Here is a 144,179-nt window from a genome sequence, read left to right on the forward strand (position 1 = left end):
TAATTGAATTAAATAAACACCAGCATTTTAAAGTTGTGCCTTTTCACCGCCTTCAGTGACAAAATAATCGTGTCTCATAGCTATTCACTGGATATATTGGGCATAATTCTAACTTTGAGAACAATGTTATCCAGAGGGTAAAATTATATCGATACCCCACCCACTGAGATAATAAGCGGTGTAACGCTGGTGAAATTGGTATAGTACAAACCTGATTTGAAAGCGACTTAGGGGGTCGGGATGGAAATTTGTCAGCCAGATATGCCCATTCTGGTGTTAACAAAAATCTGCTCATTTCCAATGAATATGTGTGGTATCAAATTGCAGAGAGGCTCGTTCTATACAGCTCCATGTACTAATTTTATGTCCAATTTGACTAATAATTTGAGTCCGTTGTCACTCGAACACTGTGCCATTATTATTCATATATTCCGTGCTACACTGAGCTGAATTCGAACCCCGCCGCGAAGCGAACATGTGCTAGCCTGACACGATCTGTCGGTCATGAATAAAAGTATCAAAACACAACGCTGATTACCCGTGAACAAAGGAAATTATAATTCGATTAAAGAAATACAAAGAAGTAGAAAATTAAAATTTTACGATTTTTAAAAATAATAAAACAAATATTGTCATGGTGATTAGCAGAAAACCAGCGGAATAAATTGAAACTTTAAGAATTATTCATCTTTAAAAAGCAAACGATTATTTTTTTACGCCAAAAAGAGGGCAAATTTATATACTCGTTTTCTTAAAAACGAAGATTGTATTTTTAAAATATGAACTAATTTACAGTTTTATCTCTTTGAATATTCTAAAAGCATGGCATGTAAGACGTGAATTGTCACATCAGAGTCAGTTTTATTTCTAAATTAAATTACAGTGATGTCTCTTTAAACGTGAAATTAAAAATGTGAATTGCCATAGCAGAGTCAGTTTTGACAATGCGATCTTTTGTCAGTGTAAAATGCAAAGCCACGGCAAAATATAGAAAAAGTGGAATGTTAATCTAAAGAATACAAATGAGCCGCGCCATGAGAAAACCAACATAGTGCATTTGCGACCAGCATGTATCCATACCAGCCTGCACATCCGCGCAGTCTGGTCAGGATCCATACTGTCTGCATTCAAACCCTATTGCAATTACAGAAACCGTTAGCGAACAGTTTGGATCCTGACCAGACTGCGCGGATGCGCTGGCTGGTCTGGATCCATGCTGGTCGCAAATGCACTATGTTGGTTTTCTCATGGTGCGGCTCAAATACTTTGCGTAACTTGAATATAAAACAACATATGTTTGCACTGAGTTCCACTTCCTACTTACTTATCTGCTGTCTTGTTAATATTTCTGCAGGAGACACTTACTGTCTCACAGAAGCTTCCAGAATATGTACCAATGTCTCGGGACAGTTAAGAAACTATTAATTTCATAAAAGAAAATGTTCATTAACTGTCAACACATATGAAAGTCAAAATATGTAAACAAAAAATGATAGAAAGCCCATTCTGACCAAAAAAGGCACGAAATTTAAATATGCACTGCGCGGAGATGAAGGAGAGGCAAGTACTTTTTTGTCTTGATGCACTGATGGACAGTTGAATAACGTAATAAGAGGAGAAAAATGCAGACATATTTGACAAAATAGGACACGAGGAGCCCTTCCGACATCTCCGTTACCATTTCCCAAAGACTCCTTTTCCGATTTAAAATTCAAACACGCGATGAATATTTCATGCATTTAATGATTATTACATTAATAGAGAAACATGACTTTTAATCATTCTTCTAGGCGTTTGCATGTTCCCGTATCAATCGCTTCGTTGTCCTAGATGTCATTTAAAACAGTAGGAAGTCTCGCAATATCACGCCCATTCACATCTGCCTCGTTTTAAACGCGAAACCAAATATGGCGGGTCAAAGAATTATTTCTTAATTTGTGAATTATTCCCGGTCCGGAAAACTCACGAGCGACGGCCAATTTTCCTCGTACTTCTTCAAGAAGAGAAAATATGCCTCAGACAGCCCGTCTTGTGTAACAATAAATGTTGTTTAAGGAAATAATTGCATGTCCAACAAATTGACATGTAATTGTGGGACCATTTGCGCCACGCATGTATTAGACATTTTGGATGTTTGAATGAATTTGGTTGCAAATGCACTCAGATAATAAATTGCATGCGACTTATTTTTGCGATGTTTTCAGTTGATTGAATTGTCTTATTTCAAATAGTGCAGAATCCATTTCGTCTAACAGGTAAAAAGATGGTTAAAAGGATAACCGTCTAGAATAATTACTAAACCCCAAAATCAAGAGATAATGGAAAATGTCAGCATACATACATCTCTACTAACATTTAGAAATTTCGACAATACCGAATTATCAAAATATGCTTTCAAAAAATTTAATTTTATACATGTCTTCCTATTTATTATCCCTTACCGATACAAGCATTGTCACTGGAACCGAATATTTTGAATGGCAACTGATAGTGCAACATAATTATGTCTCTTCTCTGAAGAAACGAAATTAAAAAAAAAAAAAAAACTTTTTGTAAATTTCAGAATACATAGAAACTTTTTTTTTCAGTTTCTGAGGTTCAAAAGCTACATCACGGAACGAAACGTTTTGATAACATGGTGCTAAAACAGCATACCATGTCTTAAAACATCTATCTTTATAGCTTAAATACTCATGAATCATGTTTTAAAGTCTAGCCTTATTATGCACTTAAAAAAAAAAAAAAAAAAAAAAAACAGTTTCATATATATTCAATTTTTATAATGATAAAGAACGATTTTTTTTTTGTCATTATGAACGGCATATCGCTATTTATTGAAAGATATGCATTGGAATACATTTTTTTTTTGTTTAAACGGTGTCAGCCCATCTTTGGTTCCAGCTGATTTATATGCCTTTTGATCGACACTTAAGATAAAATACTACTATTTCAGCCTGAAAATACGACGGTATAGTAAGTTTTAAATATTAATGAAGACGTATGTATATCATAATTGTAAATATGTTTTCATTAATAGAAAGTCGTTGTCATTTCTTCCTTAAAAAATACTCCATTTTCGCTTGGTTTAAGTCCCTTTATGTGAAACAAAGGAGAACTGTTTTGTATTCACAGAAATTGACTGTTACACAAAAACAAATCTATTACCAGTCCACAACATCTAATGAGCAACCTGGAACCCGTCTAGTAGTCTCGTGTGATTACGTGAGATTTAAAATGTCAACTGAAGACATGCGTTAATTCGATAAAAACAAAAATGACAAAAGGCTCTCAGCTCCAAAATTCGTCCCTTAAGACCAACTTTTGTCAAGGAAAAACATTTTGTCTAATTCGGCAACGTGATATATGAGCTGTGCGTGTGTTAACCTTCGTCAAGAATGGAAAAAGGCTTTGTCAGCAGTTTTATATATCATAAGCTACTTTAGAAAATAGTAAAACTTTTAAACCAGAATTTTATTTTCCTTAATTTTGCAAATAGATGTTCAATCAAGCATATTTATATAAAATCGGACCTAAAGAAACCGTCCCTTCTCCATTTACTGTTTAAATAGTAGATATATTTCATTAAAGACACTGTTTTTTCACTTGGTTTCAGTCGAAATTTAAATGAATGGTTTGGACGTTATAAATCGAAGATTAAGAAAAAAATATTACAAAAACACGATTTCATGATAGAAAATAGTCTATATCATACATTTAAAATCTTCATGGATGTTTTGGCAATCTACCATCAGTACATTTATGAAATTTTCCACACATTGACATCAGTATGTTTTTATTAACATATAAAATTTCAATAAAATCAATTAATGCAGCGATATAAATTTATTCATTTTATAACCTCTACCTATTTTATAAACGTCTCAGTAATACAAATAAATGTGTTATTGTATTTACCGAGCTGCGGTGGACTAATGGATTAGGCACCTGCTCCGCAATCGGGAGGTCGGAGGTTTGAGTCCTGTCAGAGATGGGTCTTGTTACTGAAGAGAGACCGGTTGGTGAGCCGCTAGCTGGTTACCGATTGCTTACCTGCCTGGTGTCTGGCACTAAAAATAAGGATAGGAATAGTAATGCTGCTCAAATGTCTGTAGGTGTCTCATAAGCCTACTTGGCTGGCACTTTCAGTAGGGGTGACACTATTAAACAAACACACTTAACTCTATTACAAGAAATATCATCATAAGAATGATGAATTTTCACTGAATATATCCTTCATATTGTCAAATTTTAAACCCAAATTAAGATTCCTTCACTTAGAATTATGTTTCTGCCTCGTTTCTATCTTTGTGTATTTTGTGCAATTCTAAAAATTGGATTGGGGTCGTAAAAGGAATAGACTCATGGATACTATAAAATCAATGGGTCTAAGTATTTCTATGCATAGAACTCTATTTTTCAATGAACACTGTTCTTAATACCACTTTTTAATCAGACAGTTTTCAGAGTTAGTAAAGTTATATCATCTACCTTCCCACTGAATCATTTACAGGTTTGTAATCTTAGAAAGATTAGGTATTTTTTTGCACGTATTTTCATATTTCTTCATAATTATGTCGATGTCAGACTGTTTTTTCTTTGCTTATTAAAGAAATTAACGGTTAAAAAACTATATCACTCTGTGATACACAGGTCCTGGTCCTTATATATAACAAACTCTTTTACCACACCCGAAACTCTGAGACACAGAATAAGGAAAATAAAGTTTCTTGAACTTGCGCGCATACCGAGGGTTTAAAGGAAACTGTTGCAACTTGTTCTTTAAAGTCTAAGATTTGCGACATTTTTCCGTTTGTCCATTGGTATTTTCCACTGTACAGTCTTGTATCACGAATGCGTATACTTATGCCGTGTTTTTACGTTCAGTTTTTTTTTACACTGTAGAAAAGTGTACAACGTATATTTAGATAGTTACGACCAGGGAACGGCATCCTAAGATTTTCCACCATAATGCTATGTTCAACCAAATTAAATTTAATAATCGCAGTTGGGGTTCCAGAAAGAAAAATATTTTCAGAATGCTTCTCTAAGCAAGAGATTCAATTTTTTGTTTTACCAAATGCAAAAATGGTGTTCCTCTGTAGAGAGTGCAACGATAATTTTTGCTTGTTACATATGCTACATTACGGCTAAATTCCTAGAGAAGCCACATATGAAGTATAAAAAGTACATACAGGCCTCACGCCAACAGCGTAAAAATTTCTTTCTTTGTATTTGCTAGACGGTGATAAATATAATTTACATTAACGCTGAATGTAAACGAGAGCAATAAATTAGAAGACGATGTCAAAAGTCGGCCGCCATTACGCTGAGCTATCCCAGCATCCCCTCTGAGACGCCATTGAATCTCGCAAGTCCCGAGGAGCCATCTTTTTTTGTAGCGATTTATTTTCGATGGCTGTATCATTTATCAAAACGCTGCCCCGAAGTGGTATTTGATATGTGAAAGATGAAGTTTTACTGAAAGATAATATATGAGTATGAAATTTGAGGCTGTAAACTTTATAGAAACGGCAAGAAAGTGAAATTGAAATATATTATCGTGGCAATGAAATAAAACGGTCCCGAGCAATTATATTAATATTTTTCTGTCCAGCATTGTACGCTGCGATACAAAAAAATCTGAATGTTTCTTTAAGTACATTAAACTAATCAAAGACATTATACAATAAATTGTTTAAGACACATTTAATATTACAAATACAGATAAAAAAAAAATAAAGTAGAAACAAATGAAATGTTTACACAATATTAGAAATAAACTCATTTTAAAAGAATAAATAAAGATAACTTAAACGAAGAGAAATTATTCTACCATATCCGGCAAAACGTAATTGAGTGAAAATGACCAGTAAGAAGGGTCATTTATTTGTAATCAATTTAAAAGACCAGCGCGAAGATCACAGTTAACCTTCTAGACCTCGTGAATTATCGTCGTTTATCCGTTTGATAGATTCGCCGTTTAACCTGTCCGCAAAACTGACGGCTAACATCGAGCTCAATACGCAACGAATCAACAAATAATAAGTCATTAACGGGAATTGTCAAATCAACCCGATTAATCTTGGTTCCCACTTTTCAAAACTGTCAGGTACATAAATCGAGTGCAGATCGATTTTAATGAATAATTTGGCGGCCATTGTTTCTATTGTCCAAGAGGGGACAGGTAACAAGGAAATTCCTCTTTCCACGAGTATCAGATTTAACATGGCTCTTTATCAGGAAGATGTTCTCCTTCAAATGTCTTTGTCCCAAGCAAGGTGATATCTCCTGAGAAATGCTTTTACTTTTCTTGAGCCGTAAGAGGAGATTCCGTGGGGATCTGAGGCGATGCAACGAAAACAGGGCTAGTTGAAAAGGTCACGAAAGCCTCACAAATTTGTACGTACTGAAGCAAAAATGTATATTTGTATCTTTAACTACAAATTTAAAGATACACCCGAAAAACGAGTTATGAAGACGAAGTACTGCTTTATTTTTTATGCATATTCATTAGCATCTGGCTTAATAAAATCAACATCTACATGGGAGTTAAAAAAGGCGCTTATCAGCAACTTGAGTGGTTAACTGTATTTTCAAGAGAGAAAAAGACCCCTTTACGTGTACTTTAGAAACATATATACCGAGCAAAATAGCTCAACCTTAGTTTGTTATTTTGTAAATATCTTTAAAAATACTGAAGATAATTGTTTGAGCATACCTTTCAAAGAAAGTGTTTTTGGTAACATATTTAACCTTCAAATATATCAAATTATGCAAAAATATATATCTATTAATTTTTCTACCTCGTCCCGTTTGTGTATAGGCACAAAACACATTAAAGTTCTTGGGTTTTTTCTTTCTTTCTTTTTTTTTAAGTGAATATCATTTACGAGAAAACGGAGTTTTACATAATGATTTTTCGATAGAAGTTTGTTAAATATCCCAAAAATATCAGATTAAAGTTGAAAAATGAATACATTATATGATGACATAATTTGATTTTGTTAACGTCATTTATATCATATTATACCTATTGTTCTCCAACATCTCCGGCAAAATTTGCACAAAGTATTAAAAGTAAGTTTTAAGATATCAAAAAAATCAAAAAAAAATCTGGTTAAGTGTTTAGTTCAATATATTGAAACAGATTTTAGAAAAAAATTCTTTTAAGTTATTTGCATACATCATTATTATCTGAAATATCTGTTGGATTTTGCATGGTCGCATGAATTTTATAAGTAAACGATATGTTGCAAGTGTTATTATTCTGTAATCTATAGGTTCGCTTAGTTTACAGAAAGCGTCCTCAATCAATTACTTTTTCTGCATTATTTATTGATGCTGAATGGTCAAATAGTGGGAACTAGATTCTCCAAGAGCTACCACGGGTATCTAATCAAGTCTATCAAGATACAATATTTTTTTTCTACTTTTGAGAAAGACATATACACGTTCTTTTTGATAACTGAGTTTTTACAAAACGACTATATACATTTTAAAGTGTGGCATTTTACTATAATGATTTTTACATTTAGCATAGGCTACATGATTAATAAAACAGTAATGTTATCATACATCGATGACGTATCTACAGCGAAATTATATGACAGAATTTCTGAAAGTAAACCACTGAAAAATATTTTGGCAATTTTTTATTTTCTTGATGAGGGCAAAATGAAATGCAGCACTGTTTAAGAATGCAAGTCCGGTGCTACACAAAAAGTGCAGAGGAAATGGCACTAAAGATATTAACTACACAGAGGTCTTTAAGTGGAACAGAAAATTAAACGTGTTGCAACTAGGCGTATTGATCGTTAAAATTTGACAAACTATTTTTTCTTCTTTTCTTTGCTCTAATAATCCGAAAAAAAGCTTTATTGATGTTGTAATATAGAATAAATGAAAGCATAATTGATAATGATCAATAAATACTAAAAAGTCTACAAGTTTTGTGATTATTTAGATTTCAACAATAAGTATGGTATTCAAACGTCTCTATCGATTATCATTTGTTGTTGTTTTTTATCATTATTATTCGCTATCAATAGTAGAATAGCTAACGATTCTATAATTAATTTAAGGACAGATTGGTTCAGTTCTTGTAAGCGCTGGTATTTCTGGGTGGCGGTTATAAACACTTGATCGTTTGTTTAAATAAAGAAAGTACGTGTAACAATGATTTGATCTTATTAAAATAGTAGTGCACTACGTACGTCTTATGATTTTTTACTGCGCGCCTAATAACCCATTTTGAGTATAGGTTTAATATTCGCGATATTGTTTATAATTTGAATTATAACCTTGGTATATATTTACGCGAGGATTAATCTTAATGTTATGTCATCTTTTAAAATCATAATATAAAGATGTCTATGGCAAGTCTTGTCACATAAAAATAAAGCGCGGTTGAACTGCCTTATCTATATTGGTGTACCTAATAGTAAACTTTTACAATAGTTTGCATATGGTTTTTAAGATATGACTGTTTTGACTGGCTTCTTGAGATGCGCTTACTGAATACCTTGCCGGTCAGTAGTCAAAGCTATTGTCCGCCGGTCCATAGTCAAAGCTATTGTCCGAAGTCCGAAAGACCAATAGTTTTGACTATTGACTGGGAAATCGTTCAGTAAGTGTTTCATCAGTGCCATCAGAAATTCATTTTCTCAGTTAAAAAATAAAAACAGATTTGACTGAATAGCCCAGAAAACATGTGCTGAATTAAAGACAGGTCCCATAGTACATGGACCGGTGATATTAATAAGGAGACATGTAATTATATGTACTATATAATGATTACGACAGGGTTCCTAATTATATCATTACTATTTCGAATGGTGATTGAGTACTTTTAAATTCGAATATATTGCTCGTTTTCTAAACGGGACTATATATGCAAGTTATATTTTTTTAGGTTTGAAGGCATAAAAGCTGAATAACGTAAAACAAATGTATTTTCATATGGTAATGTGAAATGTTGTATTTTTGTCATATAGTTACTGTTTCTCTACACTGTAAAAAAATACCGTAAAATTTAATGGGTTTTACGGTTAAATAGTAACGGGTACAGACCGTAGTATATGATTACGGTATAAGACCGTTGGAACGGCGTGTATTCAGGGATAGCGCCATTATTGATTCGACTTTCAAACAGTTTGAAAAATGCACGTATGAATGGAAGAAACTATTTTAAGACACACTTACTAGTGCATCTGTCTGGATTTTGATTGTCTAAAACAGTTCCGTTCAATGTTTACATCGAAAAATGCAGTATTTGTATGAGTAATGCAGATAAATGTGGACTCTGGTTCGTTCCAACTATATTCGTAACCATGTTGAAGGTCGGCTAGACGTGGCTACTGTGAAAGAAAACAAATGTAGTACTTGCTCATGGGTGCAGAGTGTGTGCGTTAATAAGCTGGAGGCAGCTTTGAAGAATTGTACTCTCAATAAACAAAACAAAACAAAAAAAAAAACAACAACAAACAGACAACAAAGTTTGTGAAGTTCAAAAGTATGTTCACATCAACTTTTAATGTAATGATAAATTAAAGCAATATTCAGTTTGACCGTCACAATATAAAAGAAACTGTCGGATTAGTTCGACTAATTTACACAAAGAGTAAATGTTGGGATTCATAGATTGGTTGTTAAGCCACCTGAAATTCTTGAAGTTGAAGTTCAGCCATGACTGATCTTAAAAAGCATTGTTGTCAGTATCAGTACATATGCTCTTAAGAGTAGAGGATATGAAAGGGGAATGATGGTGGTTCTGTCGATGAGGGCGTCGTTTCTTATAAACGTCTTCAGTATTGGTGATATCAGTATGTTATAAGTTGAAAACTACCATGAATGGTCAGACACAAGTGTAAATTTTAATATTGCATGTTGTGAAATTTGTCGCTGGACAGGTTAACAGATTTCATATATTTTTAAGTTGAAAAACCGCAGAAGTGTATAGAGATATGTTCATATCAGGTGATCTGACTCCATTGAAAATGAAGTTTCAATGAGCCCACAATGTGTGACAAGGGGATATATATACAAAGGTGTATACCAGGGATGGTATCATTCAGTGCAAGTATAAAATGAAAAAGTTGTTGTCCTCTCTTTTGAGGATGTTAAATGTTGAAGTTTACTTGGAAGCTGTTGATTTGAGAAGACACCAACTTGTGACCAAGTGTGAGCTCACCAACATGGCCAAGAAAACATTTAATTTGTTCGAATCGTTGCAACACTTCTTTTCATTTTGAAGTTGAAACTAGTTCTATTTATTCTGGTTGTGAAAAATGTGAGATTAATTTGCACAAATCTAGTCAAAGAAAGACTTATTTATTGACTTAAGAACTCTTGTTATACTTATTCTATACAAACCATTTAAATCAATAGTATATTATATACATGTAGTTCCTTTGCAACATAAGGTCATTTCGGAGAAAAAGTGATATTAATTTATGTAGAACTAGTCAAAGGAAGACTGATTGTATGAAGTACACTTATTATACTCATTCTCTTCAAAATATTCATAGTTTGTCTCTGTGCATTATTTTTTGGTAACCCACAGAAGCTAGTAACATTTCACATGATCATGTATATTGGTCATTATCTGATGACAGACTTGTCTACTTTGTATTTGAAATTTCTTTTGTTAAAGGTATACAAGACCTGAATTGTTAAAACATTAAATTTAGTAAGTTTATGCATATTAACAGTACTATACATTAGGTTAGAATTAATACACACTGCAAACATGTATAGCTAAAGACGGTATAAATTTGTACTACCATTAAAATTTGAAGTATATGATTGTAGTTCTACATGTACATATACTATAAAATTAATAAATATATATTAGGTTAAGTTATATACTTGATTGTAATCTTCTACATCTGAGCTTAATATCTAAAGTGAAAGATAGCTATCTTTTTTAATGTCTGAAGCCCATTGTGGGGTAACCCCATTAAATATGATTGGATATTTTAATGTTTGTTGGAAAATGACAAAACTACATAATCTAGATTTTGCTAAGTTTGTTAAAAGTTAGGATGATCTTGTTCCATTTCTACTTAACACGTGTACAATTTACTACAAAGCTACATCGTTTAATCTGTATATAATTTAATAAGTTATAAGTAAGACATGATACAAGTGTAAATGTCGGGTTGAATTTTTAAGCTCTAGCTCTATTTTCAAAGTTCATTTCATTTGGAACAACATGTAACAGGTTATCATCTAAAATTTATTCCCTTTGTGAATTGTGTCACTAATACTTTTGAATGGAATACCTTCCTTTATTGAGTGTTGTAAAAGAAAAATACCTTTAGAAGCTTTCATTTGATATATGAAATTCTAACACGATCCGATTAATTTTCCTATTAAAAAAAAGGGCTGAAAAAAAGTGATTTATTAATTCATTATACAAAAAATTCACTGTTCTGATGTCACAATCATTACATCATGGCGTCAAATGGCATAGCGGTGCACTAGAAAAGAAACCATCTGAACTCCAAACAATGATTTATTCTACGCCAAATCACTAAATGAGATATATTTTTTCTTAATTATATATTTTTTAAAATTCTATTTTCTAAATTAATGGCGTTAACAAAAGGTGTATAAATATAACCCACTAGAAACTCACTAGAATTTTAATTACCGGTACTTTCAACCCGTATCATGCTGGACACAATTAATTCAGCGACCAGTGTAGATCATGACCAGCCTGCACATGTGTGCAGTCTGATCATGATATACAGTGTTTGTAATCAGTCTGTTAATGGTAGTGTCCAAATTGAAAGATAGACAAGTTCATTATGGAAATGTAGCAGGGTAAGGTTTAAAAGAGTTTAGAAAAATAATATACATGTATGTTTAACAGTTTTATTGCTTGAGCATATCAAATTACCTAGAAAAGTCTGAAAAACAGGCAAGATTTAATGATGTAAGAATCATATTTGTATGTCAAGTCTTTTATTATAATTTCTTGTTAAATTTATATTCTTTTGTGAAGAACTTGCTATGCTTGCCTCACTACATGTACCATAAATACGGTATGAACAGTCAGGGTTGTAACTGCTTCAAGTTGTAATATGGCAGTTCATAACCCATTTGAGTTATTGCTTAATATACTTTCATAACTTGTTTTAGTTATCATAAAACCTGTGTTTAGCTAATTCCTCATTTTGAATGAGACTAATGCAATTATTTCCTGAATCCCTGAATTTTTATCTTTCCAGCCATGCAGTAAATTTTTTTACACAAGGATGATAAAGGTTTATAAAAGTTTTAAAGCTATAAAACTCTTAACATCCCTTTTATGCTTATCAGGTCATGATCAGACTAAAAGAGAATTTGATTAACCACAGTTTGCTACTAATTTTACTTTAAAGGTCATTTTGTGAATACAGCAAGAAGACTTTTTGAATAACTTACCTGAGTTAACCATATATTTATATGACTAATACAGGTTATAAAAGGCTTGAAAAGTAACTGAAATACTGTAGGTTACATAACTTAAAACAGTTACACCCCTGACTGATGAATACTTGTTAAAACACATGATATTTCAATTGTATGTTTAATAGAGAAATTATAAGAAAGAGTTGTAAATTTACATGTAAATTGTACTTTGTTACTGACCTGAAACATTGAGTGTGGAGAATTTTAACATTATTGATCAGTTTCAGTTGAAATTTTACACACCAAATTGTATAATCTGTTATGAGCCTAAAGTGTAATTATAGGTACATAGATTTGTATCAAGAAATCTGCAAGAGTTCTGCAGCGGAAATATTGCACGACTTTAGGAGCGCCATATGATCCTGTGAAAAGGGGCCTCCGTGGCCGAGTGGTTAAGGTCACTGACTTCAAATCACTTGCCCCTCATCGATGTGGGTTCGAGCCTCACTCGGGACGTTGGATTCTTCATGTGAGGAAGCCATCCAGCTGGCTTACGGAAGGTCGGTGGTTTTACCCAGGTGCCCGCTCGTGATAAAATAATGCACAGAGGGGCACCTGGGGTCTTCCTCCACCATTAAAAGCTGGAAAGTCACCATATGACCTATCATGTGTCGGTGCGACGTTAAATCGAACAAAACAAAATATCCTGTGAAAAAATGGGGGCAGGTTTCTTGATGTAAATCTAATAATCTTTTTATTACATCCATGTCTACACTTAAATAACTGCATAAATGAGTCGTATTTGTTATTAAGCCTGAGTGAGATTGAAAATTATTCTGGCAACAGAACTGTTTAAATGCGACGGCATGCACGAAATTTACATCACAAGTTACGTCAGATATCCAATATAAAATTTGAGCGTCAATATGGAAAAAAAACATTGATGTTTCAGGTTCCAGTGATAATAGTTTTTAGCTCTCGACTATTCAAAGAATAAGTAGAGCTATCCTACTCACCACGGCGTCTGTGTCAGCGTCACACCTTGGTTACGGTTTTCGTATCAGTCCACATTTTGACAAAGTCTTTTGAGATAAAGCTTTGAGACTTTCAGCACTTGTTAGTCACCACCATGTCCAGTTATAGACAAGAGCACATAACTTCATCAAGAATTTTGGCTGAATTATGGCCCCTTTTGCCTTAGAAATCATGGTTAAATTTTTCATACCAGTTCATATTTTGACAAAGTCTTTTAAGATAAAGCTTTGAAACTATCAACACTTGTTTACTATCACCATGTCCAGTTATAGGCAAGAGTACATAACTCCATCAAGGATTTTGGCTGAATTATGGCCCCTTTTGACTTAGAAATCTTGGCTAAGTATTTCGTACCAGTCCACATTTTGTCAAGTCTTTTAAAATAATGCGTTGAAACTTTCAACACTTGTTTACCATCACCATGTCCAGTAAAAGGCCAGGAGTACATAACTCCATCAAGGATTTTTCCTGAATATGGCCCCTTTTGACTTAGAAATCTTGGTTAAGTTTTTCGTACCAGTTTATATTTTGTGTTAAGTGTTTTACATATGGCTTTGAAACTTTTATCACTTGTTCAGTATAATAGTCTCTATCTGTAGGCAAGAATACATAACTCTGTCATCTACTTTGGTTAAATTATGGCCATTTCTGCACTTTTAAATTGGTTCAGTTTTTCATACACATTGCCATTTAGTGCAAGACTTACCAAAATCCACAAATACAGGAACATTGTTTGTTTATTAATCCTCCGCCGTGGCGGAGGGATTATAGGAATGGTCTGCGTCTGTCCTTCCGTCTGTCTTTCCGTCCGTAACAAAATCGTGTCCGGTCCATATCTCCTAAACCCCTTGAAGGATTTTCATGAAACTTGGGTCAAATGATCACCTCATCAAGACGATGTGCAGAACCCATGAGTCAGCCTTGTCGGTTAAAGGTCAGGGTCACAACTCAAGGTCAAAGGTTTGAGCCTGCCATTTTGTGTCCGCTCTATATCTCCTAAACCCCATGAAGGAATTTTATAAAACTTGGGTCAAATGATCACCTCATCAAGACGATGTGCAGAACCTATGAGTCAGCCATGCCGGCTCAAGGTCAAGGTCTTCCATTTGGTGTCCACTCTGTATCTCCTTAACCCCTTGAAGGATTTTCATCAAACTTGGGTCAAATGATCACCTCATCAAGAACTCATGAGTCAGCCATGTCAACTCAAGGTCAAGGTCACAACTGAAGGTCAAAGGTTTCAGCTCTGTATCTCCTAAACCCCTTGAAGGATTTTCATGAAACTTTGGTCAAATGATCACCTCATCAAGACGTTGTGCAGAATTCATGAGTCAGCCATGTCAGTTCAAGGTCACGGTCACAGCTAAAATCAAAGGTTTACCCTTAAACTATCCATAGCAGTGGCGGGGGATTTAGCTGTCGTTCAGACTGCCTTGTTCTATTTGTTTTCTTTTGTCTGAAAATTCTTGGTAATATTTTGACCTCTCTTTCAATCAATTCTTTGAATAATGGAGCGCGCTGTCATACGACAGCTCTTGTTTTATATAATTATGTAGTTTAAAAGCAAACTTTTTAACTTCTAGTGTAAATTACTAAATAGAAAAAATGAAATAAAAAACTTTTGTATATAAGTCTATGCGTTCCCTGTTATTGGTTCTAAATATCAGTCGATTTGTTGTAATACTTGTATCAGGGGATGGCGGTGGACATTTTGTGTTCTACTATGAGCTCTTGTTCTATTGGCTTTGAGAAACTAGAATTCATGATGAGTTTGTTGAAATATTGTTCAGAATTTGAAATTTCATGTTCAGACTTTGAGTTCAAATGCTGGAATTACTGTTACAGTGTTTTAATGCCCCCGAAGGTGGGCATATTAAAATCGCACTGTCCGTCCATGCGTGCGCCTGGTAAATTCTTGTCCGGACTGTAACTCTTCCATCCATAAAGGGATTTCGAAATAACTTGGCATAAATGTTCACCATAATGAGACGAAGTGTCCTGCGCAAAACCCAGACCCCTAGCTCCAAGGTCAAGGTCACACTTAGAGGTCAAATGTTAACATGGTCTGTTTCATGTCTGGTTCATAACTCTGCCATCCATGATGAGATTTTGAAAGAACTTGGCATAAATGTTTACCATAATGAGACGACATGTCATGCGCAAGACCGAGACCCCTAGCTTCAAGGTCAAGGTCACACTTACAAGTCAAAGGTTAACAGGGTATGTTTCGTGTCCGGTCCATAACTCTGCCATTTATTAAGGAATTTTGAAGTTACTTGGCATAAATGTTCACCATACTGAGACAACATGTCGTGAGCAAGACACAGACCCCTACCTCCAAGGTCAAGGTCACACTTAGAGGTTATAGGTTAACATGATCTGTTTCTTGTTCGGTCCATAACACTGCCATTGACCTAGGGATTTTGAAATTACTTGGCATAAATGTTCCCTATAGAGATGAGGTGCCATGTGCAAGACGCAGACCCCTAGCTCCAAGGTCAAGGTTACACTTGGAAGTCAAAGGTGTTTCTTGTCTGGTCCATAACTCTGCCATTTATCAAGGGATTTGAAAATAATCTGACACAAATGTAAACCATATTGAGAAGATGTGTCACATTTTTGACCGAGGTCTCTTAGGTCAAGGTCACAAAATGATATGTGATTTTTTTGTGAATACAACTGTGGCATTCTTGGGCCTACTTTGGGAGCATTTGTCACCAATAGTGACAGCTCTAGTTAAGACTGACATTGTTTCTGGACAGAACTTTAATATTTTGCCATATGATTTAGTTATCATATTCTTGTGACCAAAATTTGGTATGTTTCTTAAGATGTATGTATCTAATTAAGTATATGTTGAAGTAAATATTTTTTTATTATTCTAACTAAATAAAACATCAAATTTTATGTTCCAACATAGCAATATACATGTATGTTCTTTTTCTTTGATTATTGTATTTGTTATTATGTCATATGCTCTAAATGAGCAGTGGCTTTGAAATAAAAATCTTGAAGTCTTAAAAAAATCTTGATATTGATTATTTTATTATGTCTAAGTAATATGTTCATTAAACTCTTTGTCCGCCAACCATTTTTCACTGACTTCAGCATGTTTTGTCTAGTTAGCTTGACTAGTCAAAGTATAGAGAGCTATCCTACTCGACCTGGCGTTGGCATTCTTTTGCATCCGCACTTTGGTTAAAGTTTTGATGCACTTTTACTTTATCTCTGTAATTACTTGATGGATTTGTTTCAAACTTAAAATAGTTATTCCTCATCATTCTCTTTTAAATAGAATTTCAGGTTAACTTTGATGCACTTTTATTCTATCTCATTTATTACTAAATGGATTTGATTTAAACTTAAAATAGTTGTTTTACCTTATAACCCACATCATAAAACACAAGGTCCATTACTCTGATATCAATGTTTCATGAATTGTGCCCTATTTTACTTAGAATTTCAGGATAGAGTTTTCATACACTTTCACTCATATCTCAGTAAATAGATTGATTAAAACTGTAAATAGTTATTCAACATCACTCACGGCATTTACAAAAGTGACATAACTCTTGCACAAATAGTTCGTGAATTATCCCCCTTTTTACTTAGAATTTCAGGTTAAAGTTTTGAAGCACTTTCACTCTGTCTCAGTTATTACCTAATGGATTTGATTCAGACTTGAAATATTTATTCCACCTTATCATCTACAAAGTCCATAACTCTGGTACCAGTATTTCATGAATATTGTCCCCTTTTAGTTAGACATTTAGGTTAATTTTGATGCATTTTCACTATATCTCAATTACTGCGGGAACCGTTATTTTATATTTTTACGGGCAAAGTCCCGGCAGCTGGTTTCCAGGACAGGACTGTATCCTTACGGGGAGACTGTAACTTTTGGGTACCGTAGTAACTACTACAGTATTGCCCGTTATTTATGATTTATGATTTTTACGGGCAAAGTCCCGGCAGCTGGTTTCCAGGACAAGACCGTATATTTACGGGGAGACTGTAACTTTTGGGTACCGTAGTAACTACAGTATTGCCCGTTATTAATACCGTACAGTCGACCCGTACAGTTACGGAACTGTCCTGGAAACCAGCTGCCGGGACTTTTCCCGTAATATTTTACGGTATTTTTTTACAGTGTAGTCATTTTCGACCTAATTGCCAATAATATGATTATACCTGTACACGTTTGAGAGACGAAAATAAAACTACTGTTGAAACTTGACTGTAACAAAATAAAACTGGTCAGAAATTGTTTTATTGAATGATACAAGCACATGTCATGGACCATATGTTTGTGACCAACCTCCGTGATGCTAGAGATACCTGTAACCGTCGACCGTAACGATAGAGATAACTCCAATTTTATCGTCTTTTCACTGCAAGTTGAAAATTGGAAATCTGAGATTTAATCATTTTAGTTAGTACCGCAGTTGTATCCTATGGAAAGCTAATCATGACAGTAGAGATTTGATGAGTCCAAGTTAATAACCACTCACGAAAACTTGTGATTGTATACATGCATTTTTAATGTAAGAAATATCTTTTATTACCATGTAAATTCGGACGTTTTGTAATTAATCGTTACCTGGCCGTGATTGCTGTCAAAAGATTTGTAGCGATTGTACGATAACAAACTGTGTTTGAAATTAAAATCGGTCCCAACAGAGACTATTGCGTGGTTTCGGATAGTTCTCGCTTACCTTTAATTAGCGTAACGAAATTGCTGTCTTGAGCAAGTGCGTGTTTGTTCGGTGTTTCTTTAACGCCGCACTGTAAATGTCGATTCCACAAAAAGTAATGCCAATCCACCGGTGTGGTTATACTTTATCGCTCCTTCTGATAGGTATCTGACAAAAAATCTGTTGTTGACTTCCAGTAATGTTTGTTTTGTTTTATTTGATTTAACTGGCATCCACAAATTTCAAATTTCGAAAAGAAAAAAAAAACCCTCAAGAAGTCACCTTCAGGCTAGGTCGGAAGCGACTTGAAACAAGCTAGCGGCTAGATGGCTCACACTAAGATATTTGAATCCGGTCGCGGCTAGAACCAACACACGTAAGAAAATAAGTAGTTTGAGGTCAGCGGGCTACCCACTCAGTCATGGAGAACCAAGTCTGCATGATTCCAAGGAATATGCGAAACGATCATTTGACTGAACAATATGGTCCATTTTAAAATGCTTACAGCCCTGAAAGAGCAGTACTTGCTATGTCTTACATTTATCACCTGGTTACATTCTTCATAGTATTAATGAACCTAGCAGATACTGCCTTAAATTACTTGTTCAGTAATGTTATCAACTATTGTCTCTCATAATTGATTAACTAATTAGCTAAAGCATTTCATCTTAATGTTTAAAGGGCGTTTGTTTCGACAAAGGAAACGAATGTGGCAACGTTAAATGTCGCAACGCCGCTAAATGTCGCAACCACCGTTATATGTCGCAAGGTTGACGTTAAATGTCGCAACCACCGCTAAATGTCGCAAAATCGCCTGCCGCTAAATGTCGCACCTTTAACGTTAAATGTCGCAAAAATTTGCCCATCGTTATATGTCGCAACTCCAACGCTAAATGTCGCACAGCAAAATAAGAGTTAAACAGTCTTTACAACTTAGAGATAAGATAAGAGGTAATGCATGCTTGCATGCATCAGTATGCAATGTGTTGATTTGGAAGGGCTGAAATGACCTTTTACTCTAATCTGCACGTTTGCTTTTCAGTGGTCCCGCACCATACATACGTTATATATTCTATATCTAAAGGTTTGAGCACTAACGTAGTACTCGCCACAGTACCAAATTCATTTCAGGTCTGAACTATGTAATTCTATGGAGTCCTGTTTAGCTCATGAGATATTAAGCTCGCGCTCCGTATTGTCGCGCGTTGTATCGCATGTCTTTAGTCGACCTTAATTTCGTTACACAACAGCCCGGGGGCCAGAAATTGTTGATGGAGGAGGGGGTGGGGGTGGAGGGGGGTGGGGGACCAGTTTTAAACAAAAGCGTCATCGGCGACGTGCGGTAGGTACGGGGTTCCTTCTATTCGTATTTGTGGGAAAGTTCTTTTATGTACAGGTATGAAATGCTGGCCTGTGGTGCATTTTTGTCTATTTTTTTTTTTTGAGGTACGTACTAGAGGGGCACTCCCCTTATTTTAGGTGGTTAGGGTCTTTTCCCGTTCACAATTTTGAAATACAGGTATGGAATGCTGGACTTTTACTGCATTTTTTATTCAAAATTTCGGTGTATGGGAGGGGTTATCCCTGCCATTTTCGAGGGCTAAGCGGCTCTCCCCGGGAACGTTTGAAAAGCAGGTATAAAATGGTTGCCTCTGGTGCATTTTTGTCTTAATTTTAAGGTACTGGAGGGGTACTCCCCTCATTTTAAGGGGTCAAGGGTTCTTCCCCTGGGGAATTTTGAAATATAAGTATAAAATGTTCGCCTCTGGGGCGGTTTGGGTCTACATTTTGAAGAAATATTATTTCCAAAGTAGTCGGGTGCAACTTAGATGAGTATAAGTCACTACTAAGCCAACAAGGATGGGGTCGGGGGTGGGGGATCGGCTCGGGCCGCGATCCGGGCCTGTTACACAACAGGATGTTTAACTACGCGACACGAAGACTGTAACTGTGTTTTGTACCACCTGTAGAAAACGAATATTTTCTATTAATCAGCCATGGATTTCTTTGTTTGGAGGTTTACATTTCAAATCATACGGTAACTATCAAGCTTCAATGGCGGAGAAAGATCCTATGTGGCCCTTTGTACATATTTTTAGGTAAAGCGGGAATTTTGATATTGTTTTACTTTTAGTCTCTTAAAATTGTTTGGTTTAGTCTCATTCCCCTAATTATCCTACTTTTCCGCCTACCCACACATAACCCCCTCTCTCTCTCCCCCCACCCCCTTCAGAAATGTAAATATTTATATTTTCTATTAATTGTCTTGGTGCTGTGTGTTTGTGTCTTAGATTTCTGTGTCGTTATTCACCCAGTTCCCCACCCATACCCAACCCCCACAAACAAACAGTATCATTACCAAATCGTATTTATATAGTTAGAAGAAACCTCAGAATATTTCTGTCCTAAAACACTGGTCCTATTACAAAATAATAAATATTTTTCTTGCGTGACTGTTCAAACAAGGTGGAACTCAGGTGAGCGATCTAGGGCCAACAAGGCCCGCTTGTTGCTATACGTAACAACACTTATCATTAAGATAATTATTTGTATTACAAAACCCTGTTAATTTTTCTTCCTTCAAAAAAAGTAAATATACACAAGGAATTGATAGTCATAGTGCCATAGTGCGACATTTAGCGTTGGTGTTGCGACATATAACGGTGGGCAAATTTTTGCGACATTTAACGTTAAAGGTGCGACATTTAGCGGCAGACGATTTTGCGACATTTAGCGGTGGTTGCGACATTTAACGTCAACCTTGCGACATATAACGGTGGTTGCGACATTTAGCGGCGTTGCGACATTTAACGTTGCCACAAACGAATACCATCGCATCATATAAATAATTTGTTGTTTTATTATAGAATTAAACGACAGTTAAAACATGTCCATCTTTCTTCAAAATTTGTCATCTACTTGCCATGCTCTTCAAGTATATTCTGTAATAGAAATCTATAAAGCGGCGACTCTCCTTGAAAAAAAAAATATACATATTTAACCATGATAGAAAAATATTTACCGCCTTCCTTCCGATGTATTTGCATCAGTGCCGCTTAAAAAGGAATTAATCATACCTTTTGGCCAATTTGACCCGCCAGAGTTTGCAACAATTTACAAAACAAAACAGGGAGATAACTTTGATAAGACAGTGTTACTTAAGTTACCATTTAAGGGAAAGCTAAGTAAAAATTCGGCTGTTGGAGATACCATTAATCTTAGTGCAATACCAAGCACTAGGTCCGGTCATAGACTCCTATACACTATCTAAAGTATAAGTTCAAGCGTTACCTGATGCACCGTATTCGGATAAACGGATTATTTTAGAATTTAAAATAACATAAGTTTTTATTTTCAGTTAAAGACGCTACCTTTCAAAAGGTTATCTATTGTTTTACCAACGTACTGTGCGTGGATTTATATAAAACTGAAAAAAAAGAAATGAAATTTGTCTTTTAAAAGTTACCTGTTCTTTGTTTTACAAATGGCAATTTTATGATGTCCATTTCTCAAGTAAAACGTAGCTCTTAAGCGTTATAATTTAATTACATTTTTATTTTAGGGGAGCGATAATCTAGTGCTTAAGGTGTTGGCCACTCAACCCGGAGGGTCGTGGGTTCAAGTCCCATTTTAGTCACGACCACGCCTTCTCACATGACACTAGGAAGCGGACTCGAGAGCGGTTCAAATAAGCTTGAAACTTTTATCGCAACCGAGTTAAAACAAATTAGTATCAACTTTATCTTTGCAAATACCTTGATGAGAATTTATGTAACATGGGCACGCACAAATAAGCGATTGCTTACAAAACAACAAAAACGAAAACACCTGAACTTTTTTTTAAAAAAAATTGTATTTGCATATCTTCTGTACAGAAATGGTGATACAATCTACTAACATGGAATCATAATGTAACCACGACTGGTCCGATGCAATAACAAAATTATACTTAACTGTACTCGGGAGTCTTCATTAAATAATATTTCATAATTATCAACAAATAAAAATCATGACGAAAAATAGTACTATCGGGATTTTTATCACAAAATAGGATGGATAATTTATTCTGTTTAATTGATTTGATATAAAAACATCTTTCCACCCGTTAAGGTAATAAACCGTCTGTGTATAAAACGGACTACCATTTGGATAATTTGATATTTATTTTAAAAGCATATGCGACATAATTTATTAAGTTACATCTAGACGAATCGATAACTACTTTCACATGCAAATGATTGCTTAAACAAGAAAAAAAGTCAACCTGCAGAATTAAAGCTTCAATCAAACATTCAGATAAAAATTCGGTGACAGTTGTACCGATCTTTTACAAGCGTTCCTAGTTACAGATAAGATAAGGGCGGCAAAAATGAAAAGCACTCTAAACTACAGATTCGATAGGTGTCCAGCATTTTAACTGACTGAAAATATAAGATTCGCATTAGACAAAAATTATCGAATCAAGATCAAGAAAATTTAAAATATGGTTCAAAATTGTTACTGAAAGTCTAGATATCCCCAGTGCAATTACTGTTCATAAGATTTTATCAGTGTACCAGCTTCGTTGAGTGGCACAAACTTTTATTTCTACAATATTACTTTTTGATGTGTTTTCATGAAATATTTTTTCATATTTTATTTGAAAATTTTAATTCACCACTTGGATAAACTAGTTCAGTTGGCACTTTATGCAACGACATATAATCTGCCATGGGCCTGGCATAAATCAAACACAACCTCGATTTAACTCGGTCCTTTTGGTTAAGATGTGTGCTTTTGACCTCACGCAAGCTTCCATAATAGGAGTCTATTAGAATTTCACAATTTTCATAACAGTTTTTGTGAATAGAATTTTTTCTACATTGTAGATTTTAATAAATAAGATTAACGTATGATAGGCCTATACTGTATGGTGAAATAAAACCTATGATATGGTATTGTATGGTATGTGATATGGTATGGTATGGTATGGTATGGTAATATTTGCCCACGATTATAGAGATTGGCACATTTTAGGCTGACATTATTTGGAATTCATTAACGTGTCAAACTTTTTGTTATCATATTTCATATGTAGAAAATTTATAACGTTTTCGTTTAAATAAATTCACTCACAGGTTGCCATTTATTTATAAAATGATTTCCGTTTCCACCGTGTATGCCGAGTCCAAGCTTTATTCTTCGTTGGGTTTAACGTCGCACCGACACAGTTTTAAGGTCATACATGTATGGCGACCTTTCCAGCTTTGATGGTGGAGGAAGACCCCAGGTGCCCCTCCGTGCATTATTTCATCACGAGCGGGCACCTGGGTAGAACCACCGACCTTCCGTAAGCCAGCTGGATGGCTTCATCACATGAAGAATTCAACCCACATCGATGAGGGGCAAGTGATTTGAAGTCAGCGACCTTAACCACTCGGCCACGGAGGCCCCGCCCTACTTTCGGTTTAGCAAACGGGCAAAACAATCTTAAAGGTTGAGCTACATTTTTCGTCCGAAGAATGCCGAGTGCCTAATGAAAATACTTAATCACACGGATATCGGCGAGTGTCATAACGGTTCCATTACCTTAATTTCTTTTCAGCTGCCTATTTACATTAAATATTTGATCTTTTACTGATAGTGTACGTAGCATATTCGTTACTCTAGATAATGATTTATCATATTACGTTTTTTGTTTTAAAAAAGGACAGATGTTTTATAACATTATAGTCACAGTCAAAAAGACCATTCCTACTTAACTACCTACCTTGCTCTGTCTTTAGCGCCTACAGCACACTTAGATATTTGGCGCGCCTATATTGACGATGATCGGATACAATAAAACTGGACAAAAATAATGAACAGTAACTCGGACCATTGACGAACGGTATGTATGAGAGTGATAACAATATCTCAATATTGCAGGTCAACTAAAAAGAGTTAACAAATTTTGAATAATGATGTTTATATGTCGGTTGAGAAAAAAAAACAACAGTAACATAACAAAGTGCATTTACCTCGAAAGGTATTTTAAACTTGTCTGGTATATATTCAAGTACCACACTGTGAAATCGTATTAAGAAATATGACTCTAAATAGTTCCAAAAATTGATTTACGGTCCATGCACGAGCACAAGACGCCAATCTCTCCGTTTGTAAATTAATGGCGGGTAAAAACAGACGACTTTTAAATATCGCTCTTTTCACAAAACAAAAAGGGGAAATTGACACTCTGAAACAGGTTTTAATAAGACATTGATACAGAACGGCGTAAGAACATAAATCACTTACAAAGGGGAGTAGTTATTATATTTCAATATGCTAACATTACAGAATTGGCGCCATTGACGGTTTTCGGCAATGGATATATGCCAAGTCATTGTCGCAACGAGGTAGATCCACCCCAGGGTACCCAATCAAGTAAATATGCGGTATTCATATAAGTGAAATAAATATTTATAAAGTTAAAAGTCAGTAGCGTAATCAAAATATGAGCCCCATCGAACGTTACGGAGTAGGGCTTTTTGAATAGGACATAAAAATCCGAGCGGCTTGAACATGCGGTGTTTATGTCTTTACAAACTACTTGTGTCGCCTGTCTGTTGTTAGGGTAGTAATGAGATGGCCATGAATTTATCATCATCAAAAATCAATTTGATATTTGAACGGTAAACGCCATATAAATAATATTTCACAGTTCAATAACATTTTACGCCCGATTTTTATCGTTTTCTAACTGACTACTTTAATCGTAAATTGTAATTTTTATTACAACCTGAAACAATAACGCTTTTTATCAATATACCTTCAAAAAAAAACTGAAAAAAAAACAAGATACGAATAGACAGAAAACAAATTCATAGACGTGTACCAGTTTATCCGGTGTCATCAGTACGGGCAAAAATTTCCAAATTAGTAAAATCAATGGTATTCAAACGTTTAGGGAAGCATGCAGACATAAAAATAGCTTCAAAATAAGCTCATTGAAAGAATGATTAACTTTTTTAGTTCACTTCAATAACTAAATGTTGTGAGATGAGTATAAATATGAGAATATATTATTTAAAAAGACCATGTAAAGCTTAAAATCTGCCATTTCCTACAGAAATCATATCGGGACTCGGGATCAAAATTAGTTACTTATTTCAAACGCTTAGGGAAGCAAGACGATCATATTTTATTTTATTAAAAATTATATTGAAAGAAAATGTAAATATTGCAGATTACTTCAATAACTTAATAAACATTGTCAGATTATGCTTTTGATGTTATTTGATGTGTTAAAGATTTACCCCTTCTATATTTCAATAGGCGTAAATTGACCGATAACGGCTAATCGATGCACTCGATAAGCTGTTTTCAGGGGAGACAATATCGCTAATAAGCCAGCAAATTGGCTTAGATTTCTGGGTATGGATGATAATGTAAAAAGGAATTGACAAAAATCCCTGTCTGGGGCTAGTATACGCCATTTTGAAGGTACTTATTTTATTTTATATATTTAAAAAAATAAATGTTACATGGATTAATCTATGCACAAGTAAAATAAAATAAAATAAAATAATTAAAAAAAAAAAAAAAAAAAAAAAAACCCACTCAAAAACTGTTTTTCAATTCCATTTTTATTTCATTAATATTATTATACACAAAACATTCCTGTTGATCATTCAATCATGTCATGCATTCGAATTCATAAATGACAATATCATGAAAAGGGCGCTATATAAATCTGGTATAATAATAATAATAATAATAATAATAATAATAATAATAATAATAATAATAATATTCTTTCTTAATTAAAATCAAGTATCTATCATTCATAAATAAGCAGCAAACATAACATGGATTAATCCATCATTCAGATCAAATGAATTTTGTATATTTACACGTGGACAAAAATACAGTTATACTGCATGAATTAATCCATTTTTCCAGAAACAAAGCATTTATAAGCACAGGCGGCTACTTCTTGTTGCTATGTATGTTTCTAAATGCACAATTGCTTACATACTGTGTGTTAGAAACAAGAAAATCGGGAGACATCTATCGGGTTACGAAGAGGGTACTTATAGGGTATGCTATTTGGGATTTCCGACAGGTAGAACACTTAGTATGCCAGTCAAGAATACTAAACTCCAATCCTGTACCAATGCTGACACTTCCGATAAGGCAGATGATGTAAATCGATTTACCGGTGCGCTTTTTTACTGAATCACAATGTGAAGTCGTTACCGGGATGGATTTCAATGGCACATATAAAAGAATATACATATGTTTTGCTAGTAATTTTCAATCGTTACATATATAAGGATTCATCTGAATGAATTTCAAAAATTGTCAAATATTTCTTATAAATATCGAATGGGTGAATCAAATGTCCTGGCTCCATAAAATGGTCTACCTTAGGTCTTGACGCTGGTAGTTTATTCAAACAAATTAGAATCTTACACACGTGGATTATTGTCACGGCATTGTTTATTTTCTATCATAATATACAAATGTATAGCATGGACGTGTATTTTGCACAGTTACGAGCCTAGATATTCAAGTTATACATGCAACAAAAGTTAATTTTTTTGATGATTATAACGTCACACCGACACAATTATAGGTCATATGGTGACATTCCAGGTTTTTATTGTGGAGGAAGACCCCAGGTGCATTATTTTATCATGAATGGGCACCTGTGTAGAATAATCGACTCTCCGTAAGCCAGCTGGCTGGCGTCCTCACATGAAGAATTCAATGCCTCGGATGAGGCTCGAACTGACATAGATAAGGGACAAGTGATTCGAAGTCGGCGATCTTTACCACTTGGCCTCGGAGACCCTTGCAGTAAGAGTTTAGTTTAAATAATATTTTATTTTGAAGCAACATACACATAACATGTACAACAAATTTTTACAGGTCATATATATGGATTGGAAAACAAGCTGATAGCTTATGTAAATTCCTTTCCTTGCAGTAAGAGTTTATATGTGAGCCTTACACACACTCTAGCACATCTCTCAAACAGGCACTTCTTTTTTGTTATATTTTATCAAATGCCAAATGATACATACTGGTAACAAGAGCAAAATGTCATCTAGATCACGAAGTATATTCAATTGTATAAGTCACAGTGACCTGTTCTCCCGACACCGTTTGGGAGCCCACATCGCAGGTTTTATCGAGTGACCTCAAGAGAGGTAACGTTGCATGATACTGACCTGGTGATATACCGCTACGATCTGCTACTTTTTATTCTAAATCCAAACAGAAGTAGATATAAATGCAGAGAAATGCCAACCAAAAAAAGATTTCAGCGATTAAGGTAGTTCCGAAATTGATAACGTAATGTCATTTTATCCGGATAGCATAGAACAAAACCAGGATTTCGCGTACGGAAATGAAGATCGTTTTATCAATTTATGGCAACCCGTGAGTAACTTTATTGTAATGGCAATGTAATTATCTTTTTAAAGTTAAAAATGATATCTAAACATCTGACACGTTAAATATTTCTAAACAATATCTTAAAAACAGCTAGAAATGTGCGGATCACTTTTATCATGGACAAATATCTCAAAAACAAGCACACGGATCTAATACATTTTATTTCACCATATTATAGGCCATATGTTTACTTACGACTGTAAGGAGTTTCATTAAAAATCTACATTGTAGAAAAAATATTCATTAAAAATCTACATTGTAGAAAAAATTCTAATCGCGAAAATGTTATGAAAATTGTGATTTTCCCATAGACTCATTATGAAAACTTGCATAAGGTCCATTTTTTTTTCAAATCAGTCTAGTAAAAAATCAAGCACACGACCCTATCTTTTTTATCTGCTGAATTTTCCTAACTTAAAGTATAGTCTGAAGTTTTGAAAAAATAAGGGTTTAATCAAATTTATTTGATCCAAACGTGCAGAACTTCCTGAAAAATGGTACCCATGCGTCAGTTTTCTTAATTTTGGCTCAGTCGATTGGTATGTGAGTTTCAAAAGCCGTTGTTTGATGCTAGTTATTAAATGCAAAGTGTTACATACTAAGGGTCAAGTATGGTGGCTGATTTCAGCCAACTTCACCTTTTCGCTTTGTCGCCCGCAACAAAGCGAAAAGGCGAGAATTTCTGTTTTGGCACGTTGTTGCCTTTTCGCTTTATCGCGGGCGCCGGAGCGAAAATGCGTGATTGAGAACACAAAATGCGAAAAACCACAACGCCATAAGGCGAATAGCTAGATATTTCCCTGGCGACAAAGTGAAATAGCGAGACTTTTCCAGGGCGACAAAGCGGTGAGCTATTCTGGTAGCACATGCCCGTCGTCGTCTAACTGGCTCAAATAATAGGTGACTAGGTGAAATCAAAGAAAATCCTTGTTAATAATATTCTAGATTCCATTTTTCTAATAGATCTATATGAGACATTATTAGAATATTTGCCATTATAAAATGTACATCAAGTTTGAAACTTGATTATTACGGGCAAACAATTAATGCCTTAAGGTAAAGAAAAAAAAAACAACATTGTTTTCACGCTAGAGGCCTGGACTTAGACACGATCTTCATGAAATTTGAATTCATTAACTCTAGACCTAGTCTGAAAGATTAAAAACTGGGTCAAGCGTTTCTTTCATAGGAAAAACATCGTTAACAGTCTGGGGGCAATACTTTCTACTTAAGAAACCGGCTAAGAATGTTTGCCTTTATCAAATTTTCTAACACGATCCGATTCATTTTCCTATTAAACAAAGAAGGCTAAAACTGTGTATTATTATACAACAATTCATTTTTCTGACATCACAATTATTATGTCATAGCGTCAAACGGCATAGCGGCGCGCTGGAAAAGACATTTGACCTCCAACTGTGACCTTGACCTTTGAGATAGGATCCTGGGATTTGCGCTTGACACTCCGTCTCACTGAGGTTAACATTCATGCCAAATATAAACTAGATTGCTCCATGCAAGTCAGTTATGGTCCGGAGAAACAAATCCGAACGGACGCACAGACGCACGGAGGATCGGACGCATGTACATGTACATAAACCGAACAGCCATTTGGACGACTATGTCTTCGCATCCGCAGGCAGGCTCGACAAAAGCCATGACATGTATTCTGTTGTAGCCGTCAAAAAGCATATATTAACTGCTCTACAGAGTTCTGTTAGGGCCATCGTTTTATAGACCATTCTACTGTAAATTGGTAAATGAGACAGTGCGATAATATAGTGCGAGTAAAGAGATACTGTAATGCTTGGCATTACCATGCTGGTTTTTTCTTATGTGGCATTTTGTTGCAGTATTTTTATTTAGAATTTTTTTTAATTACTTATTTGTCTTAATAAGTAATTTCTAACAATATCTTTCACATGTTATGTGGTATTTACTTGTTTTACTTACAATACGGGGGAAATACAGTTTACACCTGCCTCTTGTTGAATATGTCATTGATTATTTGTGTAAAATTTAACTCTCCTTACTTGTTGTCATGTATACATGTATATATGCTCTCTCGGTTCGATATGAAGGTCACCAGAGTTGTGGGCGAAATTCACACATATTATAACATGTCATGCATTATTACTGGTGTCTCCAGCTGGCTTACGGAAGGTCGGTGGTTCTACCCAGGTGCCCGCTCGTGATGAAATAATGCACGGAGGGGCACCTGGGGTCTTCCTCCACCATTAAAAGCTGGAAAGTCGCCTTATGACCTATCACGTGTCGGTACGACGTTAAATCCAACCAAAAAACAACAACAAAAAAAAAAAGAGCAAAAAACTGGTGTCTGCACATAAAGATTTGCCTTGGTTAACTATCTGCCACGATGATTTATCTTAGATAAATTTATGTAACATGTAATGACCGAGAATATGCACTTCGTTTCTGCAGCATGTTTTACTGTCCGCCATTATTGTTACAGTTTGCGCATGCGCACTTATCTTTCCTCACTTGACCTAATTTGCATGTAAACAAACCGATTATTTTTAGTACGAAATTATTATTTGTTTCATGTCCTGTTATCTGGCTAGTTTTTTGGGTGAATTCGTCGCGTAATGTTGTTTTCATAATAATATTGCATTGTTTTACTTCGTAAATTTCCGTATTGCAGATTTCCTCACGAAATCCTCAGTTTTCCTCACGGAGATTGGAATCGTGAGGTTTCGTGAGGAAACGCCCCTATAAATTCCGAGGAATAGGCGTTTCCTCACCTCACTCCGCGACTAGCTTCAGCCAGCACCATTCCGTTTTAGCTTTTACTCATCAGATTTCCTCACAGTCTTCGACTTTTGGTATTTAATCATAGTCATTTATAGTTGAAGAAAAATGATTTATTTAATTATGTTTCAATTATTATAACCAGTTTTACGGTACATTTTCCTTTCCCGTGGGACGGCCGTTTCACCCTCCAGGCTCGCCAGAATATTTATTATTGTTATTCTGTTTACATGAAATACTCTCGTAATACATAGAGTAAAAGTGATTGAAACGTTAAATCGACTCGAGTTTGCCTGTAGTTAGGAATATATCGGATTTTCCCAGGTTGATATTTCTGTCTTAGAGTCACCTCGTCCTTGTCCCTGTACACGCCACCGCTACCATTTATACCATACACATAGAGAGAGAGATAGGACAGAGAGAGACACACTAAGGGGAGATGTTACAATACGATGAGCTGGCGAAGTGGTGAATCAAAGATGGCTGTAACGGAACGCCGTTCCCTTCTGTCTAATTCATATTGTATTAATTAAAAACAGACAGACATTACAAAACACATTTTTCTGTTTTACTCCATTGTTTTGAATGCACGGAGACTTCTCGAAACATTCAAGTGTATATGTGGCAAGTTTTGCAAAAAAAAAAAGAAAAAATACGCATGGTTTTGAATGCAAGATATCAAATTCAGACAGCAAAAATATCACAATAATTTCTTATGCGACATATTTTCGAGCTATATAAATATTTGTTCAATTATTTCAAACAAGTAGTTTCGGGCTATAGAGCTCTATAAACATTAAGTTTTTTTAAAGCAATAAGCTTAGGGCTATATAAAATGTGTTAAATTATTCTAAGAAACAAGTGTCGGGCTATATAAACATGTGTTCGATCAAGGCAAGTGTGACGATTACTGAAAGCATAAAGGGAAGTAATTCCATTAATATGCAAATTTGTAAACCTGTCGATTGTCATTGGAGTAAAATGACAGTATATATGCACATTAAATCACCTTTGGTGATGAGCTAGCTTTTCACCGACGGGATTTGTGTGGCACTGAAACGTTACACAAGCATTGGGTTTCGGGGCATATATACATATTTGTTTAAAGGGAAATATGCATCATTTAGCAACATTCCTTATAGGAAAGAACTAGGTGAAATGTTAACACAGACGAAAAAAGTATCAATATCGGACATCAAACAAAATAGATAGTGCAATTTGAGTACCTCCTATGTAATGGAATGGCAGCCATTTTTGGCACAGAGACATCATTATTCTTTCCTTATATGGGCATTACCATATACGGAAAGTCGGTGAATCCAACTAAGAGCATCATATTTTGTGGGCTCTCATAAACTAAGAATTCTAGTGTGTGTTTAAAATAGTATACTATAATTTAAGCTCCATGTTTTATTGTATTTTACATAATTTTGCTATAAATACCATATTTGGTAATGCCTATATAAGGAAAGAACGATGACGTCACTCTCACCAAAATGGCTGCCGTTTCATTCAATTTACAATATATTGTTTGCCATATCTTTTTTGTTTGTAGTCGGATTTCCCTTGTTTTTTTTCGCCAGTTTATATCTTTTATTAAACTCTTTCTAAATATGTACATTGTTAATTGTTGAATATCCCCCTTTAATTGTTTCAAGGACTGCTGATACAGATATAACAGAAATATATAATGATCTTTTTAATTTCTTGCAGAAGGTCTACACGGAACATCATGCAAATACTTTTATATCAGTGCTGGCTCCACCTTCAGTAGTCCTCAGTCTTGGTACCCGGCAGCTGAAATAAAATGATTATCAACTGTATTCCATATAAAATTAATGCACAATAACATTAAATTATGTTCATTTTACGTGATAATTTCAAACAGGAATATTTAATATAACAAAAGGGCCATCATGGACCTATACCGCTCACCAGAGTTTATATGGCCTACTGACCTAGTTTTTTTAAAGCCACTTGACACAGTTTAAGAGACCATCAAGACAAACATTCTGACAAAGCGTCATAAAGACTGGGTCACAACTGTGGTCTCTGGAGTGTTAACAAGGTTTTCCCCTTGATTTGACCGAGTGACTTAGTTTTAGACCCAACAAGACCCAGATTCGAACTTGATCTAGAGGTCATACAGACAAACAGTCTGTCAATATCATGAGTTTCAAACTTAAATTGTGGATTAAAGAATGTGAACAGGAATTTCCCTTGTTCTGGCGTACTGACCTAGTTTTTTTATCCAAAATGACCCAGGTTCAATCTTGACCGAGAGATCATCTATAAATAAAATCATTTTGATTAAGTTTTATAAAGATTAGATTATAACTATGGACTCTAGAGTGTTAAAAAGTTTTCCTTTGATTTGATCGGGTGGCCTAATTTTTAATCCCCACAGGACCTAGATTCAAACTTGACCTAGATGCAATCAAGATAAACTTTTTGACCAATTTCCATGAGTTTCAATCTTAAACTGTGGACTCCAAATTGTAACAAGATTTTCATTTGATCTGGCCTACTTACCAAGTTTTCGACACAACCCAGTGTCAACCTTGACCTAGAAATTATCTGTACAAACATTCAGTTTCATGAAGATTTATCTACAACTGTGTGCCTCTAGTGTGCAAACAAGCTTTTCCTATGATATGATCGGGTGACGTAGTTTTTGACCCCGCATGACATAGATGTCATCAAGACAAACATTCTGATCAGTTCTGATCAGTTTCAAATTTAAACTGTGAACTCCAGAGTTATAGCAAGATTTTTCTTTGCTCTGGCCTATTGACCTAGTTTTTGAACTAAAATAAACAAGTTTCAACCTAAACTTTAAAATCATCAAGACAAGCTTTCTGACTAAGTTTCATAAAGATTGGGTCACAACTTTGCTTCTAGAATGTTAACAAGCTTTTCCTTTGATCTGACCTGGTGACCTATTAAACTAATAAAAACCAGGTTCAAACTTGACTTAGAGATCACTAAGACAAACATTCTGACAAATCTCATGAGTTTCAAATATATTCTGTGGACTCTAGAGTGTTAACATGATTTTCATTTGATCTAGCCTACTGACCTAGTTTTTGACCCCAAGTTTATAAAGATTGGGTTGGAAATGTGGCCTCCAGAGTGTTAACAGAGCAAATGTTGACGCACGACGGACGACGGACGCCGACGGACGCCTGACAATGACAACTCACATTAGCTCAACTTGAGCACTTCATGCTCTGGTGAACTTAAAAGTTAAAATGGAGATATCTTCAAGTGTCAACTCGAAAATGAATCAAGATAGTCCGGAGAAGGGGGAAGATGTTTTAATGATAGATTATAAAAGCATATATAAAAGAGGTCAACTGCTTTATAATAATTATTGAATGAACAACAAACTACTCCTGCCACTGTAACATGGTTTAATGACTCAGGTTAAACAATTTTTAAGATGTTTGCAACACAAACTTTTAAGAACCTTATGTGTATTTTTCACTTATATATAGTTGGTCATAACTCTGGCCTAGCTGAGTAAAATCCTAAAGAGAACACTTCATAGGATTTAAAACAATCCTCTAATGTTTTATGATTCTAGGTCAAGTACATTTTAATATACATGTTTAACAAGTTTTTTTTTGAGTAAGTCTGGACATAAAGTCTGGTCTTGTGTAGTGAAATAATGACAGTAGGTAAAATATTTTCGAAGCTACGCGCGACAAAACATTAAAATGACATTTTTTTTCCTAGGTCAGGGGCCATAACTCCTACAATACTGAATGAATCCAGACGCGAAACCCCAGCACATGCTGACCAACATTCCTTTAAACTTTGGTGACTCTGAGTCAAATACTTTTGGAGCTACGCGCGACACATTATTAAAATGACCATTTTTTTATTAAGTCAGGGACCATAACTCCTACACGACTGAATGAATCCGGACGCGAAAGCCCAGGTGCACAACTGCACATGCTGACAAACATTCCTGTAAACTTGGTGACTCTATGTCAAATACTTTTGGAGCTACATTAAAATGACCATTTTTTACTAAGTCTGGGACCATAAATTCTACAATACTGAATGAATCCGGATGCGAAAACACAGGTGCACAACTACACATGCTGACTAACATTCCTGTAAAGTTTTGTGACTCTACGTCAAATACTTTTGGAGCTAGGCACGACACAACACTAAAATGACCAATTTTTACAAAGTCGGGGGCCATAACTCCTACATGAATGAATGAATCCGGACACGAAACAACAGGTGCACAATTACACATGCTGACCAACATTCCTGTAAAGTTTTGTGACTCTACGTCAAATGTTTTTGGAGCTAGGCGCGACACAACATTCTTGGAAGGAGGGACGGACGGACAAGAGCAAATCTATATGTCCTCTCCAGTAATGGGATGGGGGGGGGGGGGCACACAGAAACCTATAATGTTCATTACATAGCAGTTTCTTTCGTAATTGGATAGTGTGCTAGTGCTGTTAATGAGACAATAGCAGCTTGAGCTATCACCAAATGTGATTAACACTTCAGACGCTACGCTGGAATATGAATAGTGAAAATTGTGACCAAGACCTTGCACCTTCAAGTGTAACCTTCACTTTTGACCTAGTGACCTTGACTGTAACCACTGCAAGTTGATTTGATGAGGTTAACCAATGATGCAAGTTTAGGAAAATCCTTCCAGTGTTTAAAAAATTTATGCTAGAGTGTGAACTTGACCTTGGCTGTGATGACCTCGGTTGTGCATTCTGCATATTGACTGGATGAGATAACAAAATTGATGCTCATTTTATGAAATTTACTCCAATGGATTAATAATATTGAACGGAAACATAATTAAAGCTATTTGAGCCGTGCCATGGGAAAACCAACATATTGGCTTTGCGACCAGCATGGATCCAGACCAGCCTGCGCATCCGCGCAGTCTGGTCAGGATCCATGCTGTTCGCTTTCAAAGCCTATTGCAATTAGAGAAACTGTTGGCGAACAGCATGTATCCTGACCAGACTGGGCGGATGCGCAGGCTGGTCTGGATCCATGCTGGTCGCAAAGCCACTATGTTGGTTTTCTCATGGCATGGCTCATTTGATCTTTAACCTCCAAGTGCAGTATTAACCTCGGACCAAGTGACCCAGGTTTTACATTCTGCACACCATCTGGTTGATGCCAGTCTTATGAAAAAAACTTTCCAGCCGTTTAGGAGATATGGATAAGAGATCGACTTAATTAAGCTATCTGGCCTTTGACTTCCAAGTTTTGACCTTGAACTTGGAGCTAGTTACTTCGGTTGTGCACCCTGCTTGATGTCCTGATGAGGTCCTAATGAGGTTAATAACTGGCACTAGTTTTTTTTGACATCTTTCCAGGGGTTTAGACGTTAGACAGTGTAACTAAGATATAGCTCCCATATACTTTGTACAGGGCGGTTGTGGGATATAATAATTGTGTGTAGATGGATTCATACTGGTCTTTAACAGCATAAATGAAAAATGTATATAATACATACAGTCGCACCATCCGCAAGTGTTCGCACAACCTTCAGCTGCATAAAGGCACGCATCATTCCAAGAGGTACAAAAAGATTCCTCAACCATATTATTGCAATCCACTGAAAAGTATACATCCTAATGAGAATGGACTTTTATATTTATATTCAATTAAATAAAAACATACTAATATCTGTACTCATCCAGACACTGACTGATACATATGCATGCACATCCAGGTATTGACGGGTATATGTACAAGCACAGCCAGGTTACAAATGACTAGAATATATAGGCACTGACTGATATACGTACATGCACATTCAAGTTACAAATGACTTGAAAACAGGCACTGACTGGTATTATGTACATATACATCCAGGTTACAAATGACTTAAAAAGCAGGCACTGACTTATATACGTACATGATTATACAAGTTACAAATGACTTGAATACAGGGAGTGTCTGGTATATGTAAAAGCGTACCAAGGTTACACATGACTTGAATACAGGCAATCACTGATATACGGTATGTACTAACACATCCGGGTTACAAATGACTTGAATACAGGCACAGACTGATGTAAGTACATGCACATCCGGGTTACAAATGACTTGAATATAGGCAGTGACTGATATATTAACATTCACATCCGGGTTACAAATGACTTGAATATATGTAGTGACGTATATATGTACATGCGCATCCAGGTTACAAATTACTTGAATACAAGCAGTGACTGGTATATGTATAAGCACGTCCAGGTTACAAATGACTTGAATATAGGCACTGACTGTTATATGTACATGCGCATGCAGGTTACAAATGACTTGAATATATGAAGTGAATGATATACAGTCGACACTGTATTAAGAGACCGCCCAAAGTACTGCTAAAAAGTGGTCTTTTAATGGAATGGTCTCTTAATGAATTTTAGTCAGGTGAAGAGAAAAGTTATTTTTAACTACTAATGTATTTTGCATTTAGCCATCATGGCGAATTTCTTCATGTATGATTTCAAAATCTGTTTTAAGATCGTGAACAAAGTTAATTTCATTCAGTCAGGTGCAGAAAGTACTCGCCAAGTACACAGCAGAAGAAATGCCCGGCGGGAATTTGGTACCCGGTTGCATAATAGATACTTTACCTGTTGGGACTTCATTAATGTGGTCGCTAGTCGTTTAAAAAAAGTCGTATAATGGAATGAATTTATGTACTGAAAAAAATCGGGTTGGATTCTGACCGGTCGTTTAATGAAAAAAACGCTGAATAAGGGTGGTCGCAAGTACGATGTCGACGGTATGTACATGCGCATCCAGGTTGCAAATGACTTGAATGAAGACACTGACGGTTAAATGTACAAGCACATCCAAGTTACTAATGACTTGAATACAGGTACAGACTGATATATGTACATGCACATCAAAGTTACAAATCCCTTGAATACAGGTACAGACTGATACATGTACAAGCCCATCCAAGTTACAAATGACTTGAATACAGGCACTGACTGATATATGTTCATGCACATCAAAGTTATAGATGACTTGAGTACAAGTATTGACAATTACAAGTGCAAGCACATCCAAAGTACAAATGACTTGAATACAGGCAGTGGCGGATATATGTACATGCACATCCAAGTTACAAATGATTTTAAAACAGACATTGACTGATATATGTACAAGCACATCCAAGTTACAAATGACTTGAATACAGGCATTGAATGATATATGTGCATGCACAACCAGGTTAAAAATGACCTGAATTCGGGCACTGACTGATATATGTTCATGCTCATCAAAGTTACAAATGACTTGAATAGAGGTATTGACTCAGTCTGATACATGTACAAACACATCCAAGCTACAAATGACTTGAATATAGATACTGACTGATATATGTACATGCACACCCGGGTTACAAATGACTTGAATACAGGCACTGACTGATATATGTAAATGCTTATCCAGGTAACAAATTTCTTGAATACAGGCACTGAATGAAATATGTACATGTGCATCAAAGTTATAAATGACTTGAATACAGGTATCGACTGTTACAAGTGCAAGCACATTCAAGGTAGAAATGACTTGAATATAGGCAGTGACGGATATATGTACATGCACATCGAAGTTACAAATCACTTAAATACAGGCACTGACCGTTATATGTACATGCACATCCAGGTAACAAATGTCTTGAATACAGGCACTGACTGATATTATGTACATGCGCATCAAATTTATAAATGACTTGAATACAGGTATTGACTGTTACATGTGCAAGCACATCCAAGGTATAAATGACTTGAATACAGGCACTGACGGATATATGTTCATGCACATCCAAGTCACAAATAACTTTAATACAGACAATGACTGATTCATGTACATGCACATCCAGGTAACAAATGTCTTGAATACAGGCACTGACTGATATATGTACATGTGCATCGAAGTTATAAATGACTTGTATACAGGTATTGACTGTTACATGTACAAGCACATTCAAGTTACAAATGACTTGAATACAGGCATGAACGGATATATGTACATGCACATCCAAGTTACAAATGACTTTAATACAAACATTGACTGATTCATGTACAAGCACATCCAAGTTACAAATGTCTTTAATACAGGCACTGACAGATATATGTACATGCACATTCAAGTATAAATGGCTTTCATATCTATACATGCACACCCAGGTTACAAATGACCTTAATACAGGCACTGACTGATATATGTACATGCACATAAGAGTTACAAATGACTTGAATACAGGTATTGACTGTTACATGTGCAAGCAGATCCAAGGTAAAATGACTTGAATACAGGCACTGACAGATATATGTACATGCACATCCAAGTTACAAATGGCTTGAATACAGGCATTGAATGATATATGTACATGCACACCCAGGTTACAAATGACCTGAATACAGGCACTGACTGATATATGTACATGCACATAAAAGTTACAAATCAGTTGAATACAGGTACAGACTGATACATGTACAAGCATATCCAAGTTTTAAATGACTTGAATACAGGCACTGACTGATATATGTACATGCACATCAAAGTTACAATTCACTTAAATACAGGTATTGACTGATACATGTACAAGCACATCTAAGTTACAAATGACTTGAATACAAGCACTGAATGATATATGTACATGCACATCCAGGTAACAAATGTCTTGAATACAGTCACTGACTTATATATGTACATGCGCATCAAAGTTATAAATGACTTGAATACAGGTATTGACTGATACATGTGCAAGCACATCCAAGGTACAAATGACTTGAATACAGACACTGACGGTTATATGTACATCCACATCCATGTTAAGGTAATTCTGCACGTTTGGATCGAAATTTTTTCTACAATGTAGAATTTGATAAAACTATAATTTTTCAAAACTTCAGAATATACCTAGAAAATTCAGCAAATTAAAAAGATAGGGTCGTTTGCTTGATTTTTTGCTAGACTGATTTGAAAAAGTTAGACCTCACGCAATTTTTCATAATGGAAGTCTATGGGAAAATCATAACTTTCATAACATTTTCGCGAATAGAAATTGTTCTACAATGTAGAATTTAATGAAACTTCCCACAGTTGTAAATAAACATATGGCCTATAATGTGGTGAAATAAAATGTATAGGTCCGTGTGCTTAATTTTGAGATATTTGACCATGATTAAAGTGAACCGCACTTTTCACGCTAATTTCAAGATATTATTTTGAATTTTTAACGTGCCAGATGTTTTAATATCATATTTTAACTTTAGAAAGACAGAAACAGTGCCATTGTAATAAATTTACTCATAGGCTGCTATTAATTAATAAAATGATTTTCATTTCCGTATGCTGAATCTAGGCTTTATTCCACGTTTTCCGGATAAATTACGTTACACCATCACTTCCGGTTTATCAAACGTGCAGAACTACCTTAAAAATGGTCTGAATACAGGCATTGAATGATATATGTACATGTACACCCAGGTTATAAATGACCTGAATACAGGCACTGACTGATATATTTACATGCACATCAAAGTTACAAATGACATGAATACAGGTATTGACTGATACATGTACATGCACACCCAGGTTACAAATGACCTGAATACAGGCACTGACTAATATATGTACATGCACATAAAAGTTACAAATCAGTTGAATACAGTTATTGACTGATATATGTACAAGCACATCCAAGTTACAAATGACTTAAATACAGGCACTGACTGATATATGTACATGCACATCAAAGTTACAAATCACTTGAATACAGGTATTGACTGATACATGTACAAGCACATCTAAGTTACAAATGACTTGAATATAGACACTGAATGATATATGCACATGCACATCCAGGTAACAAATGTCTTGAATATAGTCACTGACTGATATATGTACATGCACATCAAAGTTACAAATGACCTGAATACAGGTATTGACTGATACATGTACATGCACATCCAAGTAACAAATGACTTGAAAACAGGCATTGAATGATATATGTACATGCACCCCCAGGTTACAAATGACCTGAATACAGGCACTGACGGTTATATGTTCATCCACATCCAAGTAACAAATGGCTTGAGTACAGGCATTGAATGATATATGTACATGCACCCCCAGGTTACAAATGACTTGAATACAGGCACTGACTGATATATGTACATGCACATCAAAGTTACAAATGACTTGAATACAGGTATTGACTGATACATGTACATGCACACCCAGGTTACAAATGACCTGAGTACAGGCACTGACTGATATATGTACATGCACATCCAAGTTACAAATGACTTGAATACAGGTATTGACTGATACATGTACAAGGTCATCCAAGTTACAAATGACTTGAATACGGGTACTGACTGATATATGTACATGCACATCCAGGTTACAAATGACTTGAATACAAATATTGAATGATATATGTACATGAACACCCAGGTTACAAATTACTTGAATACAGCAACTGACTGATATATGTACATTTACATCAGAGTTACAAATGACTTGGATACAGGTATTGACTGATACATGTACAAGCACATCCAAGTTACAAATGACTTACTGACATATGTACATGCATATTTAGGTTACAAATGACTTTAATACATGCGCTGACTGATACATGTAAAAGCACATCCAACTTATAAATGACTTGAATACAGGCACTGACTGATATATGTACAAGCACATCCAAGTTACTTATGCCTAGAATACAGGCATTGACTGGTTAATATTCATGCATATCCAGGTTACAAATGACTAGAATACAGGTATTGACTGATACTTGTAAAAGCACATCCAAGTTACAAATGACTTGAATACAAGTACTGACTGATATATGTACATGCATATCCAGGTTACAAATGACTTGGATACATCCAAGTTGTAAATGACTTGGAAACAGGCACTGACCGATATATGTACATGCACATCCAGGTCATTATCCAAGTTACAAATGAATTGAATACAGGCACTGACTGATGTATGTACAAGCACATTTAAGTTTAATATGCCTTGAATACAGGCATTGACTGGTAAATGTTCATGAAAATCCAGGTTACAAATGACTAGAATACAGGCACTGACTGATATATGCGCATGCACGTCCAGATTACAAATGACTAGGATCCTGGCATGGAATGATATACATGTACAAAAGCTTAATTGCTGGCGATGAAAGTTGTAGCCTACGTACATGCATACTGAGGTGGCCTGTGACAAGAATTGTGGAAATATCAGATACACTATTTACTTTCATGCACATTTAGAAATACATACTGGTACTGCCTTGTAAACGTTGTATGTGATAAGTTGGCTGGGAAACTGGAACTGATGTGTATACGTACGTGCACATCTAGTTTGACCGTGACAAGAATACAAGAACTGACTGATATACATGCACATTTAATTTGACCGTGACAAGAATACAAGAACTGACTGATAAACGTATATGCACATCTAGTTTGGCCGTGACAAGAATACAAGAACTGACCGAAATATATGTACATACACATTTAATTTGGCCGTGACAAGAATACAAAAACTGACTGATATACGTTCATGCACATCTAGTTTGACCGTGACAAGAATACAAGAACTGACTGATATACATACATGCATATCTAGTTTGACCGTGACCAGAATACAAGAATTGACTGATATTCGTACATGCACATCTAGTTTGACCGTGACTAGAATACAAGAACTGACTGATTTACGTACATGCCCATCTAGTTTGGCCGTGACAAGAATGCAAGAACCGACTGATATACGTTCTTGCACATCTAGTTTGACCCTGGCAAGAATACAAGAACTGACTGATATATGTACGTACACATCTAGTTAGACCTGGACAAGAATACAAGAACTGACATATACGTACATGCACATCTAGTTTGACCGTGACCAGAATACAAGAACTGACTGATATACGTACATGCACATTTAGGTTGCACGTGACTGTTTGGATACAGGCAGGTGCATAAACACGTGTCCCAGTCTATTGACCCACCATTGAAACAGTCAATTCCGCCGCAATCTGAAAACAATAACATAATCTTCCAATGTCATCCAAACATTGAATTTGTAATAAACAACAACTCTTTGCTCCAAAGTTTCGCCACTTGGCCATTGTCAATGATGGAATACTGTCAAAATATGTTACATTCATTTTTAAACTGCCTTTGTCAGACAAGTGTTTCCAAACCCTCGGGACAGTGCGCTTTACAAACCCCGCTTACACTCTGTTACTAATTCCCCAATGTCCTGCGGGTGAAGAAAAACCCTGTATCACACATGTAAGATCCTTATAACGCAAACAGTGATTTGTGGTTGAAAAAAATCAGTGTTTGGAGTTCAGATGAAAAATAATTATATCACGATGGCCCAGTCCTAGTGAAAATATCACTTTTTAAGATATATTATTTCGATTCTAGCACAATATGAAGGATTATTTTGAATATCTTTCACAACCGGCGGATAATTTGATTGATATGCGTGGTTTCTTTTCTAGCACGCCGCTGTGACGCTGGACACAGTGATGTAAAAATTTTGAGGTACATACAGTGACTCCAACTCCAACACAGTGTTACCTCCCCTTATCGGTACAGTAGATTGTTTGACAATATTCCTGTGCAGAGATTGTTTGACAATATTCCTGCGCGGAGGTTGACAGTGACTGCATCGCATATTCTAACATGACCTGCCTTTTCTTCTTTTAAACAAAGGAGACTCAAACTTGTGTATAATTATGTAACAATTCACTGTTGTGTGTCACAATTATGACGTCACAGCGCCAAACGTCAAAGCGGTGCGCTTGAAAAGAACCCCCCGACACACACAAACAGGCAAATATTTAGCGAATGTCGTCAAGAATGTACAAAATAATCATTGATAACGTGTAAGAATTGAAACAACATATCTCAATCTTTGGAACAAAATCATTATTTTTCGTGAAGATGCGTATTATCACATCACTCGGACTGCATCCTCGTGATGTAGACCTAATTCCTTTGCATTAGTTTTCACCACATATCGGTTAGTAATTAACGGCTGTTTGTCTTTCTTCTAGGGTCTCGATAATTTCAATGTCACAATTTTAAATCAAACTATAAGTCTTTTACTATTACAAGTATTTCATGACCAGAAGTATTCATCTATAGATAGTGTTTACAAAAAAATAGATGTTTTTTTTTTGTTGTTGTTTTTTTAATGTGATCATTCCAATTTTGATTAAGGCCAAGTGACCGAAAATTAAAAAGCAAAGACTTGATATTTATTACGAATAACAGAAACAATGATGTTTGTTCTATCTATTATAAGCTTTGCAATTTCTGAATAGCCTTTCTCTCGTGTACACGCTTTTGGTATCAAACCAATTTTGTGGGTAGTACAAGTATTACGCAGTGAAGATCTATACTACAAGATTCTTTCACTGGTTGTTAGTGCAGATTGGAATTTTCGGCCTGGAGGGTAACTGTTAAGGCGGTAATGAAGCTTGAGGCTTCTGCCGAGTTACCGTGTTAACAGTTACACGAGAGCCGGATATTCCCATCTGCACCAACAACCAGTGATAGAATCTTTTTTCTTGCATACCGTATTTAAGAAATGATAATAAAAATAAAATCAATCGAACGGCTTTCCTTTTAGATCTATTTCTTATAGCAGCGTATTTTAAACAAAGCGCGGGAAACAGGGTAGCCAACCCACATGGCTTTTGAATATCGAACACGCGAGAAAACCTCTCGATTCATGTAATATTTTTGCCAATATTTTCCTTATTACTTGATGGATTTTTATAAGATAAAAAGCGCCGAAGACAGCAAAATGAGTGCTTTCTTCCGCACGAAGGGTCTGCGCTCAGTTTTCTGTACGTTTCTCAAACACTTCGTCCAACTGCTTTTTCGTGGAAAAACTGTGTAGATAACGTACACACTTTCTTCCAAAACAGTCAGGTTTTTATTTCAAGATCAACGAAAGTTAGTAGAAGTCTATAACAGAAATATTACAGCGCTTGATTTAATTCAATCGTATATATCAAACCAAAAAGATTGGACGGAAATTATCTGTTAAATGAGAAATCTTACAAACTTGTTATCGTACACACATATATAAAGTATGATATCATTCACACTGTACAGTATCTATCCTAATGGATATACGTTGACATGTAATCATCTGTATATAACAACATGCAAGCCTTCTAAATTACAATTACATAAAACAATATTTCAGTGTCATTTTCCCTGATAAAGCAGAATATGGATTTAATGAAAACTTTAGAAAATGCTAGAATTTTCTTTAAGTTCCAATTTCCTAAATTAAAAAGATTTGTAAGCAGATCTCCTAGTGTAAAGGCTGATGTAACCTTATCTGTTACAACCCCTCAAAATCACCAAGGCAGAAGAAAGCAAAAATGTCTAAACAATATTTTATTGAATACACTTGACCGAGACCTTGAAATTATGTCTGAACATGATAAAAAACAGAAGAGAGCAGTCAGAAATACACACAGAAATGAGTCAACTTCTTCCAAAAGTGTTGGGAAATCTTGCTGAGGAAGGATTTGGAATTCTTTCGGCAAGTTGCTTTCATGAGTTTTCCATTATTATTCTTATATATCCACTAAACAGAAGTAGTTAAATTTCATTGTTGTGATAGCACTAGTAGTTTGCGTTATAAATGCGGATAAAAAGAAGTTCTGGAAATTAGAGTATAGAACATTTGGAGGCAGGATCATTCATTGTATGTCTGGGTACAAACACTCTGAGCAAATCGTAAGTGGGAAAGCTCAAAAAGGACTCTGTGCTCCTAGCTAAGCGAATATATTAATTTCGCTGTACCTAGTTTAGACATTATCCGAATATTTAATCCTTATGATATGCTTGAAGACGACGATATATCAGGACAAGCAGGCATACTCCTCGACGAAATTAAGACTTTGTCTGAGGCAATGGAAGGGGAAAATCTTGCTTTGTAACATTCGACAGCAAAAAGCTGAAGCAAGGATTAATAAAATCAGATGGTGACGTTTGGGTTTGAAAAAGAGTCTTCTCTTTCAGAAAGGAAAGACGCTCTGCAAAAGTTTTTACAACCTGTCCAAAAAAAAAAAAAAAAAAAAAAAGAAAACCCAAAAACCTGTGAAGAATTTTCTCAAATGGATGAAAGTACCGACATTGATGAACTGAACTCGAATCTTTTCAGAAAGATAACACGAAAGACCAGTTGATGTGTTCTTTAAAAGACATATCGGAACAAATATTAGAAATAAAAGATGTCCGTAAAATAAGAATACGCAAAAGCAAAGTTGATAGAGAGAAGTGGCGAAACCAACTGGAAGAACGGAAAATACGTGCATGCCATTTGTGCAATGATTGCATTTATACACGATATTGATATCTTCTTAGAGAAAGGATATTCTCTAGTTGGTGAAATTTTGAATTGTAATTGCAACATACATGGAGCAAGGAACAAAGATAATAACAGGTACAGAGTTGAATCTTGATAACTGTGTTAGTTTCAGAAGTATCTCGGACACTGAAAATATCGTGTATGATGGTGTTGTGAAATTAAGGTTAGTGAAACAAAGAACACAGCCCTGGTTTGATGCTAGGAAGAAAGCCAAGATTACAGGAAGTACAATATATAAAGATATTGAGTAAGACGAACTTCATAGTCAAAATGAACACTTCGACAGCGTTGTTTGCGGTATTCCAGAAAAGGAAATATCTGATGTAACAAAACAAGCCATGCAATATGGAACAGACTATGAGTTAAACTTCTGTTTCCAAATAGTACATTTCACGAAGAGGGCTATGCAGAAATTGGAGCCTTCAATAATCAACCTTTCATGGTTATTTTACCGGACGGAAGTATAAGAACAGATGTTACAATAGCAGCCGTCGAACTGAAATGTCCATTGATTGATATTCAAAAGCAAATGCCTCCACGGTACATTCTACAATGTCTTTCAGAAATTGAAGGTTTAGATATGGAAGAACTGATATACTTACGCTGGTGCCCAGATTATAGCACGGTCTTTAGAGTCAAAAGGAATGTAGACTTTTCCGCCGCTCTTACAAATTGGAAGAACGTCTGTAAGGAGTGGAAACACCAAAATGAACCACAAAATTTTTGGAAGAGACAAAGCAATTAAAAGAAGAAATTGAAAATGAATGTGAAGATGGTAACACTGTGGAATTCATTACTATAGTATCTTCCTTAAAACATGCACCAGATCAGAACAATCAGTACATTGAAGAGCTCTTCCGGCTGAGTCGGACATGCCTAATGCTAGACAGAGTTTTGAAAATACATATACAATATTACGAACTAAAGCATTAACCGAAAGAAATAAAAGCATTGAATATTGACTCAATGTGGCATTTTGTATGGACTAATGTAAGCGCTGATAACGTAAAGGACATTGGCGACAAAAAGAGGGTTATGACAAAGTAAATGTTTGTGCGTGACACGTTGTCTCATTATGAAGAACAATTTTGCCAAGTTATATTATATGACATACCGGACCGGACATAAAATTGAGGACAGACGGAATGATAGAATGACGTACAGACGTAAAATCTTAACGTAACATGGATGCAATTAATGTGGCACGTGTAAAACTAACTTAACATATAAAATACAAAAATTAAAATTATGTAAGAGATTGAATAGTGGGTATGTGATATAATAATGAACAAGAATGGCTGGTAATTTCGTTTTCTGTATTATATCATTATATTATTTGAAATAGTACTAAGGCAAACAGTTTTTTTGTGAAGAAAAGACGTACATTTTAAGTACTGCTAAAACTTAAATAGATAAAATGGGGCACTAGCAATGAAAATCAAAAAGTTGAAAACCTGTGTTCATGTCAAAAATACATTATTTTTAAAAGTTTTGAGCAAAGTTGAGAACATTTAAATTTCAGTGTAAATACTACTCTAAGTTAAGTTTAAGAGCTTACATGTCATGGACGCAAATATTCTATAATATATATTGACTGGAAAATTACTATAATTTGAAAAGTACTTTGCTATTTTGCATACTGATATAAAAATAATCATACGATGTTTTAATATATTGTAATGATGGCAAAGTTTTTCATGTTTGTAATTTTCCGTTGTTTTTACATCTGCCATTGAAACATATCATACATTCTTTTCTGTAAAAAAATGATTTTAAACGACATTGACAACTATAATATGATAATGTATCTATCGTATAAAGGATTGAAAACAAATTGATTTATAACAAAAATATGTACTACCATACAAATTTTCAAATATTCCTGCAAATATAAGCAGTATTAAATGAATAATGTAGCATATCTTTGCATAAGAATATTTAAGCAAACTATCATCTAAAAACACTTAACAAATGAATCTCATAACACTGGTAATTATTATTGCTCCTCAATATCTGATCAAAGAATACCAATCCTTCATGTCCCATTACGCCGATTATGCCATTCCGAAATACATGTTTTCATATCTTTATAAAATTCGCAAGAACTGTTTAAATCCTATTTCATGCAGATAACATTTGTTGACTTCAACTCCTATCAAAGTCGCAAAAGTTTAAATGATTTAAATTTTGTTCCAACATATGTAAAAGATGGGCCTCATTAACTGATTATGAAGTGGAGCCTAATACCAAACTTTTTACGCAAGAATACATTTCCTTTCTTGTGGCCGTTATCTTGGTTAATTTTAAATAATTTCTACTTTGACTAAAACGTTATCAGCCTTATAACCATATCAAATAAAACTTGTATTACGTAATACAGTTATCAAATATAAATGTTAAAACATCACTTTTGGTTTTTCTTCATGTGTCGACTGAGACTGCTGCTGTACCTACTACATCTATGTACAATCGACTCGTTGTGCTTTGACATATGAGCCATGCCATGGGAAGACCAACATAGTGGCTTTGCGACCAGCATGGATCCAGACCAGCCTGCGCATCCGCGCAGTCTGGTCAGGGTCCATGCTGTTCGCTAACAGTTTCTCCAATTCCAATAGGCTTTAAAAGCGAACAGCATGGAGCCTGACCAGACTGCGCGGATGCGCAGGCTGGTCTGGATCCATGCTGGTCGCAAACCCACTATGTTGGTTTTCCCATGGCACGGCTCAATTATGGTCTTTAAGTTTACTGGCAGCATCCTCGTCAATAAAGTCACATATGTCACACTTCGCAGCTAACTGTCTTGCCTCTCTCCTTATAAACCTTTGCAAGCCACATCTAGTCCCAAAAGCGTTCCCACAATCTATACACAAATGTGACTTCGCCTCTCCGTGAACATTGCATGCATGTCTCTTCAAGCTGGCTTCCGAAAAGGAGCATTCCCCACACCGTATGTAAAGGGCAATATTGTTGTGTCTCTTTTCGTGCTGTTGTAGTGTTTCAGCACTCTTGAGGTATTTCCCACAAGCTGAGCATATATAATTTTTTTCACTCATTTCTGAAAAAAAAGATGCAGATTCATAAATTGTATATTAATGTTGGCCATAAGCTGTTTTTTTTTTTTTTTACGGAAAGCACACAGAATTCGGAAACAGTGTTTAGATATATCCCCCTTTCGCGTGTTTTTATTTCGGAAATTTATACCTTTAAAGACCATTTAATTATTATACACACAACAATCATATTGAATTGATAAGAAGAAGTAGGAAAGACTTCTAAATAGTTTATCAAGTTTGGAAGTATATAATTGAGCCGTGCCATGGGAAAACCAACATAGTGGGTTTGCGACCAGCATGGATCCAGACCAGCCTGCGCATCCGCGCAGTCTGGTCAGGCTCCATGCTGTTCGCTTTTAAAGCCTATTGGAATTGGAGAAACTGTTAGCGAACAGCATGGATCCTGACCAGACTGCGCGGATGCGCAGGCTGGTCTGGATCCATGCTGGTCGCAAAGCCACTATGTTGGTTTTCCCATGGCACGGCTCATATATTTGCCCTTCATAGCTTGAACTTCTACTTACCTGGTCAATTTTGTACTGAATATCTATCTCACACATATACAGTCATTATGATTATGGTTATGAGTATGTAAATATATTCAATTAGGAAGAATGTTGAACGTATTACAAAACGAATGTTTCTCATTGCAGAGTTGGTGCCAAAAAAAAAAAAACAACAAAAAAACAACCACAAAAAAAAAACAAGGAAGAATATCCAACAGGGAAAGCCATGTTCAAAACACGCAGCCACCCCAAAGACACACACGAACAACCCTCGCACACAACACAAAACAAAAAATGAAACACAAAAGGACAAAACAAACAAATACAGGAACACAGTGGGGCACCGCCTTGGAACGGTCAGTGGCAAAACCACCACTGAGGAGTCTAAACCGGTTTATGGTGCACCTAACCTCACTGCGCATGCCCGGAATTATTATCAATTGCAGCGCACGCAAAATTACTCAATCTTTTGCATGTCCGCACGCATTTAGTGTATAGTATGCATAATATACTGACTAAATTTAAGGTAAGGGTTAGTATCACCATGGTTACAAAATATATACATTTAAGATATTTTCGTTCAAATTTAGTTAATCCGGTATATAACGGAGTCTGAAATATGTCACAGGCGCACCAACTCTATATTTAGTCACAGCCATTACAAAACATGCTTGCAAAATCAAAGTGGAATTAGAACTGCCAACATTACGTAAACACGGCTATATTTCAATATTTATGCTCACTACATTTTGTACGTAGAATAAATATGTTAGCCACACAAGCAGCCTAAATTCGCTCTCTCTCTCTCTCTTTCTCTCTCACCACCCCGCCCGCCTCCAATAAATATTCTCGTAATTTTTAGAAGTTTAAAAAATATGACAATGGACAGTGAAAGTACATGTAAAATAAGACACACAATGTTGTTAAAAAAGATACGGTGCCCCTAAAGTGACATGTTACGCACTTCTTTTCCACTTAGGTAATGTGAGACTTAGGTAATCATTTCGTTTAAACGAAATAACTATTTCGTTTAAACGAAATCATTTCGTTTTAACAAAATAACTATTTCGTTTAAACGAAATCATTTTGCTCATTTTGCTGTCTTCGGCGCTCTTTATCTTATAAAAATCCATCAAGTAAAAAGGAAAATATTGGCAATAATATTACATGAATTGAGAGGTTTTCTCGCATGTTCGATATCCAAAAGTCACGTGGGTTGGCCACCCTGAAAACTGGTCGTCTTAGCCAAAATCTTATACAATTTCCTTACGTACATCTCCCTTGCGTGTGAGGACTTCTTTAAGGTACAACGCGGCACGTTGCGAACTTTCGAGTAGCGGCTTGATTTGACTCTAAGGTTTAATGATCACCACAAATTATATACCATTTTAAATGCGATAGGTATTTCAACAACAACACGTATTATGTATAGTTTTTTTTTTATCTCATCAACGTTTCGGCTAACGCCTTCATCAGGATAATACACATACAAATTTTTTTTTATACCATTTTAAATGCATTTTTAAATGAATGTGATAATTTATAAGCAAACAGATGCTTGTTGACTGAAAAAAAAAACGATTTACGAAACATTCCGGCGGACGTTAAATCACGGTTCATTAAAAATAGACGTGTAAGGTCTTCGGAGAAAAAACGTTTTAGAAATATCAAAAATGTAAAATACGCATCATATGAGGAATATGCAGGGTTTAATAATAAACAAAATGTCGAAGCGGAACCCAATAACTTCAACTTGAGCGCATTCCATAATTAAAACAAATTTTGTCCACTTGGCGTAAAAAGATACCGAACGCTTCAGATTTTTTTTTTTGCGCCAGTGGCACGTTATATATTATATTGAAATGTACTTAGATTTCACTTGATAATATGCCTTTCATCATTGTTTTATATATAAACGTTTTGACATGGAATAAAATGTTTGTTCTTGTTTTGTTTAAAGGTCTTTGAGAACCAGTAAAACACTAAATGGTGCAGCTGATAAGCAATACACAATGGTCGATTATGATGTCACGAACGTATCTGCAGACGTCGAATTACGGTACAAAATTTACGCATGGGGTGGGGGAAATAACCGAAAAAGCGTATGTCGGTGACCCCTCGATTTTATCTGTCATTTGGACTCGGTTTACATTTTAAACACCGTTTATTGAAAAAATTCAAAAATTTAATTTAGGGTTTTTTAAAATCTGCTGATTTAAAGCTGAAAAATGCAGCGAAACTGAACGTCAATTTTTAATCAAAACGGCGAGTTTCTTTCCATTTGTCAAATATTTGTCGGCGTAAAACAATGATTTTATATCAGCATAAAAGAAAGAATAATTCTCGTCAAATAATGTATAATTTAAGAAAATTTGTTGGGTGGTCCCGTTGCAGTACCCGCAACAATTGCCAAGGATACGCGGAGACGTCATTTTCAAAAACGGGCATCGGTGGCCAAATTTGACGTCTCGTGATCAAAAACTGGTTAGCTCTATTTGTATAAAATAAATTGCACATTGTTTGAAATATGGTCAACTTTACACATGCCAAATTTCAAGACGATACTCGAAAGTTCGCAAAGTGTCGCGTTCTACCCTAAACCAATTTTATAGAAACAAACAAGTACAAGCTTATAAATACACTATTTAATATCTGACAAAAAGTTATATGCTCGTACCACATAGTCCGTTATTACATGCACTGGTACAACTGTCACATGGCGTTCCTTGCGTGTACGGCTTCTCTCCTAGAATATTCCCCCTACAGATGCAATGTAAAACTGCTGAACTTAAAGATTCTAATCCACACATTTACAGTGGCATTATGCGCATCTTACTGCACATAGTGTGCTGTTGGTGAATGTTTTATTAAAGCAATTTCTGATTGCTGTGCATTCAAATGAGTAAAATAAACGATAATGTCGCAAGTATTTTAAGTTGATGCTTTAGAAATAAAAAAATCGGACAAATAAAATAATAGTTTTTTTTTTCAATCTTCTATTTCCTACTGGTAACAGGAAGAGTTTGGTATATCGGGTTAAAAGCTTTAATTTCCTCCGCCATTATCACACACACACACACACACACACACACACACATCTATTTACTCGAAAAAAATGCGCATAATTCCACTGTAAGGCAAAAAATCATTTCTCTCAAGAATGCATAAAAGGTGAGTACTCTAAAAGTGACAAGTGGTACTAACTTATGATTTTTGCAAGTTAGTCATATAATAACCATAAAGTATTGTGCAGAATGTATAGTAAATAAAATCTGAAAAGTAGATCCCTCGGAAGCACCGAGAACAATGCAAACAGTGAAAATTGCAGAGTCTGACTCGGTTTAAGTCTGTTCATGAGCAGTAATTGAAAATGCAACTCTGTCTAAATCACCTAGCACCGACTTAAGCAGTAGTCAATATTCAAATCTAAATTAACTGAAATCAATGATAATGAAGGATCAGAAATATGGCAACACTGACATGTAGTCGGGGTGATATTTTGTGCACAATGTAGCAAACCGTACCATCGCTTTTGAAACTATGCAGAAAAATTACATTCTTCTTGCATTTTAACTAGTATGTAACATTTATTTTCACACGCTGCATCATTTTCCAATGTCATATATAAATAAAAAGACAGGGTTGTGTACTTGAATTTTTGCTAGACTGATTTGAAAAATATTGACCTCGTGCAATATTTCATAATGGAAATTTATGGTGAAATCATAACTTTCATAACATTTTTGCGAATAGAATTTTTTTCTAAAATGTAGATTTCGATGAAACTTCTCACATTTGTGAAAAAAAGACATGACCTATAATTGATGAAAGAAAATGTATAGGTCCGTGTGTTTCGTTGAAGATATTTGACCATGATTAAAGTGAACAGAACATTTTACGCTAATTTTAAAGACAATATTTTAACTTATTTAACGTATCATATGTTTTAATACCATATTTTGATTTTAGAAATATAGCAACAGTGTCACTGTAACAAAATTATTCACAGGTTGCGATTAATTTATAAAATGATTTTCATTTCCGTACGCCGAACCCGGGCTTTATTTTACGTTTTCCGAAAAAATGACCATATGCTATCACTTCCGGTTTATCAAACATGCAGAACTACCTTAAGCTGCTGTCTAAATATCATAAATATGCAATACAGAGAAAAAGTTTTCCAGTCGTTTATAGTATTTCATCTCCTTGAAGTCTTTTTTCGGGCATTCATCAAAAAAATTCTATGACATATAACATACCCAAGAAATCGACGCAAATGAAATGAATTTACATAAGCTTTCTGGGAAAGATTGTTTTCAGGTCCTTATACATAACTTGATTGGCGATTGTTTGTATGTTTAGAAAAACAAACTTGAAACAGAAACAAATACTGTTGACCAAGACGTTAATACGGATATGTGAAAACAGAATTGTCTAACACATCAAAAAAAAAAAAGAATGCAATTCATTTTTAACTCGACTTTTCAAAGAAAAAGTAGAGCTATTGCACTCCCCCCTGGCGTCGGCGTTGTCGTTGGTTTGAGTTTTTGATAAAGTAAACTATATCTGTTAATATCAAAGCTACAAGTATTTACTATGAAAGTCTACACCAGGAGAAAAATCTCCATAACTTTAATTTGAAATTTGGTAGAGTTATGCTCATTTTTAACTAGAATTTGTTGGTTAAAGTTTTTGATAAAGTCAAATATCTATGTTACTGTCAAGGCTTTTGACTTTAAACTTAACATAGTTATATACTATCAGAGTCTACACCAGGAAAAACAATCCCCATAACTCTGATTTGAATTTTGAGAGAGTTATGCTCCCTTTTAACTTACATTTTTTTTGTTTAAAATTTTGATAAAGTCAAATATTCTGTTACTATCAGAGCTTTTGACTTGAAACTTAAAATTGTTGTTTACTATCAAAATCTACACAAGGAGAAAGAATCGCCATAACTCTGATTTTAATACAGAGTTATGCTCCTTTTAACTTAGATTTTTTTAAGTTAAATTTTAACATAACAGCCAGTATATCTGTTATTTCCAAAGCTAATGACTTGAAACTTAAAATATTAATTTATTATTAAAACATCACCAGGAGAAACAATCCCAATAACGCTGATCTGAATTTTTGAATTTTGAATTTTTTGGTAAAAGTTTTTGATGAGGTCAAATATCCCTGTTACTATCAAAACTTTTGACTTGAAACTATAAATAGTTATGCCCCTTTGTAACTTTGATTTTTTTTCTCGGTTAAAGTTCTATATAACGTCCAATATCTCTGTTATTTTCAATCTTACTGACTTGAAACTTAAATTATTTTTTAATATCAAAGGCTTCACCAGAAGAAACAACCACCATAACTCCGATTTCAATTTTAACAGTGGTATGCCCCTTTTAACTTAGAATTGTTTGGTTAAAGTTTTATATAACATCCAATATCTCTGCAAACACCAAAGCTATTAACTTTAAAGTAGTTATTCACTATTAAAGTCTTCACTAGAAGAAACAATCCCCATAACTCTGATTATACAATTGACTGAGTTAAGCTCCTTTTACTGGCAAACCTCTAATTCAGAGTCAAGTACTGAGAAAAGTTGAACGTGCTGTCTTACGGACAGCTCTTGTTATATTTGTTCTTACATTAAACATTTATTTTAAACCTGCTGAAAAAATTCAGATAAAAGAAAAACTTACGCCGGTCCATAATTGCAAACAAACACATTACCATTGCAGTACGCATAACCACAACCCACTTTCAGTGTTTCAGCCCAAACAATCTAAAACACAGAAAGGATGTTTTCATTATAATCTGGAATATTTGTTATCAATCATAAACCTGAAGCTATTAATTTGAGACAAACTCGTCCCCTATGTATGTAAGGGTATAGCAGTTGACGTCTTTTCGTAAATATTTATTTTGTAAGTGATATTTCAACTGACGTAAATAAAATATTGTTGAATTTTAATATATAAGTGAATTACACAAGCCAGTTAATAATTAGTAAACGAGTACATACCTCTAAAAAAGGACATTCCCTTAAGGTTTGTGTAATATACAATTTTTTTAGAAGAGTGTTATATCCCGCATTAAGCCCTTCGCTTCAAACAGTTAAAGCAGATAGCTCATATACTTTTTCGTAACTTCCAAACTTTTGTGAAGGTCTTGCTTTAGCCCCATTTACAGACATTTATAAAGGTTTCCTCGGACGGCAGCGGAAAATATGTACAAAATGATGCCACTAAGATTTGAAATTATTCTTGACCTAAACATACCACATCAGCCTTACAATGTATTAGACATTACAGCAAGGACAATTTGACAGAATGAAGATCTCAGGGTCGCGAGTTCAGTCATCGGGCGGGGCGTATGGTTTCCGTGACGATTTGATAAAAGACATTGTAGCTGGCATCATTGTCCTCCATCTCCGTTTCATGTGGGGAAGTTGGCAGTTACTTGCGGAGAACAGGTTTGTAGTGGTACAGAATCAAGGAATTACTTAGTACTTACTCTCACCAATAACTTTGTTTTTGTTTTTGTTGTTTTGTTTTTACTGGGTTTAGCTACACACTGGTACAATTATATATTGGTCATATGGCGAATTTTCAGCATTTCATAGTGGATCAAAGTTCTTACAATATTAAATGCGAGACAAAATGACATATGACGTAACATTGTGTCGGAGTGACTCTTAATTCATTTTTTGTTAGATTTAACGTCACATCAACACAATTATATGTCATATTGCGTCTTCCCGACGTTTCATAGAGGAGGAGCACCCTAGGTGTCCCTCCAGGTATTACTTCGTCATGGTAGGGCGCCTTGTTAAAGACCTTCAGCAAGTCATGAAGAAAAAAGCGAGCCTCAGGTCAACATTGGTGAGTGATAAGTGATTTGAAGCCGGTAAAATTAATCACCCGACCTTACACTGGGCCCGCTATAAATGTAAAACAAATCTGACCTGTGTATAGTGTCCAATCACATCCCCAGTGGGACTACTATTAGTGTCATAGTCATAGAATTGCTTCTCGGCTATCATTAACTGTATGGATTCTGTCCAGCTAGACGTGTTTAAAGCCATGTTCTGCCCAGCAGTATATCGACCTACGTTAGAAGTTATTTCCCTTTATGCACTTTTAAACTCTATTCTAGCTTAATATTTTCATACTAAACTTCTCACACACAAAATTTGATGTTTAAAGGCCAGCAGATGAATCCGTTGTTACCTCCAGCGAGCAGAGCTGTCAGCATGAATATAAACATACAGTTCTGTCAAAAATAAGTGAGGCAGTTACAAAGAAAACAAATGAAATGATTAACTTATCAAAGTCTTTAAAAACATTTGACTAACCAATAATAAGATGCAAACCTGATTACAGTATTCTCAGATAACTTCGTAGCGTAATTAACAAAATAATTTTAAATACAGACAGCATATTACTTATTTATTTTGTTGGGTTTAATGTCGCACCGACACAGTTATAGGTCATATGGCGACTTTCCAGCTTTGATGGTGGAAGAAGATCTTAAGTGCCCCTCCGTGCATTATTTCATCTCGAGCGGGCAGCTGGGTAGAACCGCCGACCTTCCAAAAGCCAGCAGCATGGCTTCCTCATATAAAGAATTCAAAGCCCCGAGCGAGAGTTGAACCAATATCGATGAGGGTCAAGTGATTCGAAGTCAGCAACCTCAACAACTCGGCCACGGAGGCACCCGCATACACCAAAATGTACAGGAGATAGATATGTCATACTGATTTACAAAGTAACAATTTGTTTTATTCATAAATCAATTGAGGTAGAGTTATTTAAAGTGAAATGAATAATGAAATAGATTTTCAATTTTCAATTTTGTATTCAAGTGAATTTTGCCAGGCCTGATTCCACAAGTTTGATCCAACCTGGCAAAATCCACAAGAGCTTAATGCACCATTGCAGATCAAGATTCTACGGTGTTACAGAGGTGACATGCATGAGAACTGCATTAGTTTTTAAAATAGTATTGCATTGAAAAAAAAAAGAGTAGCGCTTTAAAAATGAGACAGAGTTAATAAAAAAATAGAACATACACTAGTAATACAAAGGAATTCTAGAACATACACTAGTAATACAAAGGAATTCTAGAACACACACTAGTAATACAGAGGAATTCAAGAACACACACTAGTAATACAGAGGAATTCTAGAACACACACTAGTAATATAGAGGAATTCTAGAACACACACTAGTAATACAAAGGAATTCTAGAACATACACTAGTAATACAAAGGAATTCTAGAACACACACTAGTAATACAAAGGAATTCTAGAACACACACTAGTAATACAAAGGAATTCTAGAACATACACTAGTAATACAGAGGAATTCTAGAACACACACTAGTAATACAAAGGAATTCTAGAACATACACTAGTAATACAGAGGAATTCTAGAACATGCACCAGTAATACAGAGGAATTCTAGAACACACACTAGTTATACAAAGGAATTCTAGAACATACACTAGTAATACAGAGGAATTCTAGAAATAATAGTAATACAGAGGAATTCTAGAACATACACTAGTAATACAGAGGAATTCTAGAACATACACTAGTAATACAGAGGAATTCTAGAACATGCATTAGTAATATAAAGGAATTCTAGAACATACACCAGTAATATAAAGGAATTCTAGAACACACACCAGTAATACAAAGGAATTCTAGAACATACACCAGTAATACAGAGGAATTCTAGAACATACACTAGTAATACAAAGGAATTCTAGAACATGCACTAGTAATACAAAGGAATTCTAGAACATACACCAGTAATACAGAGGAATTCTAGAACATACACTAGTAATACAGAGGAATTCTAGAACATACACTAGTAATACAGAGGAATTCTAGAACATACACTAGTAATACAAAGGAATTCTAGAACACACACTAGTAATACAGAGGAATTCTAGAACATACACTAGTAATACAGAGGAATTCAAGAACACACACTAGTAATATAGAGGAATTCTAGAACATACACTAGTAATACAGAGGAATTCTAGAAATAAACTCAAATGAATAAGACAGATTGATAATTCCAGAATATACACTAATAATTCAGAGAAATTATGGAATATATAAATGTAATACAGAGTAATTGCAAAAAGTACAATAGTAGTACAGAAAAATTCTGGAATATACACTGGTATACATAGTAATTCCATAATATACAATAATAATACAGAGTAATTCCAGAACACACGTTAGTAAAACAGATTTATTCTAGAATATACGCTAGTAATGCATAGTAATTCCAGAAATACAGTTTTAATAAGAGGAATTTTAAAGTAAGTAATACAGAGTGATTCAAGAAGAAACACATTTAATACATATGAGAGATGAATTCTAGAATATACACTATTCTATTAATATGCCCGTTTCCGTTCAAACACGCTCACGCTAAAATGACGTTATTTTTTTCTTTTTTTTTCTTTTTTTCTTTTTTTTTTATAAATAAGGAAATGAGCTTGTATATTTCATCAGCTGTTTTAGTTAAATAGTATATCAGAATAGGAATAGCAAAACCATGTTAGTTTTCGATAAATACACTCAAACTCGGTTAAAGGTCGCCAGAATAAAATCACTCGTGATACGTGAAATCAGTCCGCAGTCGTTAGACCAGTTCTTCGTGTTTTATAACGTTAAAACACGTTTTTGTTATACATTATAAGTCATAATGTCATTCCAGAAAATATAACTGTAACAAAGAGGAAATCAAGAATTTACAAAAGAAACACAGAGTTATTCTACAACATTACATCATACACTTAGTCTAGTAATTCCAGAATATGTACTAAGAAAACATATGAATTCCAGAATATACACTAGCAATACATAGGAAATCCAAAATATACACTAACAATACAGAGAAATTCCAGAATATACACCAACAATACAGAGGAATTCCAGAATATACAGTGGTAATACAGAGTAATTCAAGAATATACACTAGTAATACAGAGGAATTCTAGGACACACACGACTAATACAGAGACATGTTAGAAGATACAAAAGTAATACAGAGAAATTCTAGAATCAGCACTCGTAATACAGAAAAGTGCTAAAATTAAAAACAATCATGAAAATACACTAGTAATACAGAGGAATGTCGGAATATATACACTATTAATAGAGAGAAATTCCAATGATAAATAAATTAATGGTCGGAAAGGTTTCTATTACCAAAGTCGTCTCTGTGTTCGGGCAAGTCGTGGTAATCAGGACAAGTTTCAGCCCATTTTTGCGCTATGTTAGCTAAAGAGTCGTCCCAGGACTGAAATATAAATAAACATGCAACTTTCTCAAATGCATTTTGCGTGTAGTATTGTTTGATTTTCCACTGGAAATTAGACGATTTATCACAACAAGGCTTTGTTTATTTTCAGTCGTATATGTTCGTTGAAATATAATGATAAGATATTCTGTAGTAATATTCGACTAACGTCTCCTATATTTAAAACGACGTCAAAGTTAAAACTTCATTACACTAGTGTAATTACACCAAATTTAAATAATGGTTTAATGTCACTCCAAATATATCAATACACCAAATTTAAATAATGGTTTAATGTCACCCCAAATATATCAAACATGTGACAATGCAAATTCTAGCATTACTAGATTAGTTTGTATAACGAAGAATGAGGTCGAGTGTTATATATTCTGCCAGCCTACCATCAGGCATTGTACTTACAAGGAGTGCCATATTAGAGGCAGTAGGAACAACATCCCTTCTAGCCTGGTTATGAAGATCTAGTATGATGGTTTTGTCCGCCTCTGATACACCTGAAATAACCGGAATTTATCAAAATTGGTTGAATTAGTATCTAAGTTTTACATACGTTTTACATACGTTTCACAATAATTTTATCAGTGGAAAAGATGGGAGCCACGTCATATTGAACTAAGAATGTTTAGCATGTTTTGTGAGTAAAATAGTTAAGTGTATCAAATATCAACTTATTCGATTATGGAAAAAAGCCCCCCACCCCAACTCCACCCCTCGATGCATTGCAATGGTAACGATAAGTACCGCTCTCTTCATTTCTATCTCCGAATCTTTTTATTTTGCAAAAGCATTTTAGGTGCGGAATGAGTGAAAAAGATGTAAGGACAGGCACAAATAATGTTATTCATCCACGTTACTTTTTTAAGTACATTTTGATGCAAAATAAGTGAAGATCTAAAAGACATTTTACTCCACTAACCGAGCCATGTGCTTGATGAAGTATAATTCACCATAATATATCTGAATAACTCAGCCGTCAGCAATATTCTTGATGATAATATAGCAACCGATCTATTTTTAAAAGCAATGAAGTATTGTTATGTAATCATGCAAATGTCCCCTGTTGGACTATTGATGAGAGGAGAGATAATAACCATGTAGTATAAACTTATGATCTTATAACAAAGTATATTTTACAATACAAAATGTTTGGCTTTAAATGTATGAACACTGTTAATAGCTTTTTAAAATTAAATTAATAGATAATGTATTATTTGTGCCTAAGGATTGGTGAAATATAAAGGTTCTGTACTGACAACATAGTAAAATTTGTCGATTCTAGGTTAATTAAGGACACATAACCATGACCCTACTATTTCGATCTGACCCAACATAGATATGAACGAGATTCATTTTCTTTGTAAACATGTCCAACTGTAATGTCATTAAAGGGACAAAACTCTAAACAAGCTAATACTCAGGTCATATAGCAGTTATCCGGTCGAAAAATGTGCTTCCGTGGTGAAATAGAAAGAAGTCCCTAATAAATAGATCCTAATTTTTTCCATTTTTTTCGCATATTTGCGCGTAAACCGAGGGCCAAATGGGCATTATTTCACTTGTGGAATAATTTTTTTATATATAAAATAAGACACTTTTAATGTTAATATGGACATGCTTTCGACTTGTTTACTTGAAAACGAAAATAGGATGTATATGCTGCAGACAGCTTTTTGAAATGAGGGTATCCGACTTCAGTTGACTTTCACTGCATACTATTCAACACTCGTTTTTCTTTACGTATGTCAGGCCCAATATCGAACTCGTCTGTAAGTTTCTTATCAAAATCTGGTGAAGAGCGCTAAAGAAAAGACGTTTATAACGTAAAGGGAAGACCACACTGGAATCCACCTCAAGTCTGTGGCTCTGGTGATCTAAAATACTTACACTGCAAGCCTCCATATATATATTTCTTTCGAAATTTTGAAAATACCTTTTGTAGTTAGTACAAGCTATAGAAAGACATAATAATGTGATTCGGTGCGTTTAAGGAACTTGTTCTGTCCAATAACATCAATAACATGTGTGAAATTCATTTGTATTTTGTGTAATGCACACTAAATACCTACTTCAAACAATAATGATTCACCGTTTACAAAATCTAATTTCTGAAATTTTCATGCTGATCTGGAGAAATCGAATTTACGTGTACAAAATAATCAAATATGTACCAGTTGCTGTAGCTCCGTCCGATTTTGGTAAGCAAGCAGAATGACTTGTTCCACCAATAGTGTGGTACTTTTCGGCACATGACGGCAAAACTTCCAGATTATTTGTAAAAGAAAATACAAATAGTGTATCGTCGACAACATATCTTTTATCATAATAAATTTCGAGTAAAATTTGTTAAATTTAAAACTGATCTGAATCAAATTTATACCTTGAGAAACAAAAGTATCGATGAGATCAGTCAGATGTGTTTCTAAATAGGAGGAACTATGAAATTGTGGCAAAGGAATAAAATTTAGAAAGCTCTGAATTTTTATTGGGCATATTTGCACTAGATCCTTCTCTGGTTTGATAATACTTAATCGGATGCATGATCTGGAATGCAAAGTTTCTCAACTACGAAAAAAAAATCAAATGTTTACATCATTTTTACAGAAACATACCATTTATGTTTGATACAAATGTAAAATCAAAGACATCATCAAAGAATTACATTAAACAGTATAAAAGATGTTGGAATAATTTACTTTCAAAAAGTTCCATTGATTATTATAGCTGGGCAGAACATTTCAATAAAATGTTTCTAAATCAGAAATCATCACCTCTGATTCATGTGGTGGAAGTTGGCATCGTTATTTTCGGGAAACAGGTTTGTACTGGTACAGAATCCAGGAACACTTGTTAGGTTAACTGCCCGCCGTTTTAGAACTGGAATACTGCTGAAAACTGCGTTAACCCCCCACCCCCTTCTCCCCGCCACTAAAAAAAAATGTTGACATATGTATACCAGTTTCACAGTTGGTTCCTGTGTAGCCCGTGCTGCACGTGCACGTGTACGTATTGGTGCCATCGAGGCATGTTCCCCCGTTCAAACAAGGATTGGGACTGCAATCGTCAATATCTGCAAGTTTATAATGATAAAGGATATCTATATCTTTCGATGTAATATTTTGATCAGTGGTTTAGCCAAAAGTGAAAAGTGAACATTTGGTATTCACCAGTGAAAGATGTTTTACATATAGGATGTTTTAATTTCATCTTTCAATAATCTAAGATACTATATATTTAAAATGTTTCATCCACTGAAAAAGTATAAGATATTAACAGAACAAAAGATCAAAACCCAATTCAACCAATGTCTTAAAAATTAATGAAAGTAAATTTTAAAAAATAAGCATACAATAAGACCAACATGTTGTTGAGAACATAATCAAATTAAAAAAATATCCAATAACGCAAAACATATTATTCATTTTGAAAAACAATTTGAAACTAGTTTTCAAGTCACAAAATACACAAAAAAAAGCTGTTATCTCAGAAAGCGACCGAGTATCATCTACATTTATTTGATTTATGTGGAGGCATACATTTAGATTTTTAACCAACCATAACAACGGATACAACTTAGCGGACAGAATTTACTCAAACATTTTAATATGAAATCTGTTTTGATCCGCGCCTGTAAATATTCCTACTTGAAATGATCCTTGCAAATTGATTCACTGTGGGTTTTAACAGATGCATAACTATAGCGAGGGCATCGTTTCAATTCAGTCCAGTAAATGTCACCACCTATACAACGATGGTATAGAGTTAATCAAGTACACTCCCGATAAATGTATAACCATAGCGAGGGCATCGTTTTAATGTAGCCCTGCATATGTTATTACCTGTACAACGGTGCTATGGAGTTATTAAAATGCATATGCATAACTATAGCGAGGGCATCGTTTCAATTCAGTCAAGTAAATGTTACCACCTATACAACGATGGTATAGAGTTAATTAAGTACACTCCCGATAGATGTATAACTATAGCGAGGGTATCATTTTAATTCAGTTCTGTAAATGTCACCCATGAAAATGCCAGTGACGGCCTGATATTATATTGTCATGGATAGCAGAAGGTCATTTCGAACTTTTTTGCAACCTATTGAGATAAATAATTAATCCGACTCATGGTTGATACATGTATGGTAAGATCACACTGAAACCTTTCTGTTGTTTCGTTAACCTTTTAAAGCGACAAGGTTCACTTAAGATTTAGATGGCCAATACAAATAGGAAATTTTCAAATTGGTAATAACCGGGAAAATGTATATTGTTTATCAGGAATGTTGTATGACGAATTTAGCGATTTTGATACAGACTTGCTATTTTGTTAAAAACATCACTGAAGGAATTTTAAGAAGATGGGCATAGTTTTTGCCATTTTTAGGCTACATATGAATGTATTAGTAACAAGCACAGTCAATGAACACAAACATAGTTTGACCATAGGTCCAGCTTCTTTCAGAGATTTTATAGTCATTTTATGTGTATCAGTGTATCCAGGGCTGCATGTGCAACTGTAAGAATTCACACCAGCAACGCACGTTGCTCCGTTCTGACATGGATTTGTGCTGCATTCATCAATTTCTAAATTGGGTTAAATGTTAGAGTGCATTCATCAATTTCTAAACGGGGTTAAATGTTAGAGTGAATTCATCAATTTCTAAGAGGGATTCAATTGTTTCAGCGCATAAATACAAATTCAAAACGGAATTAATGGTAACTATCTGATGTAAGGTAATTTACCGTGCAAAATCATTACTATTTTATCATGATTGCATCATTAAAATATAACTAAGCCGCGCAATGAGAAAACCAACATAGTGGCTTTGCGACCAGCATGGATCCAGCCCAGCCTGCGCATCCGCGCTTTCTGGTCAGGATCCATGCTGTTCGCTAACAGTTTCTCTAATTGCAATAGGCTTTGAAAGCGAACAGCATGGATCTTGACCAGACTGCGCGGATGCGCAGGCTAGTCTGGATCCATGCTGGTCGCAAAGCCATTATGTTGGTTTTCTCATGGCGCGGCTCATATCAAAGTTCATAGGAAGCATAGAAGGCTGCCAAGCAAAACCATAGCCGACTCGTCGGTTTGATGAAGTTTGTTCTTTGTAGGTCATTAAATCTGCAACTGCCCGTCTCAGTTTTAGTGCTGTCAAATCACATATTAATTTCATGAACAGAAATTTCGTGATGTTTTCCAAAACGGCTTTTTCATTGTGATATAAAATCATGGATTTTAATTTTTGTACACAAAATGAACAGTTTGATGGATTTTATTTCCACGAAATCCACGAAGAAAATTTGTTCTCTACCTAGGTATCCAGAAACACTAAGTGCGCTTCATGATTCTGAATAAGCAGAAAATTAAACATCACTAAGAACGCTTCGACTATGGTCGTCAAATGACACTTCATACTACTGCTGTGATAGTTACAAGTACTCTTCGTGATGCTGAAGATGAACAAAGCTAGACCAATACATTAAGCGTGATCCTTTCCATATGATTCGTCATTTCCAGCAATTTTATATCAGATATGTCAAAATGTTACCTGTATCGCAGTCAGTTCCGGTGTAATCCGAACTGCACGTGCAGCTGTAGCCATTAACACCATCAGTACACGTTGCTCCGTTTAGACAAGGGTCAGGACTACAATCATCTATATCTGTGTATTTAGAAATTTAAAATAAGAACTGTGAAACGGGACATAAATTAAAACAAACGCTCTCTGAAAACACAGCTGAACTCATGTGTGGTGCTCCACGAATTCGTTTTCATAATCAAATTATTCTCTGTGCGAACGGGCGGAAAGTACATAATTATAAACACACGTTAAAATGCAGAAGGGAATGCGCAATGGTCTGCAGATGGTTCTCTTCTCTTTCATACAGCATAATCTTAAACTAAGTGGATGGCTTATCAGTTAATATTTTTGATTATTGACAGGCACACCATTTAAATAGTCTTTAATAACATGGCACTAGAAATAAATTACTTTTTGTTTAAGTGTTGACTATAGTCCAGCAAAATGTTGTTTCAAACTTTAGATCAGTCTCTAGCAGAAACTATGGACCCGCGATTTATACAAATTGACACTGGTAATTGGATTGTGCGGTTTCTTTTTAAGTCATTTGATTTATCCAGAAAATTGCTGTGTATATCATATAAGAAGAAACATGTATTGAATTGCCCTTTTGACAAGCCATTCAATAAATGATTTATTACATGACATTAGAAATTAAACCACGGTTTTATCGTTAAATGTTTGACTTATTAGCAGGGAAGCAAAATTATGTTGAAAATAAACAAGCCATATAGAACAAACTATGGACAGGCGATCAAGTAAAAACTATGGACCGGCGACCTAGTACAAACTTTGGACCGGCGACCTAGTACAAACTATGGGCCAGCGCACGAGTGAAACTTTGCTCGGTATAAATAACAAGGATGCTATGTACTTTCATATCTTGTTTTCAACATTATATGAAACGGTAGGCAAAGAAGACACAATTATTTGTAGGCACTCTACAAAATGTTTTACCTGTCTCACAGTCAGTGCCAGTGTATCCAGGACTGCACGTGCAGCTGTAGGAATTGACTTGATCATTACACGTTGCCCCGTTTAGACAAGGGTCTGGGCTACATTCATCTATATCTGTGTGTTTTCAAATAAGAGAAAAAGAAATTAGGTAAACAACAAGAGCTGTCACAGGAGAGAGCGCGCTCGACTATTTCGATGCAGAATAGTGAAACTGGGCACATTTGAGGAAGCTGGAGCTGTCAATGGAGTGTTTAATTACTCCAATGGTGGATGAAGATATTGCACAATAGCCTGAGTCTGTGTCAAAATATTAAGTAATAAGAGAGGTAAAGATAAAGTGTCGCAAAACTCTAAATAATTATAATTCTAAGCAAAAAGGGGGCATTATTCATAAAATATTGGTACAAGAGTTATGTACCTTGTGTCATATGATGTGGGTGATGATGTGGAACAACTTCGTCAAGTTTGAATCAAATCCATTTAGTAATAACTAAGATATAGTGAAAATGCATCAAAATTAATCTTAAATTCTAAGTAAATTATGCACCTTGTGTCATATGATGTTGGTGGTAAGGTGGAATAACTATTTTAAGTTTAAATCAAATCCATTTAGTACTATCTGAGGTAGAGTGAAAGTGCATCAGAACTTTAACCTGAAATTCTAAGTGAAAAGGGGAGATCATTCATGAAATATTGGAACAAGAATTATGGCGCTTTTGTCCAATGATGTGAGTGATGGTGTTGAACAACACTTTTAAGTTTGAATCAAATCCATTTAGTAATAACTGAGATAGAGTGAAAATGCATCAAAACTTTAACCTGAAATTCCAAATAAAACTGGGGGATAATTCATTAAATATCGGTACCAGAGTTATGGACCTTGTATCATATAATGTTGGAAATGATGCGGAACAATTACTTTCAGTTTAAATCAAATCCATTTTACTTTGACCTGAAATGCTATGTAAAAAGGGGGATAATTCATGAAATATTGGTGTGAGAGTTATGGCCCTTGTGTCAGATGATGTGGGTGATGATGAGGAATAACTACTTTTAGTTTAAAGCAAATCCATCATGTAATTACAGAGATAAGGAGAAAAAAAGCGAAAGTGCAAAAACTTTAACCAAGGTGGGGACGCAGAAAGACGCCGACACCGACGCCGGGGCGAGTAGGATAGATTTCGTATAGTCGAGCTAAAAACATTGAAAACGGTTCTTGGAAATTAGAAAGAATACATTAGTTAAATTATACAGATGAGGCTGAGCAAATACAGAGGTGTTTTTCTTCAAAAATAAACGTATGTTCCACAAAACAATGACCTTTTCTCCGTTTCCAAAATGATATTAATATGATGTAGAGCACTCTACAAAATGTCGTACCTGTCTCACAGTTAGTGCCAGTGTACCCAGGAATGCACGTGCAGCTGTAGAAATTGACATTATCAGAGCACGTTGCCCCGTTTTGGCAAGGGTCTTGGCTGCAATCATCTATATCTGTGTGTTTTCAAATATGAGAAAAAAGCAACATTTAATAAATAAAGTATCAGAAAGAACACATTGTTTAAATTATACCAATATGTGTTTACCCACGCAAGAGATTCGGTTTTAACTGTCCTTCTCAAGTGATGGCCTGGATGTGTGTGTGTGTCGATGGTATAAGTTAATTTGAATAACTGGATACATACTGAAAAGAAAATACTCTTACTGTTTTCAAAAGTGAATTCCTTACGGTATGCATACAGACCCAGGTGATACCAGTGTATCATGGACACTACAAGCATATTTATGAATTGCTGATAATGTTCCTGAAATTATTGCAACGTTTATAGAGTATTTTTAAGTTTAAGATTTATAGAGACACAACCCAGATCATAGGGAGAATTTTCAAGCTATATATGGTAGTGGCAAACCACAGGTACCATTCCGAACTCAGTTTAAGGCAATGCCGAGCCCTTTCGTTTTAAGTTTAAGATTTATAGAGACACAACCCAGATCATAGGGAGAATTTTCAAGCTATATATGGTAGTGGCAAACCACAGGTACCATTCCGAACTCAGTTTAAGGCAATGACGGGCCCTTTCGAAGCACTGTCGACCTCCCGCAAGCCAGATGTTTGGCTTACTTACATCAACACACTAGATAACCGGTTATCCTGACGCCCGCTGGACAGAAAAAATGCTGGAAAAGTATTCCAGCTGTAAATCGGTAGGTAGTATTTTTCATTTATTTCAATTTCTTCAATTTGAAAAATCGAACAAAAATTCAAAGTTTCGTCGCGCAAATTGTTTTGTTTATGTATTTTTATTTGTTTGTTTGTTTGTTTTTTTGTCCAGCGGGCGTCAGGATAGCCAGTGTGAGAGTGTTTATATTGTTAAAAGTCTAGATATCTTCACTTTTCACCTGTCTGACAATTACTTCCCGCGTATCCCGCACTGCACGTGCAGCTAAAGGAATTAACACCGTCAGTACACGTACCCCCGTTTTGACACTTGTCTGAACTGCACTCATCAATGTCTATAGGTTAAATCAAAGTATTAAATAAAAAATCATTTCCAATATATATGGGGACATTATCAATTTAAACATGGTCTAACATTCCTTTGTTTCTTCACCAGCTTGTTAAAATATGTATTATCTAATCTAAGATGAAAATGTTAGAACAAAATATATTCTTCGGCATATTTACTATCATTATATTTCAAAGAGAACGTAAGAATGAAAATATAAAAGGCCTCCACCTGGTTAATTGTCGGACTTACAACGGCGCATTCGTTCAAAAGCGTGGATGCTTAATTTCGATTCCTACTTCTCTGATCTCTGAATCGTGCTCAAACAGACAATAGACCACGAAAAAGCTTTAATAGCTTTAGTATAATAAATAATAATCTAATCCTCCTTCTAATTAAGTTAGAATGTTGTGTATGTCTCTATTCAAGCAAGGGTCGGTCCGAAATACATTCCTCGTTCAATTAACCCTTTAACATATTTGCGGCAGGTGACCAGTGCAGACCAATCGCAGCTTTACATCCGTGTAGTCTGATCATGGTCTGCACTATTCACTATTCAGTCAGTATATTTCAGGTAAGCACCCCTTTTAACTGTTAATGGTACTGTCAAAGTTGAAAGATAGACATGTTCATTATTTAAATTTAGCAGGATAAGGTTTAAAGACATTTTGATAAATAGACATTAATCAGCATTTAAATATTTCAAATAAAACAAAACAAAGTTATTTAAACCATCTGTTTACTGATATCTGTTGTTTGTTGTGATCAGTAAGAAAATGTTACCTATTTCACAATAAGTGCCAGTGTATCCAGGGCTGCATGTGCAACTATGAGAGTTCACACCAACATTGCAAGTTGCTCCGTTCTGACAAGGATTCGAGCTGCATTCATCAATTTCTGGAAGGGATTAAATGTTAGTGCGCATTCATTTTTTCTAAGTGGGATTAAATTGTTTGAATGTATTCATCAAGTTCTAGATAGGATTAAATTGTAGAGTACATTCATCAATTTCTAAGAAGGATTCAATTGTTTGAGCGCATTTACCAATTTCAAAATGTGATTAGTGTGAACGATCTAGCATAAGACATTTTACTGTACAAATCATTACTATTTTATCATGATTGCATCATTGAAATATATGAGCCGCGTCACGAAAAAACCAACATAGTGGCTTTACGACCAGCATGCATCCGCGCAGTCTGGTCACGATCCGTACTGTTCGCTAACGGTTTCTCTAATTGCTATAGGCTTTGAAAGCGAACAGCTTAGATCCTGACCAGACTGCGCGGATGTGCAGGCTGGTCTAGATCCATGCCTGTCGCAAAGCCATTATGTTGGCTTTCTCATGGCGCAGCTCAATTATCAAAGATCCTAGGGAGCATAGAAGGCTGCCAAGCAAAACCATAGCCGGCTTGTCGGTTTAATAAAGGTCATAAAATCTGCAACTGCACGTCTCAATGTTAGTGCTGTGAAATCACATAATTTTATAAACAGAAATTTCGTGATGTTGTCCAAAACGGCTTTTTTATTGTGATATAAATCCATGGATTTTAACTTTTGAACACAAAATGAACAGTTTGGTGGATTTTATTTCCACGAAATCCACGAAGAAAATGTGTCCTCTTCCTAAGTATCCAGAAACACTAAGTGCTCTAAATGATTTAAAAGAGACAGAAAATTAAACATTACTAAGAACGCTTCGACTATGGTCGTCAAATGACACTTCATTCTACTGTTGTGGTAGTTACAAGTACTGTTCGTGATGCTGAAGATGACAAAAAGTTAACCAATACATTAAGCGTGATCCTTTCCATATAACTCATCATTTCCAGCAATTTTATATCAGATATGTCAAAATGTTACCTGTATCGCAGTCAGTTCCGGTGTAGTCCGAACTGCACGTGCAGCTGTAGCCATTAACACCATCAGTACACGTTGCCCCGTTTTGACAAGGGTTAGGACTACAATCATCTATATCTGTGTATTTACAAATTAAAAAATAGAACAGGAAACGGGACATAATGTAACACAAACGCTCTCTGAAAACACAGAAACTCTGTTTAGCTGAATTCAGGTGTGGTGCTTCACACACTCGTCTTCATAATCAAATTATTCTCCACGCGAGCGTGCGGAAAGTACATAATTATAAACATATTTAGATATTTCATAAAATGCAGAAGGGAATGCACAATGGTCTGTAGATGGTTCTCTTCTCATTTTTACAGCATAATCTGAAACTAACTGAATGGTTTATCAGTTAATATTTTTTACTATTGACAGGCAAACCATTCAAATAGTCCTTTATTACATGGCACTAGGAAATATGTTTTGTTCAAGTGTTAATATTAGCCCTGCAAAATGTTGTTTCAAACTTTAGATCAGTCTCTAGCAGAAATTATGGACCCGTGATTTATATAAATTGATAATTGGATTGTGCGGTTTCTTTTTAACTCATTTGATTTATCCAGAAAATTGCTGTGTATATCATATAAGAAGAAACATGTATTGAATTGCCCTTTTGACAAGCCATTCAATAAATGATTTATTACATGACATTAGAAATTAAACCACGGTTTTATCGTTAAATGTTTGACTTATTAGCAGGGAAGCAAAATTATGTTGAAAATAAACAAGCCATATAGAACAAACTATGGACAGGCGATCAAGTAAAAACTATGGACCGGCGACCTAGTACAAACTTTGGACCGGCGACCTAGTACAAACTATGGGCCAGCGCACGAGTGAAACTTTGCTCGGTATAAATAACAAGGATGCTATGTGCTTTCATATCTTGTTTTCAACATTATATGAAACGGTAGGCAAAGAAGACACAATTATTTGTAGGCACTCTACAAAATGTTTTACCTGTCTCACAGTCAGTGCCAGTGTATCCAGGACTGCACGTGCAGCTGTAGGAATTGACTTGATCATTACACGTTGCCCCGTTTAGACAAGGGTCTGGGCTACATTCATCTATATCTGTGTGTTTTCAAATAAGAGAAAAAGAAATTAGGTAAACAACAAGAGCTGTCACAGGAGAGAGCGCGCTCGACTATTTCAATGCAGAATAGTGAAACTGGGCACATTTGAGGAAGCTGGAGCTGTCAATGGAGTGTTATATTACTCCAATGGTGGACGAAGATATTGCACAATAGCCTGAGTCTGTGTCAAAATATTAAGTAATAAGAGAGGTAAAGATTAAGTGTCGCAAAACTCTAAATAATTATAATTCTAAGCAAAAAGGGGGCATTATTCATAAAATATTTGTACAAGAGTTATGTACCTTGTGTCATATGATGTGGGTGATGATGTGGAACAACTTCGTCAAGTTTGAATCAAATCCATTTAGTAATAACTAAGATATAGTGAAAATGCATCAAAATTAACATTAAATTCTAAGTAAATTATGCACCTTGTGTCATATGATGTGGGTGGTAAGGTGGAATAACTATTTTAAGTTTAAATCAAATCCATTTAGTACTATCTGAGGTAGAGTGAAAGTGCATCAGAACTTTAACCTGAAATTCTAAGTGAAAAGGGGAGATCATTCATGAAATATTGGAGCAAGAATTATGGCGCTTTTGTCCAATGATGTGAGTGATGGTGTTGAACAACACTTTTAAGTTTGAATCAAATCCATTTAGTAATAACTGAGATAGAGTGAAAATGCATCAAAACTTTAACCTGAAATTCCAACTAAAACTGGGGGATAATTCATTAAATATCGGTACCAGAGTTATGGACCTTGTATCATATAATGTTGGAAATGATGCGGAACAATTACTTTCAGTTTAAATCAAATCCATTTTACTTTGACCTGAAATGCTATGTAAAAAGGGGGATAATTCATGAAATATTGGTGTGAGAGTTATGACCCTTGTGTCAGATGATGTGGGTGATGATGAGGAATAACTATTTTTAGTTTAAAGCAAATCCATCATGTAATTACAGAGATAAGAAGAAAAAAAGCGAAAGTGCAAAAACTTTAACCAAGGTGGGGACGCAGAAAGACGCCGACACCGACGCCGGGGCGAGTAGGATAGATTTCGTATAGTCGAGCTAAAAACATTGAAAACGGTTCTTGGAAATTAGAGAGAATACATTAGTTAAATTATACAGATGAGGCTGAGCAAATACAGAGGTATTTTTCTTCAAAAATAAACGTATGTTCCACAAAACAATGACCTTTTCTCCGTTTCCAAAATGATATTAATATGATGTAGAGCACTCTACAAAATGTCGTACCTTTTCTACAGTTAGTGCCAGTGTACCCAGGAATGCACGTGCAGCTGTAGAAATTGACATTATCAGAGCACGTTGCCCCGTTTTGGCAAGGGTCTTGGCTGCAATCATCTATATCTGTGTGTTTTCAAATATGAGAAAAAAGCAACATTTAATAAATAAAGTATCAGAAAGAACACTTTGGGTTAAATTATACCAATATGTGTTTACCCACGCAAGAGATTCGGTTTTAACTGTCCTTTCAAGTGATGGCCTGGATGTGTGTGTGTCGATGGTATAAGTTAATTTGAATAACTGGATACATACTGAAAAGAAAATACTCTTACTGTTTTCAAAAGTGAATTCCTGCTGGTATGCATACAGACCCAGGTGATACCAGTGTATCATGGACACTACAAGCATATTTATGAATTGCTGATAATGTTCCTGAAATTATTGCAACGTTTATAGAGTATTTTTAAGTTTAAGATTTATAGAGACACAACCCAGATCATAGGGAGAATTTTCAAGCTATATATGGTAGTGGCAAACCACAGGTACCATTCCGAACTCAGTTTAAGGCAATGCCGGGCCCTTTCGTTTTAAGTTTAAGATTTATAGAGACACAACCCAGATCATAGGGAGAATTTTCAAGCTATATATGGTAGTGGCAAACCACAGGTACCATTCCGAACTCAGTTTAAGGCAATGACGGGCCCTTTCGAAGCACTGTCGACCTCCCGCAAGCCAGATGTTTGGCTTACTTACATCAACACACTAGATAACCGGTTATCCTGACGCCCGCTGGACAAAGTATTCCAGCTGTAAATCGATAGGTAGTATTTTTCATTTATTTCAATTTCTTCAATTTGAAAAATCGAACAAAAATTCAAAGTTTCGCGCAAATTGTTTTGTTTATGTATTTTTATTTGTTTGTTTGTTTGTTTTTTTGTCCAGCGGGCATTAGGATAGCCAGTGTGAGAGTGTTTATATTGTTAAAAGTCTAGATATTTTCACTTCTCACCTGTCTGACAATTACTTCCCGTGTATCCCGCACTGCACGTGCAGCTAAAGGAATTAACACCGTCAGTACACGTACCCCCGTTTTGACACTTGTCTGAACTGCACTCATCAATGTCTATAGGTTAAATCAAAGTATTAAATAAAAAATCATTTCCAATATATATGGGGACATTATCAATTTAAACATGGTCTAACATTCCTTTGTTTCTTCACCAGCTTGTTAAGATATGTATTATCTAATCTAAGATGAAAATGTTAGAACAAAATATATTCTTCGGCATATTTACTATCATTATATTTCAAAGAGAACGTAAGAATGAAAATATAAAAGGCCTCCACCTGGTTAATTGTCGGACTTACAACGGCGCATTCGTTCAAAAACGTGGATGCTTAATTTCGATTCCTACTTCCCTGATCTCTGAATCGTGCTCAAACAGACAATAGACCACGAAAAAGCTTTAATAGCTTTAGTATAATAAATAATAATCTAATCCTCCTTCTAATTAAGTTAGAATGTTGTGTATGTCTCTATTCAAGCAAGGGTCGGTCCGAAATACATTCCTCGTTCAATTAACCCTTTAACATATTTGCGGCAGGTGACCAGTGCAGACCAAGAGCAGCCTTCACATCCGTGTAGTCTGATCATGGTCTGCACTATTCACTATTCAGTCAGTATATTTCAGGTAAGCACCCCTTTTAACTGTTAATGGTACTGTCAAAGTTGAAAGATAGACATGTTCATTATTTAAATTTAGCAGGATAAGGTTTAAAGACATTTTGATAAATAGACATTAATCAGCATTTAAATATTTCAAATAAAACAAAACAAAGTTATTTAAACCATCTGTTTACTGATATCTGTAGTTTGTTGTGATCAGTAAGAAAATGTTACCTATTTCACAATAAGTGCCAGTGTATCCAGGGCTGCATGTGCAACTATGAGAATTCACACCAACATTGCAAGTTGCTCCGTTCTGACAAGGATTCGAGCTGCATTCATCAATTTCTGGAAGGGATTAAATGTTAGTGCGCATTCATTTTTTCTAAGTGGGATTTAATTGTTTGAATGTATTCATCAAGTTCTAGATAGGATTAAATTGTAGAGTACATTCATCAATTTCTAAGAAGGATTCAATTGTTTGAGCGCATTTACCAATTTCAAAATGTGATTAGTGTGAACGATCTAGCATAAGACATTTTACTGTACAAATCATTACTATTTTATCATGATTGCATCATTGAAATATATGAGCCGCGTCACGAAAAAACCAACATAGTGGCTTTGCGACCAGCATGCATCCGCGCAGTCTGGTCAGGATCCGTACTGTTCGCTAACGGTTTCTCTAATTGCTATAGGCTTTGAAAGCGAACAGCTTGGATCCTGACCAGACTGCGCGGATGTGCAGGCTGGTCTAGATCCATGCCTGTCGCAAAGCCATTATGTTGGCTTTCTCATGGCGCAGCTCAATTATCAAAGATCCTAGGGAGCATAGACGGCTGCCAAGCAAAACCATAGCCGGCTTGTCGGTTTGATGAAGGTCATAAAATCTGCAACTGCACGTCTCAATGTTAGTGCTGTGAAATCACATAATTTTATAAACAGAAATTTCGTGATGTTGTCCAAAACGGCTTTTTTATTGTGATATAAATTCATGGATTTTAACTTTTGAACACAAAATGAACAGTTTGGTGGATTTTATTTCCACGAAATCCACGAAGAAAATGTGTCCTCTTCCTAAGTATCCAGAAACACTAAGTGCTCTAAATGATTTAAAAGAGACAGAAAATTAAACATTACTAAGAACGCTTCGACTATGGTCGTCAAATGACACTTCATTCTACTGTTGTGGTAGTTACAAGTACTGTTCGTGATGCTGAAGATGACAAAAAGTTAACCAATACATTAAGCGTGATCCTTTCCATATAACTCATCATTTCCAGCAATTTTATATCAGATATGTCAAAATGTTACCTGTATCGCAGTCAGTTCCGGTGTAGTCCGAACTGCACGTGCAGCTGTAGCCATTAACACCATCAGTACACGTTGCCCCGTTTTGACAAGGGTTAGGACTACAATCATCTATATCTGTGTATTTACAAATTAAAAAATAGAACAGGAAACGGGACATAATGTAACACAAACGCTCTCTGAAAACACAGAAACTCTGTTTAGCTGAATTCAGGTGTGGTGCTTCACACACTCGTCTTCATAATCAAATTATTCTCCATGCGAGCGTGCGGAAAGTACATAATTATAAACATATTTAGATATTTCATAAAATGCAGAAGGGAATGCGCAATGGTCTGTAGATGGTTCTCTTCTCATTTTTACAGCATAATCTGAAACTAACTGAATGGCTTATCAGTTAATATTTTTTACTATTGACAGGCAAACCATTCAAATAGTCCTTTATTACATGGCACTAGGAAATATGTTTTGTTCAAGTGTTAATATTAGCCCAGCAAAATGTTGTTTCAAACTTTAGATCAGTCTCTAGCAGAAATTATGGACCCGTGATTTATATAAATTGATAATTGGATTGTGCGGTTTCTTTTTAACTCATTCGATTAATCCAGGAAATTGCTGTGTATATCATATAAGAAGAAACATGTATTGAATTGCCCTTTTGACAAGCCATTCAATAAATGTTTTATTACATGACATCAGAAATTAAACCACGGTTTTATCTTTAAATGTTTGACTTATTAGCAGGGAAGCAAAATTATGTTGAAAATAAACAAGCCATATAGAACAAACTATGGACAGGCGATCAAGTAAAAACTATGGACCGGCGACCTAGTACAAACTTTGGACCGGCGACCTAGTACAAACTATGGGCCGGCGCACGAGTAAATATTTGCTCGGTGTAAATAACAAGGATGCTGTGTGCTTTCATATCTTGTTTTCAACATTATATGAAACGGTAGGCAAAGAAGACACAATTATTTGTAGGCACTCTACAAAATGTTTTACCTGTCTCACAGTCAGTGCCAGTGTATCCAGGACTGCACGTGCAGCTGTAGGAATTGACTTGATCATTACACGTTGCCCCGTTTAGACAAGGGTCTGGGCTACATTCATCTATATCTGTGTGTTTTCAAATAAGAGAGAAAAAAATTAGGTAAACATAAAGAGCTGTCACAGGAGACAGCACGCTTGACTATTTCGATGCTGGATGTGAAACTGGGCACATGTGAGGAAGATGGAGCTGTCACTGGAGTGTTTAATGATTCCAATGTTGGGTGAAGATATTTCACAATAGCTTGAGTCTGTGACAAAGATATTAGTTAATAAGTGAGATAAAGTTAAAGTATATCAAAGCACTAAATAAGTATAATTCTAAGCAAAAAGGGGGCATTAAATATTGGTGCAAGAGTTATGCACCTTGTGTCATATGATGTGGGTGATGTTGTGGAACAGCTACTGCAAAGTTTGAATCAAATCCATTTAGTAATAACTAAGATATAGTGAAAATGCATCAAAATTAACCTTAAATTCTAAGTAAAGAGGCATAATTCATGAAAAATTGGTGTGAAAGTTATGGCCCTTGTGGCAGATGACGTGGGTGATGATGAGGAATAACTATTATAAGTTTAATGCAAATCCATCAAGTAATTACAGAGATAAGGAGAAAAAAAAAGAGAAAGTGTAAAAAAATACTTTAACCAAGATGGGGACGCGGAAAGACGCCGACACCGACGCCGGGGTGAGTAGGATAGGCCTCCATAAATTTCGTATAGTCGAGCATGAAAAGAAACGGTTCTTGGAAATTAGAAAGACTATATTAGTTAAATTATACAAATGAGGCTGAGCAAATACAGTGGGATTTCTCTTCAAAAATATGATATTAACATGAAGTAGAACACTCTACAAAATGTCTTACCTGTCCATGTTAGTGCCTTAAGATATGTCAGCAATTACTATCAACAGTTGTCCTCCGTTTCTAAGTAAAGTTAGGGCGATTCATCTATTTCTGTAACTGTTACAATTAACTTCACGTGTTGGTTCTGGCAGATCAGAGAATAACACCGTCATTATCCGTCAGTTTTACCACGTCTGGAATCATTTCAATGTCCAGTGTATCCAGAAGACGTGCAAGCTTTAAAATACATTTCAACATGTTAGCCGCGTTATTACAATTTAAAACTGCACACGTTTCTTTGTTTTATTAAAAGAGGGTAATCAAAATAATGAATTATCAACTTAGATAATATGAATCTACAGAAACATTCAATATGCTTCGGATATTAACATCGTTTATTTCACATTAAACATCTTAAAAAAATGCGTTAGGCAATTGTTTAATTAGTCCATGCCAACATTGTGGGTTTCTGAATCGTGCTCAAGACAGAAGATAGATCCGCGCAGGCCCTTTGTAGTCATTTGTAAATTGTCTTTCCCCCTTCTAATAGGGCTTAAAACGAAACAAAATGAGCCTACCAACTGGCACATTGCAGCCCGTCTAGATCTGTGAGTCGCAACCCAAAGTTGGTTTCATAGCTCTTTTTATCAAAAAAGGAAACTCAAGTTATAAAATGACTCATTTTGTGCATAGCTTACTAGGTAAAAAGGTACCGAAAATAATGATGTTCTTCATTTGAACCTTTTTGTTTGCTGCCAAGTGACATGCAAAACCAAGAGCGCCTTACACCGTGTACTCTGTGTAATCTGAATTGTTCGTTCTAGTAAAAATTTTATAAATTTTAACAAAATGTTCTAAGTTAAAAGGGCATTTCATGTAAATTCAAATTTAGTAGTTACAAGGGTGTAAGACTTTTGAATAAATAACATTAATCAGCAAAAGCATGTAAACAATATTGCTAGAAATTTAAACCAAACTATTTTAAATGTATACTTTCCTTAAAATTGACAAGTTATCGGTATGTGTCTGTCTAATTAACATTCTTCATAATTATTTTCCATATTACACAAGCCATTTATTCTGCTAAATTGATTTTATGGAGAACGTTTAAACATTTACAACATTTACTTAATGTCTCACATAGTGCCAGTGTACCAGACTTCATGTGCATGTAGAAATTATGACATTATGAGCATTGGTACATTTTGGTCAAGGGTTAGGGCATTCAACAAGACTAATTCTGTTAAATATGAATATAACAACAATAAATATAATTGTGTTTTGATACACTAAAGACAACAGCAAACACTGTTGCAATATTTAGATCAAGTTTACAGCGCAAAAATGTTTTTTTTTATGTCCTTTCTCAAAGGGGGCGAAAGTGGTCAAGGAAAATTGACCATAGAACATCGGATCCATACTGAAACCAAAGGTTACTGTCTTAGTTAGCAAAATATAACCTTAATTTACACATAACTTGTGCATCTTAACCCAGTTGATTAGGGAACTCTAACAAAACTTTTTTGAAATTTGCCGTTTAGTATTTTGTTTTTCTTATATGAAATTTAAGAATTCAAGAAAAACAACCGGTCAATGGAAAAGTTCCAAGCTACAAATAGTAGTCTAATACAACAGTTCCATTACTAGCACATGTACTTCGCATGTAATGATCCGTTCACTTAGGTAGCCAACATGCACTGCCGACCTCCTGCACGCCAGAAGTTTGGCTTCCTCACATGAAGGGGTATTCAACATCCCAGCGAGGCTTCGTGCCAATATAGATGGAGGCATATGGTTCAAAGCCATTATCCTGAACTAATCAGCCACGGAGGACTCATTATTGCAACTTATATTTGAACAGCAAACCTAAATGTTTCGTTTGCACATTAATTTTGTCTTAGCAGTAACATTCAACAGCAACACCTATCCACTTTTTGAAAGAAATTGCTTTGTGGCTTAAGCTATCAGCAATATGATCATATATCGTTCATATTCTTCAAAATCTAAATAACTTCATTTACTATATACCTATATATTTTTTTTTCAAAAATACAGCTTGTATTTCATAAGTAAATATGAATAGGCAGAAAAAATTCCATATTGTACTTTTGTATTGTTTGTTGTCGGACAATTTTCATTTAATATGCATGACCTGACACAGTTCTATAAATAGCGAATACAGAGAAGAAAACACTTAAGATTTCGTCCGATAACAAAATAAAAAAGGTGACATATAATAAAAGGGTCATTACAACAGTAACCAGATTTGGGATCTTGCATTCGGCTATCGTGGATTTTGCTGGGACAGATTACATTCGGCGAGCTATCCGATCTAACAAAATCCAGTATCCCGGATCAAGCTTCTAACATAATAACCTTTTTTTCTAACCAGTCTGGCAATCATTGCCCGTGTACCCCGCACTACACGCGCAGCTGTAGAAATTAACATTGTCAACACAGGTTGCCCCATTTTGACATGGGTCTGGAGTGCACTTATCAATGTCTATAGGTTAAAACAAAGAATTAAGTACATTAAATAAAAAAATAAATATCCATATGTATACACGAACTCGCCCGCTTAGCTCAGTAGGGAGAGCGAAGATTTACGGATCGCGGGGTCGTAAGTCTCATCCCCGAGCGAGGTGTATGTTCTCCTTGATGATTTGATAAAAGACCATTCCTCCTCCGCCTCTGTTTCGTGTGGGGAAGTTGGCAGTTACTTGTGGAGAACAGGTTTGTACCGGTACAGAATCTAGGAACACTGGCTAGGTTAACTTCCCGCCGTTACATAACTGAAATATTGTTGAAAAATGGCATTAAACACAAACCAAAAAGCTCTTTAACAAGGTCTTGTACTTCTATAATCCTTCACCAGAAGTATATATTATTCAATCTTAGATGAAACTGTTAGTACAGAGGACGTCAATTCATTGTTACAGAAAATTGACTTAAAATGTGTTTTTCCTTAAAACGAAATAATTTGATTAATTTATTGTGCTTTGAAATGCGTCTGCCTTACGGAGCAATAGTGCCATAATGTTGCTGATTTTTTTACTGATTCTAAAGATTTTATTGAGTTACGAAAAAGGTGAATATCCTGATTCTTGGAAAAAAGGAGTGATTGTTCCTATCTACAAAAAGGGTGATCGTAGTGTGCCTTCTAATTATAGGGGAATAACCATTGTAAATGTTATGGCAAAAATATTTTTATTAGAGTTACGTAATCGTATAAATAAAAGGGGTGAAAATGAACATGTGTTTAATGAGGCCCAGTTAGAGATGGTCACAGTACATCAGATTGTATATATATATTGCATAGTATTGTTCAGAAAGTTTTATCTAGCAAATCCAAGTTATATTGTGCTTTTGTGTATTATGAGCGGGCATTAGATACAGTCATTCATGAAGCATTATGGGTCAAGTTAATAGAATCATGAATAAGTTGTAAGATTGTAACCATGGTTAAACCACATTTCCGCTATCGGATTGATTCAAATTAATTGATGCATGAATGAAAAAAAATCACCTAAAAATGATAAAAAGGGGCCTAATATAAAAGAGAGCAGTCAGAATTAGTTTTGAATATATCTACGCCTGATTTCAGGCTATAAAAGTATTAGCTAGTGCTATATAACTCTTTTCCTTCCATTATAAATATCAATATCTAACATATATATACACATTATGCCCAGTTCCTCCATACAATATACAGCATTACGCCTCATTACGCCATAGTTTGCAGTGCGCAGTTTTGGTTTGCTGCCCATGCGATGATAGTGTCTAAACTTACTGTCGCTTCTCATTCTATATTTATCAATATTTACATTTATAAAGCGTTGCAACTGTTTATAAAAGTGCAGTAGTAAAACTTCGAAAACTTGAATGTTCCCGTAATTCCTGAAACAAGAAACTTATCAACCTTTAAGGTTCATGTAAATATATAAAACCGTGGTGGCATTTTACCTTTCGGTGATTTATTTTTAAAAAAACACAAACCACAATGTATGGGTTATTCGTTTTAATACTGTCTCTGTCGTTTAAAAAATAATAACTAACAACGAACGAAAGGTAATTTAAATACCTCGTACGTCACATTTTGCTGCAATAAGATCATAGCGCACTGTTCTAACTGACGACATACTTATGATGAGAACGCTCTTTAGAATGTTGCAAATGCATTTGGAGTGCAGTATAGAGTCTGATATGTCAAGAACTTCAAATTATTGTTTCAAATACTCATGTAAACAGCATGTAAAAGGTTCAATCGTACTTTTATATTCATTCAAAAGACAAGGCTGTTGAATAATCGAGCGTTGCTATCCTCCGACAGCTCTTGTGTTTATGTTCATTTCAGAAACAAGAAACTTGCATGAAGCAAATGTATCCATAAATTTATTAATTTTAATAAGTTTGTGCTTGCTAGTATCAGTAAAAGGCCTAGTTACTCATTATGAACTTTATCTCAGGCAAGCCTCTGACTTTGACGAAAACTGCTACTGATGCTAAGTTCAGGCGAAATTTCTTGCTGTTAATTGTGCCCAACTAAACGTATCAAAATACTTATGTTTAACTGTGAATTTTGTTTTCTTGATGACGTTACTTACCCGTAATGACAATATGCAAATTATGTATTGCTTTTACATGATTTCGACATTTTCTTCTGTTTATAGGGCAAATCGCATGCGAATTGAGCTGCAATTGTATCCAAAGAATACTGAATTGCTTGAGTGGGTACGAAATCACACAGTAATTGGCGGGTGTAATTACGGGCCTGCTGCGCCTTTTTTTCATTACATTTTCCGAGAAAAGCGGATGTTAAATGTTTGTAAAGTTATGTAACTGTTTGTTAGTTATGTAAATATTAGATATAAAGGATCACCAGGCTTTCAGTTTATCTTGATACTAATATGGAAATATGGCAAGTTCAAAAATTTTGTTTTCATGTTCTCTTTAAGGTGTCTTACCGGTTTCACAGTTTGAGCCAGTGTATCCAGAACTGCACGTGCAGCTGTAAGAGTTGACATTATCATAACACGTTGCCCCGTTTTTACAAGGGTTTAAACTGCACTCGTTAATTTCTGTTTTTAATTAAAAGAGAGGTAATCAAGAATCAACTGAATAGCAACAGTAATATATGATATCATTACAGAAACATGTCAATACATGCTTACTGTGAGGTAAGGTTCAACACTCGTTAGCTTCACATTTACCACTTCTTAAAAAAATCGGTTTAGTCAATTCGTAATAACATAATTGAGCCGTGCCATGGGAAAACCAACATAGTGGGTTTGCGACCAGCATGGCTCAAGACTAGCATGCGCATCCGCGCAGTCTTGTCAGGATCCATGCGGTTCGCTAACAGTTTCTCCAATTCCAATGGGCTTTAAAAGCGAACAGCATGGAGCCTGACCAGACTGCGCGGATGCGCAGGCTGGTCTGGATCCATGCTGGTCGCAAACCCACTATGTTGGTTTTCCCATGGCACGGCTCAATTTTTTCGATCAAATTTATATCGCTGAAATTTACTTGTTCAGTTTATCAGAAGATGATAACTCATTTTGAGCAAATAAAAGCTTACATAAAGGTAAGAAAATAACCAAGAAAATAATGATGTTTGCTTATGCTTTGTGCAACCATAAATTTTATATTGAAACTGACACTGAAGTTAGGTAAATGCATTAGATAAACAAGAGCTGTCCGTAAGACAACACGCTCGACTTTTCTCTGTGCTTAACTCTGAATTAGAGCTTTGCTAGTAAAAATTTATAAATTTTGAACCAAAAATTTCTAAGTTAAAAAGGGGCATTACTCTGTCAAAATTCAAATTAGAGTTATCAAGATTGTTTTTCCTGGTGTAGACTTTAATAATAAATAACTGTTTTAAGCTTCAAGTCAAAAGCTTTAATAGTAACAGTGATATTTGACTTCATCGAAACCTTTAACCAAAAAAATCTAAGTTAAATCGGGGCATAACTCTGTCAAAATTATAACAGAGTTATCGGGATTGTTTCTTCTAGTGTAGACTTTTTCATAATTTATTTCCATTTTTACATCAAAAGCATCATAAATTCATGCAAAATTGATTTTATGTGCCAGAAACGTTAAATATACAATTTTAAACATAACTTGAAATGTAGCTCTATATGAACGAGAATTGTCTAAACATACAGACATTTATATGCATGTAAAATTAGTGACATATATTGTTCAGCATTAGGTGAAACATATTATGTTCCAGTTAGAGGCTATTCTAAACAGAAAGACTAATACTGTATTAACAATGAAAAGACTAACAGACATATGATTATATAGTTTTTCATACACTATAAAAGTAACTAACAGGCAAACAAAATTGACTTGCAATATTTAGATCTTACAGTTTACAGCGTTAAAAAAATGTTGTATTTTTATTTGGCATCCTTTCCCTCCAAATAAGGGGGCGAAAGTGGCAAGGACAAATTGACCAGTAGACATCAGGTATCCAACTACCCACATTAGGTTAGCGTCTTAGTTAGCATACATAGTGACCTTGTTTAAATTTAACCTACACGGTTTGTGCAATCTTTAACCTAGTATTGATCTAGGGGAGGAAACTCTAACAAATACTTTTGTGTGGAATTGCCGTGTTTACGTACCTTTTCTACTGTAACTTTTTCAACAATTTATTATGAAAAAGGTAAAATGTAATTAAAGAAGTACAAGGTCAGAATGGAAAAAAGTCAGTAAAAGTAACAAATAGTCATTAACTAATACTAAATGCATTCCATATATAGCATGTACTTCAGCACTTCAGTTAAATGACTCCGTATACATAAGGTAAACAGACCCAACACAAAGACAAATAGAGAAAATGGACGAGAACTAACACGCACACGCCCACACATACATACAAAAAGAAGACAACAAGCGCAATCTCTATGAAGCCCCACACCCCATGTGTTACACTCTATCATCTAGATGTAGAGTCCTGAAACTATTTCATTTTCTCTCAAAGCTATTCATATTTTTGGATTTTTTGGCGATTTATTTCTCGGTTTTCAAAAGTATTCTTAAACTGTTGATAAACATCTGTGAGGTAGGAACAGCCTTCTTAAATTTACTTTGATAAATAGTGTATTTTCCAATCAAGATAAGTAACAGTGTAGCTGCATTGAAATTTGCATCGCCTAATATAATGTCTGATATTGACCAGATTATATCTGCATTAGGACATTTTCTTTTTATTTATCTTTTAACTTCTTCCCACAATAATAGAGAAATTTGGCAGTCTGCAAATAAATGCTCTATTGTGCCTGAGGGGTTGTGACATAGTGAACAAAGATTATCATTTCTTTTCCTCATCTTTTGTGATAAATAGTTGTGCCGATAATTCTCTGATTTAGTTTGAACTGAAACCACTGAAGTTTTGGGTCCTTTGTTATTGCAATTGGACATTTGTATATGAATTTCCACTTAAATTTAGCATTTAAATTTAATTTACTTTTCCATTTCCTACTGGAATCTGGTACGTTATGAAGGCTTGACATAAAATCATAAATACACCTGCACTTTTTAGCACTCTTAACGATTTTTAGTGGTAATGGCTGCATAGGAGTTTGCTATTTGACTGCATAATGAGGAAATCTTAATTTATCTAAAAATGCCCTAATTGATTTAATTATACTTTGGTATTGAAGAAAGTTTGTTTGGATATTATATACCCTGAAATGCCGAAAATAAGCCGGTTTTGAAAATAAGCCGGTCTCGAAAAGAAGCCACCATTTCACTACAGGCAAAAAGGGCTCAAAAATAAGCCGTCCAGATTTTTGTATCAGTAATAGTATCAACACCACATAAGATAGCAAAAGGTACCAACGTGTACATAGTACATTTATTTCCACATGTAATAGCAATAAAACATACTTAGGAATAAAAACACTTAAACAATGCAATGTGTGCTGATTTTTAAAACCCTGGACAAATTAAAGGGAATTCCTATAGTTTTTAATGCGCATCTTTCTGCGCAGCCGACACTTTCTATGGAAAACTGAACTGAAGTCAACATTTGTTGAAACATGTTACAGACAATCTTAAATATGAGTAATCTTGAATGTAATAACATTTTTGATAAGTTATATCAGTAATCAAATGTTGATACTGGTTTATGTTGTATTGACAAGTATCATGCCTGACAGGTATCTTGCTATTTTTGTGGTTGTGTTTTTCACATCGCATTTTAGTATAAAGACAGTGTTGTTCATATAACGTAAGATAATTGACTTAGTACTGATAAGACAATATCACCTTTTAGATTATTTAGTATGCAATTATAGAAAGAATTAAGAATTTTTAAAACTTTTTTTTAAACTTTTAGCAGACATACATGTAATCAATTTGGGCAGGTTCGCGCCATTTCCGTCCGAACTGGTGTTTGTATTCTAGCGGTCTTAACATAAAATTTAGCCTGGTGACCCATACACTTTTAGCCATTTTTATGCTCACAATACAATTATCTATACACAAGAAAAAAAGGAAAAAATTATATGAAAGAGTTTTTTCAAAATTTAAAAAAATATTCTTCACTATGGGTATTTTTCATTGAAAAAAGTTCACAAAAGTAAATATGAACAATATTTTTTTTTCATTTGTACCCGTCATTGTAAGGATAGAGTATTACAAATATGACTATGATATCAAGTAAGTATATGATAAAATCTGTAATAAGAAAAAAACCGTATTATGCTGCCTGGATGTATATTTTGGTTGGTATTTATAAAAAAACAGAAAATTATGAAAATGTTCAAAAATCGCTGGCAGTTTCAGCAACAGTGGGTGTGTTCAAAGCAATTTTTCACTAAAACAAGCCTGGTGACCTATTATTTTTATTTGTTCATTGTTTTCAGCACACATTTTCCTATCATATATATGAATTAAAAAAAATTCTATGAAAGGAAAAAAATTATCGGAATTCTCTTTAAAACTTTAAAAGCAATAAAATTCCTGTCTCAAACTCTTCTTTTCACGTCAGTTCTACTAATTAACATGGTTGGTCTTTATAACACAATGCAGCGTTTATCACGTATTGTGTCAGTTATTCATACCTGTCGGCCAATTAAATATCATAGGTGTATTTGTTTGTTAGACCAGACAAAACTTTTTAATGGGTAATTATCTGTTAGCATCGGAGTATTTTCTTTAAGAAGTTGTAACAAATTGTACCAAAACTGGTATGTCAGAAGTATGAGTATTTACCGAAGTCGATGTTTTTGCTAAAAAGCAAAATATATGACATCCATATCACTCGAAAATACGCCGGTTTTTAAACCGTTACTGAATATATGTACTCAAAAGTTCACCGGACTAAAAATAAGCCCGTCTTGATAATAAGCCACCAAATCCTTATGAAAATTTAAAATAAGCCGCGGCTTATTTTCGGGATTTCAGGGTATATCTATAAAACTATTAACAGTTTTCCATTTCTTTCCAAGAAGTCATTCACCAATTTAACACCCTTTTTATAGAATCTCGAAAAGTAGTGACTTGCTTCGCCTATTTTAAACATATTATTTGACAAACTGGTAAAACAAAGAAATCTTTCCATGTTTTTGGATATTGCTTGTTGAGATTTATTTATCACTGGAAAGCATCTTTCCAAAATGGAGTTTTAATATTATGTAGTTTGTTTTTTAGAAAGTCAGCACCTAAATTGTGAAATGTGTTAAGAAATGGATATCTAGGTAAGGTACCTTCTAAGCCATGTAATTTTAAGAGATGTCATAAAGATTTCTAAGTTAACCACTCTAATGCCACCATATTACTGGTGTAGACTTTGATAGTAAATAACTATTTTAAGTTTTAAGTCAAAAAACGGGCGAGTGCAATAGCTCTACTCTTTCTTTGAAAAGTCGAGCTAAAAATGTTCAGGATATTGTATACAAACTGATTCCGTATAAACACAAAAAAATATAGCATTCAATACCTGTATTTACAGTTTAAAGCATTTTCATCAAATATAATTTCCATGAGTATCAGAAAATCAAAATAGATGTCAGAGCACCGATCCTTTCATTGTCTAGCTAGAACAGCCAAAAAAGACCACATACGTTCTATTGTAAATCGCCTTCCGATAAAAATAGTGTAAATAAGCATAATTGAGCAGGGTAAGGTTTAACATACCACTTAAAGTAAAGAGTTCTATGCAATTTCTTAAAAATGAATTTTGATCAATATTTATTCCCAGACCCAAGTGTTTGAATGCTTGTTCATTCTATTTGGTCTATTTTGACGTGTGAGAATTTTCTACATATTTTCCGTTGGCACTTAAGAATCAAGGGTTAATACTATAAACAGACACAAATGTGTCAAAAACAAAAAAGACTAATATAGAAGACCAACTCATACATAAAAATAACAACAATTTGACACAAAATCTCGGCTTGGGATTATAAATGTATGGTTATGTAAGAGAATGATTATGAATTTTTTAGATCGGTATAGAAAGATTACCGGATTAGTGACAGTTCCATTGTATTATGCAATATTGATCAGTGCCATTCTGGTTATAGTAGTTTCATCGTATTAAGTGAGATTCCGGCTATTAAGGTTCCGTTATACTTTGAAATATTGATTAGTGACATTCGAGTTAACTTAGCAAATTTGACACAATCCGTGTTATAAAACACAGAAGTAAACGTTTTTTTTTGTACAAATTATGCGAATATTTTTCGGTCTAGACATCGAATGCATCCAAAATGTTTGCGACCAGTCACATTATGTCAAGCCAGCCTTTCGACTGCGTTTCAAAAATGTTAACTTAAAAGAGGAATCAACGAAATACAATATTTTGCTTTCAATATTTACAAAAAATTAAAATGCCTTACCTATCTGGCAGTTAATTCCCGTGTACCCTGCACTGCACGTGCAGCTGTATGAATTAACGCCGTCAACACATGTTGCCCCATTCTGACATGGATTTGGACTACACTCATTGATTTCTAAATGTCGGTAAGTCATAAATTAATACATTATTTTTTTGTTAAACACAGGCAAAACTGCAAAATTAACAAAATCTTGCTATATTAATATCACTTCCATATCGATGTACGTCGCTCCATTTTCACACGGGTTGAAACACCGTGATCAAATCTAAACCTATTCGAGCTAAGTGGAAGCTTGAATTATTAAAAGCACACATCTTGGTATATACCTAACACAAAATACTTGAGACATTTTTAAAAACAAAACGGTTCGTTATGGTCTGCAAATATACATGCCTTACCTATCTCACACCTTGTGCCAGTATATCCTGGACTACAAACGCACATGAATGAATTGCCGATATTGACACAAGCACCATTTACACAAGGGTCCATACTGCAAGCACTCGTCCCTAATACTTGGTTTTAAAAAGTAAATTGAACAATTAGTTCATACGTTGGAACTAAGTATTTTTGACACAGTCTATCATAAAAAAAAATATTGCGAGAGGTTACTTTCAAATGCGCATACTTTCGGTCTAAATATCGAATGCATCCAAAATGCTTGCGACCGTTCACATTAAATCTTGCCAACCTTTCGACTGCACACATCAATAATGTTATCTTAAAAGAGGTTTTAACGGAATACAATGAATTGCTTTAAATATCTACAAAAAGTTAAAATTCCGTACCTATCTGGCAATTTATTCCGATGTCGGAAAGGCATAAATACATTATTTTAGTCTGAGTTTTTATTTGGTTAAACACAGGCATAAGTGCAAAATTTACAAAATTTTGTTATATTAAAATCCCTTCCATATCGATGTACGCCGCTCCATTTTCAAATCTAAACACATTCGAGCTAAGGGAAGCTTGAATTGTTAAAAACACACATCTGGTTATATACATAACACAAAATACTTGGTACATTTTTAAAAACAAAACGGTTCGATATGGTCTGCAAATATACATGTCTTACCTATCTCACACCTTGTGCCAGTATATCCTGGACTACAAACGCACATGAATGAATTGCCGATATTGACACAATCGCCATTTACACAAGGGTCCATACTGCAAGCACTCGTCCCTAATACTTGGTTTTAAAAAGTAAATTGAACAATTAGTTCATACGTTGGAACTAAATATTTTTGACACAGTCTATCATGAAAAAAAGCATTGCGTGAGGTTACTTACAAATGCGCATACTTTCGGTCTAGATATCGAATGCATCCAAAATGCTTGCGACCGTTCACATTAAATCTTGCCAACCTTTCGACTGCACACATCAAAAATGTTATCTTAAAAGAGGTTTTAACGGAATACAATGAATTGCTTTAAATATCTACAAAAAGTTAAAATTCCTTACCTATCTGGCAATTAATTCCGGTGTAACCTGCATTGCACGTGCAACTGTATGAATTAACGCCGTCAATACATGTTGCCCCATTCTGACATGGGTTTGGGGTACACTCGTCTATTTCTAAATGTCGGAAAGTCATAAATACATTATTTTAATCTGAGTTTTTATTTGGTTAAACACAGGCATAAGTGTAAAATTTACAAAATTTTGTTATATTAATATCCCTTCCATATCGATGTACGTCGCTCCATTTTCAAATCTAAACCTATTCGAGCTAAGGGAAGCTTGAATTGTAAAAACACACATCTGGTTATATACTTAACACAAAATACTTGGTACAATTTTGAAAACAAAACAGTTCGTTATGGTCTGCTAATATACATGTCTTACCTATCTCACACATTGTGCCAGTATGTCTTGGACTACAAACGCACATGAAGATTAACAGTCAGTCTAAGTTTCATTAAGATACGGTCATAAATGTGTCCTCTAAAGTGATAACTAGCTTTCCCTTTGATTTGACCTGGTGACCTAGTTTTAGACCAAAAATAAACCAGATTCGAACTTGACTTAAAGATCATCAAGGTTACCCTTTGGTTTAAGATTCATGAAGATGATTCATAAATTTGACCTCTAGAGTGGTAATAAGTTTTTCCTTGGATCTTTTGACCTGGTGACCTAGTTTATGACCCAAGATAACCCAATATCGATCTTGTTAAAGATTTTATACAGGATTACATTCTGACCAAGTTTCTTTAAGATTGGAAGAAAATGTGACCTCAAGAGTGTTAACAAGTTTTCTTTGATTTGCTCTGGTGACCTAGTCTTTGACCTCAGATATTCTAATATCGAACCCGTCCAAGATTTTATTAATGGTAACATTCTGACCAAGTATCATTAAGATCGAGCCAAAATTGTGATCTCTAAAGTGTTAACAAACATTTCCTTAGATTTGACCTGGTGACCTGGATTTTCACACCAGATGACCCGATATTATATTCGTTCAAGATTTTATTAAGTGTAAGTTTCATTAAGATTAGGCTAAAATTGTGACCTTTAGAGTGTTAACAATCTTTTCCACTAATTTAATCTGATGACCTAGTTATTGACCCCAGATGACGCAGTATCAAATTCTTCAAAGTTTTTTTTGAGTTTTACATTCTAACCAAGTTTCATTAAGATTGGGCCAAAATTGTGACCTCTAAAGTGTTAACAGTCAAATTGTTGACGACGGATGTCGCCAAAGGACGACGACGGACACAGGGCAATCACAAAAGTTCACATTGGGCACTGCGTTGGAACACATGCTTGCCGCTTGAACCCCCGCTTTGTATTGTGCGTATCATAAACCGGGTACAAAAATGATACACCTACGACTATATTATACCGGATCATCACTATGATACAAATCCTAGTTTTGTATCCGCATACAATATGCGCAGTGCAAAGCAGGGATCAATTCCCAGGGAAGTGTGGCATACAAGTAAGATTGATCAATTTTAGATAATTATTGATTTCTCGTGGGAACCCGAACGCCAATTTTCAGGACCCGTGTCATTTGACAGAATGGTTACAGAATCGTTGATTGATACCAGGGATTCATAGGTAGGCGCTAATTTAAAATCTTAATCCACTATTGTTCACAAAACTCCATATAAAGCTCGATTCATTGCAACTTCAACCTTATGCACTACAAAAAACATTTCTGTACTTTTAACTTATTGTCTTACTACAATTAAAGACCACGTACAGAAGTGTTGCTCCAAGGTTTATGAAAACTCGGGTGTTAATCTGTTTTGGTCCATCAAGAACTCTAGAGATGTTATCAAAAAGTTAAAAAAAAACACACACTTCAAATGTTCGGAGATAAGTACTTATGATTTTTCTACTCTTTATACTAATTTACCACATAATTTTATTAAAGACAAACTAGTAGCTTTAATTGAGAAAACATTTGCAAGAGGAAACGTTAGTTATCTGGCTTGCAATGAAACAAGAGCATTCTCGTCTAACAGTGCATTTAAGAGATACAACCTATGGCGTTAATGTGATCAGGTTTGTGAAGCTCTAAAATTTTTACTAGATAATATATTTATCAAATTTGGCAATAAAACTTACAGACAAGTAATTGGTATCCCGATGGGAACCAACTGCGCCCCCCTCATTGTTGATTTATTCTTATACTGTTATGAACGGGATTTCATGCTTAGTTTATCCACTGAGACACAATTTGAAATTATTGAAGCTTTTAATGGAACCTCTAGGTATCTTGATGATATTTTAAATATGAACAACCAACATTTTTCAGAAATGGTGAAATATATTTACCCTAAAGAGTTACAGCTTAACAAGGCTAATACTTCAGATTTAGCAGCGTCATTTCTGGATTTAAAATAAAGAATTGTGAATAATAAAATATAGAAACGAAAATATATAATAAAAGGGACGATTTTAATTTTGAAACTGTCAACTTTCCCAATCTTGATGGAGTTGTCTCTCGAGCAACATCATACGGTGTCTATATTTCACATCTTTTTCGTTTGGCAAGAGCTTGCTCAAAGATAGATGATTTTAATGACAGAAATCTTCGTATCACCAAGAAATTGTTACAACAGGGTTACCGTTATCATAAGCTACGGAAAGCTTTTAGAAAATTTTACTACATATCGTCGGAACTGTAAGGAAAATACAATACGACCCTTAAAACACTTTTAAAACTTGGAAACCCGGAACACTATGGAGATGTAGTTTATAAAATTCGGAAAATTAAACATACCCCTTACTTAAATCAAATATTTGTAAAATTGGTTTAAAAGTTTATCAAAAGAGGATACGATGCGAAAATCGTGAAGCACAGTGCATGTTTAGTGATTGATCCCTCTACAGTTAATTGCTTCTTTTTCCTATTTGATGGTGCGATGACTAATGAAGTGTAAGACTCCATGATGCTTTTCTTCTAAATCCTACATACAACGGACGGAGGGAGTTGATTTTTGTCTTACAGTTTTCTTAGTCGTGCCCATAAAAGTTAGGCTCTTGTTGCTCTGACTTCAGACAAGTTGTTGAGTACATTGGTGTAAATATACCTTAAATTTACCTTAATTTTATGTTTTGCTTTTTATATCTGTTATTTTTGCACTAATGTTAGAGCCTTTCTCAGCGGGTATTTTATTTACATTGTGTTGTTTAACTTGTTGAAATTAGGGTAAGTGCGAAGTTGGCATGCCCTAAACGCGTTTAAACCCCCAATTTCCTTTATATAGGTTTCTGACCGTTCCAAGGCGGTGCCCCTATTTTCAACTGATTGTTTTGTCTGTCTTGTATTGTCTGTTGCGTATGTTTTCTTGTTTGTTGTAAGCGTTTTTCCTGCGCCTCATTCCCCTGTTGCCCGCTCCTTTTCCTTGCATTTGCGCTGCTTTTTGTGTCCCCCATCCTTTTGCTTTTAGTAAGTTTGCGTGGCTCCCCTTTGTTTTGGCACCCAAATCCTAAGACGGTGCTTGATTGTTTTTTCCTACTTGTGTGGGTGCGTTTGTGTGCTTGTGGGTCTGTGGCGGTGCCCTGCTGTTTTCTTATGTGTTGCTTGTTCGTTTTTCTATGTTATTCAGTTGATCGTAGTTGTATGGTTATCTTTGGTACATGAGTGTCTGTTGTGGTTTACGTTGAAGTGCGACTGTTTTTAAAGAACATGGCATTCCCTTGTGTGTTTGTCCTTGTTCGGCTTTCCCCTTCGGGTTCTTCTCCCCCCCCCCCCCATCCCCATCCTGACCCCATTTCAACCTTTACCGTTTCTTTCCCCTCCGTCGGAGTTTGGCATGAATCAATGTGTGCTTGTTGGATGTTTGAAGCAACCCGTCTGAAATATTTTTTCATTACAACTTCTTTTTGTTGATGGCCTACTTTGTAAATGCGTGGCTCTGGGACTGTTTTTTGGCGCTCTGTGCTTCCGAGAAATCTACCCTTACCTATTATCTTTTTTAGTGTCAGTTTCACTATTTCATATCTTCTGATATTAAGGGCATTTTTGGTTAAAATGCATTTTTGAAAAACACGCTGAAATTGTTACAAAATGCATTTTATGATCGTCACCTATTTTCAATACATTTTAAAATGCTTAACTTAACCAAGGGCGGAGGAGATCGGGGTGGGTTGGGGATTCCTGACCCCAAGTGTCTGTGTGTTAATGTAGCGCTAAGTGTAAATTTTGAGTGCGCTGTTTACAACATACAATACAAAACGTACACTACGGATTTTTTCTGCTTGTACGTACTTATTTGCAAAATACAACCCGTCTTTTACATAAATTATACTGGTATATCATGAATAAAGTTTACGATATATGAAAAAAGACAGATAAGTGTTTCTGTATTATAATTTCACTAAAATGCACATTATGTAGACCTTTTGATATCAAATGCACTTCTCTTTTGATAACATTTATTGTTGCACATGTACATTTTTGATTTAAATTGACATTTAACAAGTAACGTTGCTACATCTTACATGATAAAAGTTGCGAAATTCAAGCCGCATTACAAAATTTGATTTCTATAGGTATTGTACAATTTATTTGACCTGTCAAAACATGTTCCCAGCTTTCATTATATTCTGTTCACGCCTTAATAAGATTAACACGAAAGCCTGAAACATGTTTTGACAGGTCAATAAAATAGTACAACACAGAATGTTTCAAATTTAAATCTGTTCAGCATGAGAATAATAATGATGAAAGAATTGTTATAGACACATATCTACGAGGATACTGGACAAAAACATTTCATATATCGTTTTATAATATATCTCTGTATATGCGTATTACTGTATATTCACTCGGTGGAGATTCGTTACCACCTAAACAGCTATATTTCCATTCTCACCAAACTAGTCAACGTATTACTTACCAATCTCACAATGAGGACCAGTGTATCCTGGGAAACACGTGCAGCTGTAGGAATTGACGCCGTCAACACATGTTGCCCCGTTCTGACATGTGTTCAAACTGCACTCATCAATGTCTAAATAATAATCATAAATCTTACGTTATATATCATAAATATAGATATGGTAATTGTAGATGCCAAATGATAATTGTAGTCACCATATGATAACGTTAGATGACATATGACAACTGTAGATGCCAAATGATAATCATAGACGCTATATGATAATTGTACGTGCCATATGATAATTATAAAAAGGTACATGAATCATGTTATAAACATAGACTTATTTACAAAATACAGTTGAAACTCAATATCTCGAAATCGTTGATCTCTAAATACCGGATGTCTTGAAGACAATTCAAATCCCGGCCCCAAAACACATGCACAAAATACCATTTTAAATCAAATTTAGGTTCGATGTAAAGAAAATGCTCGATCCTTTTGAAATTGAGACACCGACTTTCAAATATATATTTTGAGACGAACGATTCACAAGAAAACCGTTTTCTGAGTATTGTTTGCTAGTATAATCCATTTGTCTTTATGAACAATTTAAACGTGATCAAAACGTTTTGGATGGTAAAAAACAAGAACAAAGTCTAACAACAAAAGCAGGTATCCATACAACGCTCAACATGGAAACGGACACAAGTGCACTTGATTTTTGTATTCATATATATAGAGATTATTACATGAGTGTCTTTTTTTATTGAATTTATTAAACGAGTTGAATAAAATAATAAAATGCGAGGCTCTGCCGAGCATTTTATTAATTATATTCAACGACTTTAATAAATTCAATATGGAAAGTCACAAATGTAATATTCTTTTTATCACATGTTATCCTTTCCTGTCGAAACATCAACAAATCTACTTTCTGTCAATGTGACCAACGTCTCCTATACTATGAATGACGTCGACGTCAAAGCTTTATTATACTAGTGCATTATCATTTTATTTAATGACTTTATTACACTCCCGCAACGTCAAACAAGTGATGTTGTCATGTGCACACATAATTTCTCCGCATATATATGCAAATTAATAAAGATGAACGGCATATTAATGTCTTAAGCTGTACACAAACCTCCACATATATACACAAATTAAGATGAACTTAGAAATAATATTTTTTGATGGGAACTCGTTTTCAACATAGGATTTAATTATTTTACTGGTGTTCATGTATGTGCAAACCCTGCCGAATAACGCACAAACTGCATTAGGTCCCGGAGATGTTCTATGTTAAACTTGTGTGTCAAACGCCAGGTTTACACATGTAGGAACACATAAAATTATTCCTACAATTCCAATTCGACATGTTAACTCATCGAGTTTTCAGTTTTTAATGTTTTCTATCTCCGCATTCAGATTGTCGAAAACAACTTTTCTATCAAATTTTTAATCATGATCCTCGGACAGGCGATGATCTGATAAAATGAGTGTTTAATCAGATAGGTTTCATTCAGAAATAAGAAAGTTATCACCGTTTTTCGAATGTTACTGACGAAATCCGCCAACGTAAGCGCATGAATACAAAAGTGTCACGATAGAGATCTTCGATTTGTGAAAGTATCACCTGAACCGATCATGCTTGAACCGAAAGACACTGTAGTTAACTTATGAATATGTAGTAACTTAAAACCAAATCAGACAATGCAATTACTGCCTTACTTGTCTCACAATTGGATCCTGTAAAACCCGGGGGACAGAGGCAGATGTATGAGTTGCCAACATTGGAGCAGTGTGCACCGTTCTGACATGGCTGTACACTACAGGCACTGGATCCTAGAACTGCATACAAGTTACACAGTGGGATTTCACATAAGCAAGGAGACAGACAAAATAAAATTACTTAACATAAAACGTCTTTTAAAAATCAGTTGCAAATCTGTAAACATTTAGAAAAAACAATTTGCATTTTAAAATCCAACATTTTATAATGCATATATGAATGATTTAAGTTACACATTAATGAAAAATTAAAACAAAAATACAGATATTTTCTATCATGTCTTAAATGGACATTGTTTGGTTAAAACTTCTAATTAACAGATGTTTAGTAATTTCCAATACTATGACACAATATCTTCAAACTTGATTTGTTGCTTATTTTTCAATAATATTTCTCGGAAAATATTTCTTTCCTAATAATCGAAGTAAGTACAAATCAATGTCTTGAAAGGCAAAACTTCTGAATTTTCAGCAAAAGCAGCATTTTCATTTGTGCTTTTATTTAACAGCTTTCATTTTATATTGTTCTTTCTAAACTAAAAACTGAAAATCTCTCTGGAATAATAAAAAAAATCCTTCCTTCAAAATTTAAAGATCACATGTTGTCTATTTTCTTCAAAATCTCACGAAGTTTGCTTTTTACCTGTTTCACAATTTGTTCCAGTGAACCATTGACTGCACGTGCAGCTGTATGAATTAATGCCATCAACACACGTCCCGAAGTTCTTGCATGGGCTTGAAATGCACTCATCGATTCCTAAATGACAACAAATAACTGATGGAAGTTTATAGATTTATAATTTACCATTTATCATTAATGCAGTTTAACTTCCATCTTTTTCTTCTGTTGCCAAACCTGCCTTATTTTATTTTATATATGTATATTATGCACCATGTTGAAATACGAAATAAATGAATGAATGAATACGAGAATATGTAAAGTGACATTTATATACTAGTATTTGAAATTTACATATTTGAATGCATAAAGTGGCATTAATATATGTGAATGCCTGAAGTGACATTTATATATGTGAATGCCTAAAGTGACATTTACATGGGTGGATGCCTAAAGTGACATTTACATGGGTGGATGCCTAAAATGGCATTTAGTCACTTACTAGTATAAGGCTGGTTATATCACGAGAAAAAATGTCCATTCAAACCTTATGTTTTATTGATAAATTATAATTTTTGTTACTAATGAAATAATAGCCGCCGGTTTCTTTTTGCCACGCCGGTATTTGGCAAATTCGGCTAGTGCTTATACGCGCTTTACAAAAATGAAAATTGCCTTTAGTTAAATTGTTACATTAACCCACCTATTTTTAAGATAGTATGTTTTGATATAATGTCATTACTACTTTTTTTTTAAATAAGTACGAGAAAATTGCATATGAATTTTCTTGCTATGGCAAAACCCATGGCAAACCATGGTAAAATCGCTTTGCCATGGGTTTTACCATGGCAAGAAAATTCATCATTTTGCCATGGCTATTTTTTTTTCATTTTTCTTAAAAAATGATTTTAACTATTTCCAAACGAATGTATAGGTAGAAGTATGATGTTCCATATCAATAATTCAGTTCTTTTTTATTTTGCCATGGCAAGATTCTGCCATGGCAATTTTGTTATTGCAACGTTCTGCCATGGCAAGATTCTGCCTTAGCAATTTTGCCATGGCAAGATTCTGTCATGGCAACTCTGCCATGGCATTTTTTATATTTAAACGAAGGTTTTCAAGTTTAGTGATCATGAAATACAATACTAGTAGAAACAGAAATGATGAAGTGAAAAGTTTCTTATGACAGCACATTTAGATTGACAAGCGCAGAATCTTGCTACATATCTTGCTCACCTTTGTTGGGATAAATGCTAATTGATTTTCACTTGCAAGGAGTAGTTTTGTACTTCCTTTTATAAATAAATGAAACGAATAAACATTCATACGCAATTGCTTATTTGTTATTACGATCCATAGATACTCAATTTGAAATAGCGTATATTATCAAACGTCTTCAACAATATGACTTTTAGGAATGTAATTATCGTTGGAAAAAATTAAACAGCACAATTTCTAATTGATTTATTATGTACAGAGCATCTGGCTACATAGATTTTGTCACTATTGTGTTGATTTATAGGTTTGAACAATAATAGTTATTATTATGGACCGTGCCTATTTTCTAAATAAATAAAAGAACTGACTAATAATAGTATTTACCTACCGGCTTCTTTGTTCCGATGAGGTCTATAAACACCTTCTAGACCGCTTATGAGGTCTATAAGAATTTCAAGACCTGTCCTATTTCTAATGTCTACACAAAAATCCCTCGTGCCAGTAGCAGGAATCGAACCCGAGTCGCTCCGATGCTAGTGCAATGCTCTAACCACTGCGCCAAATTGTCGACACAAACGCATTTCTCAGAGATTAAATTTAAAGTTTTGCGTAAGCGACCGAAACATTGCAGTAGAATCCTGAGAAGTCCATGCATGACATTTTAGGTGAACGCGTGATTGCCTCCGTAAATACAGTATCAATTGTTTAAAAAAAGTACGTTATAAGTGAAAAACTTCCGACCAGTTTTACATATCTTGATAAATTGATCTAAACATGACTTTACTGTAAAGTTTTAACATTCAGTTCTAAGCAGGTCTTGATATTTGTCTGAAAGTTAATACGGGCATACTCTTCCGTCAGAGTGGAGAATGCTTCATGAAACAGGACAGTTTATTTTATAAAGAAAAATATTGACAATGATATAATTGCAAAAAATACAAACTACACAAACTTCCTCCAAGTTAATTAACAGTTTGCTAATGAAAATTGTGACGGTTTTCTGTACAATTAACATGGAACATAAGTAACGAAGTTGTATTTTTGAAAATAACCAAGTTAAATTGTCGTTATACATTCCGAGCGTGTCTGAAATAAAACTGACAGTTTAACCATATTCAAAGGCAGTTTTTAGGTAGTGGTAATTGGTGGGAAACTGGTTAAATACATTTGTTTTCTGAAAAATGTTCTAATTTTGCTGAATGTCGTTAATTCATATCGAACTAACAGCTGACATTATTATGCCTTTAAATATTATTACATATTTTGCACTGTATAAGGTTTCATTGATTCTATACTTGATATCCGCAAGTATATGACAATTTTTTTCACGTGAATAAGGTGTGGAGAACCAAAACGACATTAAACTTTATAATGTTTATTCAAATCGTTGCCATGTCAATCAAAACAGATGCCTCTAAGTACAAACCTCTTAATTAGTTGTACTCATTACTTTCATTGTCCATAAAACTGAAGATTTTTTTATCTTCTCGATGGTTTGCTCGCAGGTTTTACCAAATTTCATTGTGCCAAATTAGGGTATATTATGATACGCATTTCTTGTGATAATGTAATGATAAATCTATATCAATACTTTCTTATACAGCAAATTAAAATTAAATTAAATAGCTAAATAAACTTCTTTTTTTTTAAAAAAAAACACAACAAAAACAAAACCAAAAAACCCATAAAATACAATTTGCGTCCAATTCTGACTAATTGACTAGACACACATTGATGATTTCAGAGAGAGACTTTTTCACAAATATACACGGATTTTTCATGCAATGCAAAATGTCATGTCCTAATTGCTGACAAATATATTTACAGGTTCGTAGTAAGTTGGGCATTTTGTTATATTAATAGTAACAAATAAATTGTGACATACATTGTCTTGTTCTTTCTTCTAACTATTTGTTTTTATCATACATACACGTTACAAATGTTCTTCAAATCCGAAACCAATCTGGACTATATAAAACAAAGAAGGATGTAGGTAAGTCAGTTATCATTCTCGGAATAGGTCTGCATTGTGTTTATAGACCTGTGAGGAGATTTGAAAACCTCGCTCGCTACGCTCGCTTGGTTCACAAAAATCCCTCACAGATCTATAAACACAATGCAGACCTAGTCCTCGAACAATAACTATAACATAACTTCAAAATTGTTAAACTTTATAAACAGCTGCTTATTAGTTTTTTTATTAGCTCACCCGAGCCAAAAGGCTCATGGTGAGCTTTTGTGACCGCTCAATGTCCGTTGTGCGTCGCGGGTCCTAGGGCTTTGATATTTGGTGTGAAGCATTATCTAGTGGTGAACTACCAAGATTGTTCAAAATATGTCCCTAGAGTCAAATATGGCCTGACCTGGGTGTCTCATTGTTTACATAGACGTATACTGGGAAAAAACTTTAAAAATCGTCTTGTCAAAAACCACAGGGCCTAGGGATTTGATAGTTGGTATGTGACATCATCTAGTAGTCCTCTACCACGATTGTTCAAAGAATACCCCTGGGATGATTGTTCAAATTAATACACTGGGGTGAAAAGTGGGTTGAGATAGACTTATATAGGATTTAAAAAAAAATTTCTTGTCTATAAGTTCAAGGCCTAGGCCTTTGATACTTGGTATGTAGCATTGCCTAGTGTTTTTTTAACAAGAATGTTCAAATTATGCCCCTGGGCTGAAAAGAGGCCCTGCCACGGGGGTCACTTGTTATATGAGTTATGTAGGAAAAAATACTTTAAAAAATTCCTGGTCATATTTCCTAGACTGTTTCATTATAATTACCTGATGACCCCAAGTAATTAGGGCTGACTTGACTTTGACCTTGACCTACGGATCTACATTTTTGTTTTTTGTTTTTAAGATAGAGCCTTGAAATTTGGATGACAAATGCAGTTTTACACACCAATCTTAAAACTGAATTTCAATGACCATGAATGTGACCTACTGACCTACTTTCTTAATATTCTAGCATCAGTTTTACATTTGAAACATGTAGTTCATATTACTCAGGTGAGCGATCCAGTATCATCATGACCCTCTTGTTCAGAAAATACACACGGTCCATAATAATAACTATTATTATTCAAACCTATAAATCAACACAATAGTGGCAAAATACTGTTCCTGCTAGTATTGTATTTCATAATCACTAAAATTAAAAACCTTCCTTCAAAATATTTGAAAAAAATAACCATCGCAAAAAGAAATTGGAGTTATTGATATGGAACATCATATTTCTTACTAAACATTCGTTTGTAAATAGTTTTAATCATTTTTAAGAAAAATACTTTTGCCATGGAAAAAGACCGTTTTGCCATGGCAAAGTCGGTTTTGCCATGGTAAGTGCAATTTTCTCATACTTATTTACAAAAAAAAAACCCACAAGAAACTAGTAATGACATTATATCAAAACACTAAAATAAGTGGGTTAATGCAATAATTAAGGGAAATTTTCATTTTTTAAAGCGCTGAATTTGCCAAATACCGCGCGGCATATATTAAATGTAGAAAAATATCTTCAAAAGATATCGAAGGCAAACTCCTTTAGATTTTAATCACACACAATATTGCAAATTTATCTCAAATAACTTTAATTAAACGAAATATTACTTTCATTTTTTTATTCATAAACTTGCATAACACGATAAATCGGTTAAAGAAGCATTTTATAGATGATTGCCTTAACTGTTTATGAATTTCGAACAAATATTAATGTTGAAGTACCTCACCAGTCTGCAGTGATATTGGGAATATTTTTTTGTTTTATAAATCCCATATGAATGCTTTTCTTTGTTTTTCTAATTTGAGATACACATGTCTAATGTTCAACCCCGTATAACACCAATGTCAAAGGGTTTGTTTTAGAAATTTCTATGTTCTGAATTTTGACACCTGTGTTCTGAATTTTAAACACCCGTCGAGTTTTGACATACTGTAAAATACTAAACGCAGCCTGCAATTACTTGCTACAAATCTCAAAATATTTGGTTTGATAACATTCAAATCACACATTTATGCTGAAATATACCAGCTCTAGAAAAATACAACATTTGAACTACAGTAGCGGTTACAATTCACCTAAGACTAATTCCAGATTCAGTATCTCAAAAAAAGTGCCATGATATTTTGAGGACTTTTTTCTATTTTTTTGTATTTGTTGTTGGATTTAACGTCGCACGAACACTTGATAGGTCATATGACGTCTTTTTTTTCTATGTTTTATTTCCTTACATACTACTAATTCTACAAAAAAACGTTTATATTTGAATTAGTTCAACCACAAAATATAAAATGACCAGTATATATGGATGAGTCCGACATGCTTGCTTATTTAATTGTCTACTTCATTATATAAATGCGTTGCAGTCTCCTACGGACGTGCAGGCTGGTCTTGGTCCGCACTGGTCGGAAAGGTAAAATCACTCGCGCCTGCAGGCTAAAGGTTAAAAGGGATAATAATTTGAAAAAACAACACGGTATATTTCTTACCTGTTTCACAATTAGTTCCCGTGTATCCAGGACTGCAGGTACAGCTATAAGAAATGCCGTTGCTGGAACATGCTGCACCATTTCTACATGGACTCAGACGACAGGCATCAAGTCCTAGAACTGTATTATCATTAAGAAAATTTAAATATCTGCAGATATAGATCTTCAAAACTGTTCATTTGTCATAAATAAGTTTAAAGAGCGATTCTTCATCACATTTTATTTAGAACAAACTTAAATTCAAAGAAAAACAATGCCTTTGTTTTGTTTTTGGAATACAACTGTATTGTAACGAATGAGCTAATGCTAACCTATATGAATTTTCGGTATTGTATGCTCTACTTAGCTACCAGTTGTGCTTAAAACACGGATTTTTAAGATATAAAGGGCAAATAAAACAACGAAAATAAATTGTTTCTTCCTCGCACAACGCGTCTGCTAGACATTATCAATAATTTCGTCCAAATTCCATACACATTTGGTCCTCGAACAAATATCCGGGCGAATTGTTTGAGAAATGTACCAAAATATCTTGCAGAGGCGGTGCTAACTTTCTTGTATAAATCAAGCGATTTTTCCCGTGTTTACAATGCTGAAAAGTCACATAGGTTGGTCATCCTGTATTAAATGATTTATTCTACATTTTTATTTTGAACACTTACCTGTCCCACAGTTAACACCAGTGAATCCCGGACTGCACGTGCACGTGTAATGATCAATACCATCAAGACATGTTGCCCCATTTTGACAAGGGTTTGGATAGCATTCGTCAGTATCTGCATGTTAACAGTTTCCGATGAGAGAACAAATGTGCAAAAAGTTAAATTATGCAAATTCGATACATTGCCACTTTCGTTAATGTTTTCTTAAATATACTTAAATGTATATATAAAAGAACACACTGCTTTGTGTGGGACACCAAAAAATGTCAGCATTAGCAGAATATTGTTCGCCGAGAAAGGTTGATAATTTTATCATCTCGTGAAAAGCAATATGATATCCATTTAATACTCCGAAAGTAAAGATACTTTTTATGCGACCATTTCAAAAATTTATTTGGATACTGTTTCAGAAACAGAATTGCCTTATGCAAACTTTCACCAAACGTTTTATATATGAGGGGCATAATTTTCACAAACAATGATCTAGACGTATGCAATTTATTACGTGAAATCACCTCAATATGTCTTAGAAAATGTGATGGGATAGGAATCCGTGAAGTAGTTTTCGAGAAACTTTCTAACATACAAAACTTTGGTGACAAGGACTACGACAAAGGTTCTACTGACTAAAAGTCTTGATATCAGTTAGTTTTGGACGTGTATTACGGACATGTACTTATTCGTGAAAACATCGAGTGTCTTTGACAGTATAGTCTATTTTTAATGGACTGAAAGAATTAGTTCTCTTAAAATATACCAAATAAAATAAAAGGTAACATCTTGGAGAATAACGTTTGCTGCCGCCTGGCAGTTTTAAAGTGGCAATAATGTGAAGTGTAATGAAAACAATCTACGTATATATACTGAATAAAAAGACAATTAACCAGAATAAAACTAAATAAAAGGGCACACATATATATTTGGGGAGCATGATAAAGCCATATAATATTTATATATATAATGAGCCAAAGAGCTATCCAGCCATTTGCTATACAGGCAAACCTGTGAACAAAGACCACTCTTCGGAACAAGCAAAAGTGGTCTTTGTTCACAGATCTTTATTCGGGTAAGGTTCACTTCATAGTTAGCCATTATCACGCTGATAAAAAGTATTTCCACAGATTCTTTCTTTATGTACTATGTATTAATTCGGCCGGTGCAGACTTGCAAATTTTCAATCTGGCAGTAATAATCATGTTTGCTATAATGCGGAAGTCAAAAATTCGGTGGATTTCAAATATTTTCATGCCGGAACGGTCCAGCTTAGTCGTTATTGGAGGGCAAATCTGACCCTTGGGAATGAGTTAGGCCGGTCGCTGGTTGCGGTCGCCAGGTGGTCGCTATTCACGGTCTTTTTATGAGCATCTTTCTACGGGGGGGGGGGGGGGGGGGTACTAGAGACCGGTCGTTGTCGACAAGTGGCCGCTAGCACAAGTTTGACTGTATTGCAAAATGTTACTGAAAGTACAGTCATTGAATTAAGAGTAAAGTTACATCGATCTATTAATACTAACTTATCCAGTTTCTATGCTGACTGATTTCTGCCATTTCGTGTGTTCGTGTCGGCGAGGCGAAATGTCGAAGTAACGGAAACACGTAAGGTCGAAATAATGCTTATTTGTCGCGTGTTCGCCTTTTGACTGTCGAGGCGAATACACGAAGTAACGAAACATTGATGGCGAAATAACGAAATTTCAAAACACACGACAAGTAAGTAATTTGTTTTTTTGAAATTTTGAAATTTTGAAATCTTATCAACAGCATATTGTTCTAAGCGTAGACTAAATTTCAAAATTGTAAGGTCAGTAATTTTTAAATTACTGGCAAAAGAACTAATGACGGGTTTGATGTTTTGTTCAGTATAGACGCAAACTAACACTTTGAAGCAAGTCTTACCTGTCTCACAGTAGGTTCCGGTGAAACCTGGACTACATATACACATGAACGAGTAACCAATATCGACACATTGCGCACCGTTTATGCACGGGTTTAGTCTGCAAGCACTAACTCCTAGAACTATGATGAAATGTAAAAAAAAAGAACGAAATATTAATATCTTATATTCATACATCTACAAGCTTGTCTCTAAACACAAATCTTCCTTTAACTATATGAAATTTGTTCATTGAAAATAAATTTATTCATTTTTATCATCGATATAACAGCTGATAGGCATACACGTAGGTAATTAATTTCTCTGAAAATCTTATTCTGTCAAACTTCTTTTTCATCAAGGTAATTATTATGTCCCTTACAAATTTGAACTTAATAATGATATGCTTTTATTAAGTAGTTGTTTTACCTTTCTCAGATATGTTTTCAGAACAATTTAAATTTAGCAAAAAGTCAACAAAGTATTAAATATTTATAAAACACGTGCATTTTACCTGTTCCGCAATTCAAGCCCGTGTACCCAGGCGCGCACATGCAGTAGTAACTGTTTACGTCATCGACACACACACCTCCGTTCTTACAAGGGTTTGAATTGCACTCATCTATTTCTGTTTATGTATAAAAATATTCTATCTCTCTTCTAAGAAAATCATGACTGCAAGAATTATTTCGTATCAAAGTTAATTTTCGCCTTAAAACGTGTAATGCTTTTAAATAGATATACATACAGAACAATGCAAATTAAACTAGACAATGACAGGAATATCAAATACTACATAAAAAGAAGATGCTCGGAAAATCAAACAGGACTTAGTCAGGACTAAAGGTAAAGAACATACGGTGATCGAACGATTATAGCGATTTGTTGCTTTTCCGGTCTATTGCTTTGGTATTACTTCTGTTCTCAGACATTTTCCACTTCGGGATGATGTGTCTCGTGCCAATAACAAGGACTTGGCTCAATCGTCAAAGTCGAAAGATTTAGGCATTGTTTTTCCATTACACACATTGTTAGGTATTCAAAGGAGCATGTTACAGGTTTTGTGCCCAGCCATTAGTTTACCAATTATTTTCATATATGTGGCTGGATAACACCTACGTAGGCATTTCGTGAAGATGCAACTTTTATGTGTTTTATTTGAAGTATATGATATAAGTAGTTCATTGATGCCGGTAGTCACAATCCTAAGGTCAAATTAAGGTCAAGAAATTAGGTCAAAAGTTTACAAATTTCACATATATGGCATCATAACATTGCCATTTGATGAAATAAGTGAGCAAAAATGGTATTTAATTAAGTCAATGTATGTAACTGTGACATAAAATCACTATATGCAAAGGACCTCGGACATTTTCCTATTTTAGATTGCCTATCCGGTTAAGGAAAAAGTGACATAGGGATAGACTTCTGAAATTGCATAGTTACGATAGTTGAAGACCATTTCTTGATAAATGCAACTTCATTTTACAAGTTTATGAACAAAAAAGAAGACTTTGTAGAAATTTCTCATTCTCTTTTCTATTAGAATATGAACATAAATCATTTTTACGTTTTAAACATCTTTCCCCCCAGCGACGCAACAAAATAGTTCACATGCTTTTGTAAATAATTATTATATACGTATGCTGCAAAAAATGGTACTTGGTCACAGGGGGGAAAGTGTTTAAAATTGATAAAAACTACGTACAGGGTGTCATCAAATAAATGTTTACATAAATATTTGACACTTATTGCACGTGTTTCCTAAACCTTACATTTCTACAGCTTTATTCATTTTTGTAAATATTTCAAGCACAGAAAACACTAAACTAAATAAATAGCGGACATAGAAAGTCAAGCTAGAATGCAGACAGATCGTTATAAGTATATCTTATGAATTTTTCAATCAGATCTGTAACCTCTTGACAGTCTACGTCCGTTGATTGAGTGTCATCAGGACTGAGACAACTGCGTTTGTCGTAAGTCAAGAACCAAGCAAGTGGCTTAGGCATATTACATATGTGTCTTCAACGTAAACATGACAAAGAAATACAGACGAACTTCTATAGGAATAGTGCCACTTTGGTGCAAATATTTTACCTATTGTAGGACACAATTGAAGCGAACATAGAATGCATTTTAAGAGCAACATTTGCTTTTATTCGATCAAGAATCCTATACCCTAACAGAACTACACCAGACACCATCTCATTAACTAACCCAGTTGCTTCCAGAACTTACACTGACACCCATAGAACTAATACTGACTCGCCCAGAACTAACACCGACACTCCCAGAATTAACATCAATTCGCTCACACGTCTGAAACTTATTTTGAAGCCAACCAAAATACTAGTAAGGACCTCAAAGAACTAACACAGACACCCCAAGAATATCTATATAAATGTTGATACTAGCTAGTGAAGTTCTGTTCCACTGATATAAAATGCAAAAAGTAAGGCATCCCTGAACCCACAGTGGAATAGGCAGTCTCCTGCACCCCTCCGTTTCAACTGAAAAAGGCCAACTACGCTATGTATGGCCAGCTACACCACTACATGTATTCAATAATAATCCTCCAAATAATGCCTGGTCAGTATTGTACATGTGTATAAATACAGTATAGCAATAGATGTATAGAAAACAAACAATAGGCTATGATCAATGCAGTTATCATGGGCACTCGGGTGGAAATAACTGAAGTACAGTTAGGGACCAAAAGTTTTGTTCCACTTTTATTGTTTTCCGTTTCGTTTATTTTCAAAAATGTCAATAAAACTGATAATCTGCATGGTATAAGTTTATTTATTGTGTTAAAATATTTCATGGTAGACATACCTTAAATGCCAATGCTTATTTTAACTAAAAATGCACATTCTAAATTTTTCAAAAATATGACCGTTAGTTACAAACTGTTCGAATTTCAAGAAAACGAATACGAAATAAAACTATTTTTTGTGACAGTTTGATAGGAATATAACTTATTTATCAGTATTTGAAGCAATTATATAAAACTATCAGCTATTGAAGTCAAGAAATAGCATTGAACTTAGGGCAAAATCCCTAGCATAATGTCCGATGTCCTTAGCTCATTTGCATATTAATTGTATAGCCACCCTGGCTATACATACAGTCCACTTTGGGTACCTTGGCTACACATACAGGTCAATATGGGCATCATGGGTATACAGAAAGGCCTATCTGGGTATTCTGTGCATACAGACAGGTCAAATTGGCTACACATTTATACCTATTGGCAAATACTGGTATACTGAATATACAGACAGGCAATTCTGGGTAATCTGGACATATATAAGGGCCAACCGAGGTTCCTTGCAACTCTGGATATTCTGGGTATACAGGCATGTCATCCTGGCTATACAGTTGTATATTTAGGCTATTAAGGTATCTTCCATTTACATACACATCATTCTGGGTATCTTTGGTATACAGACATGCCGTCACGGCTATACATTCAGGTCACTTTGGATGACATTGGTATACAGACATGTGTCCAAGGTATAGAGCCATGCCACTCTGTGTAGCCTGGATATACAAACATGTCATCTTGGCCATATATACTGGCCATTATGGATATCCCAGTTTTATATATAAGCATTTCTGCGTAAAAAAAAAAACCTGGGTATAAGGCAGACCATCGTTGCTATACACTAGGCCAGTATATGCGTTGAGTATGCTTGGACAGGTCACCTGAGTGCATCCTAGGTATGCCACCTTGAGTATCCTGGGTATGCAAACAGGCCATCATGACCTTTTACTTAATGTCACCACTATGAATATCCTCGTTATAAATACATGCCACCGGTGTACCCTAGGTATAGAGGCAGGTCTATCTGGGTATCCTTGGTATACTGTCAGGTCTTCTTGGCTATAAATACAGGCCACTATTGGATCCTGGGTACCGCTATCTGTAAACTTGCTATACATAAAGACCACTCTGGGTATACTGGGTATATAGGTCTTCCTGGTTATATATACAGAAAACTATGGGTATCCTAGGTGTACGTGGTATCCATTGAATAAATACAGGCTATTAGGGCTATATATATATGCCAATACTGAAACTCTCGGTATACAGAAAGACCGCCAATGTATCCAAGGTATACAGGTCACTCTGGGTATCATGGATATACATACAGGTCAGGCTAGCGATACAGATACACTATGGGTGTCCGTGGCATAAGAAGAGGCAGCTATCGGTACCTTAGGTATAGATGCAGGCAATTTTGGGTATCAGGGTTATACAGACTGACCACATGTGTGTTCTGTGTATACTGACAGATCATCATAGCTATACATATATGCAAGTTAGGACATACACTAATTACGCTTCACAACTTTGCATCGACAGCGTAAAATAAATGCTAATGCTACCGATCCAACCAGGTGTGCATGTTTGAATGTGCGAGGCTATTTATATACCAACTGTAGAAATGTACATGGCAACGAGGGCAATAAAGTTGGGACATTTTTGAAATAATGTCCTCTGGTATTGTGTATAGAGAAAAGACTATAAGCAAGATTGAACTGTGTGAACTACGTTGTGCAGTATTTGAATAAGTGTTAAATACTAATTATATTCTTAATGCATGGACTATTTACAAGCTTTACTTGGACATTTATAAAACTGATAAGATTTTTATCAATGGTTAAGAACAGATATATGTGTACTGAATGAACGTTTTAAATGCATATTTGATACATTTTAATTAATATTCATGAGTATGCAAATGAGCTGAACAACTCTTAATTAATATTTATGAAGAACAATATTCCAAAATCAAAACATCTTACTATCTCAAAATATGATTAATATGTGAGATATGTAAATATTGTCAGTTTTTTAATATTTTTTTTATGAATAATATACCCCACCCACTTTTGACAGTATTTACTCTTGCAAACAATAAATGATGCTATAAACAGATGTATATTTATATAAAGTAATGTTTCAAATGTAATATTGTCTATTTTTGTCCATTTATAAACACAAATAGTAAAGATTTGATCTTTGTGTTATTTGAAAATATCATTTTTAACGAATTATCTGCCCAATTTTTACGTTTTTATGGATAGTCATAAGTATGTAAATGAGAAATGTTTTGATTAAGTGTGTGTAAATAAATGTACAAAGCCCTGGCTTCATTATAATACCATTGTTGTTATTCTACACCGATAAATGACTAAAATACAAGGTATTTCATGTGACACACATGAAAATATGCACCGAATGACCTTTGACCTCGTTTATTTCACTATGAAGGGCCTCTCAAGGGTGACTACCGGGCAAGTCTTTCTTGTGGCACCCAGTAGATAACGTTTAACATGGTAGTCGTCCATCTTCAGACAATGCCTATGCAAGTCACAATTTTGAAAACTCTAGGCAAGATAACTGAATATGGTATTTTAACGGTCTCTGTGGACCAACGAGCTTGAATTTGATTCCAGCATTTTCATGGGAAGATATGGGAATATTTACCTGTCTCGCAACTGATGCCAGTGTACCCTGGGGCGCATGTGCAACTGTATGAATTGGCCGAGTAACTGGTGCAAGTGCCCCAGTGCCGACAAGGGTTGGGGTTACAAGCACTGATATCTACAATTTGTAAGGGAAAAAATGATAATTTGCACCGGGAACAAATGTGTGAAAAATGAACAAAAACTATTTTTATATTCTTGTGAGAAAACCTTTTATAATAAAATGAAAGCAATTACAAAAAGCTTAATCGCACAAGCAGTTTTCGCAAAGGGTGGTAATAACTATGCTAATTAACTTACCTTACTGTAGTATATTCCGACAAATTCAAAAATTGTTAAAGTACCGCTTTGTGTATATCATCTTTCGAACCGTTTACAACATATTTAAGATGAATTCATTGCCATGCTGCTCAAAAATTTCTGGAAATCAGTTAAGATATGAAACGCTGACGGTTCAAAAATTAGATATTTCAAATAGCTTACATCTGAAGCATTTCCCGGGATCGCAACCACAATCAAATTCGGGATTGAAAACGCATACGTGGTGTTTTGGACACTAAAATTGAAAAAAAAGAAGACATTACTATATTTATACTATATATAAAAAGGTCTCTGTGAACTAATATGGTTAATGTCGTATGAATGTCGTTTGAATGTAGAATTCTATTATTCATGTGCAGGCTTTAGGAAGGCCAGTGGTTCTACCCAGACGACATTCTACGCCTAAAGCAATGCCCGGGGAGAGATGGCATGGGTTGGAGAACTTAGAGTCTTCCTCCGTCATCAAAAATTTCTGTTGTTGTTGTACCGTTACTTAAAATTGGTATTAAATGAATCCCCTGTTCCCGCGTTTTACAGATCTATATGATCGGCACATCCCATAAGCGGAGATAGCAGAAGTACATAGGTCTGCACCACTCTCTAAAAATATCCGATATTGATCGGAGTTAGACGGTGGAAGGGAGCTATTTATAGCATTGATCTTAATAAACAAGGTAATAAAATAGAATCGATTTTTATTCAATTCTTCAGTATGGAAACAAGGCACCGTAAGACCTAAATTGTGTCGATGTGTCTCTAAGCTCCACAAAAAATCTCTTCAAAATCTTTTCTATCATTTTGAAGATGTTACATTTAATTTTTAATTTTGTGCGCAACAACTGTTTTTTTTTTTTTTTTTTTTTTTTTTTTTTTTTTTTTGTATTTTTTGTTTTTTTGTTGTTGTTTTTTTTTGTTCTTTTTCTTCAGAAAATTGTCGTCTGCACGGAATTTTCAACATACTCGTAACATTTAAAAAACAGCCTTTCACCTGTAAAAGTAAACTTGAATGTTATTTATAACTTTAACATGACATCAAGCATTCTAAATGACCCATCAGAGAACTGCAATTTCAGGTACATGTCAGATTCCAGTTTGGTAAAACAGGTCATTTCGCAATGAACTTATAGTGACTTTAAGGTAGTTCTGCACGTTTGGATCGAGAAATTTTCTACAATGTAGAATTTGATAAAACACTGATTTTTCAAAACTTCGAAATAAACCTAGAAAATTCAGCAAATAAAAAGGATAGGGTCGTGTGCTTGATTTTTTGCTGGACTGATTTTAAAAAAAATGGATCACACGCAATTTTTCAAAATGGGAGTCTATGGGAAAATCACAGCTTTCATACCTTTTTCGTGAATAGAAATTTTTCTGCAAAGTAGATTTTAATGAAACTTCTCACATTCGTAAATAAACATTTAGCCTATATTTTGGTGAAATAAAATGTATAGGTCCATGTGCTTATTTTGAGATATTTGACCATGATTAAAGTGACCCGCACATTTCAAGCTAATTTTAAGACATCATTTTGAATTATCTAACATGTCAGATGTTTTAATATCATATTTTAACTTTAGAAAGAAAGAAATAATTCATAAACTGATTTTCATTTCCGTATGCAGAATCTAGACTTTATACCTCCTTTTCCGGATAAATGACGTTACGCTATCACTTCCGGTTTCTCAAACGTGCAGAACTACCTTAAAAAAATATACACTTTTTTAAAATCACTTTTTTGACCGCATGACGTAAACAAAAACACTTCAAACTTTCATATATATATAGGACTTCATCATGCTCCTCGAAGTCGAAGCATATAATCGCCGCTGCGTCCGTCAAACGTCCCGCAATTCCTGTCCGGAGTGTCTCTCATCATTTAGCGGAACTTCAAGATGAGATGCGCAAATGTATTCGTATTACAGTCAGGTGAATTTTTACCGAGATATTGCCCTTTGATGATTCAATATGTATTAGTATATTAAAGTACAATCCTCGTCTAGAGTACTTTTCAGCAAACATTTGTTGGAATTTAGTCGAACTTCACAGGAAGACATTGCTCTTTGATTATTCAACATGAGTAAACTATACGTGCACAGTCAGTGAATTCCACTTTTGTTCTTTTAATATGCAATAATCATATTTCGAGGGGAGCATCCATCGGTTTAGCCGATACTTTCTTGTTACATTGGTTTTCATTTAAAATTTTAGATTTTACTCAAGGAGTCTATGATAAAGTGCAATTAAACTGTAACCATTACCCAAGTGAACCTTTTTACAGGTCTGTAAAGTTTCGGACATGCAAAAATGATTTAGGTACATGAGAATAAGCAACATTAGTGGTTGTGCGCCGCTATGGGTCCAGACCAGCCTGAGCATATAGCGCAGTCTGTCAGGCTCCATGCTGTTCGCTTTTAAAGCCTATTGGAATTGAAGAAACTGTTAGCGAACAGCATGGATCCTGACCAGACTGCGCGGATGCGCAGGCTGGTCTGGATCCATGCTGGTCGCACACCCACTATGTTGGTTTTCTCATGGCACGGCTCATTTATAAAATAATTTTTTTTACCTCTGAGTCTGAGTAGCATTCACTCTTGTGATGTTTATGTTTTAAAGCTCTCGCTTCTGAATAGTGGTAAACCGTTGAAAAACACAAAATGACCTGAAATTAACATAAAAGTATATATGCACAACAAACACACGAGACACGAGCAATGCTTAATTATAACAGAAATGTGAACAAAAACACACAAACTAGACAATATTTTGCTTCTGTCTCTAAAACTCAATATAGTGCACACGTATAGGTGGTCGAGTGGTTAAGGTCGCTGACTTCAAATCACTTGCCCCTCATCGATGTGGGTACAAGCCTCACTCGGGGCGTTGAATCCTTCATGTGAGTAGCCGATCCAACTGTTTAACGGAAGTCGGTGGTTTACCAGGCCGATGGATGAAATAATGCAGATTGGGCCTGGGGTTTCTCCATAAGGAAGTCGCTTAAGACTTAAAAAGATAACCTGTATTTATAATTTTTTCAAAAACGATTTACGAAGAAAACACGAGTTAGTCTAACTTTTTCACTTGTCCGTTTGCTCAACCAAAAATAAATATATAGGTAGTTTAAGCACGCGATAAATTTTTAAAATGTTGTCTAAGGAATTCAAGATTTAGATTAGAAATTTATATATTCTCAAATTTGCTTGGTGCAGTTAATTTACCCTTCTTCCTATCTCGTGCACCAATAGATAGAGTAAATGAATTGAAGTACGCGTTTTTGTTAATATGTTTCATCGTGCAACCAAATAGATTGAGTAATGAATTCGGAACTACCGCCTTTGTAAAGTGTTGAAAATATCAAATATCTATCGAACGAAATGTAAAGAACTAAACTGAATAAAAAAAGACGTTGACGTATTAAGGAGGAAGGGGCTGGCGCGAATAGGGGATACAAAAACAATGTAGTCACAAAATCTAATAGTAAAGTAAAAGATACACTTCGGGAGGGATCCATGAAATGGGTCTTTGTTTATGTTGTTAATAAATCTTTAACAGACAACTTGAAGCGGGTGCTCTACCACTAAGCCGAGGCGGTTAGGGTATGCTAAAATGTATGATATAATGCAGTGCAGATAAGTTTTATCTATCTCTTCTCAAAAATGGATAGCGTGACTATCATTTCCGAGTTTTCTACTGTATATGTTTTCTGAATAAAATGTTTTCATTTTTAAAACAAACCCTCGTCAAACATTCGGAATCGCTTTAATATTTATTTCTTATTTACTTACTAATGAGATTATTTTTTGTTCTAAATTTAAAATAGATTTAACATGAATCTTGAAGTTTGCAACTTTAAATCAAAATTAATAAAAGCCGTTGCCATTTAAATAAAAAAATGAAATTGTACAATACCTTTATCATGAGACACACCATCTTTCACGACAAATCAGTCACAAAGGATTAGCATACGCGCCAAATCATATATACTTTTCATTGGCACGTGGTCGTACTTCGACAAATGTTGCAACCAATAAAGTGTTTTTATTTATTAATATAATTGTTAATTGCTTCAACAAATGGCCTCATTCACATACGCAAATGTAGATAATTACACAAAATGTCCATTTCAAGCAATAAATCAGCCACATCAATATGCTAATGATAATAAAACTCTTTCAGATAGACGAATAGCGAATGCGAAAAACAGTTTTGAAACACATTTAGGGATCCATAAATTTTACAGCGCTAAAGCGACCATGAAAATCAGTAAGTCTGTGCTTTTATGTATAATTTTTATTGGACTATTCAGAATGTCAGTGTCCTTCAAGACCTTCGTCTTCTTCTTCTTCTTGTCGTTCGCGATGACCTTGGTCTTATTTGCACAATAAGGTAATGACAGGGTACTGGGGTAGTTGTGATGGAGAAGCAGTTTGACTTTAACCTTTCTCATAGGATGGATTATTCAATTTGTGAAGATGTGCATCTGATTTTAGGGCTTTAATTTAAATTTACAAGATTAAATGCATACATCATAGCTTTAACATGAAAGGCAGGAGAGGCTCGTGGTCATAGAATAGTTCTCACTTGCGGACAAAATAATTCGTACAGTTTTATGAAACAAGCAAAATTGAATGTAAATGTAAAGATGAAAAATAGCAATCAACAAAAGTGTGATGAAAACATTACGATTCATGCATGTTAACAATTTGACGAATAATAAAAGAGAGAGAGAGAGAGAGAGAGAGAGAGGGTGGAAGAATATTATATACATATAAATCGCTAGGAATTGACACTGATTATGATTTGGAACAATTCGTTAAAAGAGTTAGAGTCCTTTATCGACGACCTTAACAAATTTCATCCAAATATCAAATTTACTACAGCAATATCAGAAAGTACTGTTTCGTCTTAGATGTACAAGAATTCAAAATAAATCGCTAGGAATTGACACTGATGAAACGTTGTTAAACGATAAATATTCACGTGTTGTTGTTGAATTTTATCATCGGATCTTACATATGGAATTTCCAGCATGTTCCTTGCAATAAAATCAGAGGTAGGTAAATGTGGAAAGGTCTTCATTTATCACAATGACCTAGAAGTTGTAAAGCTTAAACAAAGTTTCTGTAATTATGAACTAGACATGGAAACGGACAGAACAGACAGAGTGATGGATTTCACATTTTATTGTCCAATGTGCACATCCTCTGAAGCCGATATTGTATAATAATGATTCCCTGTCTGGCTTAATAGACACCTTCAGACATTGAAGAGCATAAACTTTGTTTTCATTGATCATTGGGGTGCTAGGCACTGGGCAAGTAGGCAATCGATGACCATTACTTAACAAGCTGATGGCTTAACAAATATCTCTCATAAGTTACAAGATACGCCTTTGACAGGAGTCGAAACTGCAGGACAAGCCCCTGATGCTTTAGGTCGCTGCAGTTCGGTGTATCGGATATTTCATTACTACTCGTGGACAGACTCGATCAAACACAGTTTACAACCATTTTGCTTGACTGTGTCCCATCTTGCCAAAAGATTAATGTCGTTTTTTTACTCTAAGCCATATTAATTTCATAGCCTATCGGAAAGATATAAACTTAACACTGTCAAAGAGAAAGTATCGCGATGATTTTATTCCGAAAGATAACTACAATATTTCCCTCCCTTGACCTGCAGCCTTTTACACATTGTTTCCTGTTATGATTAAGTAGTGTTATTCATATTACATAACTTTAAATATAATGAAATCCGAAATGTATACGAGGAGTGTTCAAAAATACCCAGAAAAGTGATCTTATGTCTATATTTCTGGTTCTGTTTTGCTAAAATATGATTGATAAGAACAAATTAAATGTAAATATTTAAATTACAGATTTCAGGACATGCCCATTATATATTTATGGTCTCAAAGGCAACGTTACTACCTTTAAAGCGGTCTAAGATCATTATGATGCTGACATTCCACCCATAACTGATTAATACAACTCGTAAATATCAATGGTTCCATGTCTCCATCAAATGCATTTTCTACACTTTCCTGTGAACAAATAAATACTTTTCATATGATGTTACTGTCGTATTGATGAAATGGGACGCTGGACTGTGATGCACTGACTCATATCAAGGAGTTCTTCAATATTCGAAACGAACTGAACGTTTTTGCCTTCTGACGTCTGCAATATTTTCCTGAACAACCCCAACCCCTCCCCCCCCCTCCCCCTCGCCCCCCGTATCCCTTAAAATATTGTTTTCTTCGAGTGTATTGTCCCTTTAAGCTTATGCATGATAGCATTGTTTCCGTTCAACACCGATTTTCGAGCAAAGATTAACATTATATGCCTGCCAGACGTCATTATGATGTCACATTTATAATATGATGTTCTTGTCGTTATGCTTACATTTCACGTTAATATTCGTGCGATTTTAGAAATGGTAGCTTTAAAAAAGGTAAGCAGGAAGAAATGTGTCAGCAAATGCAAAATAGAAAAAGAGACAAATTTGGACCGGATGACGTCACATGACGACATGACGTTATCATGAGGACTAGCATTTACTTATAAGTTGTCCAAAGAAAATATAAATTTGCATATCAAAAATGCCCTTATCTACGTTATATAACAAATTCATGAATAAAAATTGTTCTGAAATATAGACAATTTAAATAAGAAAGATAGTTCGAGTAAATACTCCAGAAGATGAATATGTTATCAAATCTTCCTAAGGATGCAGATCTAGATTCATTAGCTTCACGGTCAGGGCCTAACATAGTCCTAAGAAGGTCGTAACATTGTAATGGTTAATGGTTACATTTGATATTACAAGCGAAAGAACCCTAAATAGGGTCCTTCGTGGCCGAGTGATTAAGGTCTCTGACTTCAAATCACTTGCCCCTCATCCAGCTGGCTTACGGAAGGTTGATGGTTCTACCCAGGTGCCCGACCGTGATGAAATAATGCACGGAGGGAAACCTGGGGTCTTCCTCCAACATCAAAGCTGGAAAGCCGCCATATGATCTGTAAGTGTGTAGGTGCGACGTTAAACCCAACAAAACAAACAAAGAACCCTAAAATAAAGTAAGAAATCCGTATGATATATACACTCAAGATAATTAATAATGTAACATATATTTATGCAAAATATTTCACTCATGAGTTGATATATACTTATTTTTGTACAGTAAATCTGATCTAATAAGGTGGTTAACTTTTGTAATACCCACAGCGAGGTCAGTTTACCTTTGTACCTGGCGCTCGTGATGTAGATCGTCATTCAATAGCACTTATCAGTACATGAAAAAGTCGATTATAAATTAACAGACCACCGTTTCTTTGTACCCTCAAGTTATGAAAAACATGTTGATTTGCCCACGATTGCTAATGGTTGGTATCACAGTTTTATACAGACAATGCAAAATGTTGATCACTTATCAGATTGCCGTAAATGCAACTGCTAGAAAATGAATTATTCATGACTAATTAAAGACCGCGTTTGTGTAACACATTCTTATACTTTTGTTTAGCACAAACAGCAAAATATATATAACACTAAAGGTGTTCATATTTGCCTACCGAAGAATGGCGTCTTTATTGCCTCGCGTCAATTTTTGTTCGTCCATAATTCATTTGTGGAAGGCGTATCTCTGAAACGTTTAAAACAGACATTCAAATAATAGTTGCACATTTATTTATACCATCTTAATACGGGGATATCGCTTTGTGTCAACGCTTTGGTCCGATTACCAGGTATCAACCTTTCCGGCGTACACTATTAAACCTATGTTAAACCTAACCCTAACATTAATTCAGTATATTGTATCTGCTATAGAGGTTGTTACATTTTTGTCTAAGGAAGTTTACATAAACATTCATTGTCTTAATAGGACGAGAATGATACACATGAACCACCTCATTAGATCCACTTGGAATGCATAAATTCTTGTTCGCTCAATACATTCTAAACCGCTTGAAGAAAATCCTAATTGAAGTTCATAAAACTAACATCAACTGTTTACTTCAACAAGATGTCTTGAAGAGTGTAGAACTTAGGATACTACGTCTCAAGTGAAGGTCATACTGGGAGGTTAATGTTCAAATAGCTTTAGAATAGGTATAACTACACATAATTCTGAATCATCATATGATAACGAAAATCACATATGACCCAGGTCACTATCTCCAAGACCAAGGTCTCATGGTCAAATACCTCGACTTGTGTCCGCTTCATATTTTCTAAACCGATGTGGAAGGATTTAATAAAACTTTATTAAATTGCTCCTCAATACTATGTGCCGGTTGTCTAAGAGTTGTTACTGGGTTTATGTCAAGATCAAAATTGGCGGTTAATGTCAACAGAATTAGTTTCAACTGTTGAAGCGATTTTCACATATCTGCACATGAATTTTCTTCTCCATCATTATCCGACCAGAATTGCACAGGACACATGTAGTTAGATCCAAGGCCAATGTTACACTTTGAGGTCAAAAGAATAATAGCCTATGTATTGTGTGGTTTATGAACTTTTCGAAGGATTTTCGTTAACTAGCGTGCAGAGCGCACAACCAAAATCACTTGGCCTGCTAACATTAACTGCTATATATATTTTTTGTTTTAGATACCGATTAGAAACAGTTACTCATCTGAACAACTATTGTTGGTATACAAGAGTTATCTAACATTATATTTTAAAGATATCAGAGAATATAGCTTAAACATGACATGGACATGTACATAGTGTGAAGATGTACATGTCCAAATTTCTATGCACCTACGGGGCAAATAGTATATGAACTACATGCACTTGTTGTCAGGACAGTCATGTTCGATTTTTGTTCTTGAGTTATGGCTCTTTATAACCTAGGAATAAAACAACTATATCTGTATAATGTGTACATTACACCATTCTACGGTTTTCTCCCAAGTCAGGAATTGGTTTTACTATATGCTTACATTATAAGAAATGACGCATTCACATGCTTTTAAACTGAGAGATCTATTAGGCTTATCTTATACAATTATTTTTTTTTTACAATTTTTCTTCAAACACACCAACCGCTTTTGCTTACACCTACTGTTATAGAAGAAGAAGAAGAAGAAGGTTTATTTGTACTTAAACCCTCAGATGGGTCAATGACAAAGCATCGATATAATATAGTGATGAAAAACATTGCAAACATGACAAGATAGCATGTATATTTGCGCAAGTTACTCTGAAGCATGATTTATGCATTTATTTTATAAGTTGTCGAAATGAGGCAACATTTAAAGAGATTTAAACATAAATGAAGCAAGCTTTCACATGGTATCTCGCTATGTGGAGGCAATGTAATGCAAAATATTACAATAAAATAAAACATCCTATTTCATTCTCTACTATAGTAATGACTTTAAGCTGGTAAAACCTCCCAAATATATTTAAAATAACCCTAGAAGGATCAAATATATTTAAAATAACCATAGAGGGATCAAATATACTTAAAATAACCATAGAGGGATCAAATATATATAAAATAGCCATAGAAGGATTTGTTTTTTAACCGAAAGAGCATACACCCGACCAGACAAAATCTTAAGGTTCATTCTATCGGAAAAAGAGTGGGTCTAATTAATATAGATTTGCAGGTTGGTTACTGTTGCTGCTCCCGAATTTTTCAGCAAAACCTTTGATGTTATTAATACTTTAAATACTGCAGATGTTATCATGTTTGATGACTTTAACCAATATTTGTGTTAGACCCAGACATAGATTATAGCAATTATAAATCGAAAAGCTATAATGTGCATGGACGGCCAAAACCTTCTATCCATGACTGATGACAGAAATCTCGTTGATCCATTTCTTGAATTTCATTGCAACCAAAGAAAATATACATCGAGAAGAACAAATCCATTGAAACAGGAAAGGTTTGATTTCATTTAGATTTCAAATAATCTACTGAAAAATGCCAGGAACTTAGGAAGTGTAATATTGATATTAGTTATAAATCAGACCATTCGAGCATATATCTTGAAATGTCATTCTCACAAATAGTACATAGGAAAGGGTTTTGAAAATTTAATAATTCTCTACTACATGACATTGATTTTATAAACATCATTGATAAAAAATGAGGTTATTTTACAGTATTGTATACCCGTATATAATAGGACAAATGTTTTGAATATGGTCGGAGCTAATCTTCAATTTGTTGTTAATGACGAATTATTCCTAGAAACACTGCTAACGGAAATTAAAGAGAAAAGTATATTTTATGCAAGTTATAAAGCGAAGGAAAGAAATAATAATGACAAAACAATCTTGAAGGAAATTACAGATATTAAATCATGTCTATCAGATAGTAATAAGGATAAACTGACATTCCTGAAAAATCAGTTAGAAGAATTGAGAAATACTAAACGAAAGGGTGCACTTATTAGGTCTACAGCAAATTGGGAGGACAATGGGGTAAAACTACAAAATAATTTTGTAACTTGGAAAAAACTCATATTTCAAACAAAACAATAGCATTCCTTGACAGGGCTGATGGATCAATTGTCTTAGACAAGAGCGAAATCTTACAAGAAACCGAAATAAGGTATAAAACTCTTTATAGCTAAAAACGTCTGCAGATGATTTTAAGCTAGAAAGTAAACTAGATGAGTATGACATACAGGAATTAAGTGCTGAACAAGCCAATGAACTTGAAAGTCTTTTAACTTATAGTGAGGGAAATGAAACACTAAAAAACATGACAAGAGATAAAAGTTCTCGATGTGATGGTTTCAGAGATTTTCAAAGTGTGTTAGGGCAAAAAAAGGGCATTTTGTTGAAATAGCAATAAACTATGCTTTTATATCAAATGTTTTTTCAAAGACTATGAAGCTAGGCAATAAAACTTGCATCCCAAAGGAGAATAAACCAAAACATTTTTTTTAAAACCAATTGGAGACCAGTAACACACTTGAATGTACCTAATAAACTGGCTTCTGTTAGCATAGCAAATAGGTTGATATAAGTATTAAATATGCTTCTACATAATAATAATAATAATAATAATAATAATTTATGCATCTTTTGTCAGAGCCACGAGGAAACTTTAATCCACTGCCTTTTTGGGAATGTTCCAAGATCAAACCAATCAAACAATATACAATAAATGAACTAGAACATTTTGACACATATTATGAAATAAGTAAGTTGACTCTTATTAGACCTTTATCACGGACACGGACATGGAAATGTAAACGTACATGTACTCTGTACTTCAGTCAAATTTGAGGGGTCATCTCAAAATTTTTACTTGTTCAAATTGTTATTGAAGATAAATTAAGGGCGTAGTGCAAAAGGAAGCTATTTCACATTTTCATTTTTTTCTTCTATTAAAATGTGCATATTAGAATTAAGAATGTAAATTTCTCTCAAAGGGCTTGGTATGGTTTTCTGTAATTAAATATTTTGATAGATAAATAATGCTTATACATCTACAAGCAAGTATTTGAAAATAACGTTATTAGCATTTCTAGTTGTGGCGTCACTGATGACGTCATTTATATGTGAAATACTGTTTAACGCTAAAAAAACTTGTTTTTTGCTATCAAAATAAAAAAAACAACAAAAAAACAACAATATCCACAATGGATAAACTTTCCATTATTTTTATGGGCATGTGGAAGGAAGAGCTACCTCTATCACATAACAAAATTTGTAAAGTATACCGCTTGCGAATGCTGAGTATTTTTCGAAGATCTGACATCTTGTCAAAGGAAGCTAGATATCTTACTAAAATGAGTTTCTATGCATTTTATTGTTCTTTTAACAACAGCACTTTGAAATATGGAGATATCATAACTATATTGACAATTACTTTATTGAATATTAATAAGAGACGAGAGTATAGTCCTTACAGATTCGTAAAATACTTAGATCTACACAGGTCGGCGGTTTGAAGTATTATGGACGAGGGTCCCCGTGTTCACCAAGCGATGTTTCATGCATTACCATTTAATGAAACATACACTCTAGAAGTTTTATAAACTACATTGCTCAAAATAACAAACTTTTAAGAATTCATCGAAGCAACCAACTTTTCATTCTATTTATCATTGATTTCAATGAAACTGTGGAAATTTCAAATTCTGTATATTCTTTCAACATAATACAGAATTACATATTTTTGATAAACGTTCATATGAGTGAATTATCTGAAAGGAAAATGTCGACGGTCTTAATACTTGAATTTTGCAGATGTTGGTGAAATACATAGATGATCTTACATAAGTGAGTTTTTTTTACTGAATTTATTCAACTATTTAATTAACATAATAAAACGCGAGGCTCGAGACGATCATTTTATCTTTAAAGAAATAAGGCAAGTGTTTCTTCCTCGTTCTTATAATTAACAAAATATTCATTATAAATCATAACGTTTTAGCAAACCAGTCACGAACTTCAGTCCAGCCATGTCTTCATGGCTTTAATCTGTTAAGTTTATAGGAAAACAGTACTACATTTGCACTATGGACTATGCACTTTTTATAAAATCTTGTGACGTTATTAGTGATAAAGTCATAGTTATAAAATGGTACCAATATCTCAATTTTTATTTTATCCCTTTCCTTGCACTCCAATAATTTAAGCCATTTTTATATTATTACATATTAAAATGCACTTGAATGAAACTATGTTTATCCCAGTAAATGCATGTCGTACAATAATTCAGAAATAGTTCCGTTATAGAAAATGCCTGGTTATTACATGCTTGGGGTAAGGTAGTTCTGGTCAAAAACTTCAGATTCGCAAATTTTCACGATAAGTAGTATATAGCAAATTTATTTGGAAACCTAGCTTGGGACTGTGTTTGGCGCGCTAGAGTCAATGGCAATATCACTATTGCTAAAAGCATTTTTAAAAAAATGTGTCTCTCTCAATGAATTTATATTAGAGTGAAACCTTGCCCACAATTAGCTTCAAGAAAAACCAAGGCTCGAATTGTGTTTGCAGCCAGAAGGTTCATTACTAAATGTGCTGTTCTTGAAAAACTCCACTGTGTGCAGTGATCTAAGAATACCTTTTTTACATTTAGGAATTTTTGAGAGCTGTGGTTAAAATCCCGATCGGAACTTTGCTTTGTTTTGGCAGTGTTGATGGCCTTAGGGTAAATGCTGCAAAGGTCAAAATGTCACACTAAAAGTAGAAGAAAAATCATTCAATAATCGGATCGCCAAGCAGAGCAGATGATAGCTTAAGTTCGAATTGACAAATTGTCACCAAACTCTGTATATAGCAAGCTTCTGTAGAGGCTAGTGGGACCGCCTTAGTCAATGTCAATGTCGCCAATATTTAAAATAGAACAGAATAGAAGTTTATTAAATCAAGAAATTTATTCAATTAAGTTATGTAAACGGAAACAAGGCATGCCTAGCATTGTAGGTGTAAGAAATAGTCTCAAGTTTTCATGGGAGATATCTCAAAACCCAAACATGACTGATTTAGAGTTTGACAGATATGGGCAATTGTAAGACATTTTTATATCTTAAGGTAGTTCTGCACGCTATGATCGAACTTTTTTCTACAATGTAAAATTTGATTAAAAACCCTGATTTTTCAATAGTTCAGAATATGCCTAGATAATTCAGCAAATAAAAAGGATAGGATCGTGTGCTTGATTTTTTACTAGACTGATTTGAAAAATTTGGACCTCACGTATGGCAAAATAGCAATTTTCATAACATTTTCGCGAATAGAAAATTTTCCAAGATGTAGATTTTAAAGAAATTTCTCACAGTCGTAAATAAACATATGGCCTATAAAATAGTGAAATAAAATGTATAGGTCCGTGTGCTTATTTCTGAGATATTTGGCAATGTTTAAAGTAAACCGCCTATTTGAAGATAATTTTAAGACATAATTTTGAATTATTTAACGTATCAGATGTTTTAATATCATGTTTTTACTTCAGATAGGTAGTAACTGTTACAAATTAATAAATCTATTCAAAGATTGCTATTAATTCATAAACAGATTTTGATTTCCGTACACCGAATCCAGGCTTTATTCTACGTTTTTCGGATAAATTTCGTTACGCTATCACTTCCGAAGAACAACCTTAACTAATGTAGTTTCTTGACATGATGTTAATGTAGTCTTTGAAAAGCCACAAAGCTCGTCTGTAATTATTTATATGTCTTATAAAATAAATGCATTATCCAACAAACAACTTCCGTCTGATCTGCTGCTTATCAGTTAGTATGTAGCAGTACCTCATTGAGGGCAATAAGCACTGCAGGGTTCCCGCTAGACCTTGAATGTGTTTGCAATTGAGTTGAAAGAAATTTATCTTATTAAGTCAATGTAGATTAATCATAATAATTGTTGTTGTTGTTGTTATTATTGTATCTATCATTTTTATCAATATTATTATTATTCAACATTAAATTAATAGTACTAAGTAATAATAAACAACCGTTTAATTAACAAGAGCTGTCCGTAAGATAGCCAGTGCTCGACTATTCGAGGTATTGTCCCAAAAGCAGGAAAATTTTACCCTGGATGTTAAAAATCTATAGAGTTTCAATCCGGTATCTGTATTAGCTTTAGTAACTTGCATGCAAAACTTTAACCGGAAGTTTTTTAGTTCAAAATGTGGCATTATTTAACCAAAATGCATATCAGAGTTATGGGACTTGATGCTACCTACTAGTTTTATAACCCCAATGATTCAATATTAGCATTAGTTTTGGAGATAGTTACTTGCATGTAAAACTTTTCCAAGATTTTCTAAGTCCAAACGGGAGCATAATTGGCACAAAATACATTTCAGAGTTAAGGGACTCAACTCAATGAGGTTGGATATTGATCTAGAAAAAGAAAAAATAAGTTTAAAATCTATATGCCTTTAAGTAATAGCTGTATGCGGTCGGTCGCGTTGGTGGCATTGTAACAACTATAGTTTTTGTATAATCATTTTTTTCCCTTTTTTGTTTCCACTTTTTCTTTTCTTTTTTGTTTGTGTAATTTAAACGTTTTTCTATGTGTTTTTCTTTATTTCTTTAAATTATAAAAACCGCCAGTTTAATCTACAATTATTCGACGCAGTGGAAAGGGCTGCTTATAATGTTGGTATAACTTAAAGTCCAACCCATTTGCTATTTTTAAACTTCTGTATTAGATATGTGTGTATTATGTATATAATGAAAATATGCAATAAAATATGATTAAACTAAACTAAACATAGTGTATCGTGAATATATTATTTTTTTCATGAATGTCTCTCTTTGCAATTAAACAATACCAATGAAAATATGACTCTTTCTTGAAATGTGCGTTATAATGTCATTTAAACTACATAATGTATCGTGAAAATATATGTATTGATTTTTTATGAATGTCTGTTAGTGATGGGCAAATCGGTTAGATTTGCCAATCGATTAATCGGCATAATCGGACAAGCCAACCGATTCGATTAATCGGATATAATCGGATAATCGGTTACTCTAGTTGCATATCATATAAGTTCACCTCACAGTGAATGTTTTATGTCATTACTTAAGAAACGAACCACACATACATCAGATATCCTATTTCTATTGTATCCCTTCATAAACACGAGTAAGTTAACAGCATAAAAGTAAAATATTTGTGAAGATACTAGATAGTAAACTTCAAATCAGTTCCTCGTCATAATTTCACCAGGGACTTATCCAGTGACATTGTGTTATTAAAATAAAATTATCTGAAGCAAAAGAAGTATTACCGATTAATTAATTCTTTTAATTTAATTAATTTATGGAACGACTGGAATGAGTTCAATTCCACAAAATCAATAATTGATAATACCCGCCTTGCTAATATGCTTGCGTAAGTCTTACGGCATGCTGTGCATATTGCCATACTAATGTCAAGAGTTTAGGTTGATGATTTTCCCGGCTTAATTTTGTAAAAGCCATATATCTTCAAAAATCTGGGTGATCACAGATGACGTCAATTTCTTTCGAGGCTTTGGAGGTAGCCATTTTTACGTAGAGTAGTTTCTCTTGGCGTAATTTTCCCAAAGAACCGTAAATACCGGAAAGAAAAAGGTCAGAAAGAACTAAATTATCCGTTTAGGGTGCAAAGTAATTAATCGGTCAGGGAAAAGTGAAGTCGGCGAACGCGCTCATGAATGCAACGCCGACGATTATTCGATTGTCGCCGATTGTCGGCCCATCACTAATGTCTGTCTGCAATAAATGTTGTTTTTTTTCTATATGACCAAAGTCGCGTATTCTGCTGATTGTCATTTTAAAAATTTGAAACTTGTTGAAAAGCTAGAAAGATATAAATATCGTAATTTGTCTGTCTTTATGTTAAACAAGTAGACCTTATTTCAACTTGCTGCTCTGTCCAAACCGTTTTATATTTTATACATAATTATAAGTTACGTCTATAGTCTACAAGTTCATTATGTGAAACATCTCAGTTTTATGATTGTTTAGCAATTAATCTGTAAAAGACAATATTCATTAAATTCCTACATAACTGGGATCTTTTTCAATTTTATGATAATTGAAAAAGTATAGATGTTTTACTACCAGAATGTTTATCTTCTACAATGAAGTTAGCTTTCGTGAAGCAGATTTACTATATTTAATTTATCGTTCAAAACATGTCAATAAGTATTGCTGAATTCACAGATTTCTGGAAAGAATGGGTGTTTTTCTTTTACATATTTAGGTCACACAGGAATGTTTTAGTAGTGAGCACCGTCAAAGACCAAATTAATAGTATCTTTCACAAAAGTATGGGCTTCTTTTGGTTATGATGGACAACTGAGTGCATGCCTAAATTTAAGATACGGGTCCATATCCTTAATTCAACTTATTTGTTTGCATAATGTAAAATCCTTAGTTGTTGTGGGACAGTATAGACAAAAATACGTTTAATCAAAAAATGTTGGAGGCGGCGTAAGAAGCTGAATTCTAAAACTTCTACTGAACTCATCATTTAATCGAACAAATTTTTGGTCAGTTTAATATATAGTTTAATTATATTTGTACTATAACCAGGTTTATGATTTATAAAAAGTGGCGTCAATTATATCCAATAATATTGTGAATGAATATACTTAATAATGTAATTTTCTGAAAGGAAAAGTACACATTTTAATGGCACAGTAATATGTTTGGACAAAATTTGACCAACATATTTTGATCACAAAAACAATTTAAGTCGCGCCATGAGATAACCACCATAGTGGGTGTGCGGCAATCATGGATCCAGACCAGCCTGCGCATCCGCGCGGTCTGGTCAGGATTCATGCTGTTCGCTTTCAAAGCCTATTGCAATTGAAGAAACTGATAGCGAACAGCATGGATCCTGACCAGACTGTGCGGATGCGCAGGCTGGTCTTGATCCATGCTGGTCGCAAACCCACTATGTTGATTTTCTCATGGCGCGGCTCATTTGTAAACGTTACATATGAAATTGAATAGGCAAAGAAAAGATAATATTAGCATGCACATGCAATATAGAAATACTTTGTATTGCGTTTTACTATATTGTTATGTACATGCAATAATGGTTGTCAAATAAACTTGCTAAATCAAAATGATTTTGAAATGAAACGACAGGTTATATTTTATAAAGAAATAGTTCAATCAAACGTAGTTTAGTTTTTATTTACTAATATTGTAAAGTAAAGTGTTAAACATTACGTTTCACGAAAACACTCAATCAAACCATGTCTGCTATTGCTGTGTTTCAAACGAACCTACATACAGATTATATTGACTGAAACCTTTGAACTGATATTTGAATTGATGAATTAAGTTGAAAACATGTTACACACACATGCATGCATATTCACTGTATGGAAAATCAAACAAAAGTAAAAAGAATCGAAATAACTAGTTTGTTAAATTTTTATTTTACATTCAAACTGTCTTGTTCATAATATATTATTATATACATCCGGCACAATACTATTACATTTATGACCCTCAAAGTGTTGAGGAATTTAAATTTGTACAAAAATATATAATTGACCTGAATTATCATCTCTTGTGACGAAGTTGTTGGGATTTTATCGTTTACCATGCATATCAGTGTTTCTCCATTTAGAATGTTACATATGTACAGGTAGTTTTTTTATAAAGAAATATATTCACAATTCACAAATGTATTCACGGGGGATATTACAATAGTCATCATCCCATTTGTTTCCATAATAGCCAATCCAGACACAATCCCTGTCTTTCGGTTCCCCGGGGGCCCAATTCTGAAAGAACAAATATAGAGAAAAATGGACCTAATTTAACTGAAGTTATCACTTAAGACATGATCAAATACTTTAAGATTTAGATTTTTAACGATAATAGGGTTTTTATAATAAATGCATTTTAGATATAGAAACAAGGTTATAATTACAAGGATTAAAACAAATGGAACATACGTTTTCTTGCATTTTGCTTTTAAAACTGGTATATAGAATTTACAAATATCAGATTTGTATTACAATGTACTAATAGGACTAAATATCAAACGCATATAACAATGTTAATTCTAATATGCTTTTGTCTGTTAAAACATTCTTAAGCTAAAATGCCGTCATGTTACCGTGCGGTGACATCAATGTTTTTTTTTTGGTGCGACCTTGAAAGAGCGCTACTATATTTTATCTACTGTTTTAGATCAATGGCATATAAGAATCAAAATAAATTATAGCAAAAAAGAAAATAACACTATTTATACATTCGGGCGGTAATACATACAAATAATTTTACTCGGACTGCGCACTCGTGAAATTATTACGCCCGACGTATAACCATCCATCGTGCATAAATAGTGTTAAAAAGCTCTTTTGCTATCAAAAACATACAGTTCGGTATAAAACATCCCAAACAAAATGTTCCAGTTTTACCAACCTAGGAAATAAAATCTAAATCCGTCATTTATTAATCTCTCATCAATTTATGTATTATTCATTTCATGTTATAATTCACAGTACTAAGTCATGTGTCTTAACAAAATATACTCCCAATTACCCTTATCTTATATATTTAGAATAAACCCATGTACATAACATATCACTGATTGATACCTTGTACTTAGTCAAGGTTCTCCTATTTACCCCTCTACTATATATCTAATATCAACCCACGTTCAGGTCATATCACTGTATGGCAAACTGTACTTAGTCACGTGCCTTAGTTAAATACTTACAATTACCCCTCTCCTGTATATCTAATATCAACTCAAGAACAGGTCATATCACTGTATGACACACTGTACTTAGTTACGTGCCTTAATTAAATACTTACAATAATTACCACTCTCCTGTATATCTAATATCAACCCATGTACAGGTCATATCACTATATGACACACTATACTTAGTTACGTGCCTCAGCTAAATACTTACAATTTAATTTACCCCTGTCCTGTATATTTAATATCAACCAAAGTACAGGTGATATCACTGTATCACATACTGTACTTAGTAACGTGTCTTTGTTAAATACTGACAATTACCCATTTCCTGTATAACTAATATCAACCCAAGTACAGGTCATATCACTGTATCATACACAATACTTAGTCAGGTGTCTTTGTTAAATACTTACAATTACCCCATTCTTGTATATCTAATATCCGACGTACATGTCATATCACTGTATTATACACTGTACTTAGTTAAGTGCCTAATCAAATACTTACAATTACCCCTCTCCTGTGTATCTAATATCAATCCAAGTACTGGTCATATTACTTCATGACACACTGTACTTAGTCACGTGCCTAAATTTAGTACTTAAAATTACTCCTCACCTGCATATCTAATACCAACATACGTACAGGTCATATCACTGTATGACACACTATATTTAGTTACGTGCCCTAGTCAAATACTAACAATTACCTTTCTCCTGTATATCTAATATCAACCAACGTACAAGTGGTCATACCACTGCATTATACTCTGTACTTAGCTACGTGCCTTAGTTAAATATTTACAATTACCCCTCTCCTGTATATTTAATATCAATTGAAGTACATGTATCACTGTATGACATACCGTACTTAGTCACGTGCCCTAGTTAAATACTTACAATTACCCCACTCCTGTATATCTAATATCAACCAAAGTACAGGCCATTATTTTTTTTGTTGGATTTAACGTCGCACCGACACATGATAGGTTATATGGCGACTTTCCAGCTTTAATGGTAGAGGAAGACCCCAGGTGTACCTCCGTGCATTATTACATCACGAGTGGGCACCTGGGTAGAACCACCGACCTTCCGTAAGTCAGCTAGATGGCTTCCTCACATGAAGAATTCAACGCCCAGAGTAAGGCTTGAAGTAAGGTGGGGGTAAGAGTGAGGTTGGGTGCGCACCATAAACCGGTTTAAGCTCCCCAGTGGTGTTTTTGCCACTGACCGTTCCAAGGCGGTGCCCCACTGTGTTCCTTTGTTTGTTCGTTTTGTCCTTGTGTGTTGACTTTGTGTGCGCGCGTGTGTGTATGCTTATTCTTCGTCTTGTCCTTATGCGTTGGCTTTGAGTGTGTTTGTCAGTGTGTGTGTTGTTCGTTTTGTCCTGAAGTGTAAGCTTTGAGTGTGTGTGTGGTGCACGCGTTTGCGTGCTGTGGGGTTCGTTTCGAGGAGGCTGCGCTTTTGATGCGTGGCACTCCCTGTTTGATATTTTTCTTTGTTTTTTGAACCCACATCGATAAGGGGCAAGTGATAAGTCGGGTCATATCACTGTAGGTCATATCACTGTATGACATACTGTACTTAGTCACTTGTCCTAGTTAAATTCTTATAATTACCCCTCTCCTGTACTTTATATCTAATATCATTCCAACATACAGATGATATTACTGTATTATACACTGTACTTCGTTACGTGCCTTAGTTAGATACTTACAATTACCCCTCTTCTGTATATCTAATATCAACCCAAATACTGGTTATATCACTCTATTATTCACTGTCTTAGTTAATTACTTACAATTACCACTCTCAGGTCATATGACTGTATGGGACACTGTATTTAGTTACGTGCCTTAGTTAAATACTTACAAGTACCTTTCTCTTGTATTTCTAATATCAACCCACGTACATGTGGTCATATCACAGTTCTATGCTCTGTACGTAGTAACGTGCTTCCGAGGGATCTACTTTCCAGATTTTAATTAGTTAAATACTTATAATTACCCCTCTCCTGTACATCTAATATACACCCACGTACAGGTCATATCAATGTATGGCACACTATACTTAGTTACGTGCCTTAGTTAAATAATTACAATTACCCCTTTCCTGTATTTCAAATATCAACCCAAGTATAGGTCAAATCACTGTATGACACTTTTATCAGTTCGTCAACTTAAAGGAGAACATAATGCCCGCCCGAAGATCGAACTCACGTCCCGCGATCCGTAGATTGGCGCTCTCCCTATCGAGCAAAGCGGGCGGCTTACCTCTCTCTATATATATATCAAGCATCATCTCATGAACAGTACTCACCAGTGTTTAATATATTTTTATTAGTAAAATGTCTCTATTTAGATACTAGTACTCACAATAAATCCGTTTTCTAGGTATGTACCATCAACCCATTTACAGTTAATACCAGTTTCACATTTCAAACCTATCCAGTGTTGAAAACCTAGTTAAAATAAGAACAGGTTTTGTTTGATAGCTAATAATAATATGACGGTAACATAATTTAGATAATTCGTGCATAAGTATTACTCAGAAACAAAACAAAAGAAACGGAAATGCAATCAAAGGCCACTGGTTCAAAAGACACTTATCGTCACACGGAGCTTCTTTTATCAAAACGCAAAATCATGGTACTAGGTGTATGACAAAATATGTTAATTCTTGATAAGTCAATTTATAGGTCTTTCTATAAGGTTTGGATAGTGCGAGTATGAACTAAAGGAATATTTATGTAGGCTGTTGGACTAAGGTTTTAAGTTCGAAGGTCATATGAATTTAAAGGTTATCTATATAAAGATCGGGTTGTAAGTCCTAATCAAGGTTTGTTGAGAGTGGGTATGAATTAAATCGGGCCATTAGTGTGGCTTGTAGGCGAAACAGTAGAATGGGGTTTTTGAAAAGACGGACGAACATTTCAATCGATATATGCCCTGGGCATAACAATATAATCTTAACACTTAAAATTGCCCAAAATAAAATCTGTTCGAATATTTTTTGGCAGTTCATAATCTAACCAACCAAAATAGCAGTAGGTAATAGCATATCTGTTCATGAATAAGGAGTCGGCCGCTCAATCCAGGGATCGTGGGTTCTAGCCCCACTGGGGTCACGACCACGACTTCTGATATAACGCTAGAACTTTTTTTTCGAGAAGCCGGCTAAAAAATGGTTCCAATAAGTTTGAAGCTTTATCCCTTCATCACAATCGAACGAAACAAATAAGTACAAACTAACTTAAAGGTCCATTACTAAAACCCGAACGAGTATTATATGAAAACCAGAGTTTGTAGCTGAGACTTCCTAAATTACTGAAAATATGGCTCACTGCATCAGATCTGACCAAAAAGTCATGAATATGTTCAAGAATAACTAACAAATAAACAAAAAACGTTGCCTATGTCAAACCGAAAGTATGTTTTCCGACTGCTTACGAACCCGTCGGGCATCTTCGGATTTTTTCGGAAGAATCCTCCGAAACGAGGCTAATTTATAAATAGATGCAAAATATATTATATGCCCAAACGATAACGTGATTTTTACAAACTTAGCACATGGAATTCAACAATTCTGTAACTCACAAAACCTTCATGAAAATCATTCTTATAATACATGTAATAAACAGCTATACTACAAGTTTGCGGGAGGACAATTCAGGCCCTTCCCGAATAAAGGTGTTTTTACAACTTCGTCTGCAAACTTTTTCTGTTAATCTCTTTTCAGTATAGTTTTAAGAATATAAATGAATAACTGTCTTACACTGCCGAAACAATATGTGATTGAAATTTACCTAAATACACTGATTTATGTACATATGGCTACATTAATTTAATAAGATTTTAGACATTAAACACATTGTCTTGGCCTAATATATGTCACTGTCAATTTTAAACATAAATTGTGTACATTTCATATTTTTCGTGCAAGTCGTGTATAATTACCATTATGGAAATACAGTTATTTTGTCGCGCGTCTTTAAACGGATATTCGTTTGAAACAATTTTAAAATCACGTGATCCCGAAGAAGTTCCGACCGATTACGGAAAAACGATAGACATGAAAGTAGGACAAAATGACCACCCATGTCAGTCTAAGAAAATACAGAAAAATTCATTTGTTTCTCTGTTCTTGTGTTGATTTCAAGGGAATATTGCACGGCTATCACAATGTTTAGTACTATATTACAAAATATGTAGTCTTTTTTTAATATTTATGTCTATTCATTTGTCTTTATTTTGCACCTTTAACAATAACGGAATATTCAATACTCATGGTACTACATAACTCGGCTTTAAACTGCAGTCAAATTAGGTTTTAGTTTACCCAAACTGAAGCAGCAACAACAGAAAAAGTCGCCCCGACTTCATCTCAGTGTTGTTACATTTTCTGGTCCTTCAGGATCATTGATTTCAACTCATTTAGATTTGAAGATTGAATACTGCTTAAGCCGGTGCTAGGGGGCGTGGACAGTGTTGCTTTTTCCATTACTGCCCATGAACAGACTCAATCAAACCGATTCTGCAATTTTCACTATTTGCCTTGTTCTCGGTGCTTCCGAGGGATCTACTTTCCAGATTTTATCTATCATTGCCATGTTTTGCAAAACAAGGGTCTTGACATCGTACCTGTTACACGACTTTCGATGAGGTCTTGTTCCTCTTGATCGTCGATTATCACAAGTTTCATCGACATCCTCTCGCATGCTGCCTGAAGAAAATAGACTATATTTTAGTTTGTTACTATATTTTAGCGTTACAAATAGAAAATAATGTTGTTTATATATGGTTAAATGGTATTTCAGATTTTACTTTAATACAATGATAGATATAGTGTTTATGTCGAGGTATATTCTATAAATTGTGTTCCGCTTTTTTCGTTTAAAGTAATTCCGTATAATATATAAGACTCTATAAATCTTTACATAAAGATCACACTTAAAACAGTATTCATGATATACACAAATGTATCTGTACGTTGTATAGCAAAGACAACCGTAGTGTTCATTTTCAAAGTATAATATTGTTTCTGCAGATTATTTAAATTCTTATGAAAAATCCACTTGTTACCTTAGCTTCGTCCCATGTCGCTTGGCTGGTGCTAATGTTATAGATGTCTGGAATGTAATGATACGTATTACCTTCTTATAATTATATGAGCCGTGCCATGAGAAAACCAACATAGTGGCTTTGCGACCAGCATGGATCCAGACCAGCTTACACATCCGCGCAGTCTGGCCAGGATCCATGCTGTTCGCTAACGGTTTCTCTAATTGCAGTAGGCTTTAAAAATGAACAGCATGGATCCTGACCAGACTGAGGGGATGCGCAGGCTGGTCTGGATCCATGCTGGTCGCAAACCCACTATGTTGGTTTTCTCATGCCACGGCTCATATGCATTAAGAGAATAAAATATACACTTGTTCCTGTGAATAAATATTTAAATCTATTGCAAAGGTTAGGTTCGGAGAACTAGGGACCAATAGTTATAGGTTATTAGCTTTGTATCGGGAAATATGTACGAGTTCTGCGGCGGAAATATTGCGCGACTTTAGGAGCGCAATATTCCTTCGATAAAGAACGAGTGCATAATTCCTTATGCAAAGACAATAACCTTTTTATTACATATTGTCCGTAAGTATTGACATGGCACTCATTAATCTTCGCCAATATTTCCGGACGTTTTCGTTTATTTACGCAATATCGGTATTCTTAAAACATCTATATCACTTAAGTAACAGATACAGTTAACCAATGACACGCTGGCGCAGTGGTAAGGTGTCTGACTTCCAAGCGTGTTACCCAGGGTTCGAAACCACATTTAAATCATTTCATGCAATTTTAAGTAATGTAATGTTATTGATGCCTGTTTTATTATTACATTATTTTATGCATCACATTTTTATGAATTTTAATTGTTTATCTTATTTTCTAGAAACGCTGGTGGCAAGTACTTTGTATTTTTGTATAAGACCCATCTAAAATTATTTATATTCCACTATTTCTGCAACGGTTAAATAAGACAATATTCAGTAAATGGACCATACGAATCAAGATACGTTTGATCCGATAAGTTGATAGTTTGCATATAAAACTTATAAAAAAGACCCGGTCAGAGTCGGACTCGAACCCACAATATTAAGGTTTACAACTAAAACGCCTTGACCGCACACCTAACTGCACATACGGCATATTGTCAGGGAATTATATATATTGTTATAGTTATATCGCTATTCATGTTCGGACACCGAGAATTAATTTACGGAAATAAACGGAATATTCATGAGTGCCAGGTCAATATTTATGGGCAATACGTAGCTACAAGTATAAATATAGTGTAAATATTATGTATGAAGTTGTTCAATAGTCTGAATAAGATTGGCAAAACACAACTAAATAATACATGATAAATTAATACAACGGTACACATTGAATTACGTCACGCGACAGATATGAAATTCAGGTGTCAGGGAAAAATATTTGACGTTTCCGGTACCATTGTAACTTAACGGAGAAAAGAAACGAGTATGTAAACATTTTAATTATTAATCGGCAAGACATTCAGTAAAAGTTATATTATGTGACATCAGAAGTTTCTTTGTACGGGTTTTGATGTATTAGGCCAGTAAATATTGTTAAATACTGCCCGGTCATATAGGACACTTTTCGGAACGGCGAGTTTTGTATGTAGTCGTGTTATAATGCAAAAACGGGTGAAGAGCTACAAAAATCGCTGCCTCGGTTTAGTAGTGTTAAATTTAAGGTGTCATCAGTACGGCCAAACAAATCAGAGATCATCCATTGAGTCTTCTAGTTTTTCATGGCGAGGGAAGAACATATGATTTCGTCCATATATTATTTCATGCACAATACTTTATCATATCTTTTAGAATAATTAATCACAACATTCATTTCTTTATGTGCGTGTAACGGCCTTTAAATTTCTCCAAGTACCTGTATTCAGTTTTGTCATATTTCTGTCGTGTCTAATCATGAAGACTTTTCAATATCGATGTAAGAGAGTTTCGTTTAAGCCGGAGCTAAGGGACGTGAAGGATGTTGCACTTTCCATTATCTATCTTTAACAGACTCAGACAAACCGAGTCTGCTATTATTTTGCTTGGCTGCATTCTACAGTTCCAAAGGTTTCGACGTTTGCCTAAACATGCAAAATATTGGAGCAATCTTGTTTACATTTGGATGCTAACCTCAGTGAGACGGAGTGTAGGACCTATCTCAAAAGTCAAGGTCCGAATTGGAGGTCGAGGTCATGTCAGATCTTGTCCAGCCCATAAATTGGACATGCATTGGGCAGTCTTGTTTATATTTAAAATGAATGTTTAACACGGAGTGCCATTTGCAAACCTCAGGTTCCTATCTCTAAGGTCAAGGTCATATCTAGGTGTAAAAATGTGGATTCGACATGTTGCCTTTGGTCATCTAGTCAACTGAACAGAAAAAATGTATTTTTTTTAGTTTTCTTTGAAGCACATTTACTTCGATGAGAAATGATTTTATAATTTCTATGAGTATCATCTCAACATAATTCTGTATTGATACGGATTAACAATGTTCAATAAATGATACAGACTGCAACTGTAAAGCACGCTATAAAACTGTGTATGGCTTTTTAAAAGAATAAGTCTTTGTAATTAATCTAAAATATATACTCCACCAACGGTTAAACCTGAATTCAGGTTATCATCATAGACTAAATGATAATAAACTCAACTAGTGCGCCCACGATTCTGAGAGAAAAGACAAATTTTGTAAAATTTAGTATTTCTATGACGCAGCTCATGGGAAGCCGTACATGACTTACACTCAAGTAATTATAACCGTCATATGGGTGAGCGGTGAATATATTGTGCATATTAGATTTTAATTTTTGATAAAAGCTGTAGATAATTGATATCAATTTTCTTTTGATATAAATCTGACATTTAGTAGATGAATACCAGTTTCTCGAAAACATTATATAATGGATGGCGAGAGATGTCAACATAGCGGCGTTATGTGTAACTTTTGCAACAACTTTGCAATGTGTTAGTGCCAGGAACAAATTATTGCAATCAAGTGGACGAGTATCAGGCGTAGCGTAGTCAAGAATAGTGCGATCTGAAATGAAGTGGTCAATTCTATATGACAACAATGAAAATTTGTGATGGGAAACTAAATCATGCGAGCTGAGTATGAACTGCCGTGAACAGAATACATAATTATATTGCTGGAGGTTGGCAAGTGAACTCTAAAATTGGTAACATCTAAAATCAAGTGTACACTAAAATCGGTTAAAATTCGAAATCAAGTTTACTCTAAGATTGGTAATATTTTGAAAAAGGTGTATCTTAAAGTTGGTAATGTACTAATCAAGTGCACTGTTAAATTTGAAATCAAGGGTTTCTAAAAATGTTGATATTCTAAATAAAGTGAAAGCTGAAATTAGCAATATTCTAGTAAAGTCAAATCTAAAACTTGTAATATTCTCCATTTAGCTAATCATCCCACCAACTTTGAAGAGTACAGGGTAAAGGCTTCTTGGCAAATGCCACGGAAACTCTTTCAGTGTTTGAGCAAATGACTCAAATGACTCAGAGATATATCAAATTATCAAACGGCAGATTTCCTAATAAGCACATCTTAAGGTGTTTCTGAAGTATTTTGATGTCAAAGAACGATTAAAGTTTCCGCATTTCTCAGAACAAAACCTGTAGTTTACGAATACGGCACGATACGAGATTAGAAACGGCTGTGACTCAATGAGTTGGAGCGACGGTGTAAATAACAGACTCGGGTATATACCGGATTGAAGCAATTTGAACTGAAAGTACTTTAAATGTATATATTTTATATTTATATATTTTGTAACCATGGTGATACTAACACTAACCTCTAATCAGTATATTATATATTTTATACACTAAATGCGTGCAAACATGCAATAATTCATGCATTTTTGCCTTATGCGATGTTAGATAATCATTTCCGGGCATCCGCAGAAGACCTCTCCAACTCTGCAATGTGCTACATCGATTAGAAACAACCAAACTGGCAAGGTGTTGGGGGTAAATATCTACCCGTCCGGAAAAACTATCGCAAGCGCCTTTAAGGTACAGCCATTGCTAAGTGGGTAATGTTGCTTACATTGTATTATATGTATCTGACTGTTCTTTCTTGTTATACATGTATGTCTATTCCGTTAATCTAAGAAGGTCGCTTGTTCAGCTGCTTCAGCCCTAATACCCACACATGCCACACACCTCTACGTGTGTGTGTATTTAAAGAAGGGGATGGGGTTGTGGGAGGTTCCGTTGCCGAGTGTTAAATATCGCTGACTTAATGTCACCTGACATTCATTGATGTGGGTTCGAGCTTCGCACTGTAGCGATATTTTTCTTAAAAAATAAACATAGTTAAAGAAAAAAAGAACAATCATGACTTTTTCTTCGTTTACAAAATGATGTTAACATGCGGTAGAGCACTCTATAAAATATCGTACCTGTCTGACAGTCAATGCCAGTGTATCCAGGACTGCATGTGCTGCAGTTGTAGGAATTGCCATAAACATTACACGTTTGCCCCTTTGGACAAGGATTTAAGCTACATGCGTCTATATCTGTGTGTTTTGAAATATAGGAAAAAATTAGGTAAAACACGTTGAAACGGATAACGGAAACGGAAGTGAGTGTATTTTGCTTGGTAGGAAAATTCAAGTTAAAAAGATAGATGATTTCTCTCTGGTATGTAATAATCATGAAACAAAATCTCAAATATCTGTAAAAAAGCTAGGCAATATTTTTGACAATACTCTTTCAGGCAGTTCATGTGAATCAGATAATATTAAAAAGGTTAATTCAAAATTAAATTTTTTCTATAGGTATTATGAAGTTTTTGATACAAATACAAGTAAATCTCTTTGTAATTCTCTTACACAATGCCATTTCGACTATACTTGTTCCGCATGGTAGAATAGTATAAAAAAACACAAAAAGGTAAGCTGCAAATAACTCAAAATAAAATTGTCAGATTTATTTCGAGTGTCTATTCAAGATTCTCTGTAATTAAAAAAAAAAACATTTTAAAACTCTTGGCATTTTAAAACTGGATGATCGAGTAAAACTATTGCAAATGAATCATGTACATAAAATCTTCTATGATCAATGTCCATTCTACATGAAAGAAAATTTACATTAAACTAGAAGAGCCGATGTTAAAGGAATTTGGGCCACTATATGACTTGAAGAAGTCAATTACATAAGAAATACACGTTTTAATTTTTAAGTAAACAAATAAGGTTTAAGTATAACCCATTACTACGAAAAACATTTAATGTATTATAAACATTTAAATGTGATTAAGTCGTTTAACATTAACTTGAAATTTCCTTGAATAAAAATATAAAGAAAGGTGAAAACGTCTTTATTTCATACCACATCTCTGTTCATCTTCCCCACCAGAACACTCTGATGTGCCATTGCACGGCGAAGCACATTTCAGTTTATCAGGACAAATGAGTTCATTTGGCGGGCACGTTGGTCCTGTATTGAAGTGTACAAATAAAAGGAAATTTAAGCAAGCATGTTATCATTGCAAATAAATTGTTCGTATGCACCATGACAACTGCGTCTATTTGTGCTTGATATTTTGAGAACAGGTACGCAATTACACAGTACACATAAATGGATCGGAAGAAATTAAACCGTATTAAAAATTGGGTATTTTTTTCAAACATCTGAATGACAATTGTCAAACATCTGAAACAGAAAGATCAAATACAGATACATCTGTACGAACATTGTGTTTAATAAGGTAGTTCTGCATGTTCGGAAAGTTGGACGTACTTACGTAACGTCCTTTAATCGGGTAAAGTATAATACGAACTATGATATAAAAATGTGACACGTTAACCATTCAAATTGTATCTTTAAAATTAGCTTGAAATGTGTGGATCTCTTTAATCATGGACAAAAACAGCAAAGCACACGGATCTATACGTTTTATTCATCATAAAATATAAGTATTAAAAGTAGTCAAAACTACAAAAACTTTTTAAAACAAGTTACTTTTTTTAACCAACGTTTCGGCTACATTAGCCCTCTCCAAGGTTCAAAATAAACATAACAAAGGAAGTGACGACAACGTCAAAAGTAAACGAAGAGCTTGACGTAAAAATCATAAACAGGATCATAGTATGATACATAAATACTGGTGAAAAAATGCAGTATAAGTGCAATGATTAAGGAATGGCACCAGTAAAAACTGATAATGGAATATATACAAGTAATAAAATATACGTATATAACAAGTATGTCAGAAAAGCATTAATACAGAATTTTTGTATTCATTCGTTGTGGAGACACAGTGCCCAAACGATACATCCAGGAAGTCTTCTGTAAAAGCCTTTTCCAAGGATAAGTTACTTTATCAATGGGCATAAAAGAGAAATCCTGGATAGTATGTCCTTGAGAATTTTTTAAAAAATGTTCAGAAACATTAGTAGTAGATTCTGGATAATGATTGATATCAAATCTATGACTATTCATTCTTTGTGAACATTGCTGGTGCATTTGTCCAACATACTGTTTAAAACATTTATTACATGTTATTAAGTAAATAACATCAGTTGAACTGCATCACAGATCATGTCTAACATTATAACAAGATGAATTATTGGAACTAGAAAATAAATTATCTTCATTAATATTTAAACAGTGTGTACAGCGACGTCTATAACATTTATTTACACTACAATTTATGTATTTCTTACTCAGCCTAGAATGAACTAAAACATCTTGAATATTCTTGGGTCTTTTGTAAGTAACAATAGGTTTATAGTCATATAATTGTCTAACACTCTCTTGTTGAGAATACTTAAGAAGATTCCAGTAAAAGACACTACAGATTTTATCAAAAAGTTACAAAACCTCTCTAGCATAGATAAAGTTGCATATCTTGTAACACTCGATGTAACATCTTTATACAGTGATATTCCTCATGGTAAGGGCATAGATGCTTGCAAATATTTTATGGAAAATGGTAATAGATCACAGGACACTATTAACTCCATTTCTAAAATCATAGAATTAATACTTACAAAAAAACACTTCCAGTTCAATGAAATTATTTACATTCAAACATTTGGAACTGCTATGGGAACAAAAATGGCTCCTTGTTTTGCCTCTCTATCTATGGGTAAACTTGAAAAAGAATTTATAGACTCCTGTAATAAGAAACCACTTTTCTGGTTACGTGTTTAGATGATATGTTTTTCATCTGAAATCATTCAGAAAAGGACTTATTAGACTTTTTGACAGATTGAACAGTTTTCATGATACTATAAAATTTTCATCATGTCTCCCAGTTTCATGTAAAAATGGTATTCCCTTTAGCCAGGCTAAGCGCTTTAGGCGTATTACTTCGGATAATACCATTTTTGACAAGGAAATTGATAAGCTCAGAGAATACTTTCAAGCACGTAACTACCCTTAATGTGTTATAAATGAGGCATTAAAGAAGGCATCTTCTCTGTCAATGCAAAATGCTCTTAATTCGTGCAGTAACAAAAATACGGATAAAGTTATTCCTTTTGTATGTACCTACAATCCATCTTTGCCTAATATTGGTAAAATAATATTGGAATCTTCTAAAGTATTCTCAACAAGAGAGTGTTAGACAATTATACGACTATAAACCTTACAAAAGACCCAAAAATATTCAAGATGTTTTAGTTCATTCTAGGCTGAATAAGAAAGATATAAATTGTAGTGTAAATAAATGTTATAGACGTCGCTGTACACACTGTTTAAATATTTATGAAGATAATTCATTTTCTAGTTCCACCAATTCATCTTATTATAATGTTAGACACGATCTGCCATGCAGTTCAGCTGATGTTATTTACTTAATAACATGTAATAAATGTTTTAAACAGTATGTTGGACAAACGCACTAGCAATGTTCACAAAGAATGAATAGTCATAGATTTTTTATTCATCATGTAATAGTCCCTATGTCAAATCAGTTTATCAAAGAATCAAGCACACGACCCTATCTTGTTTTTCTTTCAAATTGCTGAACTTTATAATTATTTTCTGAAATAATGAAAGTTTAAACTATTATAAATATATACCTTAACTTATTTATTAATTGTGTAAATTGATCTAGAGACTAGGTGAAGATGTTAGATAAATTAAAGACTTCTAAGGATACCCTCAAAATCCACTCTGACGGGCCTTGTACTTGAGGTAAGTATAATAAAGCCCTGCCCCTTGAGGATGTTATAATTCCACCCGAAATTCGTTAGAGAGAGAAAGAGAGAGAGAGAGAGAGTGACCAGACGGACGGACAAACAGACGGGTGGAAGACAGACGGCCTATGATAGCATAAGCTAAATTACATGATACACAGCTGACACTACTTTCACTTGTCATACGGAGGATAAGGCTGCAAGTCAACATAAGCACAGACTACATAATACAGAGCCGACATTTCTTTCACTTAT

At 34.6% G+C, this 144,179-nt stretch overlaps 1 protein-coding gene across 1 annotated transcript; it reads right to left on the minus strand.

Annotated features, from left to right (window-relative positions):
• Window positions 1–32,000: 32,000 nt before the first annotated feature.
• Window positions 32,001–115,472, minus strand: LOC123555001 (fibropellin-1-like). Its single transcript, XM_053548945.1, has 38 exons — window positions 115,411–115,472; window positions 114,071–114,163; window positions 111,667–111,739; window positions 111,185–111,301; window positions 106,199–106,312; window positions 105,708–105,827; window positions 103,812–103,925; window positions 103,150–103,269; window positions 97,459–97,572; window positions 96,756–96,875; window positions 95,040–95,153; window positions 90,148–90,261; window positions 89,758–89,874; window positions 89,081–89,197; window positions 88,683–88,796; window positions 82,788–82,901; window positions 76,935–77,048; window positions 75,933–76,046; window positions 74,853–74,966; window positions 73,962–74,075; window positions 72,962–73,075; window positions 71,582–71,695; window positions 70,580–70,693; window positions 69,500–69,613; window positions 68,610–68,723; window positions 67,590–67,703; window positions 66,210–66,323; window positions 65,220–65,333; window positions 62,625–62,738; window positions 61,840–61,929; window positions 60,074–60,165; window positions 59,563–59,653; window positions 56,294–56,436; window positions 55,029–55,111; window positions 52,007–52,089; window positions 42,295–42,396; window positions 35,824–35,925; window positions 32,001–32,111 (listed from the first exon to the last, which is right to left on the minus strand). Exons 1-38 carry the CDS (start codon window positions 115,429–115,431, stop codon window positions 32,092–32,094), a joined length of 3,984 nt encoding a protein of 1,327 aa, XP_053404920.1. The 5' UTR covers window positions 115,432–115,472; the 3' UTR covers window positions 32,001–32,091.
• Window positions 115,473–144,179: the final 28,707 nt, after the last annotated feature.

The sequence above is a fragment of the Mercenaria mercenaria genome, chromosome 7 (genome assembly GCF_021730395.1).
Source record: "Mercenaria mercenaria strain notata chromosome 7, MADL_Memer_1, whole genome shotgun sequence".
Taxonomy (NCBI): domain Eukaryota; kingdom Metazoa; phylum Mollusca; class Bivalvia; order Venerida; family Veneridae; genus Mercenaria; species Mercenaria mercenaria.

Coding starts and splice junctions, on each gene's coding strand:
- LOC123555001 (XM_053548945.1), bottom strand. CDS start 115,431: ATGGTGTGTCTCATGATAAAG. Junction 90,262..95,039: donor TGGTCCTCATTGTGAGATTG/GTAAGTAATACG, acceptor TCCGACATTTAG/AAATAGACGAGTGTACCCCA. Junction 71,696..72,961: donor TGGCACTAACTGTAGAAAAG/GTACGACATTTT, acceptor GAAAACACACAG/ATATAGATGAATGTAGCCCA.